At 43.7% G+C, this 130,589-nt stretch overlaps 4 protein-coding genes across 10 annotated transcripts; 1 reads left to right on the plus strand and 3 right to left on the minus strand.

Annotated features, from left to right (window-relative positions):
* Window positions 1–37,209: 37,209 nt before the first annotated feature.
* AGBL3 (AGBL carboxypeptidase 3) lies at window positions 37,210–62,069 on the minus strand. Its single transcript, XM_065671773.1, has 15 exons — window positions 61,818–62,069; window positions 57,230–57,358; window positions 55,595–55,699; window positions 53,017–53,155; window positions 51,723–52,502; window positions 50,038–50,200; window positions 48,419–48,545; window positions 47,879–47,976; window positions 47,636–47,715; window positions 46,495–46,561; window positions 44,181–44,249; window positions 42,797–42,854; window positions 39,559–39,607; window positions 38,239–38,447; window positions 37,210–37,598 (listed from the first exon to the last, which is right to left on the minus strand). The coding sequence occupies exons 2-15, from the start codon at window positions 57,345–57,347 to the stop codon at window positions 37,342–37,344; spliced, it is 2,319 nt and encodes a 772-aa protein (XP_065527845.1). The 5' UTR covers window positions 57,348–57,358; window positions 61,818–62,069; the 3' UTR covers window positions 37,210–37,341.
* Window positions 57,279–98,070, minus strand: LOC136010492 (C-type lectin domain family 2 member B-like). Of its 6 annotated transcripts, none has more exons than XM_065671830.1 (6): window positions 97,949–98,070; window positions 96,763–96,846; window positions 96,118–96,296; window positions 94,243–94,343; window positions 92,585–92,704; window positions 57,279–57,363 (listed from the first exon to the last, which is right to left on the minus strand). In XM_065671830.1, the coding sequence occupies exons 1-5, from the start codon at window positions 97,998–98,000 to the stop codon at window positions 92,587–92,589; spliced, it is 534 nt and encodes a 177-aa protein (XP_065527902.1). In that variant the 5' UTR covers window positions 98,001–98,070; the 3' UTR covers window positions 57,279–57,363; window positions 92,585–92,586. The 6 variants fall into 6 exon arrangements, with proteins under 6 accessions (XP_065527902.1, XP_065527866.1, XP_065527893.1 ...); XM_065671794.1 differs by lacking the exon at window positions 57,279–57,363 and adding an exon at window positions 67,414–68,024; XM_065671821.1 differs by lacking the exon at window positions 57,279–57,363 and adding an exon at window positions 72,566–74,374.
* LOC136010488 (killer cell lectin-like receptor subfamily F member 1) lies at window positions 77,034–88,955 on the plus strand. The gene is made up of 8 exons (XM_065671784.1): window positions 77,034–77,085; window positions 77,290–77,490; window positions 83,399–83,476; window positions 84,605–84,703; window positions 85,482–85,622; window positions 86,610–86,761; window positions 87,447–87,559; window positions 88,215–88,955. The coding sequence occupies exons 2-8, from the start codon at window positions 77,409–77,411 to the stop codon at window positions 88,345–88,347; spliced, it is 798 nt and encodes a 265-aa protein (XP_065527856.1). The 5' UTR covers window positions 77,034–77,085; window positions 77,290–77,408; the 3' UTR covers window positions 88,348–88,955.
* A 10,001-nt stretch (window positions 98,071–108,071) lies between the features above and the next one.
* Window positions 108,072–121,012, minus strand: LOC136010522 (C-type lectin domain family 5 member A-like). Of its 2 annotated transcripts, XM_065671858.1 has the most exons (8): window positions 120,824–121,011; window positions 119,594–119,662; window positions 117,622–117,711; window positions 113,584–113,655; window positions 112,787–112,858; window positions 112,541–112,683; window positions 111,762–111,871; window positions 108,072–111,149 (listed from the first exon to the last, which is right to left on the minus strand). In XM_065671858.1, exons 1-8 carry the CDS (start codon window positions 120,903–120,905, stop codon window positions 111,005–111,007), a joined length of 783 nt encoding a protein of 260 aa, XP_065527930.1. In that variant the 5' UTR covers window positions 120,906–121,011; the 3' UTR covers window positions 108,072–111,004. The 2 variants fall into 2 exon arrangements, with proteins under 2 accessions (XP_065527930.1, XP_065527939.1); XM_065671867.1 differs by lacking the exon at window positions 112,787–112,858 and having other exon boundaries at window positions 120,824–121,012.
* Window positions 121,013–130,589: the final 9,577 nt, after the last annotated feature.

The following is a 130,589-nucleotide window of genomic DNA, read 5'->3' on the forward strand; positions in this document are numbered from 1 at the left end:
CAAGCCTTGGGATTCTGGGATTCTGTGATTGCATTCTGTTCCGTTCCATTCCATTCCGTTCCATTCCATGCCATCACCTGGCAACGCAGCAGTCACAATGTCCCGGGACAGTGTAAAAGGGAGCAGGCTCCTGTGTCCTCTGGCCTCCTGTGCCAGGGAAGCCCAGGACTTCCTAGAGGAAGTCCTTGAGGAGCTGCTGCAGTTCCTTGTTTGGAGGTTCTAGCAGGGGAGCGCAGCTACTGTATAGGCGTGACTGAGGCAGGGGAGCGCAGCTACCGTATACCCGTGACTGAGGCAGGGGAGCACCGCTACTGTATAGCCATGACTGAGGCAGGGGAGCGCAGCTACCGTATACCCGTGACTGAGGCAGGGGAGCGCAGCTACTGTATAGCCATGACTGAGGCAGGGGAGCACAGCTACCGTATACCCGTGACTGAGGCAGGGGAGCGCCTGTGTCGGGGAAGGTTGTCCTCTTGCCGAGCACGCAGTCTGGGGAGGGACGCATGTGGAGTGGCAATGGAGGAAGGGGACACGTGCGTAGCCCGCCAGATGAGCTGAATCAAGCCCAGCGATCAACAGGGTGACAGATATCGCAGGCAGACGGCCCTGAAATGCAGGCAGAGCTAGAGGCTGGGCAGAGAAGAGCTTCAGAGTTGTGCGCTGCAAGGCCAGGTCCTGGCAGGGCCAGCTTCTTAGCTGGCGGCAGGGATAGCAATCCTTTTCAGCTGGATAGGCAGGGCTAGATGCTAGGAATGCCTTTTTGAGGAGCACCGCAGAGCTCCCCATTCTCATCCCCCGCGGAGCCAGGGCCAGCAGCCATAAGCAATGGGACGCAGAGGTGCTTCCAGAGATGCCAGCGCTTTGGAGCAGCCAGTGATGCCCTGCCACGTGTAGGAAGGATGGATTCTTGCCCCCAGGCTCGATGAGGCCGGGGGCCTTTGGCCACTCTCAGCAGCCGCTGAGGTGGCTCCAGATTGAGGGAGAATAGGGCTTGGGCATCTGCGGGGAGGCGTGAGCAGCCTGTGGAGCAGGAGCAGGTCCTGCTGCCATGCTCAGGGATAGCCGATCGCCAGTGCTGGGGTCAGGAAGGAATTTTCCCCCGGGCCACATTGGCACTGGTCCCGGGGGTTTTTTGCCTTCCTCTGAGCACGGAGCAGGAGCACTTGCCAGGGCTCCTCTGCTCCATTCTGGCTGCGGTACCGCCTGCTGCTCATGCACCATGAAGGTGGCCCCTGGTGTCCTGCAGCTGGGGGGGGAAGGCCTTTTTTCCCCCACGGAGGGCCTGCCAGTGTCCCCGCGGGTTTTTTGCCTTCCTCTGCAGCGGTGAGCCAGCCCCTTGACAGGGCTCCTTTGGGCTCTTGTGGCCCGAAGGCTGCTGCTCCTGCTCCACGCAGGTGGCCCCTCATGCCCCCATGCGGGGGGAGGAAGCTTTCACGACTCCCGGGGTAGCCCCTGGACGTTGCTGCTTGTCCTCTGTAGCACTGAGCACAGCCCCTTGACAGGGCTCCCCTTTGGGCTCGCTTCTCGCCCGCTGCTCAAGCTGGCAGAGGGAGCCACTTCTGCTCTGCCCTTGGCTCCATGTCCCCGGGGGTTCTGGCTTGTGCACAGCAGCCTGTGCTTCAAGGCCTTGATGCTCGTGAGCATCGCCTCTGAAACCAACCCAAAACAAACCCCCATGGCATCGTGGAAAATTCGGTAAAAAGAAGATAACCTAAGGCAAAAGATAAGAAACCAAACTAAAATCAAACGGAATCCTAAAATAAAATCTTTTTTGCACTTGTAAGCTTTGTGTTTCGTGTCCTTGAAAGTGGTTTTGGAGCTGAAAAGCCCTGGCATTGCAGGGGAATAGCAGTGCCACTGTTATTCAGGTCGGGGTGTGTTGTGGTTTAAACCCATCCACACAGCTTGTCCACTCACCCCCCCCCCCGACCCTCCCCAATAACAAGAGAATACGATACCATCGCCGAACGACTTCGACCCCCCCCCCCCCCACCCCGAAGAGAGACAGTGCCCTTCCGGGTAACTCCCAGTCACCTCCCTGGGCATGACGTGCTGTGGTATGGAATACCTCTTTGGCTAGTTTGGGTCAGGTGTCCTGTCTCTGCTTCCTCCCGGCCTCCCCTCGTCCCCAGCAGAGCATGAGACTCCCAAAGTCCTTGGCCAGAATAAACATTATTAACAACAATTAAAAACAATCGGTGTTATCAGCTCTCTGCCCAGGCTGGAAGTCAAAACACAGAGCTTGCACCAGTTACTAAGAAGGAGCAAAACGGCTCCTGGTAAACCCAGGACAGTATCCACCCCTTATTCCATACCATTCACATCATGCTCAGATCCCACATTTTCAGTATACCATCACTCTTATCTCAGTACACTCTTAGTGCATGGACCAGTCCCTATAAAGCTGCTGAGTCCATTCGGTCCATGATGTCAGGTTCCATCCCTTGTAACAGTCTTTCAGGGCAGGAAAAGCTGTGTGCAGTGTTGGATCGTTGCCTGCTGATGCTGATTGTTCCTTCACTGCAGAACTTGTCTGGTTCTATCAGAATTCATTCTCTGTTGTGATGATGGCTGGAGGGAAGTCACGGCCAGCCGCTGGTGACCTGGGTGAATTGATGGGCTCTAAAAGTATTACACAGTATAAAAGTATTACACAGCAGGCAACAGCACACAATTAAGTTCATTGGCTGTTTTCCCCTAAAATCAAATCCCCTTGAGGTATACATCGGACTTCCCCTTTGCTATAAAGTTTCTGTCTTGGCCATGGTCTGATTTAATTACTTTATTAGAACTGATTAATATTGAGAGGCAATAAGCAAGCAGCTCTGGGTGCGTAGGGGAGTCTCTGCTCCACCAAAACGCACGCCGGGGTCTTTGGGGTCCAGTCTCTTATACTTCTTGGTCTTGGGTCTCAGCCAGTCCCTTCTTCATCTGTACCCAGATGCGGACGTGGCCCCTTTTCGTTGTTCTTTTCTTGTTGCCGAGGTCTGCGTTTTGGTGAAGAAATTTCTTGGAAGAGGTACTGAACCCCTTGGTAATTTATTAATAAAGAATCGTTTATCACAAGCTTAATCACAGCCCTAGTTCTATCCTTATATGGTTATTTAGTCAAAGCACAGGTTTCACAAACCCCTTCCTTAAAGCATTCAAGCAGTAAAACAAAACCTGATTCTTTTAACAGTCAAAAATGATTAAAGACTATTTTATTCCTTTGTTTCTTCTTCTCTCCCTTCATTATATTGACAGCAACATTTATTAGAATCAAAGTCATTTTTATGCATCCCGCACATGGTACACTGGTCACAGGTGCGTTGGTAACAATGATTCCCAGGTTCTTGACATGAATCATTCTTGTATTCTTTACAATTCCCCCATTTGTTTTTATGTAACCTATTGATTCGTGTTTTGGCTTCTAATCTAATGACTGCTTTCCGAGCTGCAGATAATATTGGAGTCGCCCTTGTTTTTAATATCATCAGTGATTGAGCTTCTGTCTTTTCGGACTCCATTGGTACAGCAGTTAGTTGCATGTTCTGGATAACTGTACTCATTAATCTGGCAAAACACGGGATCATACATGGGATAATTAACAATCCTCCTAATATTCCTAATTCCACTATTCCAATTTTAGTGAGCCAACCCCCATAAAAAATTGCCCCCAAGATCCTAGTCCTCCAAAATTAATTCCGTTCCATGTTTGAACTGGAACATGAGCTATCTTCTTCGTTTCTCTTATTAGTTCATTTATAGCCTTTCCTTCATCATCTATTTCTAGACAACAATTGCTAAGATTAAATTTTCCACAAACACCTCCTTCCTGAGCTAGTAAATAATCTAAAGCCAAGCGATTCTGATATATTGCAGTTCTCCCCTTAGTATTTTGGTTTGCAACCAATCCTAATGCATCTCCCGTTTTATTTACTACTATTTCCACTACAGCTTGTAACCTTAGAATTCTATTCAGCATATATATAGGGCTCCTATATCTCCAGGACCCATCTTCAGCCCAAGTTGCTGGATCCTAGTAAGAGATTATTCGTTCAGGTGGCCACTCATTATCCTTCCAATTGCCAATTTGCAATTCTCTTTTATATTGTTTTCTTCCCAATTCGTCTGTTTCTCTGTACAATTGGACTCCCAAGTGTTCCCCCCGGCTTATAGGTAATAAAAAGAAACTAGGTCTGATTGTTCCTAATATACATGATCCTGTCCAATTTTGAGGTAAAAATGCAAAAGCTAGTTTACCACAGATCCAATAATGTCCATCTGGAGTGGGCCAACCGTTTGGTATATTAGTTCCATTGGTCCAGTTACTGAATTGTTGATTCATTTCTATCGAATTTCCCCATTTTTCCCAGTCTTTCTCTGTTCTGTTCCATATATAACCTTCTTCACAAAGCAAATTTCCTACTGGTTTTCCACCATTTTCTAAGTTTTGCTAGCAACTTTACCAATTATACTTGTTTGTAAGATCCATTGTTGTTTTCTGTTGTTCCCTCCGCTATTTTTCCATATTGTAGGACCACTTATGTTACTCTCCATTGCCTCCCAGGGCCATCTCTCTCCCTGGTTAGTTCCCCCACAAACGTAGCAGTTAGTTACATTCAATGCTTTAGCTATATTTTCAGCGAGATTTACAAAGAGATTCTTAGCAACAGTGGGAATTTCATACTGGACTCCTGTTTCCATTTCATGATAAAGTAAGTTAATACTAAATGATGTTGTATTGATTCCTTAACACTTTCCATAATTTTAATTTGGACTATAGCTCCTAGATCCTTTTCTGTAGCCCATATTTTAATTCCAAATTCCTTACCTTTCTTATTTTTCCATTTTCCAATGTTTATGATAGCTAGATTTCCATAATATCTTATCCATCCTATATCTCCACATCCTCCGGTATCCAGATCTTTGTCAATTGCTTTACAGACATCAAAAATCACAGATGCTGAAGAATCGAGGTCAGGGAGGGGTATGCTCAATTCAGGTTTCCAATTTACAGCAGCTCCCCCTGTTTGTAACTCTATCTACGAGTAATAAACAATTGGGATACCTTACCCTAATATACAAATTGCATCGTTTGCATATGGTACTGGCCCTTATCCTATGGTTTCTTAAAATAATTTCAGCGATACCTGCAGTTTTCATATCATATTTACAGGAGTCAATATGAATTCCCTCAGTTACTTGCTTTTTACAGCTATTGCTCGCCTCCAAAAGAGTTGCAACCATTTGCTTGAGGAGCATGTCCTGCTTCAGTCTGAGGCTAACAGCCTGGCTAGTGCCAGACGTGTGGGAACCCTGCTCAACTGGATGAACACAGAAGACTTCCATGATGCCGCACACGTCTTTTTCTCCTCTGGGGCCTGCCTCTGGAGAGATTTAGCTTACACATTAGGCAGACGTTGTTCCCTGTGAGGGTGGCGAGGCGCTGGCACGGCTTGCCCAGAGATGTGGCTGCCCCATCCCTGGCTGTGCTCATGGCCAGGTTGGATGGGGCTTGGAGCAAGCTGCTCTAGTGGGAGGTGTGCCTGCCCCTGCCAGGGGGACTGGAACCTGCTGAAGAGAGAGCCTCTGCCCTCCTTGGAGCTACCCTTTAAGGACTGGAATGCTGTGAAGAGCTCCCCCGGCTTGTTTAACCCATGCTCAGACATAGGAGACTGAGGGGTGACCTCATCAGTGTTTACAAATACGTAAAGGGTGAGTGTCAGGATGACGGAGCTAGGTTTCTTGCAGTGATGTCCAGTGACAGGACAAGGGGCAATGGGTGTAAACTGGAGCATAGGAGGTTCCATGTGAACATCAGGAAAAACCTTTTTACTGTGAGAGTGACAGAGCACTGGAACAGGTTGCCCAGGGGGGTTGTGGAGTCTCCTGCGTTGGAGATATTCAAGGCCCGCCTGGACAAGTTCCTGTGTGATGTACTCTAGGTTACCCTGCTCTTGCAGGGGGTTGGACTAGATGATCTTCTGAGGTCCCTTCCAAGCCTTGGGATTCTGGGATTCTGTGATTGCATTCTGTTCCGTTCCATTCCATTCCGTTCCATTCCATGCCATCACCTGGCAACGCAGCAGTCACAATGTCCCGGGACAGTGTAAAAGGGAGCAGGCTCCTGTGTCCTCTGGCCTCCTGTGCCCGACTGGGCCAGGGAAGCCCAGGACTTCCTAGAGGAAGTCCTTGAGGAGCTGCTGCAGTTCCTTGTTTGGAGGTTCTAGCAGGGGAGCGCAGCTACTGTATAGGCGTGACTGAGGCAGGGGAGCGCAGCTACCGTATACCCGTGACTGAGGCAGGGGAGCACCGCTACTGTATAGCCATGACTGAGGCAGGGGAGCGCAGCTACCGTATACCCGTGACTGAGGCAGGGGAGCGCAGCTACTGTATAGCCATGACTGAGGCAGGGGAGCACAGCTACCGTATACCCGTGACTGAGGCAGGGGAGCGCCTGTGTCGGGGAAGGTTGTCCTCTTGCCGAGCACGCAGTCTGGGGAGGGACGCATGTGGAGTGGCAATGGAGGAAGGGGACACGTGCGTAGCCCGCCAGATGAGCTGAATCAAGCCCAGCGATCAACAGGGTGACAGATATCGCAGGCAGACGGCCCTGAAATGCAGGCAGAGCTAGAGGCTGGGCAGAGAAGAGCTTCAGAGTTGTGCGCTGCAAGGCCAGGTCCTGGCAGGGCCAGCTTCTTAGCTGGCGGCAGGGATAGCAATCCTTTTCAGCTGGATAGGCAGGGCTAGATGCTAGGAATGCCTTTTTGAGGAGCACCGCAGAGCTCCCCATTCTCATCCCCCGCGGAGCCAGGGCCAGCAGCCATAAGCAATGGGACGCAGAGGTGCTTCCAGAGATGCCAGCGCTTTGGAGCAGCCAGTGATGCCCTGCCACGTGTAGGAAGGATGGATTCTTGCCCCCAGGCTCGATGAGGCCGGGGGCCTTTGGCCACTCTCAGCAGCCGCTGAGGTGGCTCCAGATTGAGGGAGAATAGGGCTTGGGCATCTGCGGGGAGGCGTGAGCAGCCTGTGGAGCAGGAGCAGGTCCTGCTGCCATGCTCAGGGATAGCCGATCGCCAGTGCTGGGGTCAGGAAGGAATTTTCCCCCGGGCCACATTGGCACTGGTCCCGGGGGTTTTTTGCCTTCCTCTGAGCACGGAGCAGGAGCACTTGCCAGGGCTCCTCTGCTCCATTCTGGCTGCGGTACCGCCTGCTGCTCATGCACCATGAAGGTGGCCCCTGGTGTCCTGCAGCTGGGGGGGGAAGGCCTTTTTTCCCCCACGGAGGGCCTGCCAGTGTCCCCGCGGGTTTTTTGCCTTCCTCTGCAGCGGTGAGCCAGCCCCTTGACAGGGCTCCTTTGGGCTCTTGTGGCCCGAAGGCTGCTGCTCCTGCTCCACGCAGGTGGCCCCTCATGCCCCCATGCGGGGGGAGGAAGCTTTCACGACTCCCGGGGTAGCCCCTGGACGTTGCTGCTTGTCCTCTGTAGCACTGAGCACAGCCCCTTGACAGGGCTCCCCTTTGGGCTCGCTTCTCGCCCGCTGCTCAAGCTGGCAGAGGGAGCCACTTCTGCTCTGCCCTTGGCTCCATGTCCCCGGGGGTTCTGGCTTGTGCACAGCAGCCTGTGCTTCAAGGCCTTGATGCTCGTGAGCATCGCCTCTGAAACCAACCCAAAACAAACCCCCATGGCATCGTGGAAAATTCGGTAAAAAGAAGATAACCTAAGGCAAAAGATAAGAAACCAAACTAAAATCAAACGGAATCCTAAAATAAAATCTTTTTTGCACTTGTAAGCTTTGTGTTTCGTGTCCTTGAAAGTGGTTTTGGAGCTGAAAAGCCCTGGCATTGCAGGGGAATAGCAGTGCCACTGTTATTCAGGTCGGGGTGTGTTGTGGTTTAAACCCATCCACACAGCTTGTCCACTCACCCCCCCCCCCGACCCTCCCCAATAACAAGAGAATACGATACCATCGCCGAACGACTTCGACCCCCCCCCCCCCGCCCCGAAGAGAGACAGTGCCCTTCCGGGTAACTCCCAGTCACCTCCCTGGGCATGACGTGCTGTGGTATGGAATACCTCTTTGGCTAGTTTGGGTCAGGTGTCCTGTCTCTGCTTCCTCCCGGCCTCCCCTCGTCCCCAGCAGAGCATGAGACTCCCAAAGTCCTTGGCCAGAATAAACATTATTAACAACAATTAAAAACAATCGGTGTTATCAGCTCTCTGCCCAGGCTGGAAGTCAAAACACAGAGCTTGCACCAGTTACTAAGAAGGAGCAAAACGGCTCCTGGTAAACCCAGGACAGTATCCACCCCTTATTCCATACCATTCACATCATGCTCAGATCCCACATTTTCAGTATACCATCACTCTTATCTCAGTACACTCTTAGTGCATGGACCAGTCCCTATAAAGCTGCTGAGTCCATTCGGTCCATGATGTCAGGTTCCACCCCTTGTAACAGTCTTTCAGGGCAGGAAAAGCTGTGTGCAGTGTTGGATCGTTGCCTGCTGATGCTGATTGTTCCTTCACTGCAGAACTTGTCTGGTTCTATCAGAATTCATTCTCTGTTGTGATGATGGCTGGAGGGAAGTCACGGCCAGCCGCTGGTGACCTGGGTGAATTGATGGGCTCTAAAAGTATTACACAGTATAAAAGTATTACACAGCAGGCAACAGCACACAATTAAGTTCATTGGCTGTTTTCCCCTAAAATCAAATCCCCTTGAGGTATACATCGGACTTCCCCTTTGCTATAAAGTTTCTGTCTTGGCCATGGTCTGATTTAATTACTTTATTAGAACTGATTAATATTGAGAGGCAATAAGCAAGCAGCTCTGGGTGCGTAGGGGAGTCTCTGCTCCACCAAAACGCACGCCGGGGTCTTTGGGGTCCAGTCTCTTATACTTCTTGGTCTTGGGTCTCAGCCAGTCCCTTCTTCATCTGTACCCAGATGCGGACGTGGCCCCTTTTCGTTGTTCTTTTCTTGTTGCCGAGGTCTGCGTTTTGGTGAAGAAATTTCTTGGAAGAGGTACTGAACCCCTTGGTAATTTATTAATAAAGAATCGTTTATCACAAGCTTAATCACAGCCCTAGTTCTATCCTTATATGGTTATTTAGTCAAAGCACAGGTTTCACAAACCCCTTCCTTAAAGCATTCAAGCAGTAAAACAAAACCTGATTCTTTTAACAGTCAAAAATGATTAAAGACTATTTTATTCCTTTGTTTCTTCTTCTCTCCCTTCATTATATTGACAGCAACATTTATTAGAATCAAAGTCATTTTTATGCATCCCGCACATGGTACACTGGTCACAGGTGCGTTGGTAACAATGATTCCCAGGTTCTTGACATGAATCATTCTTGTATTCTTTACAATTCCCCCATTTGTTTTTATGTAACCTATTGATTCGTGTTTTGGCTTCTAATCTAATGACTGCTTTCCGAGCTGCAGATAATATTGGAGTCGCCCTTGTTTTTAATATCATCAGTGATTGAGCTTCTGTCTTTTCGGACTCCATTGGTACAGCAGTTAGTTGCATGTTCTGGATAACTGTACTCATTAATCTGGCAAAACACGGGATTATACATGGGATAATTAACAATCCTCCTAATATTCCTAATTCCACTATTCCAATTTTAGTGAGCCAACCCCCATAAAAAATTGCCCCCAAGATCCTAGTCCTCCAAAATTAATTCCGTTCCATGTTTGAACTGGAACATGAGCTATCTTCTTCGTTTCTCTTATTAGTTCATTTATAGCCTTTCCTTCATCATCTATTTCTAGACAACAATTGCTAAGATTAAATTTTCCACAAACACCTCCTTCCTGAGCTAGTAAATAATCTAAAGCCAAGCGATTCTGATATATTGCAGTTCTCCCCTTAGTATTTTGGTTTGCAACCAATCCTAATGCATCTCCCGTTTTATTTACTACTATTTCCACTACAGCTTGTAACCTTAGAATTCTATTCAGCATATATATAGGGCTCCTATATCTCCAGGACCCATCTTCAGCCCAAGTTGCTGGATCCTAGTAAGAGATTATTCGTTCAGGTGGCCACTCATTATCCTTCCAATTGCCAATTTGCAATTCTCTTTTATATTGTTTTCTTCCCAATTCGTCTGTTTCTCTGTACAATTGGACTCCCAAGTGTTCCCCCCGGCTTATAGGTAATAAAAAGAAACTAGGTCTGATTGTTCCTAATATACATGATCCTGTCCAATTTTGAGGTAAAAATGCAAAAGCTAGTTTACCACAGATCCAATAATGTCCATCTGGAGTGGGCCAACCGTTTGGTATATTAGTTCCATTGGTCCAGTTACTGAATTGTTGATTCATTTCTATCGAATTTCCCCATTTTTCCCAGTCTTTCTCTGTTCTGTTCCATATATAACCTTCTTCACAAAGCAAATTTCCTACTGGTTTTCCACCATTTTCTAAGTTTTGCTAGCAACTTTACCAATTATACTTGTTTGTAAGATCCATTGTTGTTTTCTGTTGTTCCCTCCGCTATTTTTCCATATTGTAGGACCACTTATGTTACTCTCCATTGCCTCCCAGGGCCATCTCTCTCCCTGGTTAGTTCCCCCACAAACGTAGCAGTTAGTTACATTCAATGCTTTAGCTATATTTTCAGCGAGATTTACAAAGAGATTCTTAGCAACAGTGGGAATTTCATACTGGACTCCTGTTTCCATTTCATGATAAAATAAGTTAATACTAAATGATGTTGTATTGATTCCTTAACACTTTCCATAATTTTAATTTGGACTATAGCTCCTAGATCCTTTTCTGTAGCCCATATTTTAATTCCAAATTCCTTACCTTTCTTATGTTTCCATTTTCCAATGTTTATGATAGCTAGATTTCCATAATATCTTATCCATCCTATATCTCCACATCCTCCGGTATCCAGATCTTTGTCAATTGCTTTACAGACATCAAAAATCACAGATGCTGAAGAATCGAGGTCAGGGAGGGGTATGCTCAATTCAGGTTTCCAATTTACAGCAGCTCCCCCTGTTTGTAACTCTATCTACGAGTAATAAACAATTGGGATACCTTACCCTAATATACAAATTGCATCGTTTGCATATGGTACTGGCCCTTATCCTATGGTTTCTTAAAATAATTTCAGCGATACCTGCAGTTTTCATATCATATTTACAGGAGTCAATATGAATTCCCTCAGTTACTTGCTTTTTACAGCTATTGCTCGCCTCCAAAAGAGTTGCAACCATTTGCTTGAGGAGCATGTCCTGCTTCAGTCTGAGGCTAACAGCCTGGCTAGTGCCAGACGTGTGGGAACCCTGCTCAACTGGATGAACACAGAAGACTTCCATGATGCCGCACACGTCTTTTTCTCCTCTGGGGCCTGCCTCTGGAGAGATTTAGCTTACACATTAGGCAGACGTTGTTCCCTGTGAGGGTGGCGAGGCGCTGGCACGGCTTGCCCAGAGATGTGGCTGCCCCATCCCTGGCTGTGCTCATGGCCAGGTTGGATGGGGCTTGGAGCAAGCTGCTCTAGTGGGAGGTGTGCCTGCCCCTGCCAGGGGGACTGGAACCTGCTGAAGAGAGAGCCTCTGCCCTCCTTGGAGCTACCCTTTAAGGACTGGAATGCTGTGAAGAGCTCCCCCGGCTTGTTTAACCCATGCTCAGACATAGGAGACTGAGGGGTGACCTCATCAGTGTTTACAAATACGTAAAGGGTGAGTGTCAGGATGACGGAGCTAGGTTTCTTGCAGTGATGTCCAGTGACAGGACAAGGGGCAATGGGTGTAAACTGGAGCATAGGAGGTTCCATGTGAACATCAGGAAAAACCTTTTTACTGTGAGAGTGACAGAGCACTGGAACAGGTTGCCCAGGGGGGTTGTGGAGTCTCCTGCGTTGGAGATATTCAAGGCCCGCCTGGACAAGTTCCTGTGTGATGTACTCTAGGTTACCCTGCTCTTGCAGGGGGTTGGACTAGATGATCTTCTGAGGTCCCTTCCAAGCCTTGGGATTCTGGGATTCTGTGATTGCATTCTGTTCCGTTCCATTCCATTCCGTTCCATTCCATGCCATCACCTGGCAACGCAGCAGTCACAATGTCCCGGGACAGTGTAAAAGGGAGCAGGCTCCTGTGTCCTCTGGCCTCCTGTGCCCGACTGGGCCAGGGAAGCCCAGGACTTCCTAGAGGAAGTCCTTGAGGAGCTGCTGCAGTTCCTTGTTTGGAGGTTCTAGCAGGGGAGCGCAGCTACTGTATAGGCGTGACTGAGGCAGGGGAGCGCAGCTACCGTATACCCGTGACTGAGGCAGGGGAGCACCGCTACTGTATAGCCATGACTGAGGCAGGGGAGCGCAGCTACCGTATACCCGTGACTGAGGCAGGGGAGCGCAGCTACCGTATACCCGTGACTGAGGCAGGGGAGCGCCTGTGTCGGGGAAGGTTGTCCTCTTGCCGAGCACGCAGTCTGGGGAGGGACGCATGTGGAGTGGCAATGGAGGAAGGGGACACGTGCGTAGCCCGCCAGATGAGCTGAATCAAGCCCAGCGATCAACAGGGTGACAGATATCGCAGGCAGACGGCCCTGAAATGCAGGCAGAGCTAGAGGCTGGGCAGAGAAGAGCTTCAGAGTTGTGCGCTGCAAGGCCAGGCCCTGGCAGGGCCAGCTTCTTAGCTGGCGGCAGGGATAGCAATCCTTTTCAGCTGGATAGGCAGGGCTAGATGCTAGGAATGCCTTTTTGAGGAGCACCGCAGAGCTCCCCATTCTCATCCCCCGCGGAGCCAGGGCCAGCAGCCATAAGCAATGGGACGCAGAGGTGCTTCCAGAGATGCCAGCGCTTTGGAGCAGCCAGTGATGCCCTGCCACGTGTAGGAAGGATGGATTCTTGCCCCCAGGCTCGATGAGGCCGGGGGCCTTTGGCCACTCTCAGCAGCCGCTGAGGTGGCTCCAGATTGAGGGAGAATAGGGCTTGGGCATCTGCGGGGAGGCGTGAGCAGCCTGTGGAGCAGGAGCAGGTCCTGCTGCCATGCTCAGGGATAGCCGATCGCCAGTGCTGGGGTCAGGAAGGAATTTTCCCCCGGGCCACATTGGCACTGGTCCCGGGGGTTTTTTGCCTTCCTCTGAGCACGGAGCAGGAGCACTTGCCAGGGCTCCTCTGCTCCATTCTGGCTGCGGTACCGCCTGCTGCTCATGCACCATGAAGGTGGCCCCTGGTGTCCTGCAGCTGGGGGGGGAAGGCCTTTTTTCCCCCACGGAGGGCCTGCCAGTGTCCCCGCGGGTTTTTTGCCTTCCTCTGCAGCGGTGAGCCAGCCCCTTGACAGGGCTCCTTTGGGCTCTTGTGGCCCGAAGGCTGCTGCTCCTGCTCCACGCAGGTGGCCCCTCATGCCCCCATGCGGGGGGAGGAAGCTTTCACGACTCCCGGGGTAGCCCCTGGACGTTGCTGCTTGTCCTCTGTAGCACTGAGCACAGCCCCTTGACAGGGCTCCCCTTTGGGCTCGCTTCTCGCCCGCTGCTCAAGCTGGCAGAGGGAGCCACTTCTGCTCTGCCCTTGGCTCCATGTCCCCGGGGGTTCTGGCTTGTGCACAGCAGCCTGTGCTTCAAGGCCTTGATGCTCGTGAGCATCGCCTCTGAAACCAACCCAAAACAAACCCCCATGGCATCGTGGAAAATTCGGTAAAAAGAAGATAACCTAAGGCAAAAGATAAGAAACCAAACTAAAATCAAACGGAATCCTAAAATAAAATCTTTTTTGCACTTGTAAGCTTTGTGTTTCGTGTCCTTGAAAGTGGTTTTGGAGCTGAAAAGCCCTGGCATTGCAGGGGAATAGCAGTGCCACTGTTATTCAGGTCGGGGTGTGTTGTGGTTTAAACCCATCCACACAGCTTGTCCACTCACCCCCCCCCCCGACCCTCCCCAATAACAAGAGAATACGATACCATCGCCGAACGACTTCGACCCCCCCCCCCCCCGCCCCGAAGAGAGACAGTGCCCTTCCGGGTAACTCCCAGTCACCTCCCTGGGCATGACGTGCTGTGGTATGGAATACCTCTTTGGCTAGTTTGGGTCAGGTGTCCTGTCTCTGCTTCCTCCCGGCCTCCCCTCGTCCCCAGCAGAGCATGAGACTCCCAAAGTCCTTGGCCAGAATAAACATTATTAACAACAATTAAAAACAATCGGTGTTATCAGCTCTCTGCCCAGGCTGGAAGTCAAAACACAGAGCTTGCACCAGTTACTAAGAAGGAGCAAAACGGCTCCTGGTAAACCCAGGACAGTATCCACCCCTTATTCCATACCATTCACATCATGCTCAGATCCCACATTTTCAGTATACCATCACTCTTATCTCAGTACACTCTTAGTGCATGGACCAGTCCCTATAAAGCTGCTGAGTCCATTCGGTCCATGATGTCAGGTTCCACCCCTTGTAACAGTCTTTCAGGGCAGGAAAAGCTGTGTGCAGTGTTGGATCGTTGCCTGCTGATGCTGATTGTTCCTTCACTGCAGAACTTGTCTGGTTCTATCAGAATTCATTCTCTGTTGTGATGATGGCTGGAGGGAAGTCACGGCCAGCCGCTGGTGACCTGGGTGAATTGATGGGCTCTAAAAGTATTACACAGTATAAAAGTATTACACAGCAGGCAACAGCACACAATTAAGTTCATTGGCTGTTTTCCCCTAAAATCAAATCCCCTTGAGGTATACATCGGACTTCCCCTTTGCTATAAAGTTTCTGTCTTGGCCATGGTCTGATTTAATTACTTTATTAGAACTGATTAATATTGAGAGGCAATAAGCAAGCAGCTCTGGGTGCGTAGGGGAGTCTCTGCTCCACCAAAACGCACGCCGGGGTCTTTGGGGTCCAGTCTCTTATACTTCTTGGTCTTGGGTCTCAGCCAGTCCCTTCTTCATCTGTACCCAGATGCGGACGTGGCCCCTTTTCGTTGTTCTTTTCTTGTTGCCGAGGTCTGCGTTTTGGTGAAGAAATTTCTTGGAAGAGGTACTGAACCCCTTGGTAATTTATTAATAAAGAATCGTTTATCACAAGCTTAATCACAGCCCTAGTTCTATCCTTATATGGTTATTTAGTCAAAGCACAGGTTTCACAAACCCCTTCCTTAAAGCATTCAAGCAGTAAAACAAAACCTGATTCTTTTAACAGTCAAAAATGATTAAAGACTATTTTATTCCTTTGTTTCTTCTTCTCTCCCTTCATTATATTGACAGCAACATTTATTAGAATCAAAGTCATTTTTATGCATCCCGCACATGGTACACTGGTCACAGGTGCATTGGTAACAATGATTCCCAGGTTCTTGACATGAATCATTCTTGTATTCTTTACAATTCCCCCATTTGTTTTTATGTAACCTATTGATTCGTGTTTTGGCTTCTAATCTAATGACTGCTTTCCGAGCTGCAGATAATATTGGAGTCGCCCTTGTTTTTAATATCATCAGTGATTGAGCTTCTGTCTTTTCGGACTCCATTGGTACAGCAGTTAGTTGCATGTTCTGGATAACTGTACTCATTAATCTGGCAAAACACGGGATTATACATGGGATAATTAACAATCCTCCTAATATTCCTAATTCCACTATTCCAATTTTAGTGAGCCAACCCCCATAAAAAATTGCCCCCAAGATCCTAGTCCTCCAAAATTAATTCCGTTCCATGTTTGAACTGGAACATGAGCTATCTTCTTCGTTTCTCTTATTAGTTCATTTATAGCCTTTCCTTCATCATCTATTTCTAGACAACAATTGCTAAGATTAAATTTTCCACAAACACCTCCTTCCTGAGCTAGTAAATAATCTAAAGCCAAGCGATTCTGATATATTGCAGTTCTCCCCTTAGTATTTTGGTTTGCAACCAATCCTAATGCATCTCCCGTTTTATTTACTACTATTTCCACTACAGCTTGTAACCTTAGAATTCTATTCAGCATATATATAGGGCTCCTATATCTCCAGGACCCATCTTCAGCCCAAGTTGCTGGATCCTAGTAAGAGATTATTCGTTCAGGTGGCCACTCATTATCCTTCCAATTGCCAATTTGCAATTCTCTTTTATATTGTTTTCTTCCCAATTCGTCTGTTTCTCTGTACAATTGGACTCCCAAGTGTTCCCCCCGGCTTATAGGTAATAAAAAGAAACTAGGTCTGATTGTTCCTAATATACATGATCCTGTCCAATTTTGAGGTAAAAATGCAAAAGCTAGTTTACCACAGATCCAATAATGTCCATCTGGAGTGGGCCAACCGTTTGGTATATTAGTTCCATTGGTCCAGTTACTGAATTGTTGATTCATTTCTATCGAATTTCCCCATTTTTCCCAGTCTTTCTCTGTTCTGTTCCATATATAACCTTCTTCACAAAGCAAATTTCCTACTGGTTTTCCACCATTTTCTAAGTTTTGCTAGCAACTTTACCAATTATACTTGTTTGTAAGATCCATTGTTGTTTTCTGTTGTTCCCTCCGCTATTTTTCCATATTGTAGGACCACTTATGTTACTCTCCATTGCCTCCCAGGGCCATCTCTCTCCCTGGTTAGTTCCCCCACAAACGTAGCAGTTAGTTACATTCAATGCTTTAGCTATATTTTCAGCGAGATTTACAAAGAGATTCTTAGCAACAGTGGGAATTTCATACTGGACTCCTGTTTCCATTTCATGATAAAATAAGTTAATACTAAATGATGTTGTATTGATTCCTTAACACTTTCCATAATTTTAATTTGGACTATAGCTCCTAGATCCTTTTCTGTAGCCCATATTTTAATTCCAAATTCCTTACCTTTCTTATGTTTCCATTTTCCAATGTTTATGATAGCTAGATTTCCATAATATCTTATCCATCCTATATCTCCACATCCTCCGGTATCCAGATCTTTGTCAATTGCTTTACAGACATCAAAAATCACAGATGCTGAAGAATCGAGGTCAGGGAGGGGTATGCTCAATTCAGGTTTCCAATTTACAGCAGCTCCCCCTGTTTGTAACTCTATCTACGAGTAATAAACAATTGGGATACCTTACCCTAATATACAAATTGCATCGTTTGCATATGGTACTGGCCCTTATCCTATGGTTTCTTAAAATAATTTCAGCGATACCTGCAGTTTTCATATCATATTTACAGGAGTCAATATGAATTCCCTCAGTTACTTGCTTTTTACAGCTATTGCTCGCCTCCAAAAGAGTTGCAACCATTTGCTTGAGGAGCATGTCCTGCTTCAGTCTGAGGCTAACAGCCTGGCTAGTGCCAGACGTGTGGGAACCCTGCTCAACTGGATGAACACAGAAGACTTCCATGATGCCGCACACGTCTTTTTCTCCTCTGGGGCCTGCCTCTGGAGAGATTTAGCTTACACATTAGGCAGACGTTGTTCCCTGTGAGGGTGGCGAGGCGCTGGCACGGCTTGCCCAGAGATGTGGCTGCCCCATCCCTGGCTGTGCTCATGGCCAGGTTGGATGGGGCTTGGAGCAAGCTGCTCTAGTGGGAGGTGTGCCTGCCCCTGCCAGGGGGACTGGAACCTGCTGAAGAGAGAGCCTCTGCCCTCCTTGGAGCTACCCTTTAAGGACTGGAATGCTGTGAAGAGCTCCCCCGGCTTGTTTAACCCATGCTCAGACATAGGAGACTGAGGGGTGACCTCATCAGTGTTTACAAATACGTAAAGGGTGAGTGTCAGGATGACGGAGCTAGGTTTCTTGCAGTGATGTCCAGTGACAGGACAAGGGGCAATGGGTGTAAACTGGAGCATAGGAGGTTCCATGTGAACATCAGGAAAAACCTTTTTACTGTGAGAGTGACAGAGCACTGGAACAGGTTGCCCAGGGGGGTTGTGGAGTCTCCTGCGTTGGAGATATTCAAGGCCCGCCTGGACAAGTTCCTGTGTGATGTACTCTAGGTTACCCTGCTCTTGCAGGGGGTTGGACTAGATGATCTTCTGAGGTCCCTTCCAAGCCTTGGGATTCTGGGATTCTGTGATTGCATTCTGTTCCGTTCCATTCCATTCCGTTCCATTCCATGCCATCACCTGGCAACGCAGCAGTCACAATGTCCCGGGACAGTGTAAAAGGGAGCAGGCTCCTGTGTCCTCTGGCCTCCTGTGCCCGACTGGGCCAGGGAAGCCCAGGACTTCCTAGAGGAAGTCCTTGAGGAGCTGCTGCAGTTCCTTGTTTGGAGGTTCTAGCAGGGGAGCGCAGCTACTGTATAGGCGTGACTGAGGCAGGGGAGCGCAGCTACCGTATACCCGTGACTGAGGCAGGGGAGCACCGCTACTGTATAGCCATGACTGAGGCAGGGGAGCGCAGCTACCGTATACCCGTGACTGAGGCAGGGGAGCGCAGCTACCGTATACCCGTGACTGAGGCAGGGGAGCGCCTGTGTCGGGGAAGGTTGTCCTCTTGCCGAGCACGCAGTCTGGGGAGGGACGCATGTGGAGTGGCAATGGAGGAAGGGGACACGTGCGTAGCCCGCCAGATGAGCTGAATCAAGCCCAGCGATCAACAGGGTGACAGATATCGCAGGCAGACGGCCCTGAAATGCAGGCAGAGCTAGAGGCTGGGCAGAGAAGAGCTTCAGAGTTGTGCGCTGCAAGGCCAGGCCCTGGCAGGGCCAGCTTCTTAGCTGGCGGCAGGGATAGCAATCCTTTTCAGCTGGATAGGCAGGGCTAGATGCTAGGAATGCCTTTTTGAGGAGCACCGCAGAGCTCCCCATTCTCATCCCCCGCGGAGCCAGGGCCAGCAGCCATAAGCAATGGGACGCAGAGGTGCTTCCAGAGATGCCAGCGCTTTGGAGCAGCCAGTGATGCCCTGCCACGTGTAGGAAGGATGGATTCTTGCCCCCAGGCTCGATGAGGCCGGGGGCCTTTGGCCACTCTCAGCAGCCGCTGAGGTGGCTCCAGATTGAGGGAGAATAGGGCTTGGGCATCTGCGGGGAGGCGTGAGCAGCCTGTGGAGCAGGAGCAGGTCCTGCTGCCATGCTCAGGGATAGCCGATCGCCAGTGCTGGGGTCAGGAAGGAATTTTCCCCCGGGCCACATTGGCACTGGTCCCGGGGGTTTTTTGCCTTCCTCTGAGCACGGAGCAGGAGCACTTGCCAGGGCTCCTCTGCTCCATTCTGGCTGCGGTACCGCCTGCTGCTCATGCACCATGAAGGTGGCCCCTGGTGTCCTGCAGCTGGGGGGGGAAGGCCTTTTTTCCCCCACGGAGGGCCTGCCAGTGTCCCCGCGGGTTTTTTGCCTTCCTCTGCAGCGGTGAGCCAGCCCCTTGACAGGGCTCCTTTGGGCTCTTGTGGCCCGAAGGCTGCTGCTCCTGCTCCACGCAGGTGGCCCCTCATGCCCCCATGCGGGGGGAGGAAGCTTTCACGACTCCCGGGGTAGCCCCTGGACGTTGCTGCTTGTCCTCTGTAGCACTGAGCACAGCCCCTTGACAGGGCTCCCCTTTGGGCTCGCTTCTCGCCCGCTGCTCAAGCTGGCAGAGGGAGCCACTTCTGCTCTGCCCTTGGCTCCATGTCCCCGGGGGTTCTGGCTTGTGCACAGCAGCCTGTGCTTCAAGGCCTTGATGCTCGTGAGCATCGCCTCTGAAACCAACCCAAAACAAACCCCCATGGCATCGTGGAAAATTCGGTAAAAAGAAGATAACCTAAGGCAAAAGATAAGAAACCAAACTAAAATCAAACGGAATCCTAAAATAAAATCTTTTTTGCACTTGTAAGCTTTGTGTTTCGTGTCCTTGAAAGTGGTTTTGGAGCTGAAAAGCCCTGGCATTGCAGGGGAATAGCAGTGCCACTGTTATTCAGGTCGGGGTGTGTTGTGGTTTAAACCCATCCACACAGCTTGTCCACTCACCCCGCCCCCCGACCCTCCCCAATAACAAGAGAATACGATACCATCGCCGAACGACTTCGACCCCCCCCCCCCCCGCCCCGAAGAGAGACAGTGCCCTTCCGGGTAACTCCCAGTCACCTCCCTGGGCATGACGTGCTGTGGTATGGAATACCTCTTTGGCTAGTTTGGGTCAGGTGTCCTGTCTCTGCTTCCTCCCGGCCTCCCCTCGTCCCCAGCAGAGCATGAGACTCCCAAAGTCCTTGGCCAGAATAAACATTATTAACAACAATTAAAAACAATCGGTGTTATCAGCTCTCTGCCCAGGCTGGAAGTCAAAACACAGAGCTTGCACCAGTTACTAAGAAGGAGCAAAACGGCTCCTGGTAAACCCAGGACAGTATCCACCCCTTATTCCATACCATTCACATCATGCTCAGATCCCACATTTTCAGTATACCATCACTCTTATCTCAGTACACTCTTAGTGCATGGACCAGTCCCTATAAAGCTGCTGAGTCCATTCGGTCCATGATGTCAGGTTCCACCCCTTGTAACAGTCTTTCAGGGCAGGAAAAGCTGTGTGCAGTGTTGGATCGTTGCCTGCTGATGCTGATTGTTCCTTCACTGCAGAACTTGTCTGGTTCTATCAGAATTCATTCTCTGTTGTGATGATGGCTGGAGGGAAGTCACGGCCAGCCGCTGGTGACCTGGGTGAATTGATGGGCTCTAAAAGTATTACACAGGATAAAAGTATTACACAGCAGGCAACAGCACACAATTAAGTTCATTGGCTGTTTTCCCCTAAAATCAAATCCCCTTGAGGTATACATCGGACTTCCCCTTTGCTATAAAGTTTCTGTCTTGGCCATGGTCTGATTTAATTACTTTATTAGAACTGATTAATATTGAGAGGCAATAAGCAAGCAGCTCTGGGTGCGTAGGGGAGTCTCTGCTCCACCAAAACGCACGCCGGGGTCTTTGGGGTCCAGTCTCTTATACTTCTTGGTCTTGGGTCTCAGCCAGTCCCTTCTTCATCTGTACCCAGATGCGGACGTGGCCCCTTTTCGTTGTTCTTTTCTTGTTGCCGAGGTCTGCGTTTTGGTGAAGAAATTTCTTGGAAGAGGTACTGAACCCCTTGGTAATTTATTAATAAAGAATCGTTTATCACAAGCTTAATCACAGCCCTAGTTCTATCCTTATATGGTTATTTAGTCAAAGCACAGGTTTCACAAACCCCTTCCTTAAAGCATTCAAGCAGTAAAACAAAACCTGATTCTTTTAACAGTCAAAAATGATTAAAGACTATTTTATTCCTTTGTTTCTTCTTCTCTCCCTTCATTATATTGACAGCAACATTTATTAGAATCAAAGTCATTTTTATGCATCCCGCACATGGTACACTGGTCACAGGTGCGTTGGTAACAATGATTCCCAGGTTCTTGACATGAATCATTCTTGTATTCTTTACAATTCCCCCATTTGTTTTTATGTAACCTATTGATTCGTGTTTTGGCTTCTAATCTAATGACTGCTTTCCGAGCTGCAGATAATATTGGAGTCGCCCTTGTTTTTAATATCATCAGTGATTGAGCTTCTGTCTTTTCGGACTCCATTGGTACAGCAGTTAGTTGCATGTTCTGGATAACTGTACTCATTAATCTGGCAAAACACGGGATCATACATGGGATAATTAACAATCCTCCTAATATTCCTAATTCCACTATTCCAATTTTAGTGAGCCAACCCCCATAAAAAATTGCCCCCAAGATCCTAGTCCTCCAAAATTAATTCCGTTCCATGTTTGAACTGGAACATGAGCTATCTTCTTCGTTTCTCTTATTAGTTCATTTATAGCCTTTCCTTCATCATCTATTTCTAGACAACAATTGCTAAGATTAAATTTTCCACAAACACCTCCTTCCTGAGCTAGTAAATAATCTAAAGCCAAGCGATTCTGATATATTGCAGTTCTCCCCTTAGTATTTTGGTTTGCAACCAATCCTAATGCATCTCCCGTTTTATTTACTACTATTTCCACTACAGCTTGTAACCTTAGAATTCTATTCAGCATATATATAGGGCTCCTATATCTCCAGGACCCATCTTCAGCCCAAGTTGCTGGATCCTAGTAAGAGATTATTCGTTCAGGTGGCCACTCATTATCCTTCCAATTGCCAATTTGCAATTCTCTTTTATATTGTTTTCTTCCCAATTCGTCTGTTTCTCTGTACAATTGGACTCCCAAGCGTTCCCCCCGGCTTATAGGTAATAAAAAGAAACTAGGTCTGATTGTTCCTAATATACATGATCCTGTCCAATTTTGAGGTAAAAATGCAAAAGCTAGTTTACCACAGATCCAATAATGTCCATCTGGAGTGGGCCAACCGTTTGGTATATTAGTTCCATTGGTCCAGTTACTGAATTGTTGATTCATTTCTATCGAATTTCCCCATTTTTCCCAGTCTTTCTCTGTTCTGTTCCATATATAACCTTCTTCACAAAGCAAATTTCCTACTGGTTTTCCACCATTTTCTAAGTTTTGCCAGCAACTTTACCAATTATACTTGTTTGTAAGATCCATTGTTGTTTTCTGTTGTTCCCTCCGCTATTTTTCCATATTGTAGGACCACTTATGTTACTCTCCATTGCCTCCCAGGGCCATCTCTCTCCCTGGTTAGTTCCCCCACAAACGTAGCAGTTAGTTACATTCAATGCTTTAGCTATATTTTCAGCGAGATTTACAAAGAGATTCTTAGCAACGGTGGGAATTTCATACTAGACTCCTGTTTCCATTTCATGATAAAGTAAGTTAATACTAAATGATGTTGTATTGATTCCTTAACACTTTCCATAATTTTAATTTGGACTATAGCTCCTAGATCCTTTTCTGTAGCCCATATTTTAATTCCAAATTCCTTACCTTTCTTATTTTTCCATTTTCCAATATTTATGATAGTTAGATTTAGTACGGTACATTCGTGTGGTCCACAATCTGGCTTTACTGAGACACTTTGAATAAAGGCTTACCATTCAGGACAATGATATTCATAACCCCAGTTTGTGGTAGCCCAACATACACAGTCCCATCCATATCCACAAAGGTGGCCTCCCAACTGGGGGGTACAACTGGGGTTTCCTTTTGTCATACAAATATATTTGGCTAGATTTCCATAATATCTTCTCTTGTCGTGAAAGGAAGACTTGGACGACTCAATATGAGTTACCAGCAAGCTTCATTTATTGGGCTTCTACCTTCGGTTAATATAACAGTGAATTTGCAAATACTAGGCACTTGATTGGTCCTGGCACAAATAAGGCATTGTGGAAGCTCTGTATTTTTGCAGCTACACTGTGCACCCCCCCACCATCCTCCTTCTCATGCACTTATCGCTTAGTGGCCTTGGCTGTGATTGGTCATAGTATGTTGCTGTTTGCCGGTGTCCTTCATTTCCTCATTATCTGGCTTGAGAGGTTTGCACCATGTTCTACACAGATGTCTTGTTTCAGCTCGTTGATGGGAACGTGACCTTTTGACCTTTTTCGACAGGCCAATCCTCCACATTCTCTATCCTATGTCTCCACATCCTCCGGTATCCAAATCTTTGTCAATTGCTTTACAGACATCAAAAATCACAGATGCTGAAGAATCGAGGTCAGGGAGGGGTATGCTCAATTCAGGTTTCCAATTTACAGCAGCTCCCCCTGTTTGTAACTCTATCTACGAGTAATAAACAATTGGGATACCTTACCCTAATATACAAATTGCATCGTTTGCATATGGTACTGGCCCTTATCCTATGGTTTCTTAAAATAATTTCAGCGATACCTGCAGTTTTCATATCATATTTACAGGAGTCAATATGAATTCCCTCAGTTACTTGCTTTTTACAGCTATTGCTCGCCTCCAAAAGAGTTGCAACCATTTGCTTGAGGAGCATGTCCTGCTTCAGTCTGAGGCTAACAGCCTGGCTAGTGCCAGACGTGTGGGAACCCTGCTCAACTGGATGAACACAGAAGACTTCCATGATGCCGCACACGTCTTTTTCTCCTCTGGGGCCTGCCTCTGGAGAGATTTAGCTTACACATTAGGCAGACGTTGTTCCCTGTGAGGGTGGCGAGGCGCTGGCACGGCTTGCCCAGAGATGTGGCTGCCCCATCCCTGGCTGTGCTCATGGCCAGGTTGGATGGGGCTTGGAGCAAGCTGCTCTAGTGGGAGGTGTGCCTGCCCCTGCCAGGGGGACTGGAACCTGCTGAAGAGAGAGCCTCTGCCCTCCTTGGAGCTACCCTTTAAGGACTGGAATGCTGTGAAGAGCTCCCCCGGCTTGTTTAACCCATGCTCAGACATAGGAGACTGAGGGGTGACCTCATCAGTGTTTACAAATACGTAAAGGGTGAGTGTCAGGATGACGGAGCTAGGTTTCTTGCAGTGATGTCCAGTGACAGGACAAGGGGCAATGGGTGTAAACTGGAGCATAGGAGGTTCCATGTGAACATCAGGAAAAACCTTTTTACTGTGAGAGTGACAGAGCACTGGAACAGGTTGCCCAGGGCGGTTGTGGAGTCTCCTATGTTGGAGATATTCAAGGCCCGCCTGGACAAGTTCCTGTGTGATGTACTTGCAGGGGGGTTGGACTAGATGATCTTCTGAGGTCCCTTCCAAGCCTTGGGATTCTGGGATTCTGTGATTGCATTCTGTTCCGTTCCATTCCATTCCGTTCCATTCCATGCCATCACCTGGCAACGCAGCAGTCACAATGTCCCGGGACAGTGTAAAAGGGAGCAGGCTCCTGTGTCCTCTGGCCTCCTGTACCCGACTGGGCCAGGGAAGCCCAGGACTTCCTAGAGGAAGTCCTTGAGGAGCTGCTGCAGTTCCTTGTTTGGAGGTTCTAGCAGGGGAGCGCAGCTACTGCATAGGCGTGACTGAGGCAGGGGAGCGCAGCTACCGTATACCCGTGACTGAGGCAGGGGAGCACAGCTACCGTATACCCGTGACTGAGGCAGGGGAGCGCAGCTACCGTATACCCGTGACTGAGGCAGGGGAGCGCCTGTGTCGGGGAAGGTTGTCCTCTTGCCGAGCACGCAGTCTGGGGAGGGACGCATGTGGAGTGGCAATGGAGGAAGGGGACACGTGCGTAGCCCGCCAGATGAGCTGAATCAAGCCCAGCGATCAACAGGGTGACAGATATCGCAGGCAGACGGCCCTGAAATGCAGGCAGAGCTAGAGGCTGGGCAGAGAAGAGCTTCAGAGTTGTGCGCTGCAAGGCCAGGCCCTGGCAGGGCCAGCTACTTAGCTGGCGGCAGGGATAGCAGTCCTTTTCAGCTGGATAGGCAGGGCTAGATGCTAGGAATGCCTTTCTGAGGAGCACCGCAGAGCTCCCCATTCTCATCCCCCGCGGAGCCAGGGCCAGCAGCCACAAGCAATGGGACGCAGAGGTGCTTCCAGAGATGCCAGCGCTTTGGAGCAGCCAGTGATGCCCTGCCACGTGTAGGAAGGATGGATTCTTGCCCCCAGGCTCGATGAGGCCGGGGGCCTTTGGCCACTCTCAGCAGCCGCTGAGGTGGCTCCAGATTGAGGGAGAATAGGGCTTGGGCATCTGCGGGGAGGCGTGAGCAGCCTGTGGAGCAGGAGCAGGTCCTGCTGCCATGCTCAGGGATAGCCGATCGCCAGTGCTGGGGTCAGGAAGGAATTTTCCCCCGGGCCACATTGGCACTGGTCCCGGGGGTTTTTTGCCTTCCTCTGAGCATGGAGCAGGAGCACTTGCCAGGGCTCCTCTGCTCCATTCTGGCTGCGGTACCGCCTGCTGCTCATGCACCATGAAGGTGGCCCCTGGTGTCCTGCAGCTGGGGGGGGAAGGCCTTTTTTCCCCCACGGAGGGCCTGCCAGTGTCCCCGCGGGTTTTTTGCCTTCCTCTGCAGCGGTGAGCCAGCCCCTTGACAGGGCTCCTTTGGGCTCTTGTGGCCCGAAGGCTGCTGCTCCTGCTCCACGCAGGTGGCCCCTCATGCCCCCATGCGGGGGGAGGAAGCTTTCACGACTCCCGGGGCAGCCCCTGGACGTTGCTGCTTGTCCTCTGTAGCACTGAGCACAGCCCCTTGACAGGGCTCCCCTTTGGGCTCGCTTCTCGCCCGCTGCTCAAGCTGGCAGAGGGAGCCACTTCTGCTCTGCCCTTGGCTCCATGTCCCCGGGGGTTCTGGCTTGTGCACAGCAGCCTGTGCTTCAAGGCCTTGATGCTCGTGAGCATCGCCTCTGAAACCAACCCAAAACAAACCCCCATGGCATCGTGGAAAATTCGGTAAAAAGAAGATAACCTAAGGCAAAAGATAAGAAACCAAACTAAAATCAAACGGAATCCTAAAATAAAATCTTTTTTGCACTTGTAAGCTTTGTGTTTCGTGTCCTTGAAAGTGGTTTTGGAGCTGAAAAGCCCTGGCATTGCAGGGGAATAGCAGTGCCACTGTTATTCATGTCGGGGTGGGTGTAGGGAATGGAATGGCATGGGATGGGAGGGAATGGATTGGCATGGAATGGAGGTTGATGCTTCTCATCTTTGGTATTGATCTGTTTAAAGAATTGTGTTATTTAAAGCAAGCTTATTATCCAGCAAAGTGAAAAGGCACAGGTTCAAACTTCTTTCTATACGAAATGAGCATCCTGGCACATACTTACTGGGTGGGAATGGGGAATACTCTTCCAAAGGACCAAGAAACTCTTTACTGTTCTCGTAATAGTCTTCCCAGATGACCTCCTTGGGTGCTTCTTAACTTTGCTACTGGTGAAATAAGGTTGCTGTGTTTTTTTTCTTCCTGTGGGTACCTGCAGTTTGTAGATAGTTTAAAGCAGCAGCTCTTTAGTTAGAACATATTAAATACGTTTAAAGAATAAGGCCTCTAAGACCTCTTAACACATACCTACACGACTGCTTTGTACACTGGAGCAAAGCATGTGCTCTTCCCATCATGCTGAGGCATCTGCTGTGTTTCTCTGTGTGCTACATTGCAAAAAGCTGGGGTTTTGCAGGTCTTTTTGGTGCAGTTGTAGCATAAACTGTGATGATTGAGGGAAATGAGCTTGATTTGGTATCAGGCTAATACACAGGAAGTGCTTGTTGATTTTTAATGTGCCACTGTAGCCTTCAATTGAAATGTATTTATTGAAATCCTCCCATCTGAATCTTAGTTTGAAATCAGTGTCTTCCTTTGCAGTAATACCCGACAGAACCTGGTTATTTTTCAGGTGTTCAGTCATATTTGCAGGGCAACTATTTCTCCTGGACTCAGTCACAGGAAAAACCTACACCAGTGTTAACAGCAGAGCAGGATAAATGTCACTTAATGTCCCTGCACTGCCTGCAATTGGTGCTACCGTGTCCGTTCCTCTGGCACATGTGGGGCTGCAGCAGTTTGCTGAAGGCCAGCAGACGTTGGCATCAATAGATGTGAAGCCTCAAACAAGCACTCCCTGTGCTCAGCAGGTTTCTGGCATCTTCCTCCTTCATGCAGCTGTTTGTTAGTGACCTTTTCCTGTTTGTCACTCAAACCCAGGTTTCTGCAGTCAGCACAGCTTTGCAGGTTTGCAGGTTTACAGCACTGCCCTGTTCAAGCTTTTCCTTCGTGGAGAAGGTTCTTTTCCAGAACCCGGTCTGATGGTAAAGCTGGAACCTGGCTCATAGAAAACCTACTTATTTACCTTCCCCCTGTACAGAACAAAGACAGAGCAACAGATCTCAAACGTTCGATCTTCCCACTGGGTTGCCTTACCTTCGGACTACAGCCCCCATAAAGAGCACACCAACATTTCCCTGCAGGCTCCTGAGTCGAGACAGTTTCTGCTGTTTAATGGCTCCTGAAGGTCTATTTAATGCTAGATAAAGAGCAAAATCTCTCTGGAAGAGTGCAGTGTTTAACTAATTTAAGGTTGACTCCCAGCTGAAGTACATCAGGCTGTAACACTGCTGCTGTGAAGAACCAAGGAACTCATGTCTACAGCAATAGCGACCCCGTTACGTATTTCTAGACAGATGAGTGACTTAAAAGAAGTGGCAAAGAGGTGAGCAGGGCCTCATTTTGCTTGAATTCATGGGCGTTTAAAATAGAAATCCCATATGCCCAATGATACGCGGATTGACTCCACAACTCGTTAAAGTTGTAAAGTAGGTATGCTTTATTCAGCGCTGAGGTGCATGGGGATCGTTCCTCCAAAGTATGCACACCCAGGGTCGTTTTTCCTTTACATTTATTCCCTTCAGGCATACATATGCATTAGATTACTGATACGCCTACACATATTTAGTATCTGTCCCCGCTTCGTATTATAATGAGCTAGAAGGTCCTTTGTGCCTGCGCAGTGCCCCCTCTGGTCGTGGGCAGGGGTCTCAAGATGAAGTAAATGAGTCTTCCTCCTGTGGGCAGGGGTCTTCAAGATGAAGTAAATGAGTCTTCCTCTTCTTAAAGTTTTCACCTTTTAATCTTCGTGCATGGCTTTAGGGTTTAGTCGGTACCTCATCCATAAATCATCAGCTTCTCCCCCTTATCAATAGACCCAGACATTCGCATTTCTTTGTCAATAGTTGCTTATCAGTAGAACCAGGCCTCTGTCTCCTCCCCTTATCAGTAGTTTGTGCCTTGTTCTGTTTAGTAAGCATGTTAGGTGTTTACAGCAGACAATACTTTTGTTTAAGCAAGGAATTCTTCTAACTCTCTTATACAATCCCCTGTATTGTTCCCTTGTATATTTATTAACCCTGTATCACCAGCACCTGGAGGGCTGTCCCCCTTCAGGACGGGGCCATTGCTACAGATCACAGACATTAAGCACAAACCCAAACTCTGTAAGAGATTCAAGTGTCATTAGAGCAATGGTGCAGTTTTATCCTTCCATTTTTCTAAGCTGTTCTCGCACCAAGTGATTTCCTTCAGGTATTTACGTTGTGTCCTCCCCGCTTCCTGCCCCAGCCTCAGCCTGGGGCACTCATCCATGCCCCATGCTGACAACGTGGAGACGTGGCTCGTTTCCAGCGCAGACGTCAGCCCCTGTCAGGTCAGAATGTGCTCAGGCACCGGCATCAACACAAGTCAGAATCCCCCTGGCACGAGGAGGTTTTCACAAACAGCACTGGCAGCAGATACCTGGCACCTCATCGATCAGATCAACAGATTGGACCCCAATTTCACCTTAGTGAGAGACATTTGTCCTCATTTTAGTCCACCCTCGAAAGATCAAGAGGAGAAACACATGTAAGAAGGCAGATACATTGCTGCAACTTTAACTCTACGCAACCACCTCCTTCACTGTATTGGGGGGGGTGGGGTGGGGTGGGGAATGAGGAAGAAGTGAGGATGAAGAGGCAGCTGTTGAGGGCTCTTTAACAAACAATGGGCATGTGAGCGATCCAGGACTCTTGCCATTGGTTAGAGTTTGTGGTAAGGATTAATGGCCTAGTTTACAGGTTACTTGAGCAAAGTTGTGGCCACGTATGCGGAGGTTCTGCAGGAGGGAAACAACTCCTGGATGCCGAAGAAGGGACCAATCAGCTGCCTTTGCATATGTGTAGAGACCAATCAGCTGTCTTTGCATTATGTGTAGAAACCAATCACTGTAAATCTTAAGCTTGTGACCAAGCTTGGAAGCTATAAAGGGCAGTGCTTCGAAGTGAATAAAGGTCCGTTTCTGATTACATTAATCAGCGTGCTGTCCGTTGATCTTCTGCACAGGTGTATCATAATAATTCTGTCTGGTGTAATTATACCAGTCCCAATATATCTAAATCCCTGAGTTTGTCAGACCATTTGGAATCCATACATGAAAGTGTCCGTAAATTGAAAGACAGTGTGATGAAGTTAAGGGAAGATGATACAGATTGGTTATCATCACTTTTCTCTGGTTGGGGTATAACTTGCTGGCTATTAACTTTGGTTAAGGGAGGATTGATCTTTTTGCTTGCTCTCTTTGCCATCATATGCATTGTACCTTGCTTGGTACAATGTATGCAGCGAATGTTGTCTTGAGCTTTTGAAAGAGGTGTATACTGCATTGCAAAAACAAGAAGGGGGAACTGTGGGGGCTGGAATGTATCGAAACTGTCAGAGACCATGGGAAGGAGGAACTACAGCAGGCAATTAAGAGTGACCCATCCCTGACTGGTACTTGAAAGATGTTGGAACTGGCAAGGTACAAGGATGTCGGAACTGGGAAGAGGATGTCGATAAGAAAATCAGGTAGACCTTTCACCTGATATAACTGCAAGGCAAACACAGATGTGCTTGGCTAATTGCTTGGAAGCATATAAATATTGTGTAACCTTTGCAAGAAATGATCCAGCTTGTACTCTACCTCTGGGTCTGTGCCTTCCATCCTTACAGGAGGTCGTGGAGCGGGCTGTGTATCTGCTGTGTTGGTGGCCCATAGAGCTGGTAGGATGGCTCAGCATCCTCTTCCTGGCCTGAAGGGGGGATGAATAAACCACATGAGGTTGGCGCAGGTGCGAGAGCCTTTATTGAAATGAAGAAATGGTCCGAGCAGCATCACCAACCACATCCCCCACACCAAGACCACAGCAGGAGAGAAAACGGACCCTCATGTCCCTGAAGGGGATGGGGGAGAAGCAGGTGCTTCTTTGTGCAAGGTTGTAGACAGGGCACTGCCGCAGAAAAAGTTATGGACTCAGTCAGAGATGAGTGTGATCAGAAAAAAGACGTTCATTACAAAGCATCTATCCTTTTAATAGTTTTCTGCATCTGCTTACAATAGCTTGCTGTATTATAATCGGATACATATTCTTGTAACACACAGCAATTATGGCTACATATACAATAGCTCGCTGTATTATACTTGGATACATATACAGTAGCTTGCTGTAGTATAGATACATCTTCAGTAGCTTCCTGTATTATAAATGGATACATATACAACAGCTTAGTATATTATGCTTTGATCCATATTCTTGCAGCACACAACAACTAGTATACAATTGATCAAATAAGCGTATGGGAACTTAACCTTTAAAACTTGCTAACAGTTCACCATTTTGTATCTTAGCACATTCACTTTCTTCTTATCTTGCTTGCACAGTTACTTTTGCTTCCTTACCCATGTCCTCCTTCATCCTTGGTTCATCTCGAACTCTTCGTAGGCACTTGCTGACTTGAGAACGTGGCCATTCTTTGCTAAAAATCCATCCACATCTCCCCCTTTTTCTTGTTGCACAAGCCAAACACGCTTTATAGCATTCATTGTTATACGTTGAATACGTTGTAACAAACAAGGTACAATATGGATAATGGCAAAAAAGACAAGGAACAAGATCAGTTCTCCTTTAACCAAGACTCATAACCATCCAGTTATACCCCAGCCAGAAAAAAGTGATGATAGCCAATCTTTATCATCTTCGCTTAACTTCCATTACACTATTTTCCAACTTACGGATACTTTCATGTATAGATTCTGAATGATCTGACAAGTTCATACACCACATTGCTTTCAAAATTTAACACCCATGACCATGTGCTAAGAGGAGAAAATCAATTGCTGCTCTGTTTTGCAAAGTCACGTGTCTAATAGAATCAACAGCAGTGAGTAATGCAGAGAGAGCGGATGCTGTAGCATTAGTTTGTTTAGCGAGCCAACATCCTAACTTATTCAGTGTTGCTAAAGCTCGAGTGCTAACTACTCCAGGAGCTAAGAATGAAGTAGCTGCAGAAGAAAACTGCATATTTTTAACAGTCAAGCAGTTTGCTGCATCAGGGCACAGAGCAGTGCTCTGCACTACTGTGGCAGAGAGACCCCATGCAGTGCTCTGGCTATGGTGGCCATTTCCTATGTATGTCTGGGGATGACACTGCTGCGGTGTCAGTGTGAAACCCACAGCTCCTGAGGTCACAGTTCCGCACAGACATCCCTGGTCAGTGCAGGAGGTGGAGGAGGAGCAGTGTCTTTGGACAACTCCAAGAAAGGAAGCCTGTTTGCTTCTCTGCCTGCTTGTACTTAGGCAAGATAGAGCATGGGGCTCTGTCCACTGTGTGCTTGTTCTGGTCTGTCCCCTCCACTGCCCTCTGGCACAGGGCCAGAAATGGTCACCTTGTTACTCTGCTCTTCCTGTCCTGTGAGGGCTCATGCCCACCCACTGTTGTCCCACCATCCTCCCTCAGAGGGAGAGCAAGCTGTGCTTGGAGGGGCTCTTGGTTACAGACCAGCTCAACAGGAATGCCTGTCGGAACTCAGAGCTGGGACCTGTACATCCCAAGCGGCTCCCAGCTCAGCCCACACATCAACCCTTGCTGTCGTTTCTTTAGACCAGTTTGCTAAGGAAAACAGGCTTGTAGAAGCACGGTCTTTTTGTTCAGTCATCTCATGTTACCTTTCATTTATTCCCCCGTTCATAAAATATGAAAATAATTAAAAATTGTTCTAGTTGCACTTGTCTACAAGAGAAGGGACACAGAATCGAATTCTGAGCAGGTGCCTGGGAATACACGGCAGGGGTGGAGAAGAACCACCTCAGAGACCCTGTGCTGCTGTATGATCTGTGCTGTATAAGAGCCGCAGGGAAATCTCGGGGTCTCTCTGCCCTGTTCTCTGCCTTGAGGCTCACATCTGTAAGGACCAATTTCTTTTTCCCAGCGATGCCCCTCAGTTCACTCTGCCGAACTGCAGGCGGATTTGCCCCTTAGCCGCCAGCTGCCCCCCACCTCAGCCCAGCCGATAAATCCCTGTTGCCAGGTGTGACTGTGCCAGGGACAGAATCACTCCTGGTGTGGGTGCCCTGTGCCAGCTGGGTCAGAGAGCGCACAGCTGGCCTGGAGGCGAAGTATGGCTTGGCAATGAGAGCTGAGACCTGGCGCCCAGCCACCAGCTCAGCCACAGACACGGCATCCGGCATCCGTGGGGTCTGCAGCTTGGCCCCGAGGCTGGTTTGGAGACAGCCTGGCTGAGAAGCGGGGGATGAACAGGAAAGAGCGATGTCCAGCTGGCGCTTTTGCCAAGCTTCTGCAGACCCCCTGCCTCTAAGGAGGCGCGGGTGCCTTTGGATGTGAGACTCTGTGGCTCTGCCTCAAAGGTGCAAGAAGGGGGAGCCCAATGCACAGCGCAGCAAGAACCAGGATGGCTTCAGCTCCTTGTGTCTGGGCAGGCAGCGCTGGAGGTACAGGGCTTTTCCCATGGGAGAGCTCTGTGTCTCAGTCTCCCAGGAAATTGAGGCTCCACGTGCACGGCTTAGAAGTTCCCCGGGTGTGTGTGTGCCAGACGAGGCTCGTAGGGACCCTCTGTGCTGATGGAACTGCACAGCCCTTCCCTTCGCTGGCTTGGAGGCGGGTGAGCACCTTCCCAGGCTGGGGCTGTGCCTTCCCCTCAGCACACGGCTGGCCAAGTGCCTGGGCAACGGCAGCAGGAGAAGGAAGCCAAGCACGCAGGTCCGGCACGGGACCTGGTCTCTGTGCAGGGACAAACATCCCTGTGGAGCTGCTGGACCCTACTGCAGTGAACAGCCTGAATGCAAAGGGGTGAGGGAATGGGCGTTTTCTCTTGCACTGAAAAGCCAGGAGACGGGCTTTCCTGCATCCCCCAACCCTGGCTGCTCGGGGGAGTAGCGCGGTGCGAGAGCAGTGGGAAGGGAAGGCAGCTTTGGGCTTGGCACCTTTCCTGCAAGCCACCTGCTCCACCCCAGGATCCACTTTGCTCCCTGAGGCAGGATCAGCTGCGGGGAGGGAGAGGGGAAGAGCACCTGTGAAGAAAGGCTGCTGACAAGCTAAGGATTGCTGGCACACAGACCAGAGCGCCTGCCCCAGCAGTGTCCCGCAGCTGGGGAACGGCTGCCCCCCAGACATGGGCACCTGCGGCGCCACTTCTCCTGGCAGCTCCCGCGGCAGCGTTAGAAAGGTGGGGGACGCAGTGGAGGGTGCTTACGGGCTGCCCGTCTGTCTGGGCGTCGAGCCAGAGCGCACTGGAGAGGGGCGAGGTGCCCCCCTGCTGAGCGGAGCAGGTCTGTGCCTGCTGCCAGGTCCCGTGTCAGCTGGGCTCCGACCACTGCCCCTGTTGTGCCACAGGCAGTGCCTCTGCCTTCAGTTTTGGTTTTGAAGGCCATGAAGCCTCACGCAGAGCTCCTCCCTGATGCTGCGTCATCTAAGTAGGAGGTGTGTGCTGGAGAGTGATGTGTGTGAAACACCCTGCCATGAAGCTGTTCACAGAGTGCCACCTAGTAATTCCGCATTTAGGCACGGCCTGGAGGCTTCCAGGTTGTACGCATGTTGTGAGCCTGTAATACTTGCACCCATACCCAAGGGCACAAGGTAGGTGAAAGGAATAGGTGAGGAAGCCCTGAGAGAAACTCAGTGCTTAAAGCTGCCAGGCAGCTGGTGGTGGGCAGGTGCCTTCCTAACTGGCCTGTGTGCATGGAATAATTTTAGCACGGAAAAGGGTCTGGATCAGCTCACAGATGGCTTAGGCCGGGGCGGGAGAAATGGGGGCAAAAGGCTTGCAGCAGGAAGCTTAGCAGGACAGAGCTGCTGAGCTGAACGTGGTGAACGGTGGGGACACAGAAGGAAGCCTCGTGGCTGAACACGGCCGTCATCTAGCACTGGGGCTGCTGGCTGGGAAGCTGACGGATGAGCAGAGACCACGGAGGCGACAGCTCTGTTGCAGTGGAGAACCACCCACTGGCAGGAGGCATGTTTGTGCTCTCCAGAAGGGAGGTCACACGGTTTGGTCTCACGCCACTCACTTTTCTGTAACTCAGGAAGAAAAAGGGTGTATGATTTGGGTCTGGTGATCAGCCAGCTCCTCAGCTGACCTCAGACTGCAGGGGAGGTGGCTGTTCTGTTGCCACAGGTGGAAGGCATGTGCAGCTCCTTCAGACACATCCTCACTTTGTCCTGGGGTCCTGTTTGCTGGGGTATTCAGGACGGCTGCCGCAGTGGGCCTGCTCTGTCACGCCACAGCAGTTCTCCCTGGAGCCACTGTCCTCCTGAGGGGTGGCTGATCCCATCTCCTGCACTTCAGGCTTCATGAGTGTGACAGATGCCCACTCATTCTGGTTTAGCATTTGCACACATCTCCATCTCTGCAGCCTGCACTGCTCTGCTCAGGGCAATAAATGCACCAGCTGGGAATGTTGCTTTTGGTATGTGTCATCTTTCTGGTTGCCTGATTGTGCAGCTATGGTAAAAGTGCTCCTCAGTGCTCCCCAGGGAGCAATGTGTCTCCTCCCCTGCAGGGTCTCGACCTCTGCTGATTGTAATGCCTCCTGGGATGCCATGGCTGCCAGCAGGGAAAGGTCCAGTCAAAGTCCAGCTCAAGGCTTGCCCTTGGTCCCAGCTGGCCTTCTTACTCTGGAGGCCTCCTTCCACACCTTTGGCTGCCTCTCTGGCCGGTAGTTCACCCGCCTTCTCCCCTTTGGGTAGGGAAGATTGTGCCTGAAGGCTGGGCAGGATGCAATCTGCCCTGCTGTTCTCCTTCCTAGGACATTTTACAGGTGTGCCCTGGCTGCCTCTTTGGCTTCAGGTGCCCACTGTCTACCTGCTGATGGAGCCGCTGAAGAGGATAGCTGTGATGTTGGGTACGCAGGGGGATGATCATCAACATGTCTTATGGATAAAGAACGGGAAGGCAGAGGAGACAGAGAGCAGGACTTCTACAGGATGCAGTGAAAGCAAACACAGCAACATTGTCAGCAGTTGTAGTAATATTAGCAATCATAAGCAAAGCATGAGATGAGCTGGGAATTTCAAAAGTCTTTTGCATATTTTAGCCTACTATTTTAAAAGTAAGCTACTAAACATACTTCCAAAAAGTTGGTTGTGACACTGGTGCTCATTCCTGAGGGAATACCCACAGAACTCTGTTCCACCTAGTTGCTCAGATACCTTCTCAGCTATAGGTAGTACTGCCCCACAGCACCAAACTTAAGAGATTCCTGTGGGAATCCCTAAGCTGGTGAGAAGAAATCATAGAATGACAAATATTTTTTGTTTTCCTCTCATCTCTAACCTGCTGACAACCAAAAATAAATCTCAGTGAAACAAAACCAACTCTATGCTTTTCTTCCTATAGCTGTCACAAGAAGGTTGCTGGCAACCTAAAGCAGGAGTTCAAGGCAAGGCAAAGCTAAATGACTTTGTGCTGTCTGCACGTGTGCTACACTTAGTATTCCACGAGACTGAACCCTAGTCCTACAGGCTATCAGTTGCGAGGCTCTCAGAATTCATTCCCTAGGACTGGTGACGGGCCGACTGCAGCCTCTATCTTTATAGGTGCCCTTCCTCACCACACTTGTATCCAGTTCTAGCCCTGACAGAAGACTGACCCAGTTGTCTCTGGGAGGCCTCATAATAATGACTTTGTGCCTACGTGTCTAATTTTTGTCTTTGTCCCTGAATTTGTCTTGCTGTGATGTGGCATGGTTTTTCCTCGTCTCTCCAACAGCACACAACAGATACGTATGCGTAGGATACTTCCTTCCAGTAACCCGGGGCAATAAAAGAGTCCTGCCTGATACTGCACACATTGTCCGTGCTTCCCTTTGCATTTGCAAAAAGGTCTATGTCTGGTCTGTGTGGAAAACTAGAACTTGCCAATTGGTGTCTGTTGTGGTGTCTGTACTTGTCTTAAACAGCATATTCTTCACCTTTTCTCCCCAGTGTCTGCACAATGCTATACATGTTAAGAAGATGCAAACTATCCAGGTATATTACTGTAAGGAATAAAATATTTCCCAGGTATGTAAGAACACATGAATGGCTATATTGGTTTTAGACTAAGGGGCCATCTATCACAGCACCCTGACTCCAAATTGACTGCATCGATTTCCAGGGGAAACCAGGCACAGAATAAACGTATCTAATACTTTTCCCAAGCACCCTCCTAGCTTCTCATTGTTTTCAGCTGAGGACATTTCTGAAGCCAATATATGTATATTCAAAACTCCCAGTGGTCTATCTATAAGGCACATGCTCACCTGAATCCATGTATGGTTTTTGCATCCATGATACCCTTTAGGAAAGAGTTCCACAGACTTGACTATCTGTGTACAGATTTTATGTCAAATGTTTTGGAGTGTAACGTATTTGGTTTGTTGGTGAAAGGAGGAATGATTTTTACAGCTTATGACTTGAGTTTTTTTACTCTGACCAAGGAACGGTGGCTTCAGCTGCTTGGTGAATAAGCCCTCTACCTGAGAATCCCAGGAAACTTCCAAACAGAGTGAAGAAGGGAAAATAATACAAAATAAAAGGAAAAAAGAAGCAGGAGGGAATTTGGTTCTTCACATAGCTCTTCCTGGAAGTGGAGTCTGCATCAAAAAAACAGTAGGTATTGTTTAAGAAAAATTACACTTTATTTTCGGAGACTCCCTACTAAACTGGTTTAGAATGTGCGACACTTCTTCATGTGTAAGAGAAATTTCATGTATACATTAGCCGATGTGTGTGAACTTATTTAGTTTTATTAAAGAGCAAGAATAATTTTGATTTCTGCAGGTATCTACCCCCTTGCTGGTAGAATCATAATCCACAACCAAAGTCTTGGGAATTGTTTATGCGCATCAGATACATGACCCTTTCATGTTCCTTCACTGGCGAAAGAACTGGAGCTCACGAATATACGCTGGTATTTTGCAGCATGTTGTCTGTTCTTTTCTTCAGGCGGTAATGGCAGAGGGAATTGCAGTTTGTCTCGGCCCTGGCAGAATTTACTCTTCCCAAAATATACATCCTGTCTTGCTGTCTTGGTTTTCTGGAGCCTTCTGTTTTTTGATGGGAGCCTCTCCTTCATTTTCCTTTCTCCCTTTTTTGAATTGCTCTTTGCACGATCATGACCTGAGCCAAAAAGGACAAAAAACCCAAATCCATATCAGCTACTGCAGGGTCACTAGTTACTAAATAAGTACATGGCTTTAGTTTCCTTCACAAGAAACTGTGGTATTATGGCAGAAACATTTCCATTAAGAAAGCAGAGCCACAGCATGATTCAAACTCTAGTGCTAAAATGTGGGAACTTCAGCCGTAGTAACAGGACCCGGTTTTATTGCTGCAGTGATACGATAGTCTATTGACCCCTCTCTGAAAAGGTTAATCCCAATACTTCCCAGGATCAGACTGTACATCCTTTTACGGCATGCTGATACATATGAAAAGCAATGAACCAATGGCTAGAGCCTTTCCCACTAGTAACTACAGAAGGATAGTGCAGGGTCAGAGGCATTACCCTTTGCCATTAAGTTGAGATTTTCCAAGCTCTTTTTCCTTAGCTGTTTACAAAAAGGTTAATGAGTTTCTGGACTTCCAGTGTCTCATTTGGGAAGCTCCATGAAACCAGCTCTGGTATCTGCCACAGTGTAGGAGCTTTCCAGCACTGCTGATGTACTGCTACCATCTGTCTTACATCTTTCAGAAACCCACCAAACAAAACTCAATCCTGTTCTTTGGTGTATTTCTAATAGAACAATAATGGAGAAACCTGTTAAAGATTGAAATGTCTTCTCTGCAGGCTTGGAGACACTTTTGCCCTTCTGTTTCTTTATCTTCTGGGAGAACAGATTAAAGCTGGATGAATGGAAATTTTCTCTTGTGGATAGGATCATATCATGGCACACACTTTTTCCTGCCTCCTGAGGCACAGATGTCTTTTCACGATTTCCTTTAGCATTATGGGTGTGACTCTTGGAGCTATAACACACAGAGGTCAGGACAGAAAATATTTTATCTCAACACAAATTCATGACAATATATACATAAAAGAACAGAAAATCCTGACAGGTAAAAATTTATACCACTTTAGTCTGAGCATTTCCTTAGAATCGTAATAAATAAATACATAAATAAATAGTAATTTACTATATTTCACACTACACAGAACCACAATGCCATCACATTGTCTTAAGGACACTAGTGGCAATATCATGCAGCCACTATAACACTATCCCTTCTGAGTCAGCAGGAAGTACCCATCACAGAAGCAGTAGCAGGTTACTTTTCCATCACAGAAGTAAAAAGTGGTGTTTGTGGCAGGATCTGCTGCAATCTAACTGGCTGGCTAACTCCACTTTGCTCTGTTACCCAACAACAGCCAGTTGTGCACTCAGCAAGACACAGGACGTTGTATGCCATCAGTAGGTGGATGCTTATGAAAGTAATCCACACTGATAGTGTTACTGCCACGGGGCCTCACACACCCATCAGTGTACAACTTTCATTGTTCACCAAAGCACCAGAATGTAGAAGTGAAGGGAATGCACTAGCAATGAGCTATGCACCAGCACCATGACAATACTGTGATTTTAAGATACCCAACCATTCTAAACCAGTAACTGTCTGTTTTGGACTGTCTGTGCTACCTAGCCTGGCTTGGTCTTTATTTTCTCACCTCTGCCCTGTTTCTTAGTAGACATGTGGCCCTATCTTTTCCCTCCCTCCCAAGGCAGCAGCAATCATCCCTTCCTCCAGAAAAGGCCCAAATCACCGCCTGTGTGCCAGTGCACAGCAAAGAGGGGAAAAGGAGCTTCAGCTATGTGCTGAAGGAGGGGGTCTGGTGTTCCAGATGAGACGGAGGAAAGAGGATTCTCTGCTTCTCTAATGTCACCTTCCACTGCAGTCTCAACCATGGCATGAAGTGGCCAAGGACAACTGTCTAGTTTATGAATGAAAACCAATGAAGCAAAATGTCAGAGGAACATAAAAAGGAGAAGAATGAATTTGGAGAGAAATCAGCCTGGGTTCATTTTCTCACTCCTGCTTTGTGAAAAATGCTAGAAACCGGTAAAATAGAACAGCATCCTACCTGAGATCCTCTCCTACTTGTGTGGCAGAGGCTGCAACTGGCAATTCTACTGTGAAAAGGGAAAAAAAAAAAGAAAAAAAAAAAAAGAAGTAAAACACTGAAAGTGCCTATCAGATGCTTAAAAAAATTAAAAAAAAAAAAACAACCCAAAACACAGTGAAACACCAAAATTTTGTCTTGGCCAGGTCAGACTCAATAACTGGCTGAGGCTCATACAGTTACAGTAAGCAGAGTTACAGTAAGCAGACACTGCTGGGGATCAAGCCATTTACCCAGATAACTGATTGTGGGGATTAAGTCTTTCTTCATATTGAGCAGACCATAACTCATATCCCACCTCCCCTTCTTTATCTATTGCCTAACAAAGGCTACCTGGGGATAAAGACACTACGTAGCTCCCACGGAAATTGTTCCACTACACAGAGAACTGCAAATCGGGAAGTAGAGGTGCCAAAGGCAACACGACTATTTTGTGTTGGTAGCCATGCAACTCTGCTGTTCGCATTCCTAGTGTCTGCTCCAAAGAGAGCACATGTTTGATATTCAAATGACCCTGGACTAGAGTCATAATAGACGTCCATCTCCAGAGCATGAATACTATGTCAAACCCCACCAGTCAAGCAAGGTGGAAGTGGGAGCAATGAAGAGCTTGTGCCACCTGACTGGTCTTGCCAGGTGATATGTGTTCATAAGCTGTTCAGCTGCTAGCGCTCACTGCGCTGGTGCTCACTGGTGGCTGACCAGGTAAGAACGAGGTGCTCTAGGGCACCTTCGGACACAAATATCGACAGCATTTTATAGCTCCTTTTATTCTAAGTGAAGAGGTGCTTTATACAGTTAAGACTGAATTGTATTAGTAATACTTGACCCAGCTGGCCATAATTAAGTAGGGAGGGAAAAACACAGGGAAACATTCCAGTTATATTTACATAGGTTTAAAAAAATACATGAAGAACACAGGATTCCCTCAATCTATGAATCCAGTCCTTGCTTATCTGGGGCACGAAGTCTATCACAAGCCTTCCTATGAACCCTATCACAAACCATATATTCATCTGTTAGCTTTCCAGCTACCCCACCATTTTGGAGTTCTCTGTGTGTGGTTTAGGCTTTGGTACTGTTTTCTCTGGTTAGGTTCTCTAAGACAAAACCAAAGTAGTCATAAGGCAGAATAGCTCTGGGTGTATGCCTGAGAAAAACAAGACAGGAATTCAGAACCAAGCACACAGTCATTACTAAAACATACCACTACAGCATGACACTGTTAGATTTTCAGCACCCGCAGTGTGAAAATCATATGAATAAGGATCGTCCTCAGAATTAATTCCAGGATCCTTAATGTGGGCAGAGAATAAGTAATATGTTCTTACCTTCCTCTGTTTAACTGATCTGTGATAGCTCACTATGAATCCATAAATCCCTCTTGTATATAAACCCACAGATACTAGGGATGACTTTTATTATTTCTCAACCTGTCCTTACTGAGGAATTTTACATCTCTGCTCCTGAAAATAACAGCTGAAATACTCTGCTGTACAATTTGCTGGCATGACATCTGGAAAAGATTTTAAAGCTCTTATTTCATAAGAAGAATCCTCTTTTTTTTTTTTCTTTTGTAATTCTTGGGACTATCTCATGACGCTTGTTCAGCTGTGTAGGAAAGGTCAGAATTGAAGAGAAATGTGCTATCAGCTTTACAAACTTTTGGCAATAATATAAGCTGTAAGGATTTTTAAGTAGTGACACGATGCTGTAATTAACACCGCTCACAGGTGTCTGTTGGAATAACTAAAAAACAGTGGCAAAAATCAACTTGCGACACTGTGAGGTGAGGAAAGGCAGCTTTGTATTCAGGACATTTCTACTTCACTCTTTTCCTCACAGATAACTGGTTGGCTTTGTAAGCTTGACAGTGGGCTGTTTCCTATGGCTTTGTGGGTATCTGCAAAGCCACAAAGTTTGACACTAAGCATAACAATTTCCATTGTTTCTCAGTACTCTGTCCACATCAATGTTTTGAATTAAAACCCTAACACTCTACCAAACCCTACCCTTAAACTTCTGAATTCAATAAACCTTATGTTCCTGTAAGAAGCCTATTCTGTCATCTGTCTGATGAAAATCAGATTTTTAAGGCCTGAAAGAACCACAGGTTATGTCATAATTTGCTTCACCTACCATGAAAAATAGGTTAGCAATTTCGTTCAGTCTTCTATGACCCCTGTTGTAGACTGTGTGTTTGACTGAAGCAAGACAGAAAACTCACTACATCTGGAGTTTTCTGACTCAATGCCAAACCACAAATCCCATTTCTAATGCACATTTGTCTCATCAACTGCAGTCACAGGTTCTCATGCTTTCTTTTTCATCATCTCTGCTACTTTGAGCTGCTCTTCTGAAGAATGTTGTTATATTTTAGGGGACAACTTTCATTCCATGAAGTCTCATTTCATCAAAAAGTGACTGAACTCTCTTAAGTGTCTTGACTAGAGGTTGTCTCTGATTCTTAAATACTTTCATTATTTTATTTTTTTTCAATCTTAAAAATAATGCTAACACCAGAAGCAGTTAACAGAATTCGGTATTAGTCTCAGAGAAGTTCTATGTAGAAGTCAAGATAGCTTTTCCTTCCTTCTATTTTCACGTAGGTAAGAACCATATTTGTCCTTGTGGTATATGAACAGAACTCATGTTACGCTACTTGCTCTCTTTGACATCTAAATCTTCCCTAGATTTCTTAGCTTGCAATGACACAAGTCCTTCAGATCTGTTTCCTTAGCCTCCACATTTGCTTCTTTCATTTATCATCTGTACTGAAACCAAAAAGTTCTATAGGATTTGTTCTGCCCTGTTTGACTTTGATGAAAGTTTTCTTCTCTAGTTTCTCTGGACCAAATGAGCACATTATCACATATAACATATGTATGGTACTGTAGGTACCAGTATGTACCATACTGCCAATACGAGCAAATATTTTTTTCACATCTCTGGAACTTGCCTTGGGTTCAGTTTTCCTCCAGAGAGAGTGTTCCAGTCAGTAAAGCAGAGGGTAAGAATGCGATGAAGACAGTTTAAACTAAAGGAAAAGTAGGTCTTCTAAATGCTGAGATTGGGTGAAATCCCAGCCAAAGAACTCTGTACTTATCTTTTTGGAACATACTCTTTACTGAGGTTTGAGATTATAGGGAAAAATTGACTTCTTGGGATTTGAAGAATTAAACAAACATACAATGTTTACCTTTTTTCACTGGGTCAAAGACCTGAAATACCTTATGTTGCGTTTCAATGCCTTGAGCCTGTGAAACAGAATAGAAACACGAATGAATAATTAGTATTAGTTAGTTTCAAAAGACTGACAAAAAGGTTTTACCAGTCAGGCACTTTCTGGCTTGTTCAATGAGTGTACGCTAGGTTACGACAGGGGAAGTTTGGTAAGGGTTCAATAACAAGTGGGAAAAGAGTTAACACGTAAAGGCTGGGCTCTTTCTTTTTATCTTTCTTTCCTTTTCCCTTTCTATTCTCTTTCTTTTTTTTCTTTTTCCTTCCCTTCCTTTCCCTCTCATTCTCTTTTTCTTTATTTTCTTGTTTTCTTTTCTCTTTTTTCTCTCCTTTCTTTTTTTTTTTTTTTTTTTCTTTTCTCTCTTTCTCTCCTTCCACACACCACCACCAGCACTACACAACTCCAGCAGGAGGCAAGCTAGGCATTCAGTATTTGGCTCGATTTTCAAAAGCTCAGAGAAGTCAGCAACTTGTGTTCCCTTTGCAAGTTGTTGGGTGCTCAGCATTATAAAAAATATTTCCGTTAAATTCCTTTTCATGAAAGTAGGAACATAACATCAGACTACATTTTCATCTATGATTTTTAAGTGTGTGTCAACTACAGCGAGGCTCGCATTGTTGAAATAGTTATGTAGGATACCAAACAACAATAATAGAGAGAAGTGAAGTTTTAAAAAAGATTAGATCTTATATCAACTGTTCAAACAATGACCCTGTAGTAAACTTAATTCTATGGTGGTTGCTAGGGAGGCTAATGCTGAGTACCAAATCACACACTGACTGGTAGGAGGAGCATGACGCAGGTTCACAAATACTGCCAGCACAACTATTTCAGAGCCTGGGCTTGGTAATGATCCCAAAGTTAATTGTAAAAGTTTATTTCCTGTATCCCTAGAATGTTTTGTGACCTTTCCCTTTCTCTTCACAGCACTATACTGAACTGGAAAACAAAACAGAAAATACTTCAATGGACTTGGCAAAAAACTTGTTCAATGAAACTGGAAGTGAAACAGGTCCAGCTGAGGGAGCGAGGTGATAGTAGCTTTGAAGACTGAAGAAGAGCTGGTATCATCTCCAGCTCCAAGGCATATTCTTTAACAGAAAGATCTAAATGTGTTGAATAATGTATAATTTTACCATTTTTTCCTGCTCCAGACTTGCTGGTGTTGATACTTCATTCACAGATAAAATAGACAATAAAAAGCAATGGGCATTCTAGGTCAGCACCTTTTGGTGACAATATTGTTTGTCTAAAGTTCTAGTGATTGAATTAAGTTGTCATGTATCAGTCTCTGGTTAGAAGAAGAGCACAACATTTTTCTGCAGGGATGAAAAAGACTCACATTTTTGCTTTCATGACTTCTGTCCTTAGCAGTGCTGTGAAAATTTTCTCCTGATGCTTTATTTTTTTTCTGCACAGAAAATAGTATGTAACCATTTTGATTCATAGGGGAATATTATAGTTACAATGAAAAAAACAAAACAAAACAAAACAGTTGTAAATAAACATGATAATCACAATGCCAGAAGGAACACATGTGAGCAAGCAGTTTCACATTGAATTCCTTATGCCGTTCAGCAAATATTTATGAACCTGGACACAAACATATCATATTGACAAGGGACCTCACTTCCTACTCAATGGCTTGTTTATTTTTAGTCTGGGAACCTGGACAGCCATGTTTTCTTGGTAGTATTAATTGCCACTACTCTTTTTCCGAAGTTGCAGCTTCTGAAAAGAAAGACTGGCATAAAATGCAAAAAGGCTGGTTACACCTATTGAACCAATGAAAGCCTTAATAAAGCAGCTAGCATTATAATGTTCATGCATATAAAAAGAATAATACCCATAAAAATATTAATATGACTTCATCTTTCCAAACAACAGTTTGCGTTCTTTAGGCAACAATAACAGTGCTCCTATTTCACACGAGGGCCATAGTTTTCTAGGTTGAACACCAGTAAAGTGCTGTTGAGGGCTACTTACAACTCCAGCATGAATTTCCAGAAAAAAAAAACAAACTGTACCTGTGATATCCCTTGTTATTCACCTTTTGCAAATGCCTTTAAGAAATTCCATCAAGAATAACAACAAAAATTTTGGTAAGACTTTTGATCTAATAACTTTGTCACTGAAGTGGATCCACATGGGGCAACAGTGCTCTAATTCACTGTGTGAGAGATGCACGAATGCAATTCATACAATTTCATTGCACGACAGATGTCTTTGCCTATGTTTCACACAGAAATTACAGAACAGGACCTAGTGAAATTCAACCTAACTAATAGTTTTGCAATGTATATTTGTGTTTATAGGTATTGGCAATATAGGAATCAGGCTCTTCAGTGGCCAAAGCTGGGTTCAGTCCTGACCATACTCACCCTCTCCTATGACAGGGACTTGATGGGATGGGCTTTGTACCCAGAGGGATCTCTATTGGAGAAGACTTCCCCTCATAGTTTATTAAATTAGTGATTAATTCATAAAACACAATACATTTTAAAATAGAGAGGTTCAAGTAAGCTCCTAAAGCTGTGGTTTCACATACTGCTGAGATCTTCTAAGGGCTTCCTGCTACTGAAGGAGAAAGTCTCTTTTCCTTTGTTCTTTGTCCTACCTGGTCCCCCCCATCCTGCCCCCCTGTCCCTGCCCTGCCCCACCCCACCAACTCTGCTACTTTAGTCCCTTCTTCTGGCCTCCACCTGTTAAAACTGGTTCTGATACTCAAAAAACATCTTGTGTGATCTAAGTCATTAACACAGCAGAAAACCATCCCTTTTTTTTTTCCTGTGGTTGTTTCAGTCACTTCAGTTTTACACACTATTAGTATACACTCCTGATACTAGTTTCCCCTTTTACTGTTGTTTAGTTACTGTATTTATGTCACAAACAGGAAGCAACAGGAACTATTATTGTTGGCTAACATTCATCCACAAACTTTCTGAAAGTATTCACTCACAAGAAGCTTGTTTTGCTTATCTACAGGAAACATCTTGAGTAATAATATGGTAATCTCAGGCACCAAAGAAACAAACACCAAGTAAATGAGGACAAAAACCATGTTTCAACCCATTCTTTTCAGCCAAACAAGTAAATGCAGGTTTCAGGAAAATAAAATGTCTCATTGCCCTCCAGTGAAAGCACTCTGTTAAATCTGGGGCTACATCTGCCTATAAGCTTAGATGTAGACAATGCAGTAGTCTGATGCTGACAGCACTTAGCGCAAGTGTGATGACCTGCCTGCATACATGGGAGAACACAACTCCTGAACACTCTGAACTGGGTATCTGCGAAGAATGGCTGACACAGGGTACATGGGCACGATACTTCTTGTGCTTAAAGCTGATGTCCTCTTACACACTCTGACCCTCTATCTGCTTACTTAGCTGTACTGCAGAACCTGACAGGTAGAAAGCCACCTTCTTTTGAAACAAAACCACCACTATCTGGACAACCTAGGTTAAGCTATCAGGAAAATTGATACTATTGTTCCGCACTGTTCATTTGGACTGTGAACTCTATTGATTTGTTAATGACTATTCTGAGTGACTTAATGCTAATGTTCTTTGAAATAGAGCCTGTTAAACTGTAGTGATTCTTTCCCAAGTGGCATTCAGGACAGAGATGTAAACAGACAAGAAAAAGTCATATCATACCTTACTACCTAGTTTTAGCTGGTGTGCATAAAGATCACAGGAGTCTGGGCAGTCAGAAGTTTGGCTGCTGTGAAAGATAAGCATTGTTTTGTTTAATTTCCAAATTTGGTGATTGCAAACAGTAGTTTGAACCATTCATTCCAACCATTAGCATGTGTTTTCTATAGTAACCCTAGCTGCAGAGATGCCTGTCTTCCACATCCACATTTTAATTTTACAGACCTACAGCTAACCTGCAAGAAGTGGGCATCATCGTCTTAGAAAAAGCTTGGTTACTGAAAGAGATCTGCTGTATCCAGAGGGCACCTCCTGCTTCTACCTAGGTTTTAGTTCTGCTTCACACACCTTCTCCCTCCCCTCCTAAATCACACCCACACCATCTTCTTTGTTCCCAGAAAGTCTTCTCCTAGTTCTATGTGTCTCTTTTGCAGTTCAGGACCAGTTGTGGTCTGTGAAGCTCAGTTCTTGATTTCTATACTTTGGGCACCTCAAGTTTGATGAGATAGATCCAGCCTATTAATGTTCTTCCAAAAAAAGAAATGTATTAAAGTTTTATTCCCTAATAAATGACCATAGGGCCACAGCTGTTCGTAGTAAATACCCACCCTTTACAAATCACCTGTACAACTGATATTGCAGCTACTCAGAGTCATCACTGGCACAGGAGGAGTAGATCATGTTTAACAGGGGTATCATCTGGTCAGTGCAGGGATTCTTGCACTGTTATCAGTTACCCTGAACTTAACCCCTTTGCACAGATGGAATCAGACTAGTATCTTCCATGCTTAATTAAATTAGGTTTACACAAAACCAAATAATATACCTTATATTAGATTGCTCTGCAAAATGTAAGGCTGAAAAAAAGCGTATTGATTTAAATGATGCAATAGACCAAGCTCTGTATCAATGCACTTTCATTTTGTTTCAGGAAGGTCACCTGGGGTAGATACAGAGATCTGCTTCCAGTGAACTGGTTATTAAGGTTTGGCTATAAGATTTGTATGCAATTTCCTAAGGAGTATTAAATTAAGGACTGTGACTATTCAAAGTCTAATTTTAGTAACATTTCTAACACTTACTCTGGTACTCTTTATGAGATGCAGAGAACATATAATAAATGGTGGTATAACTGAATAGTTACCTGGAATCCAAGTCTAGCGCATCAGAATTCAGAACATTGGAGTTCACCCTGGCTTGCTGTTTCATTACACTTCCACGTTCCTCAGGCACAGATAATAAATAATAAGAAACATAAAAAATTTAGTTCACTGTTTTAAGAAAGCCATTATCAAATTGATTATTATTAGAACCCTATAGAGTATTATGTTTTGTCACAGTAGGATGAACTGAGGCAGGAGAAAAGTCATAGGGGTATTTTCCTTACCTCCTTATTAGGAACACAGTAGTTCAAGAGGGCATCACAGAAATGCTGTCCTATTGACTCCAAGTCTTTCACATTGAAATGAGTGTTTTGTCTGCAGCCTGCAGCATCAACAGGAGCAAGACAGAAATGAAAATGTCAGCAAACCTGCTGACTGCTAGGTACTGTGATATTTCAGGGTGGTGTCTGACTGCAAATTCACTGACAGATGCTAGACAGGTCTAGAACTGTTGTAGTTTTATATAAATGGTATTATAGATCATTATTCTGCCTTTATGAACAAATCTATCCACTCAGAGGAGGTAAGGCATAGTTAACTGATTCCCTAATCCAAAATTCCTAAAAATACAACTGGCTTTAGTTACAGCTTTTAATTTGCCATCCACTAACGTTGTTTCATGATATATATGCAACAATGCTTCTGGTGACAGAACACCAAAAAAGGGAAAAAACCATGAAAAAACACAATTTTTCCATGAAAAAAACAGAAGTAAAGGTCTTGTTTGATTATTCCTACTGAATAGCTACAGGGAATTGTCTTACCCAACTTAGAGCCACAGATAGAGGCTTCCAAAGTATAGCTGTTATTGATGCCCATCTTCCACATCACCACTCGGCCTGTGCCGCCTTTGCTCCTTCGTACTCTGAAACTGCAGTCTGGAAATGAGAACTTAAAGACAGGTACAGCATTAGCCATTGAAGTAAACAGAAAGATGCAATAATTAAATTTTAATCCTGCAAGGTTTTTCTAAAATTTATCTACCAGGCAAACAAATGTGAGTTTTCATTCTACTTGAATATTGCACAACATACCCCAGAAGATCATAGAATCACAGAATGGTTTCGGCTAGAAAGGACCTTAAGATTATCTAGTTCCAACCTCAGTGCCGTAGGCAGGGACACCTCACACTAAACCATGTCATCCAAGGCTCTGTCCAACCTGGCCTTGAACACTGCCAGAGATGGAGCATTCGCCAGTTCTTTGGGCAACCCATCCAGTGCCTCACCACCCTTACAGTAAAGAACTTCCTCCTTACATCTAACCTGAACTTCCCCTGTATAAGTTTGTACCCATTACCCCTTGTCCTAGTACTACAGTTCTTAATGAAGAGTCCCTCCTCAGCATCCTTGTAGGCTCTCTTCAGATACCGGAAGGCTGCTATAAGGCCTCCAATGAGCCTTCTCTTCTCCAGGCTGAACAGCCCCAATTTTCTCAACCTGTCTTTACTGGTGTAATGGAAATGCAGGTAAAGTAACAGTCCTTTGATCAGATTATTTCACCTGAGGATTTCTGAAACATCTAAATGTAATTTTTAATGTGGCTGTACTTACTGTTTCTAAATGTTCGGACATATAGACAGCTGACCAGCTGAGTTACCACAAATCCTGTTACATACCAGCATGTATATTTACTAAAAAGTTAGAACAGCTCTTCTCTCATGATTTAATATATCAACAGTTTGATGCAATCAATCTGAAGCTCATAACCACCTCATTATTGATATCTGAAGAAAACAGCATTAGCTATAAGTATGCAATGACACCTAGTAGTTCAGTTTGTGTGCTGTTTTATACCTGAGCCTTTGCAACCTTTCTTGTCCAAAAGCAGCTTACGGCAGTCAGATTTTGCCAGAAAATGATGTATTTCAAAAGCCATGATTTCCTACTAAACTTCCCCTCAATTGAAATAGCTTACACAGTGTGATTTTGACACATTTTTCAACAGAAGTTTTCAAAAGGATTAATCTGGGAAAACATTTTATCTTCTTTAGTTTCTTATTTACTCACTTGTTTGTTTTTAATTCTACAATATACTTTAAAAACATATCTATAAATACACAACATTTAATGTTAGGTTTTGACGTATTAAAGCAATGTTGCTTTAACATTCTGGTTTGGGCTGGTTTTTTCTTCATTCTTTTAAAAAGAATCTTTACAAAATGCTAACTTTATGTCTCAGTTCAGCACGATACATTTTTAAGTGCTGGAATTTCAAAGAAGTTAAAACTTCATACTCCAACTATTTCTAGTTTTAGCCAATTGAAGATTATTTCACTAGGTGAAATATGGTCTTTTATTACATGTGATATCTTAACAAAAAATTAGGGATCCCAGGTGGTGCTTGAATTTTGAGGCAAGATTCTAGCCAGACTTTTGCTCACCTTATCTGGGCAGCTCTTGCTCAGCAGGAGCGGGAAGACACGTGGATGCACGTACGGTGCTTTCGCCTGGGGCCTTCTCTCACAACCATACATGAAGACATTTTGTTTCCTGTTGTGACCATGGATGTCACAATACATAAAAACATCACGTTCCCCCATCACTCTGTAATACAGGACAACAGAGAACAGTGGTTTGGTTTTTTTCCTCCTCCACCTCCGAAACTAGTCTGAGCTAGTATGTTATACTGAAGCTCACTTGTAACCTAAAGAACAAGAATTCAATACAAGTTCCATATTCTGAGCTCTAACTTAAACCTTCAGTGTTGCTAGATTAGAGCCAAACTACTCAGTTCTTCTGAAAAAAACCCACTTGTCACTGCACAGATGTAAGATATAAATGTATGCATCATCAGCCTTTGTCCATGTGTTTGCTCTTACTCCCATGCTCAGTTATATACATTCAGCTCTTTAGAGGTATACATGATCCTACTGTACAACTGAAATCTACTATTCTTGTCTGCTGCTCTTTCAGTATTGTACGTGTTGAATGATAAATGCGGTACTATTACGAGACTGAACGACTACTCCTTTTATCAAACTGAAAACATCATTTTTTTTTATGTGCTAAGATTCTGCAATATATTCTTGCTTAACTACTGAAAAAAACTTTTCAGGTAGACACATTGTGATTTAGCAACCCATACCCCCAGTGCCCAATTTGTGTTGAAGCAGAGCTCTCCAGGGAAGATATGATGGCACAACACTGTGTCACCTGGGGCTTTACTCTAGGCAGGAGCTGGAAATCCACGGTGGAACTAAGAAGGAAGCAGTAATAAACATGTCTGTTGCAGCTGACAGTAGCTGAATACGAGGCTAAAGGTCAGCAGCACTTCAGCAGACACTATTAATGTTAATTATGGGGCACTCACAAGCACAGGCTTTCTCCATTTAGCAAAACAGAGAGGGGAACTGTTGTGGAAAATAAGGAGAGGCACAGTGCTCATTCCTTGAAAGCTAGGGACCTACATGCCAAAACAATCATTTGGAAGAACACAGATCTTACTTTAAACATGCTGTAACTAGATGGAAAAAGTCCCGTTTGTATTAATTTGTTACAGAAGTTAAACCAGAGGGCTTTAGTTTACTAGCTGAAGGTTTAGTTTAATAACCAAAGGTTTAGTTTTATAGACAGAGTATCAATATCCCTGTAACTGTAAGTCTGCATAAGAAATCGAATGTATTTGTAGCAAAACATAGAGCAAACTTGGCAATCTTTGCTGTCAAATAGACATCTGGGATCTATTCTGAACCTAACTTAATTCTGTGACATGGTTGTATGTGAGAAAAAAAGAAAATTAAAGACATAAGGAATTTGATAAGTAGATTTTGGCAGAGGACAGTGGAGAGAAGAAACACACTGAAAATGTTTTGACAAAAACTCCTATTTTGGAGATAGAACTTATTACCAGGAATGGAGAAAACATGTTAAAGGAAAATCTGTACGATACTGAAGGAAAAAATAACCCACTCTGAAATGCAACTGAAGGTAAACAAAACAGTCAGAAAGGTTGGGGTTGCAAAGATGCAAAAAATAACAAAACAATAGGGACACAGAGAAGTCACAATAACAAAGAGACAGCGGAAAGGTAAATCATCTATTCTGAAGGGAAAGAAAATGAGCTTACCTTTTGATCATTTTTCTGGTATACCAGATGGAAGGATAAAATTTCCTCCCATTAGATTTGTATTTGCGGTTCAAGTCCTGACCTGTTAAAGAGCAGCGGTGATTTCCCACAATCACACCATCTGGATTCAACATGGGTACTACTTTGAAGACAAAATTGTCCCGCAGGAGTTGAGCTTTGCCTGAATCGCCAAGAATGTAATCCAGAAAGCCCTTCATTATCCAGGAACTGTTAGTTTCTCCTGGATGCACCCTCGCAGTTAGTATCACAGCCTTCCTCTTGGTGTCCTTGTCACTTTTAGATAGGCTGGTGATAGTTAAAGCATACACTGTGTTTCCTGCCAGTGAACGGCACAAGATATGAATCTTGCAGAATTTGGATTTCACTGGATCTTTAGAGATGGCCACCAGGTATTCCTGCAGGTTGGAGTAGGTGTAAGGATAGCAATGGGCAAAGTAGCAGGTGTCTTGGTCATAAGGGAATTGGAATGTCCAAGTGAGTGAGAAATACTGATGTCCATCTTGGCCCACATTGGTTTTATAATACTTGATATCATTTCCAGTCCTTCGCCAGCCAACCTTGTGTTCCTTAGCATCAGCTTCTGAGTACAACAGTGGCCGCAAGCCATGTTTATACAGGCTGTTCCACTTGGTAAAGTTGACAATAGTGAAGCGATATGGCATCCCTGCCTGCGTATTGCTTACTTGGAAGTAGTACCACTGAGTGTGTCTGCTTGTGTAGAGGTCAGTGCGCAGGGTCAGCTGGTACTCAAATTCATTGCTGGTGGGCAGAAAGAAGACAAAGAGTTGCGATGCTGGTTAGTAATGTAGCATGATGCAGTGTCAAATAATGTGGACTGCCATGAAAAAGCAGTGAATCACGCGTTGAGTCAAATTTACACTGTCATGAATTGAAGTCTATGTAGCTGCCAGGAAAAGATGCCTAATTGCACCAAGTGTGTCAATAATGCAACTGCTGCCTTCATTCTAATAATAATTAGGACTTCTAAAAACATTCTCTACACTATGCTTTAAGGGGAGGTGCTTAAGAAAAGGTGTCGAGTTTGTGTGGGTGATTATCACCTCTAGAAAACATTTAGTGCTATGGAATGGCTATCAGACCATTTCAAGTGAAGGCTACCTGAAACTACTTTTGAAGCTTATCTAACTAATGTAAGAACAATTTACAAACCCAGTCACACATCCTGCCCAGACACTGATAGCAGTCTGCTGACAATAACAACACTGACGATAACTACATTGTAATAAAGAACAAAAAAAAATCAGAAACTTACACTTTGACCACCTTCTGCAAATTCCCACTCTCAAACCGTGCTTCAAAGATCAGTGTGTTATCCCCCTCCTGAGGAAGGATCTGCTTCAGGGGGCGGAGATCTTTCACTTGAGAATACATAAAGCAGGAGTTTTTGTCAGCTAGGGGAAGGAGCAGAACAGATGTCTTTGAGTCTGAGTAATTTTAAGAAATACCTGCATCCTTCTGAAAATTCCTTCTAGCAACAGACAACTGCAACTTCAAAGCTGAACTCTGACACTTGGGTTAGGGCCAGCTCAGGGTAAAGAAGCTGAAAACTGAAGGTATTCCAAGCTGAAACAATGTACTCTGTGTTTCAGACTGATGATATCAAACCATATGTTTATCTGCCAGAAGTATCCCTAATTCATAACTTTCTAACTGGCAAAATGAAGGATTTTTACTGGCAGTGGGGCACTGACTGACAGGCTTTTGTATTCTCAGCTCCTGTATTCTTGCTTCTATCTCCTTACAGCTGGATCCACCCGAGGAGAAACTGTTCCCTTACCATGCTGCCAAGTAAGGGGGACTGACCCTGTACCATAAAGCAGGGTTAGAGCTACACAGCAGTCCCTGTTCAGATCAGAGCTGTGTTTGCCATTGCTTGTCTGAGGCTGTGGTAGAGATTTATTCTGCAGCAGTCTTATTCTCTCCGGTAGTTTCACTAAAGCTCTGACAGTACTTACAGTACAGTGAAAGTCAAGACTCCTGTATGTCATTCTTTTTATTCTTTGAATCACTGTTGCCATATATACAAAAGATATACAAATATGCAAAAGATATATAAATATATTTTGTACATGGCAACAGTGATTCAAGTAATACGGCCATATTCAGTGTATTGTTCTCCGTGACTGAAGTTAACTAGAGACCCACAGGTGTCTTCATTACAGAAGGGCTGTTAACTTTGCTAGCTGGGATACCTACTTGAATAATTACTTTCTGTTTAACTGAAATTCCACTCACAGTTTCTCTATCCTTCCATTCCTCTTCAAGCTCTTCCTTAACATCAAGGAAGCAAAATGTTTCAGTAGTTAATCCAGTAAAACTGTTTCTGGAAACACAGACTCATAGAATGGTTAGGGTTGGAAGGAACATTAAACCTCATTAAAGCTCATCCAGTTCCAACCCCCTGACATGAGCAGGGACACCTTCCACTAGACCAAGTCTTGCTCCAAGCCCCATCCAGCTTGGCCTTGAACACTGCCAAGGATGGGGTACCCACAGCTTCTCTGGGCAGCCTGTTCCAGTGTATCAGTCATCTGTAACAGCCACATTTTATAGAATGAAATGCATGCATAAAACCTGGGATCTCTATCATGGTATTTTATGTAAGTTTCATTAATGAAGTCTGGGAATCATTATACCAAAACACACACTTTGCTGGAGAGTTGTACAAGCCAGAATAAGAACCACTTCCAGTTGGCTGTGCATAAAGTCCAAGTTAGTAAAAAAGGGCATGGAAAGCTGCATTTTTAAAGAAGAGCAACTAAAGGACCATGACAGAAATCACTGTCCTTGTTTGCACAAATGTGGGGAGCTGGAAGTCAGGGTGTTCCTCCACATCGTATTCGTTGCAATAAATTAGCAGGTCCACTGCAGAGGGCAGAGGTTCCTTCTTCATCACACAGTAGGTACCAGTTTTCTTAGCCACCAAATATAGCAACCTACTAGTGACAGGTAATACAGCCATACTGCATAAGTAGCTAATTTAGCTAATTTCTAAATAAACACAATGTCAAAAAGTATCAATGCTTTTCAGTATATTGCAAGATAACACTAACTGTGTTGACCTCAAGAAAGATACCAGCTCCCCTTCAGTACTGTGCTTCTGAAAATTTTATAGCCACGTCTAGTTACCCTAGGATTGCAAAACTATTATTATCCTTTCTATGTAGCAGTAGGTCAGGCACAAAATCAGCAACTGACAGAAGTTCCAAGTTCTCCGAGTCATCTGTACCAACTTAGCAAACACATGAAAGAATAACTAACTCTGATAATCAACTGGTGATGATGGAATAAGGCAACTAACTCCTTTCAATTCTGTCTGATTAATCCCTGCCAGGCTTAGGAGCCTGTAATCAAGCACTTACCCAGTCTGGCCAGATTTTGTTTATGTCTTGGCAAAACCACTATAGCAAATAGGATAACAAAATATTTTCCCAACACAGTCCTCAGTGTTGATCCTGCAGTTACACAGCTCTCATCTTTTTTACTTTCTCTTTTGGTTGTTATCTTTCTCCACTCCTATTTTCATAACAAACTCATTTCAGGCTGCTTCGTAGTGTTGTTATTCACTGAGAACAGTTGTTTGAGCTGAGCTGGACTTCTGAGATAATTAACAGTATGAACCAAACTTACGGATGACAAGCCAGCTGTATAACTACGTAACTCACTTCCTTCGCTATCCATAGGAAAAACAAATTTATTCCAAAGTGGTTTAAAATAATAGTAGAAAATCATATTGATTTCATCAGGCTTTAAATTAGGTTCACAAAGGAGATCAAAGCAGGTGCTTCATCTGTCTACAGCTGACAATAAGTTTCTCAGAGTGTTCCCACCTTCTTCCAGATAAATCACAGTGCCTTTGTCAGGAGTTTGGCACGATGGCATCATCTCCAAACCTGTTGTAGTGTACAATGGCTCAGGGTTAGTAGGTATCCAATCTGAAAAAATAAGAGAGACACAAAAAGATTACAAGCAGGAAGAGTGTATGAGAGTCTTCATAATATGAAGGACACATCAAAAAGCAGTTAATCTTATTTAAACCAGTTGCACACAAACGAATAGGAAAGCCCCCTTTTGAACCTAATTTTTTGCACCTGTGAACAAATCTTCACTATAACTAAATTAAAATACACATTGATCTGTCCAAGGACCAACTTTTGCTGTGTAAACTTGCCTCTTCCCTGCACAGCTTGCTTACTACAGATGAGACTGATAATGGTGAACATTAGACAGCATTGGTACTGTTAGGAAAGCAGATGCCCCAACTACAAAGTCACTGACTGCTGACGACACTGACAGCAGATGCTGCATGACTATAATGCAGTGTAACCATGTAACTCACATGGCATCTACCTGGCATTGCCAAATATCTTTTGAACACTGATTCATTCTGACAGTAGGCCTTTTCTCACTGTAATACTCACAGCAGTCCTGTCCCATTCCATTCAAGATACTGGGATCTAGTTTCAAAGGCAAAAGAATCAGGGCACAGCTGTTTCCATCCCACTTCTGCATTTCCATTTCTACTGATTACTTCCAAACTGCAATTGGTTGTATCTAAAAGCACAGGGGCTGCTCAAATCGTCACTGTCCCAAAAAAGGCTTGCTGTATGTACAGACTGCATAAAAGCAGTTATTAGCTTATGTTCATATTTTACTGTATTGCCCTGCAATACAGTGCTGATATTGCTAGTAACAGCATATGAGATTAGTAAGACTTTGAATTTGTAAGACCTCAGGACTCAGGCTTGTTGAGTTTGCTCTGTCTGAACTTTTCTTTACCTGCCTGTAGCTTTGTTTCACTTAATTTAGCTGTGACAGCAATTTTTCTAATTGACCAGGTATGCATGGCTAATTTGCTTTATTTTTGTTTACTTTTGCGTGGTACAACCATAGGCTTATACAGACAGCAGTAACAAGTTGTTTTGTGTAGAAATGGAGACCTAGAGCTGGACAAAATTTGCTTTAGGGGCAACAAAGAGAACAAGGAAATAACATCTTACATATGTAAAGAACACTGTATGTGGTAAATTCAAACGTAACATAGAGCTGCAGACTGATGAAGAAAGAGAAAGGTGTAAGACTAAGCATGCAAACATAAATGATCCCAGAGTTGTCTAGATCCTAGAATAAGGAAGAAGATATCATCCTTGTATTTCTCCCAGCAAACGACTCCAGAGGCTGACAATTCTGAACAAATAGCTTCTTGATTCCACCCAAAGGAAACCTCTACAATGAAACTGCTGGCCACAGGAACGGAAGGAGCAGTGAAAAGAAAGCCAGAAGGGTGTAAGTGAAGCATACATACAACATTTTAAACTACATTATTATTTTTCTCCTCTCTGTAGCAATCAGATCTGGACTAATAATGATTTGTTTTCTAAGATTTCACTTAAACCGACAATAAATTCTTGGTGTGCCTCCTCTTTGCCCATACACAAGATTTTAAGCATAACACAATAACTTACCAATGTGCTCAATTCTGTCTCTGATGACTTCACATTGGTGTGGCCAATACACTAGAGAAAACTGGCTGGCAGTTGACAAGTCATCCAGATTCTGAGGCTCCCCAGGTTGCGGTTCCATTGCCTCCGAGTCTGTTCTGCCATTGGAAAAAGATAAGCACAAACAGAATCTATAAGAAAATCTATAAGAAAAGAACCCTCACATCAGTCTCTCTTGCTCTTCCAAGTGGAAACAGGCTGCAGAGATTATCTACATGAAAAATAACATAATTAAGCATGCCACAATAAAATGACATCGCACTAAAATGGAAATATAATGCTCCATCCTATCATTATGCTCCATATCTTAAAATCACACAGAATTTAAAAATAGTGTTGAATGAACAGTTAATTCATTAAACCACAAAGCACATCAAGCATCCAAATACAGCAGGGAATAGCTTAGTTGGGTTTTTACAGAAAATGTTGGCACCTTTTATTATTATTGCTTTATTACTAGTGTGTTATGGTAATGCTTACAATCTCAATGCCTGAGTCAAAATCTGTACTGTGCAATATTATACAAATCATAAAATCATAGAATAGTTAGGGTTGGAAAGGACCTCAAGATCACCTAGTTCCAACCCCCCTGCCATGGACAGGGACACCTCACAGTAAACCATCCCACACAAGGCTTCATCCAACCTGGCCTTGAACACTGCCAGGGATGGAGCACTCACAACCTCCCTGGGCAACCCATTCCAGTGCCTCACCACCCTAAAAGGAAAGAACTTCCTCCTTATATCCAATCTAAACTTCCCCTATTTAAGTTTGAACCCATTACCCCTTGTCCTGTCACTACAGTCCCTGATGAAGAGTCCCTCCCCAGCATCCCTATGGGCCCCCTTCAGGTACTGGAAGGCTGCTATGAGCTCTCCACGCAGCCTTCTCTTCTCCAGGCTGAACAGCCCCAGCTTTCTCAGCCTGTCTTCATATGTGAGGTGCTCCAGTCCCCTGATCATCCTCGTGGCCCTACTCTGGACTTGTTCCAACAGTTCCATGTCCTTTTTATGTTGAGGACACCAGAACTGCACACAATACTCCAGGTGAGGTCTCACAAGAGCAGAGTAGAGGGGCAGGATCACCTCCTTCAACCTGCTGGTCACACTCCTTTTGATGCAGCCCAGGATACGGTTGGCTTTCTGGGCTGCGAGCTCACACTGAAGCCAGCTCATGTTCATTTTCTCATTGACCAGCACCCCCAAGTCCTTCTCCACAGGGCTGCTCTGAATCTCTTCTCTGCCCAATCTGTAGCTGTGCCTGGGATTGCTCCGACCCAGGTGTAGGACCTTGCACTTGGCATGGTTGAACTTCATAAGGCTGCTATCAGCCCACTTCACAAGCGTGTTGAGGTCCCTCTGGATGGCATCCCTTCCCTCAAAACTTACTACACACCATGTATGTAACAAGATAGTACTGGCTAGCACAACAGGAGAGGTAACAATTTGATGCTATCAAATTCTGTAAAGCAACAGAGACATTTGGAGGAGGTAGAGGATTATTTTGCTCATCAGCAAGGAATTTTTGAAAGTTGTGAGAAGCCACTTGAATGAAAACATGACAGGCAAAGAAAAAGCTTTGGAAAAAATCTAGTAATCAGATGATTAGGACTAAGGTATTGTGCAGTGATCTCAGTACTGCCTAAAGCTAATAACTTTTCTTTGTCATAGGTATGAAAAGATACCTTTTCAAAGCATTCCCTGTCCTTCCTTCTATCTGCTTATAGTAGGCCAAATGATAAGAGCTTGGTTCCACGGCAAGTTTTCTGTATTTGCTTTGCTCTGAATCACACACCAGCACCCATAAGACCTATGTTACCAGAAAAAAATATAAATCTCATCAGCTTTAGACCTATTTTCTAGATCCAATTCTCCTCACAATAAACAAAAGAATGTAGTAAAAGAGCTTCACCTGAAAGAGCTGGTTTAGATGGCATCGTGTGCGAAAAGTAAAGAAAAACCCAGACCTATTTTTAAACTCCAGCGGATACCTAACTCTAATGGATATCTGGCTGCTATAACGCAAATCAGTAACCAGTGATCAAGGGCATGCTGCAAGCTAGAACTAAGGTAACTATTCATCTAAGATCCATAAAGTGTGACTAGACCTACCTCCAGATTTGTTTAGACCTTGACAGTTAGTGAAAACTTGTATCTTTCTCCTTCCCCTGCCTTGCACCCTGTAGTCTTACAGGGAAAATGTAGGGGGATAACTGAAAGGGTCTCAATGTGTAAGAACAGCACATTGCTGACTGTCTTCCGTCACAAGTGAGTTAGGGGGCTAAAAAAAAAATTAAAATCAGCAGTCCACAGTAGGACAGCGTGCAATTGTCTGCTGTCAAAGAGAACACCTGCCTCTGAAAGCCAACCGTATCCTGGGCTGCATCAAAAGGAGCGTGACCAGCAGGTCAAAAGAGGTGATCCTGCCCCTCTACTCTGCTCTTGTGAGACCTCACCTGCAGTATTGTGTGCAGTTCTGGTGTCCTCAACATAAAAAGGACATGGAACTGCTGGAACAAGTCCAGAGGAGGCCACGAGGATGATCAGGGGACTGGAGCACTTCCCGTATGAAGATAGGTTGAGGAAGTTGGGGCTGTTCAGCCTGGAGAAGAGAAGGCTGCGTGGAGACCTCATAGCAGCCTTCCAGTACCTGAAGGGAGCCCATAGGGATGCTGGGGAGGGACTCTTCGTCAGGGACTGTAGTGACAGGACAAGGGGTAAGGGGTTAAAACTTAAACAGGGGAAGTTTAGATTGGATATAAGGGTGGTGAGACACTGGAATCAGTTGCCCAGGGAGGTTGTGAGTGCTCCATCCCTGGCAGTGTTCAAGGCCGGGTTGGATGAAGCCTTGTGTGGGATGGTTTAGTGTGAGGTGTCCCTGTCCATGGCAGAGAGGTTGGAACTAGATGATCTTGAGGTCCTTTCCAACCCTAACTACTCTATGATTCTATTTTATTTTGGCTTATGGTGAGAGTAAGAATTAGGCCAAATCTGCATGGTCATTATTATCCTGTCCACCAGCTCAAGGACTTCTGGACCCTTCCCCTTGTCCTCTTTTGTTGCCCCAGTGCATCTCTCATGAAGTAACAGTATCCCTACTGTTGTGTGAAAAGCTAAAGCAGCAAACTGATGTAAGAAATAAAATGCTTTTCAGCTGCATTAATTAACCCTCTGATCCCACTCATCAAGCAAGCCTGAGAGTAGGAGAGGCGAAGGAAACCAACAGCTATGATAGCCTTCCTGGTGGCAGCTAAGATACATGTCACTATTATCCGAAAGCAATAATGAATACGTGAACTTGATGCTGGGGAACTGAGGCGTAACACTTGGCAAAAGTTAAAAAAGCACAGCTCTGCAGCCAAAGTGCACGGGAGCCACGAAAAGCAATCAGCAACCCGGCGTTAAATTTGAAGCACATTGGCAAGGCAGCACTGAAACAACAGTGCTCGTCACCTTCGCTGCACATAACAGAAGTTTTATTTCCTGGGTTTTCAATCTGGTCCCCCTTCAAAAATACCATGTTCAATCAAGAGCCAATTCTCCTTCCCGAAATACGAATGCTGGTAACACCAAATGCATTTCACAGCTAGTAAAAATACTATTTACTGCTCCAATGTACATTCACCGTATTTGCAAACGTAATACGGGGTTCCTAAAAGCCTGCTAATCCACCACCTGATCAGGAGCTTGATTTTTATGTATGTGATACACAGCAAGGTCCCCAAATTTAGTTCACAGCCACACGTGCTCTGGGATGCATTCCGGGTGCTTGTAGAAACGGTCTGTTACCTGAGCTGCTTACTGATTTTCTCGTTATGATACAGGGTCAATGAAATGTACAATGTATATCAAAATCACTTTGTAAATTGATAGAAAGAACATGGATAGCTCTGTCATAAATAATAGTAAAAGAATTTACTTACTTTATAGAAAAGGGGGGATTGATACAGGGTTAATGAAATGTACAAAGGAAAATACAGGGGATTGTATAAGAGAGTTAGAAGAATCCCTTGCTTAAACAAAAGTATTGTCTGCTGTAAACACCTATTATGCTTACTACTGATGCGGGGAGGAGACAGAGGCCTGATTCTACTGATAAGCAACTATTGACAAGGAAATGCGAATGTCTGGGTCTATTGATAAGGGGGAGAAGCTGATGATTTATGGATGAGATACTGACCAAACCCTAAAGCCATGCGCGAAGATTAAAAGGTGAAAAGTTTAAGAAGAGGAAGACTCATTTACTTCACCTTGAGACCCCTGCCCATGACCACAGGGGGCACTGCGCAGGCGCAAAGGACCTTCTAGCTCATTATAATACGAAGGGGGGACAGATACTAAATATGTATAGGCCTATCAGTAATCTAATGCATATGTATGCCTTAAGGGAATAAATGTAAAGGAAAAACGACCCTGGGTGTGCATACTTTGGAGGAACGATCCCCATGCACCTCAGCGCTGAATAAAGCATACCTACTTTACAACTTTAACGAGTTGTGGAGTCAGTCCGCGTATCAGTTAGATGCGGCTGGTTCTAATTACAGCTAACTTACCCACGACCTGGGACCACCTCAAACGGGGACCGACGGGATTTACTAAGCTGCCTTCCTGGCGGAGAGACTGTCCCGACTTCGCCCCGCGGCCCGCCGCCGGGCTCGGGTCAGGGTCATACCGGGGAGGCAGCGGCTCCGCCGTGAGCCCTCCCTCCAAGGCACGGCCGCGGCCCCGCGCCGCCAGCAGCAGACGCCCGCCGCGTCCGCCCCAGAGCGCGCAGGGAGCCGCGCAACCGCCCGCGGCACCCGCCCTCTCCCGCGAGAGGTCAGTGCGGGCCCGGCGGGGCGCCGCGCATGGGCCAGCTGGGGCGGGTGTTGCGCCGGCGGCCCGGTGTGCCGGGAGCGGGATCAGCCAAGTTGGAGAAGGCCTTTCAGGTCACCAAGTCCAGCCGTTCCCGCAGCACTGCCAGGTCCGCCACAAACCATGTCACCGAGGGCCTCGTGTACGTGGTTTGTGAATGCTCCCGGGGATGGTGATTCCACCACTTCGGAAGCCTGTTCCGAGGAAAATGCCTGAGTACCATTTCAGTGAAGGCAGTTTTTCCTAATACCCAGTCTAGACCTCCCCTGGCTCAGGTAGAGGCTAATTCCTCTTCTATTGCTTGTTACTTGGGAGAGGAGACCAACACCTATCTAGCTCCATCCTCCTTTCAGGCAGCTGTAGAGAGAGATAAGGTCCCCCTTGAGCCCTCGGTTCTCCAGACTAAACAACCCCAGTTCCATCAGCTGTTCCTCATCAGACTTGTGCTCCACACTCTTCACCAGCTCCACTGCCCTTCTCTGGACCTGCTCCAGCACCTCAATGTCTCTCTTGTAGTGAGGGTCCCAGAACTGAACACATCATTTGAGGTATGGCCTCACCAGTCTTCAGTACAGGGGGATGATCGCTGCCCTGGCCTTGCTGGCTACACCAGTGCTGATACAGGCCACAATGCCGGTGGCCTTATTGGCCTCCTGGTCAGAAGCTGGCTCTTGTTGAGCAGCTATCAGTCAGCAGCCCCAGGTTCTTTTCCTCTGAGCAGCTTTCCAGACACTCTTCCCAAGCCTGGAGTGTTGCATGGGGCTGTTGTGGCCGAAGTGCAGGACCCGACACTTTGCTTTGTTAGCCCCTGCCTCTGGCCAGCCGGGCTGCAGGGGCTGAGTGGCAGGGTTGTGCTGCTGTGTCCACGCCTAACAAGTGCAGGGTGCGGGCACAGCCACCCTATCTGTTAGGTGGCAGTACCTACACCCTGGCCCGTGAAGGAGTTGCCACTCCTGAACAGTACTCCTCCCACTGTACAGTTGAGACAGGGTTCTTTGCAGCTGTTTGAGGAGGCATGAGCAAGCAGCCATACGTGGGCCACGACCTGACAGACACCCCAGGGGATACATCTACTCTAGGTTCTCTGTGCCTGACAGACATTTGAATGATACATTTCCCAGTCTTCTCATTCATAGAATCATAGAACAGTTTGGGTTGGAAGGGACCTTAAAGCTCATCCAGTTCTAATCCCCTGCCACGGGCAGGGACACCTTCCACTAGAGCAGGTTGCTCCAAGCCCCATCCAACCTGGCCTTAAACACTGCGAGGGATGGGGCAGCCACAGCTTCTCTGGGCAACCTGTGCCAGCGTCTCACCACTCTCACAGTAAAGAATGTCTTCCTAATATCTAATCTGAATCTTCCTTTTTTCAGATGAAATCCATTCCCCCTTGTCCTGTCACGACATGCCCTTGTAACAGGTCCCTCTTCAAATTTCTTGTAGGCCCCCTTTAGGTACTGGAAGTCTGCTCTAAGACTTCCCTGGAGCCTTCTCTTCTTCAGGCTGAACACACCCAGCTCTCTTAGCTTGTCTTCATAGGAAAGCAGCTCCAGCCCTCTTATTCTTATGGTACCATAGGTGCTTTCTGTAGAGTTTCACCAGCACTTTCATGGACAGAAGATGTTCTGTGGAGTAATCTGTTTTCTAGTGTCTTGTTGCATGCTGGTGGTTACCATATGACTTCAGTATCATGGCTACAATAATTAGATTTTGTATTTTTTTCACATCATTCCTATTGTCTAAAACAGGTAAAAGGGGATATAGGAGGTTGCACTGAGCTTTAGGTATCATTGCTAGCAACACAGCAGGGCTGCAAAAATCACATATAGTTTGATTCCTTCTTCCTTGGCATACCTCTGAGAGGGGATGGCCCTCTTAATTTCTAGCTCCCTTGCTATAATTCTTCACCCAAACAAGCTAGCTTCTAGAGCTGCAGCTCTGCACAAGGCCCAGAGAAGTGCCTGGAGACCTGTCTGTTGCTTTCCTAGGGCATGGTCAATGGCTAAAGAGAGGAGCAAAGGACTAACAGAAAGGGGAATTTAGAGAGGAGTTCAGGAGTAACTGTGATGTTGGGGGTTGCATGCACCTAAGCAAACTAGCTGGACTCCCTTAGCTTCCTCTGTTATCCATGGCAGCTACACTCAAAGAACAATCCAGAGAGTGACCAGTAGCTAAAATAGGAGTCCAAATTGGTTGAGTGTGAATATTCATGCTCAGTATTTCTGTGAATTAGGGGCAGGCATGACTGCCCAGCACCCTGAACCTTGGCCAGAGCAAGTCACAAAGGTGGCATGCAGTCACAGAAGGAACTGTGAGTGGTAAGCATACTCTTCTACTGAGCAGAAGAGAGAATTTGAGCCTTCCTCTTAAAGCAGAGGAAAACACCCCAACAACAAAACAAAATGCAACTTCTGCATCTTGCTCAATCATTCATTCATTCGTTTGTTCATTTTGTATGCCATGGTTATCCTTTAAATCCTTGTAAAATAAGTAAACTGTGTGAATGTAGATTGTGGGAAGTACTTTGTATGTAGGTGGCTGCAGTAAGTGCAGCAGCAGTACCAGCTGCTCCACACCGCTTTGGTGCCTGGATTTGATTTTAATGACTATGAAAAGCTCTTTGTAATAGATCAGTTTGCCTAGTTTTACTCTTGTTCTGGATGTTCATCTTCAAAGCAGGTATAAATCTCTCCAGCATTCAGTACAGACAAATAAATGGATACTTTGGTTTTTATAGGAAACCAAACATTTAAAACCATTCTTCAGCATAGTGGAAATTATGCATCTTTGCTTGCATCTTTAGATGTGCCATAATGCCTTTTAGAGGAGCATTCTTATATCAATTGTAGGAATATACTGCTGCTGAAGCTGGTTTGGACATTTTCTCATGCTAATAAATTTGTTAAAATACTTGGATTTTCCTGTGATATGGTCCAATTGCATTTAGTCAGTGAATGCTTGTGACATATTACTACTGCATGTTACTGAAAGTGTACCGTACTTTTACAGATCTGTGGTCTTTCGGTCAGTGATAAACTAGTTGAATCAGAAAGTTAGTTGCTATTGAACTGAAGTTGCTGGGGAAGAGTGGAGGTGTATAAGGATGCACTCTTTCCATGCCCATTAGAGGCCATGCTGACAGCTAATAGTCATCTCGTGAGGTAACATTAACCCATTGCAAGTGCTGTTTTTGTTACTTTCCATTATTCTTTGCTTTGTTTACTACAGGTTGTTGCAAACTTCTGGAGCACTGAACTGTCTTTTACTCTTTTTATTTGTACATCCACTGATAAATTTTTTAAAATATGTATTACATTGGGAATGGGAGGAGTCCCAGTATGCCCATCTGAAATGCAGGAAACACCTGTATATACCAGCTTATTTAGACTGAGTTGTTGCATATATATGGATTGATAGTATATAGACAGACACAACAAATACATGCTGTTTGGCTATTTTTGTGAGTAGTGAACAGTAATAATTTTCAAGAGTATAGAATTGAACAACTTCACTGAAGTTTGTGATACTGTAAGGGTCAATTCAAAGGCAGAATTAAGCTCTAAAACGATCAGTAAAATGCTTATGGGTATTCTAGTTGACAGAGTGATTAACTAGTTCTACTCAAAAGTCACTGGAGGAATTTGCATCTCATTGTGAGAGCTCACATTTACAAAAATCCAAAATACTCTTTTTTGTTTTCTTAGCATTCATTAGCCAAGCATTTGAAAGTGCTGGACTGGGTTGCACAAGAAAAGGTAAAACCTTCTACTGGGAGAATGGCACTGCCTTGAGAGGGGCCTTGTGAGTTCCTTGTGATAGTCTAACATGTACTTAAGCAAATGTAGAATTTGCTACAGCACAATGTTATTTCTATCAGGAATCTTCCCCTCCACCCCCACCATGATTTATAACTATGACTTTGAAAATGAACTATTGACTTAACTCCAACAGCGGCAATGTAGAGAAGTCCCTGATTCAAGAAGGGGTTTTTGGTAGCTTAGCACACCCAGACAATGTTATCGGTCATCCCTGTTTACTTTAATTTATACATGTTTTTCAGTACACAGTATAGACATTTCAGTCTCTTTTCATATCTTGAGAATATTTGGTTTCCACTGTGATTCTGTATGCTCGTCTTCCTGAAATGCACATTGTCTAACAAATGCACATATATTTTCTAGGGATGAAGGAGAATGAAGTGACAGGTATGAGGGTATGATCATTTACAGATGGATTAAGCAGTCTCATGAGAAAAATCTTACCTGCTTTAGGCCCATCAAATAGCAGTTCCCCTTGTCTTTCTCTCCAGAGCATTTATGACCAGTATTTATGATTCTACAGCCTTAAGAAATTCCTGTAAAATGGCCAATACATAGATGATGGTAAAGGTGACAGGCTGTGTCACTGAATTGCTTTTCAAGATGCTGTGTGTAAGAACACACATCCTGAATCAGGTCCAACTGATGCCAACTTCACACCCAACAGCCACCTGCACCAAGGTTATCCCTGCTTTACACTGATGCAAATGAAGTCAGAACTTACACTCTGCATTTCAAAAGCTGTACAGGTTATTATGACCTTTGTCAATAATTTATTTTGATACAAACAGAATGCGAAGAGGAATGTAAGCCTCATATACTTGCAAGTGAAAAGCTCCCTTACTGAATTCCTGGGAAGGGGCTGTTTGAGAGAGGAGAAGGAGGTATAAGACAGTTTGGGGCTCTTGGCTGCTGTAATGTGAATGTTCCCCCTGGGATTCTGAGGAAAAGAAGGTAACAAAGAATTGCATTGAATAAATTGCACTTGAGTACAACTACAGATTTTGTTTTGTGTTTGTCTAGGATGAACTAAGCTATTTTCTGTTACCAAAGGCCTTCCCCATGTTGTCAGTTTTCAGAATTCCTCCACTCTGCCTGACTTATATTATATTATATTTATTATATTTTGTTCCTCCACTGCCCCCACTCCTGCCCAGAGAGGTGGTTGGATGCACTATCCCTGGAGACATCAAGACCAAGCTGGATGTGGTTCTGGGCAACCTGATCTAGTCGAAGATGTCCCTGCTCATTGCAGGGGGGTTGGACTAGGTGACCTTTGAAGATACCTTCCAACCCAAACTGTTCTATGTTTTTATGATTCTATACTCTTTTGCACTGGGTTACAGCTGTCATGGTTTAGACAAAAGTCAGCCATAAATCACGCAGTTGCTCTCTCACTCCTCCCCCCCCACCCTTGCCCTCCCCCTACTCCCAGAGGGGCAGAGAGGAGAATCGAAAAGAATGCAACTCCCACGGGTTGAGATAAGAACAGTTTAGTAACTAAGGTATAACACAAATCACTACTGCTACCACCAATAATAATGATAAAGGAAATAACAAGGGAAGAGAATACAACACCTCAGCACCAGCCAACCGATAAGTCTCCCAGCCCCACCCGACCAAGCACCGACTGATACCTCGTCCAGCCCTGCGGTCCTGGCCCTTCCGGGTAACTCTCCGTTACATCCTAGGCATGATGTGCCGTGGTACGGAATACCTCTTTGGCTAGTTTGGGTCAGGTGTCCTGTCTCTGCTTCTTCCCGGTTTTCCCTCCTCCCTGGCAGAGCATGAGGCTCAGAAAGTCCTTGGTCAGACTAAAACATTTGTGTTATCAGCTCTGTTCCCAGCCCGAAAGTCAAAACACAGCGCTGCATCAGCTACTAAGAAGAAGACAATTGACTGCTACTGCTGAACCCAGGACGCTGTCTTATACAGCCAACATACAGCTCATCAGCCCAGGCTCCTAGTAAAATGGTCTTTGAAGACTGCTGCTCATTCTTCTGCCTCTTCCTTCAGTCCCAGTTCCTGAATTTTTCTGATACAACAGGTGCTTTCAAGACACCCAAGTGAAAGTCAGTTGATCACCATCTGGAAGGCAATAAGAAGTTCACTTAAAAAAATTAATATGAATCAGAACATGAATCCCACTCCTGCTCTGCAGCAGGATAGGAATGTACAGCTGTTACTACATCTCATCTCAGAGAGGAAACAGAAACTTGACATTCAGGTCCTTGCTGGCAATCGGGCAGGCCTTTAGTGGTTGGTACCACTATGCATAAAAGGTATCAGAGTGGTATATTTCCTTTTCTTATTTCTGGGAACTGGATAAAGTATGAGGACTGCTGCAACACTTCATCTCAATCCCCCTGCCCTCCTACCTGAAATGGAGAAGGAGCTGTCGTCTTACAGAGATGTAGCCAACAGATAAACCACATCCTGACCTACACTGCATCCGTCTGATTCTAGTGACTCTGATTTGCATAATATGTGATGACACTCCACAGCAGACAAATAAAAGTTCACTAAAAAGAAATAGCCCTAAACAATAATTCCTTGCTGCCTCATCTTTCAAAACAGGGAGGTGCTGCTTAGTACTAATGTATTAGTGAAATTCTTAGTAGAAGCTGCAATAGCCTAGGTCTTGCACATATTTTATTATTAAAAACATGACTATAAAAAATCAGGAAGAGAGTCAGTAGCTGTCTTAGCAGTGAATAGTGAATAAACTTCTCATTAGAAGTTACACCTTCAAATGAAGGCATGTGGTTTAACAGTTCAAGTAAGAAAGCACAGCATGTTATAGCTGCAGGAGTTTTTCAGCTGCTTCTACAGCGCACAGGTAGGTTCATTCTGGAGTGAATCTGTGTTGGCTTCTGTGACGTGTTTTCCACTCTCTGTGCCTGGGCTGTTCAGCCATTAGACCATGAAAAAGCAGTAGTAAGATAAAAGTCCATACTCCAGTTAGGCTGCTCAGCCTGTTCTGATTTTCCTTAGTACAGAATTCTGGTCAATAAATGCAGTTGAAAAATGAAATCCCCTGATAGCTCTCAAAAAGGAACTGATTTTATTAGGAGGTGCCTGTGCTGTGTAAACTTTTTACTTCCAGCTGCATAACAGGTAAGGAAACAGAGAAAGAGTGAAGCTTACTAAACAAATAAAACCTGTGTGTGTGTCAGAGAATCAAAAGAAAGACAGCATAAAGACAATACCCTGTCTTTGTGGTTTCACTCTTTCGATATGCTACAAAACTTTTCAATGATTTTCATATCTGTGTGTTGCTTGTCTCTTGCAGCTTTATGTTAAAAGAAGGGAAGAAGAGAAATGTGCTGCTTATAAGTTGACACAAGTGTACGCTGATAATTGCCACTCCCTGTACAAGTGGATTTGCAAGAAGAGTGCAGTCCTTCTGGGTATCTAAGATACGTGAAAGTGAATAGGGCTTCTGAAGGGTCTTTGAAGGCTTACACCACTTTACAGTGGACAGGATATCCGATGTGTCGTGGTTTAAACCGATCCACACAGCTTGTCTACTCATCATCCCCCCCGACCCTCCCACTCCCGCAGGGATGGGGAGGAGAATCCAGAGAATGTAACTCCCACGGGTCGAGATAAGAACAGCCCAGTAACTAAGGTGTAACACAAATCACTGCTGCTACCACCAATGATAATATTGATAAGAGAAAATAACAAGAGAATATGATACCACCGCCGAACGAGTTCGACCCCCCCCCCCCCCCCCCCCGACGAGAGAGAGTGCCCTTCCGGGTAACTCCCAGTTACCTCCCTGGGCATGACGTGCTGTGGTATGGAATACCTCTTTGGCTAGTTTGGGTCAGGTGTCCTGTCTCTGCTTCCTCCCGGCCTCCCCTCGTCCCCAGCAGAGCATGAGACTCCCAAAGTCCTTGGCCAGAATAAACATTATTAACAACAATTAAAAACAATCGGTGTTATCAGCTCTCTGCCCAGGCTGGAAGTCAAAACACAGAGCTTGCACCAGTTACTAAGAAGGAGCAAAACGGCTCCTGGTAAACCCAGGACATGATGTCAGATGAAGGGGAAATTGTAGACCTGAATTGTGATGAATCAATACGTTGTGATTCTATTTGTGATTAAAATCCAGAAAGATTTCAGGCTTCTGTCTCTCTTCAGGATGAAAGTATATATTCTACATGTCTTTGTGGAAGCTGATGCATTGCCCTTAGAGCTATTAAAATAAGCAGCTTATTAATTTTAAGTACATTATAGAGTCAGAGATTTGTATAACATCTGTTTTCTAGCTAGCCTAAAGTGGACTTTTAGCCTTATACTTCTCTGTGGAAGAGTCACTATATTGATCAAACCATTAACTGCTACCCTTTAAGTCGACATCATCACAAGGGGATGCTTTGGCAAGATCTGTGCCCATGGCTTGCTTTGCACATACTGTTGCTTTACAGCGACACTTATAGAGTTTTCTTTTTTCAGTGCTTTAACTCAGCAGGCTCCTATTTCAGCTTTTAATTTCTCTTCTTTGCTTCTGAAATCTTAATGTCATGATCAATGTCTTGATCTAGGCTATGCATCTAGATATATACATCACTATGTGTCTAGACTTCTAGCTCTAGAAGCCATGCAGTCAGACAGTAAACTGTTAGTTAGCTCGCTCGGTTACTTTCCCTGCAATGTTTTACATGGTATTTTTGTAGGGACCCAAACTTGCAGAGAAAACAAACCAAGATCCAGGCTTTACTACTGAAAATTCTTCAGGGGCTGAGTTCAGCCTTTTCTCCCTGTTCTGTACCACCCCACGTTGTACACTGTAGTTCTGCTGACTTTGACTCTCTGTGACTGAGAACTGTGCCACAACCTCACATTGGATGTGGTAAGGTCGTATAATATATTCTTCTTCTTCAAGGCATTTTGATCACCATTTATATTCTGGGGTTTAAGATGTTTCCTTCCATTGGAAAAAAATATATGCACTGAAAATTTATACAGCATATTATGTAAAATATAAAAGGCGTGGACTTCTTAATGGATTCCTAGCTAGTCCTGGTAAAAAGTTCTGTAAAGACTGAAGCACAGTGTCCAGTTCCCACATACTCACTCATTTAAAAGCTGAGAACAAATCCCTTAGCTTCATGCGAGTGGATCCCAGGACGAACAAGCGCTGGTGCTCTACAGAGCTGTAACTGGAAGAATTACCTTTTGAATCTTGAAATTATATGGCCCAGAAAAATTCGTTCGTGGTTGTGTTTCTGCCTCCTAGGGAGCAACATAAAGTTGTCGCACACTTGTAGTTGTGAAGAAATAACGCTAGAGAGCACTGCAAGTTTTGTGGAAGGAAGTGCTCGTTGTGGTCTCATTTGTTAGAAGCGAGCTGAAAAAAAACATAGTAAGAGCTGGAGAGTACCATAAGGGAGCTCTCAGTCTGATGTTGGCCATATGCCTCCGTGCTCCTTTAAATTACCAGAGGGGACAAAAATCATTACAGAATCCTAAAACCATCAAATAAATCGGACCTCTGGAAGCCCTCCTGTTTTTTTTTTTTTTTTGCTGGTGCAGTCCTGCCTTTATGCACTTATTTTTCTTTGCCATAGGGGCACGCAGCCTATTCACTGCACAGCATGTTTTATTGCAGGGAATATGGTGTGTTTTCCGTGATTGGATATCTAGCCACTTTTCTGTGGACTGGTATTGTAGGCTTAACACTATTATATATGTATTATATATATGTCTATATACTTTTATACTCTGCAAGTATATGATGCATTAATAATGAGCCTGGCCTACTGAAAAGGGTGCTGTGCTAAGTGACAGGAATGCTGAGCAATCTTCCAGCCTCTGCCACTGGCCTGCTGAGTGACCTGGGGCAAGTCCTTTTACTTTTGCCTTTCCAACTGTGTCCTGGCAAGAGTGACATGCCCTTCTTTGCTAAGTGCTCTCACACCCACAGGTTAAAATGCTGCTCGAGAGATAACACTTTATAATACATGAGGGTAAGACACAGGGTAGATCTGAAGGAAAGCAAGCTATGCCTGTGTGGCAGAATAGAGGACATCATGGAAGGCCAAACAAGCAGACTTCATGCTGTAAGTCCACATTGTGCAGTGCTGCACTTTGCTGAAGGGGCACATCCAGCACCATGCATTACAGTCTGTTGGTGTTGAACCAGGATGTGCTCACTCAACCACTGGGCTGTGGTCATGCTAGAGTGATCTACAACTGTAACAGCACCTCTGCTGTATCTCACCTTGCAAAGACATCCTCTATTGTCCAAAGCACTAGATGTTGTGCAGACGTATGGTCTGCAGGGAGATACACCACTTTTTCCCGACCAATCATTCTCCAAGTCACAGATACAGGGTTCCGGAAGACCTTATAACATACCATTCCAGAACATACCTTACAAAATCACCAAGAACATGCTACCTATGGAAGTGGTTCCAGCAGGCTCACTGCTTCAGTCCTTTGAAGGAAAAACAAGTATGTGAGAGTGAAAGAAAGGAGAGAAGGCAATCTGTCAGTGTGCTGGAAGGGGTGTTCACTGGCTCCTTCCTGACATGCTGTCACCAAACTGCTTAGGACACTGAAACATACTTGTTGCAGCAGGGAGGAATCAACACGACCACTGTGATCAATAAGCACGATACATTTATTGGGCTTCTACCTTCGGTTAATATAACAGTGAATATGCAAATACTAGGCACTTGATTGGTTCTTGCACAAATAAGGCATTGCATAAGCTCATTATTTTTGCGGTTAAACTGTGTACTTTTATATCCTCTATTTTTATGTGCTTATCTTGTTTATTAGTTAGTGTCCTTGGCTTTAATTGGCCAGAGCACGGCGCTTCCCTCCAGATGTCCCTCAGTTCCTCATTATCTGGTGCTAGTAAGTCTGCACCATTCTCTAAACAAATGTTCTATTTCAGCTCGTTGATGGGAATGTGACCTTTCTGTTAGCCACTTCTCCACACATACTCACCCCAATACTGCTTAGCATTGAAAAATGCATCCAAGGGAATCCATGGCACTCAGAAAAATAATCTACACAGCAACATCTTTGAGTATTAACCTGAAATTCAAAAAGAGTTGACATGCCCTAAAACTACCTAAACCCCTGCATAAGGATGAAATCCATTTCACAGGCTTCAAACCTTGTTTGCTTCCTACCTACTCCAAGACCCACATGCTGAACATGAAGCTACTGGCATGGAAATTCATGGGTCTGCTGTTTAGATGACATCTTTTTTGCTGCAGTGTGGGATAACAATGCATGGTCTTTCACTTATGGCAGGAAGTGTCTTTGACTGTAGCCTTAGCTCTGATCATGTCTTCTGGGTGCCTCATTGTACACACAGGCTTTTCTGTGACATAGGGTTTAGAACTGAAATCCATTCTGGAGATCAGCTCATGGCATTCACTCAATTTAGCTTGGAAGTTGGTGTTGCAGCTCAGCCTTTGAGAAGTGGAAAGGTCCATTTTGTTGTCAGAGCAGCAGTTCAAGTTCTTCAAAATGTGCACCCTGGGGCTGCTGGAGTCCTGTGCTGAACTGACTGTTCTGTGGCCGAAGGTGCTGAATTCTACTTGGCAGCCCACACTGCTGTTTCCAGTCTACTTTTGCCCTTGCATGCAATGAAGGACACACTGTCACACCCACAGAAGGGGTGTCATCTTCAGCTGTTACCACATTTACTCTGTGCAGAACTGGAACTGGTAACTGCTAGCACTAGAACATCACTAAGCAACGTTAACGTGATGGTTACAAGCGGAGAGTCTATGTGCAATCAGGAGCACGTGTCAAGATGGGGAAGAATGTAAGCTTGCATTCACTTGCCTACCTCAACAGACCCAGTGTAGCTTCATACTGCCAAACTCTAAATGATGTACAGAGGACTCCTACACAACAACCCCACCATCTTTCCTTGCAGTGCTGCAAGGTCTGAACTGCCTCTCCATGCTCCTGCAAACAGTCTAAAAGGTCAAGGCTATAAAACCACTCTCCCCTTCCCTGACATGTGGCTGACATACACAGCAATCCCTGCTGTTTTACTGGCCTCACCAGCGTTCGTGTACTGTAAGCTAAGCATATTAATCAGGTGGCTGGAACAAAAGAAGTTGAGGCAAGGCTCTACCTGGTGAAGGCTGTATCTGATGAAACAAGAAGACACAAGGTGATGGTGGATCCTGGGATGAGTTAAGCCATGTGGATGCCCAACCCAGATTACAGCTTGTAAAGAAGCATTTTGATATTCGGATGAAGTTTTTCCACAGAAGTAACAAACCAAAAAGACTATGACAAGATGACAGAGGGTGATGACAAGGCTGAAACAAGCTGTGCTTCTAAAGCTTTTATTCTGCAAAATACAGCAGTAGACAGCAGTGCGTTGTCACAAGCAAAATGTGTGTTCAGAGGCTGGAGATGTTCATGTGATAAAAGTGCACCTGTGACACCGTCTAAACAAACCAGAAGAACTCAGTTTAGATGAATTTACAAGAACACCAATTTATTTTAAGATGTAATGGCACATAGTGAAAGTGGCTTGCTTTATAAAATCTAACGGTTGCCTGTTAGCTTGTCTGCAGTGTTCTGTCAGAGAGGAGCTTACAGAGAAACCAGACACAGGCTTTTTGCAGAGGGGCACAGCAAAAGAACAAGAAGCAAGGGTACAAGTTGCAGCCCAGAGACTGTGACCAGGCAGAAGAAAAAAAACTTGCAACATGTGCCCAGGGAGGCCATGGGATCTGTGTCCACAGGGATTTCTAAAACCTGCCTGGACAAAACCATGAGCAACTTGATGTATCTGTGGAATCAGCCCTGCTTTGAGCAGGGGTTGAACTAGAGGCCTCCAGATGTCCCTCCCTCCCCAGATGACTCCATGAACCTGCAATATGCATGCTGGCAACACTGCTTAGCCTTGGATACCTGACTCATTCATCCCCAGACTCATGGGCAGGAAAAAGGGGGCTTTCTATTGTCTTTATGAGCAGTGGGTCATTTTGCTAACAAATATCTCCCAGTTCTACCGTGGTCTTTTCCTACAACAGCCTGGGTTTTTTCTTCTTAAAGTACTGTTGGCACGGAGAGATCAGTGGGTCAGACCTGACGACCCACATCTGGGTATTCAGCAATAAAGCTAGAATTTAAATGGAAAGCAAAGCAAACAATGAAAATACTTACAGAGCTAAAATAAAAAGAAAAAACTTATCAAATGAAAATTCTGGAGCAGTGCAATATCCATTTTAAAAGTAAGGAAAAAAATCATAGTTTTACAGTATGATATGAAGAATTCAAGAAAAATGCCTTGCAAAGGCTTCTAATCACCTACTCCTTATAGAAATTAAAATGATCCTGTCTTTTCGTGATCGGTCCTAACAATGAGCATATCATGTAGACTTTAAACTGAGAAACTCTTATGGCTGTTTTGGAAGTTTGCTCTGAAAAATAACTGTGTGCATTTGTCATTTTCTTTAGGCAAGTGAGAATCTGCGAGGTCACAAATGATGTAATTGCCTTGTCTGCACTGCACTGAGTTTGCTCTTTTGTCTGAAAATGCATTTTTCAGAGGAGAGAGGAGAAGAGAGAAGAGGAGAGACATGTTCCCTTAAAACAGAAACACTGGTTTTTTTCCACTAGTTCAGAAAGACCCATGCTTACATCAGCTGTACATGATTACATCTGGATGATTTTGAATCATTTCGGAGAGACTGATGTGAGAAAGGACTGCTTAGATGTATATGCAGTGACAGAAAGAGAGAATGAGAGTTCAAGCAACCTGTTCAGCCATCTAGCTTTTGGACTAAAATTAAAAAAACAAACAAAAAAAAAAAAACCAAGAAAAATTAAAAAGGAAAGTGGGTTTTGTTTTGGGGTTGGCTGTTTTGGGGGTATTTTTTGGTTTTGTTTGTTTTGTGTGTGTGTGTGTTTGTTTGTTTTTCCATTTCAGAGCCTAAATATCCTGCTGTAAAGGATGGTGAGAAGTTCAGGGGGAAGCAATGGAAACTGATTCAATCAGAAGACAAAAGCTCCGTTTCATGTTAGGACCAGTGACACGGCTGGTGTGTAGGTTGCCATGAAACAAACCTTATCAGTATCCAGTTAACAGTATCCACATCTGCATACTGATCACTTTGTGGCTGATGGTAAAAGAACAAAAATTTAGGTACGTTGCATATAAATTGTACCTGAGTGGCACTTCTGAGTAATCTGTTCCATGATTGTCAAAGGCTCATTTTTTTTTTCCTCTTAAACCTTTTGTTTCTGCATTTAACACTGTTACCAATGCTGAAAGTAGGAGGGAAAAGATCAGTAACAGATCACAAAACCAAACATTGTTTTTGTTCGAATCTAGAGCGTTGAAGGACCATTGTATGTAACAGAAAATGTGAGTAGACCATATCACAGAACAAACATTATTTTCAGTTGACCCATGTAGGTTTGTAGAGCCCATCTGCGTTGAAATCTAAAGGAATTTTCTAGGTGGGAATAAAGCACAAAACCAATAATGTAGCTCTTAGCAGGGAAAATCTGGACTGTGCATGCACAGGGCTCCATGTCTGTGTGTTCTGAAATGCAGTTTTAGGTTTTAGAAGGGCTTTAAGTTTTAATTCAAACCTGCGGGGCTTTTTTGCTGTTTTTTTTTTTTGTTTGCTTATTTTTTCCTCCAAAATAGAAGACAAAACCACTGCCATGAAAATAACCTGCAGCAAACACATGGATCATGATCAAGGAGTTAAAGGCAACTCAGGCTTTCTGCCTGTAATGTTTCTGAGTCAAGCAGGGGATAGCTCAAGCAAGTTAGGAAGAGTGGCTCTAGTCTGGTCGTAACTACTCTTACACTGAAGAATTGAAACAAAATTAGTTTTAATTTGATTTTAAATTTTATGCATCATTAATATAATCCAAATTCAGTTGTTAAACCATTATAGCACTTGTTGAATAGAGCAGGTATGAATTTGAGTTACATTTTTGTAGCTTTAAAGCTTTAACCGTGGTTGCAGTTACGTTTGCCCCAAAACATCTTGTACTGATACATATCTTGTTTATCTTCCTTTTAGGTGAATAGGCTATGTAAGATCATGCACACATCCACAGTGTAATATATCCACAACACAGATTGTACTGCTTCAGCTGTTCTCGTGAGAACCAGCAAAGCTTTTGTACCTGTGTAAGTCTGGGTTTGGATATTCCTTAGAAACTTGGCTCTGCTTTGGCCAAAAGTTTTTTTTATATTAATACAAAGATTGGGTTTTAATCTTCATTTTCTCCTGTATTCTGAAGGGCAAGAAATCACACAAGAGACAGAATGGTGTCAATACACTTTGAAAGTGTGTTGAAAGATGTAACTTCCTTCCTTTTATCTGTTTCTCAGCCTTCCTCAGAGCCATAGCACAGTGTCTGTATACTTCTGGAGGCAGGCAAAGCTAATACAGGATGCAACCTACTATATTAAACCAGCTCTTTCCATAAGACAGAGGGACTTACTCATCAATGGCAGGTGATATCACATATGCAGACGTGGCAATGCTACCGAGGGAAAGACCACACGTTCCTTCTCAAACATCAGTTCCAGGTAAAATACCTAATCAGCTCTTGTGCACACACTGTCTTCTCTTGAGTGCTCTCTCTTTCTCTCTTTGTAATTTTTAAAATTATCTCCGGATAATATTAGAAGAATGCTATAAAATGCTGCATGCAAAAGGGTGAAAATTCACAAGTAGTGGAAGAGATACTCATGAGATACCAATTGGCAAAGCTACTCCTCAGTCACTATCACTACGGAATAGTGTCTTGGTTCTGGCCATTATTTTAAGTAACAGTATGCAAAACAAAAACTGGATATTTTTGAATAACGAGCATAATCTCTCTCCTTGTTGTTTTTGTTTTTAATCAGATCTATGCATTTTATTATGTCTTCTTGGAAAAGGAGTAGAACATTATCTAGTAAATCAGAAAGCTAGTGGCAGTTGAAAGTGCAGTCAGTATCACTGAAGGAAGTACTGAATGATTCCTAAAACCCTCCTGTTCTTCCTCTTTAATTTTCCAGTAGCGATTTTCCTAAAACCACATTATCAATCTGCGATCACTTCATATATTTGTAAAAAACTACAAAGGATTAAGTCAATATTCAGGGAAAAGAGATGATTTAAAAAACTACTTTGTTTTTTTAAGAGCTAAGATTTCCACTACTTGGAAAAAAGAAATTCATTCATGAAAGCATTTTGTCAAAATTCTGGATCACAGCTAATATGAATAACAGCTTCTCACTATGAGCATTTAATTAGCTAAAGAAACAATATTGTGTGATGAGCATTTTTAGAAGATGTTCTACTTACAATGTAGATTAATAGTGATGATGGTTTTCTGAATGCATGTACTTTTTAGTGCAAGGTGTCCCTGCCCATGGCAGGGGGTTGGAACTAAATGATCTTAAGGTCCTTTCCAACCCTAACTATTCTATGATTCTATGATTCTGCCATAGAATATGATTCCGTATGATTCTTACCCCAATCAAAATGATGGGGGGAGAGGGGGGAAATTATATTTTTACAAGACGTGTATCTAAAAAATAAAAGGTCACTTAATTATATACCTAACATAAACTACTACCTTAGACTGTATGTTTATGCACCCATGGATGTTGTTTGTACTCCCGTAACCTGTACAACACAAACCATGGAGGGTTTGCCTAGAATTTTACCCAGTTTCTAAGAAGACATCAAATCTTGATTTGAAGACATCGAAGTATGTCCCTTGATCATGCTGCCTGAAGGAAAAGCTTCAATTTAAATAGGCTAGGCTTTAATTTCCAATTCAAGTTCTCATTAACATCTAGATAGTTCTTGTTAAGACTTTGTCAGATAGCTTTTGGCGGTATATTCTCACATGAAGTTACTGGCCACAGTAATTAATTTCTCAGTGTCCTTTTGCTTTCAAGTCTTTCATTCTAGCTTTCTCAAGTTTTTTTCTGGTCATTCTCCAGTGTTTCCATCTCCTACCAAAATATGGGCACTAGAGATGCACCTAGTATTTCCACAAGTCTCAGTTACGCTGTGTCAGTTACACAGAGACAAAAATATCTTAATCCTTCCTCCACTGTTTATAATGCCTGGTGTCTCCTTGCCCTTTCTCTCTCCCCACCTTTGTCTCCTTATACTAAAACATGGTTTGTTTGATGGGGCTTGAACTTACAGGGCTATCATTATGGCTGGCTTTTTCTTTATTGTTTGCTAACCTGCCTGTTATTTTGGATTTTATTAGCAATTATTTTTCTACTTTGACACAAATGGAAAAATCACCAAATAGTATTAAGCAATATTGGACTTCATATAAGCGTAGAACATGCTAGAAATACCTCCCTGATGACAATTCTTTCTCTGTCTTCATCATTAACATATATTAACATGACTTTTATCACTATTAAAACAGACAAGAACTTGAACCATATTATCATGCTTTAAAAACGCAAATGAACAATTCCAGTTCCTTGATGTTTTAAAACTTTGACTGAAATTCACACATAGTCATCCAGGTGGTGAGTGTTCATTTATTACAAGAAATTCTTGTAAAAGAAAAGAGTAACTTTCAGGAAGAAAGGGAGAAAATGGATTTTTTTCTACAGAATAAGTTCTGTAATTTTTAAATACTTGGTATGAAATTCAGGAAACAATCCTGAAATGTGATGGACATGTTGAGCAATATTCATAAAACAGACAAGCTCAGTGTAAGTACAATAGTGGTTAGTGTTAAGATTCCCCACTGCATAGTAATGACTCCCTGAGATTCCTTACAGTTCTTTACAGCTAATGGAGGAGAGTCTGGGATCCTAGCATGGTGAGCAATGAACTGCCCAAAGTGGCTGCATAATAGGATAGAGCAATGACAGAAGGTGCTGCTTGGTCAACCATTTCTGGGAGTTAGATACTTCCCTACAAGGTAGAAGGAGCTCTCTCCTACATTGACTGGGCTCAAAGCTGCTTCAGACAGGACAGCATCCACATGCCAAACACACTTACAGCATGTCCCACTGTTCATGAAGAGGTTTCAATGCTTCCTCCTTTGGAGCAGGAATTTGAATCTGATTCTCGAAGTGAGGATTCTCAGCTCCAAGGTGGGAGCTGTGGCAAGCATCGCAAGCTCTCCCTTTGGCACTGTCTCTGTGACGCATTGAAATGCCTGCTGGAGAATGGCTTGTACCCACATCCCTCCCTTTGCCAGATTTTTTGCCAGTGTTGCTCTTGGCCAGGGATGTCTGCCTTTCTTGCAAAAAACAAAGAAGCTGCTTCAAGATGAGCATGAGGGAAAGCCCTGCATAGGTGTAAAACTGTCACCATGGAGGAGGGAGGGCTGGATTTAATCATCACTGCAAATTCAGCAGATGAATGCTCTGAGTAGCAGATTCCCAGACTTTAGGCAAGACTTTAAATCATGAGGCTGTCGGAAAGTAGAACATGCCCACCTCCTCCTGGCTGCATTTTGTGCAAGTTTCAGACTGTTAGGCTGTAAATTACATACTGGAGTAGATACCAAAAACTATGAGTGGGGAGCATAGGTAATTTACCTTGCTAACATAAAGCTTCTGTCAAGATCTGGTACACATGAAAGGTAAACATGAGGGAACCTGAATTTCTGCCAAGGTTTCTAGTAGTTGAGTAGGTGTTTTAAATACGTAAAACTTGGATTTGAGAATAAAAGTCTCTTTATAGATCATATTTTCTGTTTTTCCTTATCCATGTGAAAGGGATTTGGTTTGGTCAAGTTAGTTACAGAGTTTCTTGGAGTTCTCTCAAATACTGTTCTTATCTCAAAATCTATTCAATATATTTTCGTGGAATCATAGAATCAACTAGGTTGGAAAAGACCTTTAAGATCATCAAGTTTTGTGAGGATACAGAAGAAGATATAAAAATCACTGGTGGCATAATTGCAAAACATGCATAGGTTCGCAATATAATGCCAAGGAAAGCTCACTCACTGAAATCTATAGAGTGGGAAAACTGTGTTAAGTGATGTTTAACACAATGTAGCAATAAAAAATGTCTGCAGCTCCAAGTTTGGGAGGCTGCATGCAGAAAAGGGGTTAAAATGGATTTGTTGTGATCCTGTTCCAATGGGAAGATCCATATCAGATTGTTGCACAACCAGTTGGACTTCGGCTGTGAGTCAGGTGCTCTGAATTACAAGGACAAGGTGATTTTTGGATGCTCTACTAGAGCAGGTTGAGGAGTTCGTATGTGGTACTGTCTGTGAACATGCTTTGGTGGGCTAGCAAGTACTTCAAAGCAGACGTTCAAAAGTAGGAAAGTGTTACAAAAATGCAAAGAAAGATAATTACAGCCTGGAAATCCATCTTCTAATGAAAGACTCAAGGTCCTAGTTTACTCAAATATAATTTGAGAGTTACTTATGATTCATAAATGATTACCTATAAGACCTTTCCTCTAGCAGAAAAACAAACGAAGAGTTCAACTCCATTCTCAAACTAGCCCAGGAATAGTTGTAGGCTGCTATTAGTTCTCCCCTTAGCTTCTTGTTCCCCTTCCTACCCTCCTCAGCTCATCCAGGCCTTGACCAGGCCTGCTCTCTGCTGGACCCTCTGCAGCTTCCCCCAGGTCCCCCGTGAATGGAGTGGACCACATCTGGACACAATGTTCCAGGTGTGGCTGTGGCAGGAGCAAGTGGAGCAGCACAGGACTTCCCCTCCTTTGCAAGCCAGAGGTCTCTCAACTCAGCCTGGCTGGTGGCTTGCACGATCTGTAATGATGAGGGTGCATTGTAGGCTCACGCTCAACCTGCTGTCCAGTGAAACCCAAGAGCCTGGTGTCTGTAAAGCCTGACACTTCTGAGTGACTGACGTGCCAGAAGCACTCCCTATCTGCACATTCACCACAAAGAACTTTCCAGTAAATAGAGATGTCTTTCTGCACTTGAAAATTTGCATATAGAAATAAAGTGAAATTTCAGTATAAGTAAGTGACAGAGATCTCCACCCAATACCAGGGCTACTTGTTACTAAACTAGGTAAGGGAGCATAAGCATCCGGTAAAATTAAGTTTATGTGGTATTTTAAAAATGCTCCTTCTGAGGACTTGACATTCGCATGGCCATGTGCCAATACACACCATGATAGAAGTTACCTTTTTTTTTCAATATTCAGTCCATGTGGATAATAATTTCTTTTTCATACAGTCTGAGGGATATTCTTTAAAGGAATGGATCTTTATTTGAGAGAGAAAATACTTAGTAACAGGAGCAGATTTTCTAAAGTACGTATTTTAGAAGTGTCTCCATTTATAAGGCTCGTGCACTGAAAAGTTTGAAAGTCCTGACTGTTGCTTGAAAAATGTTTACATTCTAAGAAAAACTTTTATAAGCATTTCTTTTGAGAGCAGTTACTTATCCATGCAGTTAAATAGAACTTACACATTTTCTGCAATTCATTGAACTAATAAATTGCAATAAAGCAAGCAGCAAAGTGTACTAGGTCAGTTTCTCTAAAGCACAGAACAGCTTACCTGTATGAATAAATTTTATTTGCCTCAGGTTCTCAGTATTTTTCTTACTGCAAAATCTCAACACACTTCAGTAATTCTCACATCAAAAACTACCTCATTTAACATAGTAAGACCTTCTTCTTCCAAGTTTTTCCCTGATCGGTGAGATTTTATACAACACAAATTGCTTGCTGCATTTTAAAAGCCCCAGTGATCACAAACTAAGATTGTAGCATGAAGCTTATTCTTGATTCAGATTGGTAAAATCTCACCAATTATGAAATCAAGATCAGTCTACCAAAGGTCCAAATACCATCCATAAAAACAGGGAGTAGCTCTACAAAATACCCCAATAAAACAGAATTTTAAATGTTTTCATAAAGAATCTAACTCACTCCATACTGTTTTCTTTTTGTTGTTGTTGTTGTTGTTGCTTTGGCAATGTGCACCTGGAAATGGGTATCTTCAACCATCAAATCCCTTCCTCTGCTATTACAGGCATCACATAATATCCCAGCATAAACATTCACAAGTAAGGAATGCCCCCAAGAGTCACCTTGCTGCAGAAACATTTCTCTGCGTGGCAGTTTTCCCTTTGGGATCTCCCTGGTCCACAAACTGGTCATGGCTGTTAAGTCCCTATGATATCTCCTGAGGTGGCTTAGCAACAATGGAATATTTGTGATGGATAGTACCCAGGTCTTACCCATCTTTTAGTCTGTCTGCCTGCCTCCTGGTCCAGCCATACAGGACACAAGTAGTTCAAGCAAAGATTATGGAGGAGGCTTTTAGTTACTTCCTGGCAGCAGCAGGAAATGATCAGTCATCATCTCAACTGGCGTTTCTTAAAAGAAAAAGCTGAACTAGCAGCTATGGAAACACATGACCCTTTTTATGCAGACTAGGTCTTCTGTGTAATTCTTTACTGTTTCTCCAGTTAATAGATTGTACAACCACAAATGTCAGCATTTCCCTACTCCTTCACAGGAAACATGATCACATATGCTGAACTGCGCCTGAAGACGAAACCCAAAAGGAGCAGCAGATCAGAGACTTCCGCTTCTGGTAGTGTGCTATTTTGTTTGGTCGTTGGTTACTAACTATAGATGTAATCTTTCCTATTACCCAACAGTAAAAGTTGTTATCAAAGAGTCTTTACATACAATCTCTCAATAAAGAACTGATTTATCACTTAATAAGGTTTCTTTTTTTCTTTTCCTGGGTTCTCAGATAATACATTTTCCCTGTAAAAATAATACTGAAAGAGATTTTTTAAATACTTTTTAAAAATGCCTTTGTGCCCTACATTGAAAATTTAGCAAAGGAAAGTAAAATTCCACAGATTTTAGGAACCCTGCTGTTAAGTTTCTCTGCAGGAACAGTAACAGGGACACCTTTGGCTTTGGAAGTAGTGTAATACCCAGCCCTCCATGTGCAGTTAGTGTGCTGATGGACTGCCAGCCTCCCTGTATTGAAGGACATGTTCCAGGCAAGGTCAGGCCCCCAGAAAGCTGCAAGGGAACATTACAGAACATATCTCAGGCAGCCGGGGAGTGGGGGAGTTGCCTATCTATCTCATGCAGGCAAGGTCAGGAAAACAGCAGTTATGAAAGTGCAACTCTGCGGCTTGTGGAAATAGCACCTTGACCCCAAATTTCCTCAGGTTCTGCCTCTGAGTGATTCACTCTCACGAGCTGATGAGCGTCAAACAGCTGGAGAGATGCTTGTCAGACGTACTTCACTGTGCTATGGTGACAGTATGGGTTTTTTTGTCTTTTATGTGAATTCAGGTAAGTTAGCTTTCAGGCATGCTAACACAAGAGAGTGCAGCCAGAGAGGAGCAATGTACCACAGACCATCCCTGATACTTTTCCTTAATTGCTCTGCAGGGTCTTGCCAGGTGTGGGTGGCTGGGTGGCAGAAGGCAATGCCTGAGAAAATTAACTCAAAGGAGAGTGACTTCTTAATAGAGCGATTGATTGAAAATCACTTGCTCTATCAGACCAAATGATCTTTCAGTTTCACTTGCATGTATGTAAAATGGATGCAAATTCTTAATGAGTAAAATGTCCCTGCATGCTTGCAAACGGCAGACTGATCTCTCTATTGCTTCCATGTAAGAAACTCACATAGATAAAGGCAGCGTTAACAGTGCAAAGGCCTAAAGCCGCTTTTCTTCCCTCCTCCCTCCAGGCTGGCGACACAGGCGCTCAGCCTGGTTCTACATGGCACTGGTCCTGGGAGCCCTTGTGCTTGTCCTGCTAGGTGTCATAGCTGTCCTAGCCAAGCAATGTGAGTAAATCCTTTGTCTCTTCATTGCATACATGGTGGAACCTCAAAGGCAGAGTCATACCAAAAGAGAAATTCTCTTAGTGTTTCATGAAAGCTGTCAAGTTATACACAAATACAGGAAAATAAATGTGACTTTCTATTTGCTACCTGTCATTTAACATATACAGTGCAGCTGAGGTGGAGTTGCTGCAGTCTGCCTTGTCATCAGTGATGCTGAAAAGTGTAGAAGGTTTCAAATCATTATGACAATCAAAACATTTGCACTTCCTGACTTAGCAGTTAAAACTTGCATCTATAATGCTACTTTGAGACCATTTTGCATCTTTGTAGGTTTGAACAAATGAAATAAAAACCAGACTTCAGATAATTTCATTTAATCAGACTTCCCTGGTACTAGTAATATATCCTAATCTATAGCAGCATGCTCCAGCTGTACAAGAACTGTTCCAGAGGGACATTCATCTCTTAAGAGAAAAGAGTTTGGAAAAACTTCAAAAAACACATTCCTTCCAACTATCCCTAAAATCTCACCAAAATATTGTGTATTCTTTATGTAATGACAAACTTATTTTCTTTTTCTATACTGTCCATATTATTCAGCAGCTACACCCTTTGCCAGGGTATGGCAGTATACACAGTATACACACACTGAGTATGCTTATAACTGAGCGTGTTACCCCCCAGTGTATATGTACATACACATATCCTCATATTCACACAGTATAAGACTAAATTTCCTTGACCCTGTTGTTAACCATAATCTCTTTTTTTGTTCAAGTTTTGAAGTGCAGAGCAGGCAAATCAGAAAGTTTGTCCCATATTGGTGTAAATAGCACTGGCCATCACACCTCCTCAGAGAAGACTGTCTTGGTAGTGCTCCTGAAATGGCTCATGGAGGAACTGTGTGAAGATGGACAGGGTGAGGAAAGTTAGGCCTTTCCCAGCACAGAGGATGTGTTGGGTGCACAATTCTGTTGCCTCTGTTCTTATTTCTCTGACACTCTGCAGTGTTTGGTGTCTCACTGGTTCTACCCAGGGAACATGGCATTCCTGCACAGAAGTGATGACAGGATCTGAATTAACAGTTTATGACAATAGTTTTGCTTCTCTTTTGGTATAAATAGTTTCCAGTACTTTCTTTACATTTATTTCTGCCAGGAGCTTCTGTCAGAAATGCCATATCTTGTAGATCCTCCCATTGTTCAGGAAAACACTTTCCAGACAATAGTTGTTTGCAATAAGTGGGAGGTAATTTCCTATCCTTTTGCAAGGATCAGGAAGGGGAAGAATTTGTGGTCCTTCTATTGTGGATCTATTATTTGCTAACAAATACTAACCCTTTTCTAAGAACTGATTGTAACTGTGTTGCTTGTAAACATTAAAGGGAATATGGGCGATGTTCCTTCCAAATGCTGTGTGAAATGGGAAGTAGACTTGGGGAACAGCAGCGTTCCCCTTCTGTAACAGTTCTTTCTCCAGCTCCATGGACACAGTTTGGATAAGCACCTGTGCTTTCTGGTCACATCATGTGTCAAATCCACACAGTCCACATCACATCACACAGTGCCTCCTCACAGGGACTGCATGTGGGGAGATGAAAAGTGTCTTGTCAGCCTTTTATGTACTTCCTGCTGATGCTCTCCACGGGGGCAGGTGCCCAGGGAGGTGGAGAGCCCAGTGATGTGCAGTGGGAGTGCAGAAGTACAAAGCACCATGGCAAGGGAGTGGGAGATTGAGCAGAGGAATGGCACTGGAGCCTTCAAATCTCTCTCCACACCCAGTGAACATAGGCTTGGGAGTGGGGACAGGCTGCTTTCATGCCACGCAGGCACATAAACATAAAATGCTACTAGGCAAATGGAACAAGTCACTCTGTGAGCTAACTGTTCCCTTTCTCCACTCACAGGAGGAACATGCGAGCTGTGTCCTCCCGGGTGGCAACTGCACAGGAGCAGATGTTACTACTTCTCCGAAGAGGCTGTAAGCTGGGATGATAGCCAGAAAAACTGTCTGGCCAGGAAATCCCAGCTTCTTGTTATTGAAGATGAAATTGAAATGGTGAGTCTTTCAGCAGCCCTAAAATTGTGCAATGGGTGTCTGCCTTAGCCAAACATTTTACCAAGTGAACATAGCCCACATGTCAGGTATACATGCAGGCAAGTAAGAGCCCCATCAAGTGCAAAGCATCTGACTCTCCACAGACAGGAGCTTGTTTTGAGAGTGTCAAGAGAGTAGAGCTAAAGAGGAGAGGCACAAGAGATGCAAGTGTAGAAACCAGAGTACTTTTGACCATGAGGAGGAAATGGAGGAAATTCCACCCATTTCCATTACTTGGCTCTGGGAAGAGAGGTCTGATTCAACCACTAAATGAGAATACAAACAGCCAGACCTCTTTCTCATTTTCCTTTGAGAAAAGTAGCTGAATGGCTCTTCTGAGAAACTCAGAATTCCCTGAGGAACAGGTCTCACCCTAAAGCCCAGGCTTTGCAACCTGGCTCATCAGGGTGAGGAGCATCACCGAGGGGTTTTTTGAAGCTAGTTAACCTGCGCACCAACTAGAATTAAAACTGCGGCTGGTCACATGCACATGGGCCATTGTAATGGGCTGCTTTGCGACAGCTGGATTCCTGACGTTGCTCTCCATGTGAGGACTACATGAAAAGCTGTGCATGAGACAGGGTAGTGACTTGGGCACAGCAGAAATGCTCTACTGTTGGGTAACATGCTTCTGCTTGTTCTACAGGAATTCATAGACAATAAAGAGAAAGATACCAAATATATCTGGATTGGCTTGAAGATTCCAGAAATTAAGAAACAATGGAGTCCAGTTGAAGATCCTGGAGTAAAAGAAAACAGGTCATGATCTGTGTGTGTATGCTGTCTTTGGCAATAGCAAAAGTATAGTACTTTGCATGGAAATTCAACTCTGAGTCCAAACTAATTTCCCAAAGCACAGATCTAGTCCTACAGCGTCAGGCACCTATTCAGGGTCTATTTCACAGCCAGTTCCAGCTTGTCTGGTTCCTGCTGGACATCTTTGGAAACATCTGTTTTCTGCCTGCAAGACCAACCACAGTCACAATTCATGTATGTATGAATGTAGAGGGATATTAACACACACTTCTCCCACTGATATTGCTATCAACAGACTCACTGACTTTACAGACCATATATTGACCACCGCTGTTGAAAGTGATGCCTGTCACATAGCATGGGTGCTAGGATCTGTGCAGCAGATCTCTTACCATTACAGTTCATCACTAAGGCTGCATGTGGAGCCTTTCTTTATCCTTCTTACACTAATGTTCCTGAGCATACATCCCTCAGCAGCCTGCAGTCATCTCTGCTGTGGGTGCTCATCCCACCTATGCATGGCTGCTGAGGAACTGGGCTTCAGTAGGTTACAGACTGGGTGCCACACAAACCCCTCACTCAGAATCTCATCAATATTTTTATTCAGTACTGAATTTAAAGCTGACAACTCATTGCATTCATTTCGTTCTCTCACCAGGAAAGCTATAAATAGAATTGAGACTGACAAGAATTGTGCTGTTTACAGAAGAAAAAACACAATCCAAGTAGATAACTGCCAGACTTTAAAGAAGTGGATCTGTAAGAAAAATGCAACTTTGTTGGTGCTTTGAGCCAAATCGTAGAAATCACAGAATAGTTAGGGTTGGAAAAGACCTGAAAATCATCTAGTTCCAACCCCCAATCATCAGACAACAGGCAGAGCTTTTTCTCAGAAGACCCATTTTACTGATAAAACAACGTGATGTAAATAATTTTAAGAGACTTCCACAGAAATCTGTATTTTGCTGTTCTGTGATCCCTAAGACTTTGTTTGGATGCAAACAGGGAACTCGGAAGCTGCCAGGTGCCTGTGTGAAGGTCATGCAACAGGACTGCACATCAGCATGTCTGGCTTTGGGGGTGCTGAGCCTTTTCACAGACAGCCATTGGCAGCAGCTGCCTCTCAGAAAAGGCAAGGGAGAAGAGGTACTCGTGAAGATGAGCACTGTGCACCTGAACTGTGTGATGTGCAGGAAATTAGAAGCTGAATTCTTACTCATTTCCTAGAATTTATGCAATAATTTCAGGGCCAGTCAACAGGAGAATCTAAATTTCCAGAGTTTTACTACAATTTCATGTACTCTTTACCTTAACCATATGGGGTTAGTTGTGTTTGGAGGAAACAGAACAAAACAAAACCTAACATTAAAATCCAAGGTGCAACTCTACCATAACTGCACAGACTGGAGTTAGAGTCTTTGTGAGCAATGAGAGAGAAACAAGTCCAACATGGCTTTTGAAATTTAAAGCATTTATCTTGTTTTTGCTATGATACACACAATTAAAGGCAGCTGCAGTTTCCCAGGCACACTGTCTCATACCTGCGCTAGATGTGTAGTGTCCCTGTGGAGGGATGTGATTAATGTCTAGCAACTTGTGATGAGTAACCAACACATATGCTTGCACATGAGCTCTTGGTGTAAAGTCCTATGGCTTTTGCATGCAAATGACTGCAGCTATGGAACAAAATGAGCAATATGGTAAGACCTACAGACTGACACCTCTCCATCTGCACACATTGATGGGTAACACCACGCTTAACAGAGGTGCTAGGACAGAGATGCTAGGTAGTAGGCATGTGTAAGTGAGAGTTAAAAGGGCATAAGAGATCTTCAGTGAAAGAGATACCAAGTACATGACACAGTCTGCTGTGTTCCACTGGCACAGCACCATGGGTCTTCATTACTTTGGGGCTACAGACTGAAAAGTACAGTACCTTCAGGGTGGCTGACTTCTTTTCAAATGAATAAACAACACAGATTTACTCCCTCCAGAATGCAGCATCACCAGCTAAAGACTCATTTGAAAAACTGGTTTTCTCATGTTAAAAAAAAACCCAGTGAAAAATCCCCCAAATTCAGTGCAGCGTGTGTTTGGGGAAGAGGAGTGGCTTGTTTATTCTAAACAGAGAAGCAAAGGCAAGGGAAGAGCCTGAAATGAGTAAGATATATCTATCTATCTACAGTATACATATCTGTCTATATGTATTTTTATGTAGATATATTTCAATTGAGGAAATATAACTTCAGGGTACTTAAAGCATATCCTTCACTATGCACTGGAGACAACCACTGGATTGCTGGTTTTATGGCAGATGTTTCTTGAACCATGCTGAATTAACAAGAAAGGGCCTTAGGAAGCTCTTACTGACATTTTAAACAGTCACTAAGTCTTGAGTAATTCCACCAATTAAAAAAAAAAGAAATGGCCACTGAAGTATTTCATCAAACCCTACTCTGAGTAAAGTCAGAACATTAGTTCTTGACCCTTCATTTCTTAGCATGACAGACTTTGGATACTGAAGAAGATGCTAACTGCACCCCTTAAGATTACACCAGAGCTGTCATTATAACCTACTGTGCTCACAGTTGCTCCAAAACCTGTTTTAAGAACCAAAATTTCACTTTTTTTGGACTCTACCCGTAGACGACACTGATGGAAAAGAAATGCAAAAGTTATGTTATTTTGTAGTTAAAGGCAACATTCAGGTAAATCAGTTCATTAAGAAAGGCTAAGACGCGACATGGTACACGAATACTCCTTATTCCTTACAATTTCCACTGATTCTGTGAAATGTACCTCTAGCATGCCCCTAATGCAAATATTTAGAAAACTTTACAAGAACAAATGCGGAAAATTCCACGTTTCCCTCCAAGGTTCCTGTACTTTGTGTGTTTCTCTACGTACATTTCAGCACAGTTTCCACAGGAGTACTTCAGCATTTCAGTTACATGCTTTTGTTAAAAGTCTGACACATTCTGAAACATGAAAGTGTGTCAGAAGTGTTAGAAAGTAAAATGCTCTCTTCTTTGGGTGAAATGTCTTGTCTCCTGTTAATGCCAACATTATGACTGAAGATCTTTTCATATTCAAAACCTGAAAATTTTTGCTTTAGTCTGGTGATTTTCTTTTCCCCCATATGGTACCTGCGCTAAAAAAATAACCGTTAATGGCACCACACTAAGACACAAACCACTGTAATTCAGAGGCTCTGTAAAGATATTTAGTAAGTACCTTTTCAGGACTATTGCACATACCATATCCTTCAGAGCTAGTTAAGTTAAAAAGATTGCAGAATAACACCTCCCCAACTAGTTACATATAAATTAACACACAGATTATTAGGCTGTTCAGACCATAGAGTCCTGTTACTGTGCTTATAAAGAATATAAGCAATTATAAAAAGGGTAGTTCAGCAAAATTAGTGCTCAGATATAAATAACCATAATAAAGTCAGTTGTTAACAATAACCATACTGCCCGGTCCCATTACAGCAAGGTCACATTGCCACAGAAAATAACGAAGCCATAAACAAGATGCTGAACAAAAGTAGACAGAAATTAAATCTGCATAAAAACACAGTGAAGGCAAAAATAATGACAGATAGGACAAGAAAACCCAACGAACAAACACACATCAAATAAGCTGTCAAACATGGTGCAGTTTCACATTCCCAGCAACTGAGAAGACACAATTAGCTTCCCTTCTCTGGAACTACAGTGCACTCTAGTGGCTACTCCAAAAATTGCTCCACTTGGCTCCTTCAAGAAGTCCGACAGAGCCCATAGTCCTCTCCGTAACATCCAAATCACAAGAAAAACAATTTTCCGGACTCTGCCGAGGAAGGAAGCTCTTTTGCCCTGCTTTACACGTGAATTTCCCTTTTTTCCTTCTCTAGATACCCGATAGGAGTAGTCCTTCCATGAAGACCAACTGCTTTGCTTCCTCTGGGTCAAAGGGCACTTTCAATCTCCAGGTTACCTGCTAGACATGAGTGGACAGGGTTCAGCGGGATTGTGCCTCAGTTCTTTTAAGGCTCATAGCAATTCAACAGCACGGGATGTTGCTGCTGAAAACAATATGCACACAGAAGAAAACACTTACTGTCCTTCCAGAAAATAGATTGTCCACCCTCATGCTCAGACATGCACAGGCCATGAGGAAGCCGTGGAGGAACATCCTTTTCTCTTAATTCTCTTATTCATCCTTTGCTGTTAATTCTCTTATTCCCTACTCATGACTTTGCCTATTTGCACTGAGGACTATAGCCAACTTTACAACATTAATGCCTGCAGCTTCACTATTACTGTCTCAACTCAAACTCCTTTCCCATCCATGCAGATGCTCAGGTGCATACTCTTATCTATCCTGACTTTTCTTTTTGCTGTGGGAAGGAGAACATCAGGTGTAGTGCAGCTACGTAAATCCCACAATGTTAATACTGTCAAGCTAATTTAGCAAGATTAATGTAAAATAACAGTAACAAAACACAATATAATGCAGAGTCACACAAGATGCACCTCATCAAACTGGGAGAGCAGAATCTGCAATGATCCTGTCCAAACCAGCAGTGCTCATTTCTGCATCACCCTGTATCTGAGAGGCACTGACAGAATTTCAGGCAGACCCACACTTCACAACCCACCCCTGCACACAGAGGCTGGCTAAGGAAAAAGCAGAACAAACACCTCCAACTGCACACCAAAAAGGAAAAGAGCAGTTGCTCCTGATCCTACAAGAGAAGAGGTAATGGAAGAAATACTGATAACACATCAAAAGGCACCTGCAGGATGAGTGGTAGCTAATAAAAATGGGGCAGTGAAATGGTTTATCAAGATGCTGAAGCCTTTTAAATGGTTATGTTTAAACAACAGAGGCTTCCTCCATGGGTGCAGAATTCTGGCTACCAGGAAAGCCATTCACCTCCAGGCAGCAGCTGAGATGTGTTCCCAGGTCCCAGAGTATAGGCATAGTCTGTGTAGACATCATTTCAGAGCACCAAGTGTCAGGTGTGGTGGCTTCATCCACCTTTATCGTGATAAGCCAACATTCAAACTACAGACCCACTTCCTGGTTAAGTAACAGCCAGAGGCCGAGACTCCTTTGGATTCAAGATAGGCACAATTTCCAGAGCCTTTTACTTCAATCCTGTATGAGAGAATGAAAGACAATTACTTCGACACCCACAATCAAATAATGCAATAAAGCAAAGAGAACTTCAGGATCACAGGTTCTCTTTGTACAAAGCCTGATTTACCATAGTCAAGGCATCACCATCTGGGCCTGGCCACCAGAATACAAAATCTAGGACTTGCAGTACCCCCCCACCTTGTCTAGTGGTCGCTTAATGTCAAATATGCCTGTATTGCAGAGACTGGAATTCAGGTTTGCCCTTCTCAATGATGCTGTGCTATCACGACTGGCTCCACCTTTGACGTCCACATCCTTTTATACAGCTAAAACATCCCAATAGAAGCTGGGAAACAAATGCTTCTCTCATTTCCCTCTTCCTCAGAACTGAACATTGTACTATGGCTAAGAGGGCGCTGGAAAACAGGAAGCAAACTTCAATTTCCACACTGTAGGTGTCCCTGTATAAGGGGTAAGGGTCTTCTTCGCCAACTCTGTTCTCAAACCAAGTGTGACAGTATTCTGTGAATAGTGCAACCAAACCACTGTGGTCTCTGGAAAGCCAAGGGACAAACCCCGCCAGTGTTAACATGACAGTAGCAGCAACTGAGCTTAGACATTAAAATGTTTGCCTTTCTAAAGATAGAAGGGGCATTCTGAGGCAAGCACAGAAGCAGAAGTCTAAGAATGTGAACTTCGTCACTGAAAATGAAAGCCTCAGTGGATGTCTGTATCACAGCAGCGGATAAGCAAGAGTAGGAAAGGCTACAGTTTTCAACTTGAGATGCCTAGGTGTTGCTCACATCTCACATTAAATGTGTAAGGTCTTTATCAGATCAAGCCCTCAAGTCTTAGAAATGGACCGAATACAGTCACACACCACTAGTCATGTCACAAACTTAGAAGTATTTAAATTTTCCACTTTTTAAGTTAATTTCAGACTTTTGAAATCTCAATGCTTATTACTGCCACCGGTAATTCTACCATCTCCTGCCAGCAGCTGCCCAGGACAAGCAGCAGCAATCTCTGAGAAGATGGGACAGCTGCTGGGAGGAGGAGCAAACCTTCCCCCACCTGCCATTGGTGGGAGAGAAGACAGGGCCATGACCACAGAGCAGCTCATACAACGTAAATTCACAGCTTCACCTTTCCCTCCAGCAGCCTTTTCTGTAGACACATCCTATAGGAAGCAGGAAAACATCTTAAAAGCCTCCCAAATCATTAGCTATAAACCTCGAGCAGGTTGCACATAGGTTTGCACTTTTGCAAAATGTATTCTATAATGAGTAACGTGTATTACTGTAATCCCTCCTCCTCATTGCTTTGCTGGCTTGGTGGTTCCTTTGTTGCTTCTGAACCTGGCATCACAAATTTAGCTTCTAACTTTCATTTGGTATAGTTTTAACAGTGCTAAGTGAAATCTTTTTTGTATTCCATGCTCTCTCCATAGTCATCCCTTTAACATCACTACAGTTCTTTCTTTCAAGGATTTAGTTATCCTTCCTTACTCTCCTATAATCCAGTATCACCAGCAAAAACCCTCAACATCAACTTACAGTGTAGTGTCTAATGCTTTCCCATCTACCCAGAAGAACTCTTCATTTCTTTTATAGAGTCCAATCCAGGGGTCTTGCTTTGTTATCTTCATCATAAAATTCTGTAGAAATAAACCCGTATGAGAACAGTTTTGCATGTTCAGTGCAGTTATGAAAACACAGTCTTTGACCCAGGGCTCGAAAGCAAAACAATGATCCTGCCTTTCTACCGGATGAAACAATAACAAAAATTAAACCTACAACGTACTGCACTGTCTGGATCTTGTGTGATGCACGTGACTGAAAGAACTTTTGGCCGATGAGAAACTTAACATGAGCCGGCTTCAGTGTGCACTCGCAGCCCAGAAAGCCAACTGTATCCTGGGCTGCATCAAAAGGAGCGTGACCAGCAGGGCGAAGGAGGTGATCCTGCCCCTCTGCTCTGCTCTCGTGAGACCTCACCTGGAGTATTGTGTGCAGTTCTGGTGTCCTCAACATAAAAAGGACATGGAACTGCTGGAACAAGTCCAGAGGAGGGCCACGAGGATGATCAGGGGACTGGAGCACCTCCTGTATGAAGACAGGCTGAGAAAGTTGGGGCTGTTCAGCCTGAAGAAGAGAAGGCTGCGTGGGGACCTCATAGCAGCCTTCCAGTATCTGAAGGGAGCCTACAAGGATGCGGAGGAGGGACTCTTCATCAGGGACTGTAGTGACAGGGCAAGGGGTAATGGGTTAAAACTTAAATAGGGGAAGTTTAGATGGGATATAAGAAGTTCTTTACTGTGAGGGTGGTGAGGCACTGGAATGGGTTGCCCAGGGAAGCTGTGAATGCTCCATCCCTGGTGGTGTTCAAGGCCAGGTTGGACAGAGCCTTGGGTGACATGGCTTAGTGTGAGGTGTCCCTGCCCATGGCAGGGCAGGGTGGTTGGAACTGGGTGATCCTAAGGTCCTTTCCAACCCTAACTATTCTATGATTCTATGACTCTGACTTACAACTGATCAGGTATCAGATGAATTGAGACAGGATCCCTGTAGCACTCAGATACAGTAGTGACAGAAATGCCACCTATGAGGACACAATATGCTTCTGAATATTCAGAACTCCTGTGGAACTGCAAATGCATCATTTTAGTGTCTCTCCCCAAGAAAGCTTTCAAAGAACAATCAACACCTTTGCAGCTAATGCATTTCTCCACTGCTGACATGTCTTCATCATATTGAGTTTTTATTATCAGCCAGCTTTGTGGAAGACATTGTAAAGATGAGTTAAGGAAGATCCTTGCTCCAGTGTGTGCAACAGAACTGACATCTGCACCCAATACGCTCTTTATACCGGTGTCTGTGATAGGCCTGACTGACCTAAGGAGAGGCTGCTTAAAAATATCAAGGTCTGTAACAGATATGGAAGAATACATTCTCTTAGGTCTTTGTGCTAGGTGAAATCTTTCCTAATATGGCAGTATAATATAGAAACAGATGCTCCAAGCTGTGGTAACTATCTCCTAATTCCAAAGGTCAAGGCTAACATAACTACAAACTCAGCTGTCATTAACCTATCTAGCTAAGAAAGAACAGTTACCTAATTAAGATAAACGACACCCAACAATGTTTACCCTGATAACGTGAGTACTTATAGCTGTGAGCAGCCCCAAATTTAACTCAGGCATTAACCCTCAGGCATTTTCTAAAACATCTACTGCTAAAACCCGATGTTTGCTGTGTGCAGGGAAGGGAGGCACGCAGCTTTCTGCATGCTGTGACTTGTCACAGTCTCTGCATCAGCCTTCAAACGGTTCAGCCTAAGAGGCTGGAAGAACACACTGGTTCATTGTGCAACTCCCCAGAAGTGAGATGGGGTGAAACCAGGACTCCCCCTCCCCCCTTTTGTTTCCTTACCAGTTCCTGATGATTTTCTATCACCAGGAGGGAAGCATTGTGCAAAGAGCAAAAGCTCTGACTGGAATTCCAGCTGGCTTCACTCTCAGAGATGTAGTAACATTTTCTCTGGAAATACAGCCAATCCGACGGACAGAGTTCCAGGGAAGGACAGATGGGAAAATCTGAAGAACGGTTTACTGCAAAAAGACATAAACCAGTCTACCTATTTCTTACAACTGGAAAAGGTTTCTGATGCAGTGGTTTCTGACTGCATCATCTAAAATCATCCAAGTCTAATTGTAGCATTATTACTTCTGCCCAGCAGAAACAATTACTGCAAACTAATTACATACCCTGCCTCCTGCACCCCTATGGTTGCTGACATACTTTTAAAGTGATGATCAGAGGTGGGCTGGTAGAAGTATCCAAGAAAGTGATAGAAACGTACCCTCCGAGGACTCTTCTACAACTTACATATTTCTGACAACTATAGTTTCTGCAAGGGTTGCACCTGCCCACAATTTTAAACAGTCTATCACAAGACATCTATTTAAGTTTGAGATGAGGCAAGTTCTGAATAAACCTTTCGAGGCTCTGGAAACCTAAAACTCTGGTAATTTCTATGGCTAATTATATATTTTTTTAAATGATTTACACACTTACGAAACTGAATACACAAAATCAAAATGACAGCAGCAGCAAGGACTCCAGCAACACCTTGCCATAACCAGATATTTGAGAACAGACCTGAAAAGAGAAACGTCAGGAATTATAACCAAAACCAAAACTGAAACCAAACCACAACCAGCTGACAGGGGAGCAGAGCCCAGGACCCATGATGTTATTCCCCAAGAAATCACTCTATGTGGAGAGCCAGCCGGGAGCAGAGCTGGAGACTAGGCACTATGTGGCATTTAGAGTGTCATCATGAAGCTAGTTAGCTAACATGAACTCTGAATTACTCTTAATTTTCATTACCTCATCCAGCCCTTAACCTAATAGCAAGGTAGTTTCTGACACTCAAAAAGGATTGAAAAAGAAAGAAACAAGCATGGAACAAATATGAACAGTAAGTCTGAGGTTGACCTGATGCCTAAATATGGCATAGATAAGAGAAATAAGATAAGTTGTCTGCTGCAGAGCCATAAACTTCTCCTGAGGAACATCCAGCCTTATCCCACAGTGATAGCTTTTCAGAGTCTTCTTCTCTTCCCATCTCCCTTCCAGGAGCCAGCGGTCTGGGTTTGGAGGTGGGAAGAACTCACCAACTTGCCACTGCCGTGTCCTGCATCCAGCTTGGCAAGCAGTAGCAGCGGATGAGGCGCCCCAGCGGGGCTGCAAAGGGAGAGAGGGTCCCTCCTACCGGCGCTCACTCCGCTGCCAGCACAGGGCAGCCCCCCTCTCTGTGAAGAGCCACAGCACACAGAGGGGGTTATCTAGCCTCACGCACAGGGCGAGCCCCACGGGATGCTGGCACGGGGCTGACTCCCGGCCAGCCCGCGCGCACACCGCAGTCCGCTCCGTGCCCGGCACCTCCGGGCATTTCTGGGGTGCGTCTCGCAGCGCGGAGCCCGGCTCCTTCTAGGGCTCCGTCCGCCCAGGGCTGCCCCGGGTGGCCGGCGCCGCTGGACGGCGGCACCTCCAACGGAGAAGCTCCTCGGAGCCGGGCGGGCACCGGCCGGGGGGGCGTTTCCAGAGGACCGGAGGCTCCCGGGAGGCCGGAGGGCAGCGGCCGGGGGGAGCGGGCAGTGCTCTACGGTGAGCCCCTGTCTCCGGCGGCGGCTGCCGGCTGCTGCCATGGGAGCCCCCGCGGCGCCTACCCCGGCCCCTCTCCCTTTTGCCCCTTCACCTTTGCGCCATCCCGTCCCGCGCTCCCGGGCGCCTCTGCCCTCGTGTCCCATGGATGCGGAGCCGGGGCCGCAGCGGTGGGGAAATCACGGGGCCGGAACTGGCGGAGAGCCCGCAGACGGGAGACGCTGGGGCCAGCGGCCGGGATCGACTTCCTCGGCTCCGGTTCCGTATCCGCCAGGAGGGTTAGCGCACAGTACGGGCAGTTTGCCTGCTGTGTTATGCACAGTGACTGGTTTACTTACAACAGAACTTGGCTGTGCTGCATGTTCGCAGAGCCAGAGGAGCACGGCTCTCTTCCACTCTCAAGTCTGTGGGAGGCCGATGAGGATTCAGTGATGGCTAATCCAAAACTGGCTTTCATCTGTACCTGAGGAGAAAACCTTGTGAAATACGAATTCACACCTCTAAACAAGATAACAAGGTTTTATTGAGGGACAAAGTCAATAAAGCAAAAGCAACAGCGCTGGGTGCGTGACCATAGCCAGAGGCGCAAGTGATTAGTGTTTGTTACAGGTTTATATACTTTCACTATTGCATTAGTCACATACATATTCATAATTCCCGCATATAGGTGGGAAATATTATAACTAGCTTCAGGAACTTATTATCATAAGTCCCCTCTTCTTGGTGTCTGCGCACTGCTCTCCGGTGATTGTGAGCAGGGGTCTTGAAGATGAAGTAAGCAGTCTTCCTCTTGTGAGTAGGGGTCTTCAGGATGAAGTAAGCAGTCTTCCTCACAGTGTACTTTTCACCTTTGGCACAGTTGGACACCCCAGTAATCACACAACTAGCTGAAACCAGCTATATCTGTAATTCTTGTGGTAACTAGCAAAGATTTAAAACTGTGTGACCTTCCTGCAGAATTTATTGCAGGCCGGGCAGGCAAGGAGTATCCCAAGCTAGCAGATGTTTGGGAGGCTCTGTCTCTAAACTAACTGATAAGTAGAAGGATGGTGTGAAATAACTCATTCATGTTTAGTGGGGCCACTAAATCCTGTCATCTCACCACAGACTTACAACACAAACATTGCTCTTTAAAGCTAAAGATGCTTTAGAAGACTAGTGTGAAACAATTAACTCATGTTTAGTGGGGCCACTACATTCCACAGACTTACAACGTAAACATTGTTCTCTTTCTACAACCTAAGTTAAGCTAAAAGGTACTTTATTGTTTTCCAGGCACTAGGTTTTCTTGTATCAAGTCCCCCCCTCTTTCCTTTACCTTTACAGATTCTTTTACTATGTGACTCCGTTTTGCTCAAGAGTTCTGGCCCTTTTTAACTTGTCTAATCTTATGTCTTTAGCGAGCTTTGTTTCTGTTATTGTAAACTCATACAGTTATATCCACATAACCACACCTATGATTTGTGAAAGCCAGTACATTTATGTGTTTATCACAACCTTAAATAGAGGGTTACACTTTATGCTTTCACTGCAGTCTCCAATTACTTTGATTGTCAAGGATTTTTAGCAAGTCGGTTGCTGAAAATGATCTCCAAGTGTTTCTATTTACAGGTAATAAAGAACCATGTAAACTTTATACTTCCATAAATATGAATAGATTTGCAGTTTATTTTAGTCTTTGTCTGCAGCAGATGCTCATTTGAGCAATGGATTGGGAGAGATGGACAGGCCAGCCTGCCTAGGGAGAAGAAACAGGCAGAAGGGTGAAAAAGAGTCCCAAAGATACGTGTGAACAAGGCTTAAAGCACAATGACTTCAGGGAAGTTAGGGAACTGAAGATTCCTGGGAGAGGGAGAAAGGGAGAGGGAAGAGCTGATGGGTCCAGAGAGCACAAGCTGTAGACACTTCAAAAGGGCTTGTGAGACCCCAGTCCAGAGGGACAGAGAATGAGAGTGGGGTGAGAATTAGGGCAGCGGGAGGTTCAAGACCTGTTTCATACAGAGCAGGTTTTGCATACAAATAGATAGTGGAATGCAAATGTATGCACAGTGGTTATTCTAAGAACAGGTTATTCAACACTCATTCACTCTGAAGAAGTGGTTTGCTCTCTTGCCACTCAGTCCTGCTGGACACTGAGGTAAAAAAATAACTTACTGTGGCTTATAACCACAGAGCATTCACAGGTACTATCTGCATGCTTACTCACCCACAAATACAGAAAATGCTTTTGACAGTTGTAGGCATTCTCCAGGCTGACCAAAACCAACAAAAAAATAGAGAACCTGTAACATACTCAGTTGTGAATCATCTGTTGTTCTAAAACTACTGTAGTTGTTAACCCCAGGTACGTGTAACTGAGACACTCAACCTTTACTTTCCCCGATCAGTTTGGCTAAGACCCCTGCAGACTGAAGAAGAGTAAGGAGCAGGCTCCCACCGCCTCAGCTGGGGGACGGGGTGGGGTGAGTGCTGCTGCTGAACTGCAATAGGCTAGTTGAGTATTTGCTTGGGGTGTTCAGGCTGGTGTTGGAGGAGCAGAGTTCATCCTCACACCCGAGCCGAATGCAGTGTACAGACTGAGTGCAAGAGGGACACTTGTCTGGCCCGTGCTCGGCTGCTGGCTCTCCTTTCTTGTGCCTTACCAGCTTGAGGCGTATGGGCCTCTGCAAAGGTAAGTCTGCAAATTCCTCTGCACAGCCATCTCGCACAGACCTCACAGAGGCTGTTGGGGTGCTGAGGGTAGCTGATTGGGAAAGGAATATGTTTATTCTTGCAGGAAAAAAATGTCTTCCATAAGGCAGTGCAAGGGCTATGTATTTATTTTTTTACATGCAGATTTGGTCTTGTGGAATGTTCTCATGTTTTATAAAATGAAGATTGAAGAAGAAGGTAGGAATTTCTTAAAGGCATAAGACAAAAATACCCTGCAAACTGAATTAGTGGAAAATTGCTTTAAAATATTGCCACGCTGTAAGGGGAAATGCAAACACGCTAAGTAAAAAGCATGGTATTTTACAAAATCCATTGTTTTCCCTGAAAAATAACAACAGCTTCTGCAATACTGGAGGGACTGACTCAGAAAGTTACAGTTGGATTCTGCGGTGCCACCTCCTGCTCACTGCTACCACAATCTTTGATTGCCTCTTACTACCCACTAACATGCTACCCCTACCTTTTCTCAAGAACTGAATGCAGGCTATGAACATTAAAAATAACTGTTACAGTGAGACTGTGCAAGGAGAAATCACTGCATGTCAGAAATGCAGAGGCAGATTATCCACATAGGAAACATCTGCGCGCTGGTCACAGCCGTGTACTGCTGGAACACCTTGAGTTCAACTGCCACTGAACAGCTCCCATGCTAGTGGCAGTCTCCCTGTGACTGCATGGAGTGTGGTGGACTAATTTGCACTGCTTTTGGCTGGTTTCATCTCTGTCTCCCCCTGCCCGTCCCAGTTAGTGGAAGGACTATTAGTGAATTCCGAGTCTTTAGTCAGACCTTGAGGCATTTGTATCCCAGAGGAGACATTGACTTCTGATATCTCAGGATGCTTTGGAAACTCTTGTAAAGTCTATGTATATCAGACAAGTGTTAGTTTCTTAAGGTCCCACTGAATTGGGCCAATCCATTTATTAGAAAAGGAGCTGAATTAATGTGTTTGTCCTTGCATTGTTTTTAAAGCTTGTAACTCTCAGTTGATCTATTGACAAGTACCTTTCGTGCAGCTAAAAGCAAAGCTGATTTGTTATGTTTGTTGTTACTGTACTTCGTCAAAGCCTCCTGATCTCAATATGCCTCTGTACCCTAGAAACGCTACCAGTAAATAAGGAGGAAGATGCTGAAAGACTTGGGTTTGCTCACTGTTCCTTCCTGAACTTTATTTCTCATTAGCCTTGTGTTCAGTTGAACAAAAATACATTTCTTTCTTAATAGTTATAACGCTTTTACTGTTCTAATGCCTATAACTTTTTGAGGTGATATAGTTTCAGAATGGCATTGAGAGCTTCCTGCAATTCCCAAAGTGAAATCATTAGCCTGCAAAGACAACTGCATTTGCTTATCTTTAAGTTGCAAACATTTCTGCTGTATAACATGAAACTAATCAGATAAGTAAAAATAATATGGGAAATATCCATGTTTTAGACAATAAAATGAAAGAAAAAGGTGAAGGATGAATGTAGCAGAAATAATGTTAAGTGGCTTATGGGACATCATATGTGCGTAGTAGTTCTGAACATAAAAAGTCTCCTCTAGAAAGTGTTTAACAGAGGTATTAGCAGATTGCATTTACTGCAGAAGTTAGTATTTGTGAAGTACTAAGCATTTTACGAAGTGCCAGGTTGAGAATACCGCATCAGACAGCTAGGTCTTCTACACCAGAAAGGCTCAGTCATTCATCTGCAGAAGTCTTGAATAGCATTATTTTGGAATAGGAGGCACAAGAGAAATGAATCCAGCTATGTTATCAGCCACGTTTGTATTTTTGGTGATGCTGTTATTCACTAGGATTGTTATTTACTGGTTTATAGCACTTGTAGTAGAAGACATAGCCTCCATCTTCAAGAATTAAAAATCTTAATATTGAAAATTACCTGGGGAAGGATAGAAATAAATAGGGAGGGTTGGAGTATGGAAGAAAAAACATCACAATGTTATAATGATATGAAAACGATTAACACTAGTAAGCTGAATAACCCAGATAAGAATATAAAAATAAACATGACAGGAAATTACAGTCGAAATCTCAGATGATATAAAGAAGCTTATTTGGCTTAATCTACAGAACCTCGTGGTCTGGCCATCAGTACCGATTAGTAGCTGTACTCTCTGTAAATGTTATCTTCCAGGAAAGTGCAGAATTTGTTTTAAATACTAAATGATTCACCATAGAGCAAACATCACGTTTAACCCTTTGAAAGTCCCTCACCATTTGAAGCCTTTGCAGAAACAAAAAAAAAGGTTTTAAAAAAGTCCAATTGTAGATTTTGCCAGTTGAGTTTGGTGTCATCATGTCTCCTGTATGGGTAGCAGGCACCAGAGTGTCTGCAGGCTGTGCATCTGCCCCAGGAAGCTCTTGGAGGCCAGAACTGAAATGAGATCATGCTGCTACATCATCACCCAGAGGCCTCCATTGCTTCTACTGATAGGTCCATTGTCAACCAAAGAGTAGAAGAAAGAAGCTCGTGCAGTGTTCACCTGTGACTTTTGAATTGCTGAGTCATCCTCTTGTCAGACCTACTTGACTCCTGTTCAGCATCCTGTGCAGTTGTCTCATGGCTGCAGCCTATAGAGCCGAGCACCTTCCATCAAAGGCATGAATAACATTTGGACTGCTCAGAAAGATTTCTTCTCCTAATCTTTATCAGTTTAACAGCTTTTGTTCCCTGCTGTTTTACCATACAGTTTTACCATTGCCTGCTGTAGTGCTGAAGTTAGTGTAGCAAGAAGTACTGTCCTCCCTGGTGGACTGAAGCAAGGGAAGGATGTTGTATGAGAAATGCAGTGAAAGACCTGCATGGGGTGATGGGTCTGCAGAAGACATCAGACTACCTCATGATGTGAGGAGTACATGCTAAAGAGGAAACCAAAACATCACTGATTTCTATGAGTACTGTAATATTGTCAGCACTATCCTTCATGTATTCTATAAGCCTGCTTGCTCTTTTGACAGCAGATCTACATTGGCAGTGCATCATTGCTGAATTGTTTGGCAGCAAAGCCCTTTTCTTCTTTTGTTACATTTATCATTTAGAACCATATTTTTTTTTTTCACTTTAACCTCAAAGAAATTCAAGACTAAAGTGTCTGCAGCCCAGATGTTTATGGTCTAAATATCAAAGGAAAAAAGTCCTTTCTTTATCTACTGAAGTAGCTACACTTATGCATAGCCCTGAGGAGCCACCCACAAAGAAAAGCTAGGGGGAAAAAGTGTAAAATACAGAGTGGTCGGAAGTCAGACATACAGCAGAGGGGTTGGGGTCGCTAAAGGCTATTATAGGGACAAATGTCCACTAGAGAACTTTATTCACCCTCCATTCTAGGCTTATTTGCAGGGGCATTCAGAAAAGAAGGCTAGGTGATAGAGCCTAGGTTGCTTGAGCACAGCATGTTCTTTACTACATCCCCTTTAACTGATCTTCACAGTATGTACAAAACAGATAGGACAAGTCTAGTCTTGACAATAGTCCATAAGGAATTGCCTTGTTGTATATGAGTATGGGGTAAGAAAACCAAACCAAACCAAACCGAACCAAAACAGAAGGGTTTGAGAGAGGCAGGAGCGGGCAGCGCTGAGCAGCAGTGGAATCATCAGAGACCATGATGGATTCTGGAAACTCATCCTTTCTGGTCAGCAGTGTCTTTAGGTGGATGCCATCGATGATGTGCCCCTTACATTCTGGCATGGAGAGTTCCAGTGAGAGTGGCTAGGGAACAGCAGTGGTCTGTCAGAAGGATGAATCCCTGACTTGTCCTTTTCCAGGACAACATTTTTAGTCCACACAGAACATTTTACAAGAATGATTTCTGGCTACCTCAAGATGTTCCTTCTCTCTTCTGCATTACAGTGACCTTCTAAACTGCAGTGGGTCATTGGTTATTTTCAGATGGCAGTTGTTGGGTATATACAATTACAGGAAAAGGGAAGAGATGTTCTGCAAGGGCCTGACTTACTGTGGCAGGAAAAGAAACTTGGGACAGCTGCACTGACATACTGCTACCACTGGGCACCACAGGTTGGGCAACTTCCCAGACCAAAATTGCTGGGTCCCAGCACCACAAATGGTTGAATGTGACTGGAATGTGCAATAGTGGCTGCTGAGAGATTTGCTGAAATGCTGGCATCACTCTGCAGCATGCATATGCGCTATGTGGAGAAGAGCTTTATTGTAGATTGCTTGTAAGATATTTGAAACATCCTAGATCAGTGGGCACAAGCAGTTTGAACAGATGTATGGTGTTTCCTTGACTGATTGTTATGCACACAGAGCTGATGCAAGACTCCTTTCTTATCTACTCTACTGACATACCTATATGTTTGGTTTTTCTCGGTAGTTTTTTATTGTTTAGCTCGAGTAATACTGGATACTGCATATACAAATATAAAATAGAGGCCTCAAAGCACCCTTTGCAGTCCTGCCTAGGCGCAAATAAATATGATGCAGTTGGGTTTATAAAACATATCCAATGCATGGAGTAAAATGTCTTCCATGTCTATGTCTCTGGTTTTCTTCAACGAAGGGGAGCTGAACACTGCCCTAGTACTAAATGCTGGTGTGTGTATATATATACATATATATACACATTCTTCTTGTCTGTGAACTTCTGCAATACTGAGTCACTATACCACTCATATAAGCAGCTCTGGGAATGTATCAAGAAATCAATTAATTAATAAACACTGACATCCATCCTTTTTATAGCAATTATTTTAAAGGACACATCGTTTAAAAGTCCCAGCAGTGACTCCTGCTGGACAAGAACACTGCTTGACCTCGATCTTCCTCCTCAACTGCATTCTCACAGAGCAAGTATTGTGAACATCTAGCTGGGAAGAAGTTCTGTTGCCAAATAAATGACGCCAGAAGAGGGGGCAGTGAAATCGCAGAGGGAAGCATTTGTTGCAGAGTGTTAATTTTGGATGGGAAGATTTTCATTCTCTCTTGCATAATTCAGTTTCACAGCTGAAACTGAATTATGCAATTTATGCAGAGGGGCTTCCTTTTTCTCTGTTAGGTAAGACTGTGTGGGGGCAGAGGCATGTGGAAGGAAACTGCCTACTTATTTCTGTGGCAGCATGAAAACCAAGAAATGGTTGGAAATTATATCCTGGGCTAGAAGGTGCCTTTTAAGCAAAGAGAGTAACTGTGATGGATGAGTCCATTTGCATGGGACTATCCCCTCACAGAAGCTAGGAGGCAGTGATTCACACAGTGCTGTGAGTAGCCGAGAGGTCTCTCTTTTCTAACCCCTGACACGGGGTGAGGTCCCACGCAGAAACCCACACTGCAGGGAAGCAGTGGCTGTGGGTGCGCAGGCACCATGCACAAATCAGGGTGTGCTGATTTGTGCATGGTGCCTGTTTGTGATCAGCGGCTGGGGTTCATAAAATGAATGCGAGGTGGGGCACAGCTGAGTGGCCTGCCGACACCCCAGCAGCGTGTGGTTGGGACAGTCCCAGGGGGAATATGATGAGCACTGTGGCACCTGCCTAGGGCAGAGCAGTAGCTCTTCCCAAGCTCACTGTGACGCTGTGGGCAGTCGCTATCTTCTCTTGGATAGAAAGGGTAAATGCTCTGAAAACAGCTGCTAATATCTGAGTGGTTTTATAGATATTGTTAACACTCTTCTAGGTATTGGTGGCCAGGCTTGTGTTCAGTTCCAAAGACACACACTTTCTAGGGACCTTCAAATTCATAAATGATAAGAACAGGACAGTCAATGAGGAACGGGAAAGGTTCAGGTGCTTGCTATGAAATTCTGTTGCAGTTTAATTCTTTGGTAACAGCAGGCTACTGAGGCAGCCCATTTGCACTAACAAACATGTTCTGAACTGGAATTGCTGCCATGAACCTACCAACACAAGTACTTGCCGTGGTGGAGATGACTTTCAGGTTGCTGGCAACATACCCTGTAACCCATGCCTCTGTCCAGAACAGTATCCTGGGCCTTGAAAAGCAAGTTGTTTAGCAACATGGTACCTCAGTATTGAGTCAGGCAACAGGACCTATTTTCAAAGCAATTCCATAGTCAACCAGGGCCAAGGAACATGGCATTCATTGCATGTATCACATCCCCTGTCACCTACTGGCTCTGGAAAGATTGAGCAATACAATGAACTTGCTAAAGACTAACCTGAGAGTGGTAAGTGCTGAGACACTGATGTAAATTTAACAGAAGCCACTTCGCTGGTTAACACCAGTGGTTCTGCTGACTGACCTGTTTCTTCCCAGGCAAACGCTCTACACACTGTAGGAGGAAGTAAGGTTACTGTAGTAGATGTAAGGGAACTGCCTGGGAAAGACAGCAAGGATTTCTCCTCCCTTGGGAACAGTTAAATCCGTTTGTGGGATTGCTTTCACTCAAGGATGTGGGTGCGCTTAGAGGGTGACGTGGGAGGATGGGGAAAATGGGCATGCACCTTAAGGAGAATTAACTTAGGGGGGAATTATGTCAGGATTTGAGTTGTATGTTATATCAAGTACTATAGCAGGAACCACCTGAACCAGTGGAGGATAAGAGCCTCACAAGAACCGGGGCAAGTACAGCGATAACCCTGCCAAGACTGGTGTTAGCACCCAACAGTCCATGATGACGTGCTACCCCTCTTGTCCTGAGTGACCACTGTAACAGATGGAGTCACAGACTAAATTACCTGAACAAACTTTAATGGATATTTGGATGTATATCAGAATCAACATCTGATGGTCGCCTGTGGACTTAAGGGAATGACATCAATGTATATGTCAAAGGATAGCGTGAGTGTTCATGAGGGGTTATGAGCATGATGCAAATGATGGAGAATAAGGGGCGGAGATTGTACAGGGCATGGCTGGGATGGAGTTAACTTTCTTCATAGCAGCCTGTATGATGCAGATTTGTAGCTAAACCAGTGTTGATAACACTCTAATATTTGTCTGTTGCTGAACATTGCTTGTACAGCATCAAGGCTTTCCCTTTTTCTCACTCTATGCCCTGTTTCCATCTGCCACAAGTGGGCAAGAAGGTGGGAGGACACACAGCCAGCAGAGCTGACCCAAATTAATCAAAGGCTTTTTCCTTCTATATAGCATCTTACTCAGCAATAAAAGAAGGAGATGGGGGAGGATTGTTGGCTTCCAAGGTGGCTGTTGCTCAGAGACTGACAAGGCATAAGTTTGCTTGTGGGAGGTGGTGAGTGGCTGCATTTGCATCACTTCCTTTTTTCTGTTGTCTTCACCTATAAAATTGGCTTCATCTCAAGCCATGAGTTTTCTCAGTTTTGCTTCTCTTATTGTTTCCCCTTTCTTGCTGCTCTGGAATTTCACTGGGATATCTTGCAGGAGCTGTCTGCTATTGAAGCTGGTATTTTTTTCAGTGACATTGTCTCACTTCAGTATTTTCAGAGGGCAGTACTGGAATACACTGCTACATGAGCAAGTTCAGTGGATAAAAGACAGGCACTGTATTTGCCAACTCCTTTAAAAAATGTTTTTTAAATACTTCAGATTCCCACTCATTGTCCTTTCCGTATACATTTATTGATGCTGATTTATTTTTTATTAATGTAACTCATGGAAAAGTATCATTTGTCACCCAGCCACGATATTTACCTCTCAGTTACACAACTTGAACTTTGCAGTGCAACAGGAGGAAAGGAGAATACGGATTTCAAAGTATGTTATAGGCAGTTGTGGTGTAAATAAAAAGAATTAAACCTAATGCACTAAGATACAATGAAAGATACAGTACAAATCAAATGATCTAATAGAAGAGTGGTACACTGGTCTTACATGGTAGTATTTTTATGGTCAAAAGCAAATTGTAAATTTCAAGCAGGAATCCTGAACTATTATGCATCAGCTGAAGTAACAAAATGCTGTAAGCGTTATCTCTCTCAAGATGAAATTCAGTGAGAATCCTGAGTGTGACGTCTGTACGTTAAAGCTATCTGACTTATAAAAAAATCTCTGCTCTGCCACTGAAAATAGGTGACTGGTGATGGATACATCTGAGGGCAGTTTTAGAGCAAATTTTTAAAATAGCCTTGAATACAGCTTCAGTTGCTGCTCTTGAAGCTTTATCTGCACTTTCTCATTTCTGATGCTCTCCATCAAGAAGATCTCAACTTACATCCTCATACAAAGTGGTTTTGTGTGTGTTTTTTTTATTTTGGGATAAATTTCTCAAGAGCTTTATCTAAAATACACTGAGACAAGAAGAAACTGTTAGAGAAACAGTCGTGCACTGCACTTCTCATATCTCTGAGCTTAATCATACAGATCTTCATTGTCTGTGATAGATAATAGAAATACGGAATCTCTACATTTCACTGCAAAAATCAGTGGAGTTTCATCTGCCAAAGTCAGATCCATTTCCAAGGAACTTGGTAAACTGTTAAATAGTGATGCTGTTCATATTCTTACTAACCTGTAGGAGTATGCTTGTCTATAGGTCATCTGTCCCTGTGGCTAGTTTTCAGGTCTGGCATTGTCTCCAATCTCAGACTCCTGTCCAATATGGAAACCAACTATACTTTTGCAGTCTAATAGGGTGGATCAGCAAAAGACAGATCTCTCAGTGTATCTGGAATTACAGTACAGCTGAAATTGTTGCTTTCAGACTTTCAAAATAAAAAAGGAGAAAAAAAAAAGAAGAAAGAATCTTCATCCTTATTGTCTTGTGTCTGTCTGGTTTTGAGAATATCATTGAAATTTAATGATAATCGCTCTACTAGTTATGGATGTTAAATCCTCCTGAGACCTTTAATTTTGCCATAATTTTAATACAGATACCTGCTTTTCAAGGCCTACAGTCTTCTCTGAAATACACAAAACCATGGTAAATTGTTTCTGAGTAGCCAGTTTCTACGAGATGCTTCTCATTTCCTCTGGTTATTTGCCATGGACAAGATTATTTCCAACTGACAAGCTTATTCTAATGAGTTTTTTCCCTTACTTCCCCTCAGTGATAATCTGTTCATCTAAGAAAGCTGTGAGGAAGTAGCATGTCAAGGTGTTTTCCATTCATATGCTGGAAGAATGGCAATATTAGCCATCTGTTAATTTAACCTATCAACATGGCCATTGGTGAACGGGGACAGCGAGGAGTATTGCTTGTCTGAGAGACATAAAAATGTGCTTTCAAATCAGAATGAGAGAATTTTTCCTGTATGCTTCCATTTTCACTACCCTTGACTGCAATGTTCTGATTATAAATTCTTTGATTAAGCAAAAAACTTTTCTTCCCCCAATGAGAAAGCTGCCAATGACATCACTGCCACTTCATCAAGGAATTCACAGATCTTTCTCCATCTTGCAAATGGAGAAAGCCACGAATGGTGCCATTTGAAGCAGGAATGATTCTGCCTCAATGGAGACAGTAAGAGTGATAATCCTCGGAGTCACAAAAGCCTCAGGGTCCCAGGAGCTGGTGAGGCACAGTGGGAGAGCTTTGGTAATATTCACCATTTGCTGGTCACATCTCTGCTCTACCGATACCACCCGTTTCCACTGTTGGCTCTGACTTCTCTGTGCAGGAAGAACCTTCATGCATAGTTTTCTCCTTAGATCAGTATCCAAGAAAAACAGGATAATCCAAATGTATTGTCATTCTCTGTAGGTCACTCTCATACTTCTCACCAGCTTCTTCACAGATAACTGTATTTTCTGTCCAATTGAGCTATTATTGTGATTGTGTTTTTCAAGCTTTGGTGGTTTCTAATGCTCTTCATCCTGTGCCCTTCCCCAGCAAGGCTAACTTTAAATCTGATATACTTTCCCTCACCTACACAGGACTGATGGTGATTTTATGCACAGAGCTGTGGTGTAGGTTCATTTCTGGATGTTTTGGTGAATCGCATTTTAGCCCTATAGGGTTTGGTATCCAGTGTGGTTTTTAACAAAGACAGTTTTTTACAGAGTAAAAAACACACGTGTCTTTGTCCTGTCAATTATATCTATGACACATGGCAATGAGTGTGGTTGCACTTTTCTACAGGATCCAAAATACATATATGTGCTAACTTTCACTTGTGGCTGCAGGGCAGACTAGTGCATGGCAAGGCTTTGAAGTGTCTCGTCGTGCATAAGCAGGCTCTGAATGTATGGGTGCATATGCATGTGTCTATAAGAGACAGGATCTGTCCGTGATCACACCTATCCCTAAGGCTGGACTGATATCATGTAACAGTGGCTGCCTGAAACTTGGGCATCTGGTATAAGGAAGTCACCCAGGCTCCTAATGTGTGAAAATGCCCTTCTAGAGGGGAACCCATCCAGTTTTAGACACGCATCTTGGGAAAGAATGTGCTATGCTTGGCAGAGTGTCTAGAGGGATCCTGTAAGAGTCCCTTTGACTAGATATTTAGACAGCTAGAGATAAATGACACAAATACCATCTGCCATTCCTACAGAAAGCTGGGGATCACATTGCTGCTTGGATCTCTTCTTTTTAGCTCTCCTGGCTTTCTGAAATATCTGCAGCTTTTTCACACATATTTTGTGTTGATAAGGATCCACTGCAAGGTGCAGTTTCTACTTTGCCATGTCCAATGACAGCGCAGAAATAGTCAGTAAAGTCTCCTCCTATACAAAACCTGAACAGGGAGAGAAAGACAGATTTAGTTGCATTCCTGACCTAGCTGAACGCAATGCAGTCATATCACTTCCATGAAAGGCAGAGCGGCACCTGGCCTTGCTCCTAAACTATATTATTGTCAGTGGGATTAGAGGCTGCCTTGCTGGACTCTCACTCCCATTCCTTAATTTTCTTCCCCAGGCCTCAACAAAAGTATATGGGCTATTCTTTCCCATCTAGAGGCCTTCCCCTTCTTTGGTAGCCTCCATTCAGTGGTGCTGACATTACACTTCCTTGCCCCTTCCTTTCTTCACTGAATTCAATCTAATCAGATTTGTCCTTACTCACCAGAACTACAGCTGTGTTCTCTCTTGCCATCCTGATGTGACATGCCTGTGTTCCCACATGACTTACAGGCTGCCTTTGACTTACCACAGGGATGTGCTGAAGCATCTGAATCAAAAGGACTCAGGTTGCTGCAGATTATGGTCCCTGACCTTGCTTGTACTCCCTGTTGTTTGGTCTGGGGTTTGTTTGGAGGTTTTTTTGTGTTGGTTTGGTTTGTTTGTGTGTTTTTATGTTTTACTTTTTGCAGACATTGCATCACAGTGACTTGCTGAAAAAGGCTTACATGTCTGAGCTAAGTTCCATGTTGTTAATCCACTTCCACTTCTTCTCGCTGTGAGAGTATGTGAGACCAAGTAAGTAGTAACTACTTCTAGATCGTTTGTAAAGAAAGTTCTAGAAAGGAAACAAAGAATAATAATACATGAAAATTATGTTGTCTTCACCAGAGGTACAGAGAAAGCTTAGTGCTAAATAACCAACGTTGCAAGTACATCATGCATCCAGCCATACATCTCTTTGCACAGCGTTAGATGCTGATTTTTTTCTTATTTATTTAATCTCATTTCTCTTCCTGGGGCTTCTTAGGAATAGAATAAAAAGAATAATACACCTGTGATACCATTAAAACTATATGCTATAGTTAGCCATATGTGACCTGATACCTGGAGATACTTTTCTATTCTGATTGTGATAGGAAAGCCTTTTCAGTTTTCATTAAAAAAAAAAACAAAACACTCTCACAAATAAGTGTCTGCTTGTATGTCTTGGTTTGTATGCTAAATCTCTTTAAAACATAAGTCATCTAGGCAGAGAGTTTAGTCCTTCCATGGGAGCATGCTTGCAGAGAGAAGCTTCCGGGTTCAAGACTTGAACAACCAAGATGCATCTTACTGTGAAGGTGTTTGCTGCCATACAGGGGTGCTTGGTGTATACAGCTAGCAGTGGATTACAGATCTGCAAAGGCATCTAACATGAGCAGGCAGACATCTAACATGAGAATACGCAAGTGTAACCCATTAGCCCTTTGGCATACAGGTCAAACCCCATGAATTTTGATCTCACCAGTTCGTCCTTGTTGTCAATGATGACCAGGTCAGCCTTCATGTCAGTACATTCTTTACGGGAGTCATTCCAATTGGTTTTATTCTGCCTTTGAAAAAAGAAGTAGCATTTTCCCCCATTTTTTTCCCAGTGTTTGGGGCAGCCTGCAGGAGGGAAGAACAGCTGTGAAAAAATCCATGTTCACACTAACAAAAGGATCCCAACACAAAAGAAAGGTAAGAGAGTGAGTTGCAGCCAGAGAAGTACCTTTGCGGTTCTGCTTTTGATTCTCACCATGCCACCTGGGATCCTTGCCATTCTCTGTAGTTAATTCCAGCCCTAGGCATAAGTCAGTGAAGTAGAATCACAGATAACGTTATCCAGCCTTTAAAATATTTGCTGAGAAGGTAAAGAGAAATGGCCAGGTCAAAAAGCAGCTTTAAGTTTTCAAAAGTCCTGTTTGCCTGCTGCAAAATATGGCAATAGTGATGCTACTAAAAAGAAAGAACATTTCTCTCCATTGCCAAGCAGGGTACCAGGAGGAACAGAGAATGGGGCCTGGAAAGGGTGATATCATTCAGGGAGACAGGGACTGCTTGATATAGTTTTGTTGGTTATCCAGCAGCTCCTAAACAGCAAAAGGGAATTGCACTTAGTTAAAATGCTAAGAATGGAGAGGTACTTGAGAAGCAATACGTGCACATTGATCCATCGTGTTCATAACAATGCTGGGATACCAAAGGGAGTGTTATATTTTTGTCTGTTCACCTAGCCATGGGCTCCTCTGTACTAGCATGAGAGAGTAATCAGTTCTTACCTCTGAAAAAGTAATGTAGTGCTGACCAAGCACTACTTTTAAAGAATATGAAAATATGAAAAGTCTCTGGCCTTGAGAGCTTATCCTGTGAGTGTACATGATAAGGTTATTTGTTGCTGAGATGTCAAATTGTTTGTTCTTCTGAACAAAAGCTGGACATATACCTTCCCCCAGCCCCTCCACCCCCTTAAAAGACAATTGAACAGACTTCTGGAAACTTTCTTTTGAATGGCAGAGTATTACCTACCTAGTTCATGTGCATCTTCACAGGTGATGGAGAAGGTTTTTGAGTCAGCTGGTCTGCTTGCAGTTGGATGATCTGGAAATAAGAATGCGAAATCTGCTTTGAATGTCTGACCATCTTGCCATACACTCTCAGGGCTCTTCTGGACCTCTTTGACCACCACCATCACCCCATACAGAATGCCTACTCCTCACCTTTTTCCTCCTCCAGCGGAGGATTTCAAGGACCACCAGAGACTCCAAACTGAGCAGTGATATATATGAATCTCAATTTTAGTACAAAGGAATAATCAGCTCCTTCCGTAAGCCTAGAGCCAGACAGTGGGTGGCAACAGGAAGGAAGGTAGTATGAAATAACAGCATTATTTGGGGAAATGACTAACTTGTTTTCCCAGAAAACAGAGCCACTGGACCAGATTCCTTTGTTCTGTAATTTTGCTCAGGTTTCCTAACATTTGATCAGACCTAGGTTTTTCCATTGTCCTCTCTTTCTTTATATTAACTCTAATAAATTGCATTTTAAATAATACCCTACAGAGCCTGCGTGCTTTTCTTTTCTAAGTGGGATAGTAACAAGCTGGCATCTCCTGGTGCATAACAGTTGTTGAAATACTCTTTCACAAATTGCTGGAGTATGAATTGTGAGAGCTACTATGGTCTTCAAAAACACATTGCCTAGGAAGACCTACATTTCTTAATCTACATTTCTCTCCCAATAGCAAGCAAGAACCAGATTTTCAAAGTTGTGAGAGAAAAAGCTTCACTGTAGTACCTAAAACCAAATGCTAACAATGTATAATACTGGTTTTACATTTACAATTCAAAGATCAAAGTTGATCAGTAAAAGTCTAATTTTTGTGGAGACTAATTTGCATGGTTTGCCCTGTTCCTTTTAGGGATTAACTTCAAATATATTGCCGTAGGAGTTGTTGAGTCTTAGATATCACTATTTAAAAAGCCCAACAAAACCAAAACTAAATGAAAAAACCCAAGGAAAGATGTATGTCTGAACATTAGAAAACAAAGGTTCTTAAAGCTCTGGTATATAGAATTGCATCCAAACCTGTATACAGAGATACCCACGATAAAGTACTCATTATATTTTAAGAAGTATTAACACTGATTGTAATAATGAATTTAGAGCTGAGGATTGAGAAGTTGAAGACACGATCACATGTTTGGAAGAGGGGGGAATCAGAATTTATTCTTCAGTAAAAGTTCTCAAAAACATTATATGAACCAATGTCAGGACCATCCTAGAAGATGAAGAAGCTGGGTTTTGCATATTGCCTGATCCTGTGGATGGAACCTTGAAGTACTGCTTGTAAAGGTGACCTGAAGTCTTTAGCCTATAATAGTACCAAATATTGGTACTAAAACCTAACATAATTCGAAACCATTAATTTATATGAAAAAATCAAAATGAATGCATACTGGTATGCATTGCAAAAAATAACACCATCACGCTGATTCTCCTACTGAATGGAAATCAGTTTAAAACACATAAGTTGTAGATCGAGATTGTTCCTGGAATATTGTCAACTTTAACTCTGAAATCTGCTGTATCAGACAGCACAGTTATTGAAAATGGTTCAAAGGCGTCAAAAACTAACAAAGCAATAATGTATTATTTTCTAATTGGGGCAAGTTAATACTGAACTTTATCATGCTTTGGCCATACACTAATTGCGAACATTTAGGCTTTCTTTGCTTTTTACTGAACCCCTAGAGCAATAAGGGAAAATAAACCAGAAGAATAGGTTTGAAAGTGTATGTTTTTCATGCATATATCCATTTATACGCATATATCTTGGGGCTGGATATCAACTCCTGGTTTCAGAAAAGAGCAAAATTTAAGTCATATGAAAGAGTATTTCCGAGTCAGACCTATCTACTATTGGAAGACCAGCTCATGAACTGCAGGGCTAATTTTTTACTTACCAGCAGATAACTTTTCTTCCAAGAAAAAAAAAAAAAAAAAGAATATGATACTACTATAAAAATCATAAAAATTTCTGCTCATGTTCCACTGAGTAAGATTGTTGTCATTTTCACGAACAGAAATGGAAAGTGCCTTCTGGCCTGCAGAGCTCTTGTAAAATGGAGCAATATCAAGAGGTGACAGTTTAGTTCATTTGAACAAGCTGTTCATCAATAATGGTATATTTGGTAAAACAAAACCATATGGAAAACTCATCTAAAAGAAAAACTTGGAAACAAACCACTCAACATGGCAACAGTTTTTATTTGGAGTACAAGTGAAAACTATATGCTACTGAAATTAAAAACTAATTTGCTTTGGTTTCTCAAGTTTTATCTAGATCTCAAGTTTCTTAGGATTATTTTTTTCAGTTCACTGGGGCCGTACTGAAACCAACTGTAACTATAACTATAACTGAAGCCATACCTGAATCAGAGTCTAGTGGCTCCTCACTCAGCTCCTGATTAAAAGCCTTATTAAATGGTGGTAATTTCACCTTATAATATTGTTGGGATTTTTTTTATAGATATAATTTGCTCTTCCTGTGCTATTTTACATTTTACAAAGGTCACAGCACTATCAGACATCTCTCCTTTATTTTTGCCTTGAAAAACAGTCACCTCCCCCAGCCCTATTTTTAAAGTTCCATGGATCAAAGGTTTTGTCATGTCTTCAAGAGTTTCTCCATATGCATCCAGAGTAGGTGGTAAACTCTGGGACCTGAATGTGATTGACTATAGGAACCTCTTTAAGCTTGCTCAACTATTAAATGATGAAAAGAAACAAGCAACCACATCTCAAATTTAAAAACGTTTCCTTGAAAATATTCAAAGGAATGTACCATGTGGCTCTATTAAAATTTGTTGGTGTTTTGGTTTTTTTTCCTCTCTAATGGAGATAAGAATGCTTTCTTTCTAAAAAAAAAACCCAAACAAACCACCAATTTTTTATGTAGTTCAAAGATAGTTGTGAACTCAGTGATATATATGCAGAGAGACCTAGAACTAAGCTTTTATTAGAGTAAGGTGCAAATAAATTCTTTTAAGCTGTGACTTAGCTACCTCTTTCAAATAAGTGAGCTTTTATTCATATTTATTTAAAGATTTTTGGTGTTATGGATTTGATGGTGACATGTTACAAAGTCATCACCTTGAAATATTCTCATAAATAGCAATCATAATACTAATAGGCATTATCTAATCTTGACTTGTTTCTTCAAAACATTTGAATAATAAATAATAAATTATTTACTGTTGTCCTGGGTTCAGCAGTAGCAGTCATTTTTCTCCTTCCTAGTAGCTGGTGCAGCACTGTGTTTTGACTTTCAGCCTGGGAACAGCGCTGATAACACTGATGTTTTCAGTTGCTGCTCAATAATGTTTACTCTGACCAAGGACTTTCTGAGCCTCATGCTCTGCCAGGGAGGAGGGGAAGCCAGGAGGAAGCAGAGACAGGACACCTGACCCAAACTAGCCAAAGAGGTGTTCCATACCACAGCACGTCATGAGCACTATATAAACTGGGTGCAGTTACCTGGAAGGGCTAGGTCAGGATGGGTATCGGTCGGCGGGTGGTGAGCGGTTGTATTCTCTTCCCTTGTTATTTCCCTTATCATTATTATTACTGGTGGTAGCAGCAGTGGTTTGTGTTATACCTTAGTTACTGGGCTGTTCTTATCTCAACCTGTGGGAGTTACATTCTTCCAGTTCTCCTCCCCATCCCTCCGGGAGCTGGTGGGGAGGAAGTGGGGGGGGGGGGGGGAGAGTGAGAAAGAGAAAGAAGCTGCGTGATTCTGAGTTACTGGCTGGGCTTAAACCATGACAACTGTCTGAACATCATCAAGGTTTTTAATTGTGTTTTGGCTTTTTTCTTTTGGAATTTTAAACTTCCAAACCACTTGACTCCTTACGGATTTCCTCTTACAGCCATGGTTGGCTAAAAGCTACTGCCTTGTACCTTCAGACTAACCTTCTGCTGGCTTTGGATGGCATTACTCAGATGTCAGTTGGTGGGTGAAGGTCAAAAATTAATTGCAGTTATTACATTTTTAGCAGGACTTACACATGAGTATCATACACACTGCTAAGACCAATAGGAGGATTATCACAGCAACCAATACAGCAACACATGTTCTGGAGCAACAGCTTTTACCTATAGATAGACAGAAAAAGATAAAGATTAGGGAAACAACTGGAAAAGGAATCTTTTGTCTTCATTCAAAGATGCCATTTCCAGGCTCACAGTGAGAGAACACTTCAGTTAGACAAAGCTCTTCGATGCTGTCCCTTCACATTTGTTCTTCTTGTGGTAGTTACACTGTGGACACATATTTTTCCATGACATTCAACCTGAACCCTTCTGCCATTGCTTGCAATACTTTGATATATTCTGCTGCACTTGATACTGGAGTTAAGTGCTCACTGGGATCCTCATCTGCCCTCTCAAAACACTATGAAAGCAAAGCGCAATCTAACTACCAGATAAAGGTCCTGCCATGTTATACTCCTCAAAAAAGCAAATTTTTCAGAGAAGTGAACTGTCTTCTCTTTTTGTTTTTACTGTTTATGGACTTTTGTTTAGCATTTAGTTCAAGAGGGTCCTTATGATACTTATTAGTCTCTCAACTCAGTGGATACTGGTTGTGTGTTACAGAGCACAAGAAGGTCCAAGAGAGGACAGATAATTTGTTTTGTAGGCCAGTGGGTGGTAGGCTGTCTAGGAAGCATTCAGAAGATGAGGTCATAGTAGAGAAGCTAAATTAATCCCTTATAGCAGAGTTTCTGAGTAAGAACTGTGTAGATCTTCCATTTTAGGGCAGTCCCTTGTGAGAAGCTGCATGAACTAGAAGATGCATGGCCCAAATAAAAGACTAGATAAGCTAAAAAATTCAAAGAGACATTAGGTGTGAGATAGCTGGGTTGCTAAACTGTTTTGTAACTTCAGTCTTAAAGCTATCTCTGCACCCAGGCACTGGAAGTTAACAGATCTAATGTGGATTGAAAATAAAAAATAGATGGAAGTTCTAGAGGAGATCTGTGAACTTAGGTTGGCTGTCCTGACCACACAGTCACAGAGTTATTTAGGTTGGAAGTCATCTTTTCAGATCATCTAGCCCAAGCAATGTCAACTACAGCAGGTTGTCCAGGACCATGCAGTCAGGTTTTGAATATATCCTAGGATGAACATTCTACAACCTCTACTAATCACACTTTAGGAATCATTCAGATGGCAAATGAACAAAACACAGGATGTTTTGTCTACCACATGGTTTTATAAAATCATGATTTGCCTTTATTTTCAATGGTGAATGCAATTCTACTACCAGTATGAGAAAAGATTCAGGGAAGGGAAGCAGTAAATGATGGTGCAGGCTAGGGTTCTGCAGTATGGAAAAGAGGTAACCAGAAAGAAGCTGTGTCAGAGTTACATAAAATCCTGAGTATCATTTGGACCTTTGATATTATGTGGCTACTTACTGTATCTTTCATGGAACATCAGCTGAAACTAATAGAAGGCAAGTTCAGAGTGAAAAAATCAGATGTTTCTTGATGTGGTATTAAAAAGAACTATGGATCCCCTCATCAAAGGACCCTGTAGGAATCTGGGCTGTGTATAAAACCAAGGGGAGATTGGGCAAGTTTGTAGAAGAGATACCCACTGAGGGTGCATAAACAGAAATACACCTGCCTTGGGAAGTCCCCGACTAGATGCGTGCATAAGAAAGTATTACAGGAAGGCATTGTGTACACCCACCCTCTTCTTACTCGTCTCTAGTTGATCACATATGCCTGCTGTGGTTTCCTGGTCCGGCCCAGAATTTCTGTGTATTCCTATACCAGTGAACCTGCAAGTGTTTCATTGCACATAACACAACACATGAAGAGCCCCCTGCTCTGGCTATGTAAAGCAGACATCTGTTTCTTCCTGTCTCCCATAAGGTTTCATATCACTGCATTTTTTAAAAATAAAGACCAACATCCTCTCCTCTCAGTGTTTAAATTCATACAAACTTAGTAGACAGCTAAAAACTCACCAGATGGCGTGTAGCTAACTGCAGCGCTTCTGTCTAGGGACTGCACTTTCACTTCTGCATATGTAGAATCTAAAACCAGGCAAAAATAACAGAGAAAACCAAGGAACAACTGAAATGGAACAAAAATGGAACAAAAATGACTGAAGTTATGAGAAATGCTATACACATCGCAACAACTGGTTTATGCGACTGTGTTTGACTATGCTTGAATAATACATTTCTCCATTGCATTCACAGCTAAGAGGACTTGCTATAGGGAGAAACAGATCTGATTTATCTTCAGTGCAAACAGCAACAGAGGGGACATGGGTACCTGCACACATATTTTAAAAGGAAGTGAAGAAAAATGTGTAAGGTTGACTGTTTGTCTTATTCACATCCATATGTATGTGGTGAGATTGGCTACAACATCAAAGCAAACCTGGAAGCTCAGATAGTGCTAAATTTCAAGGGGTTAATGATAAGATGGTGTGAAAAGAGAAAACTGTTCTAACATCTGCAGATAAAAAATGCAAATGGAAACTACTGTTTGTGTCAAAGAGATGGTGAAGTTAAAAATGAAGAAAAAATAAAATGAAACACAAAGTATATGAAGTCTGTTATTTTAGGATGTAATTTTATGCAGATGTAGCAAAGGCAATGCAAAATTTTATGCAATAATTCTTAGCTCGTTAAAGCAAAATCAGTTTTACGTTAGAATTTTGCAAAGTCATTTATACTAAATCCAGCTAAATCTGCCCATGAAACATTTTATGCTTGATATATTAAACATGTAGTTTGTACAGACAAAGTCAGTAGAAAAAAAAGAAACCCTGGAGCAATGCCTCCCATGCTCAGCAAGCAGGAACAAGCTGTGCACGAGACTGCTTCAAACAACAGAAACATTAGGCATTCAATCTCCTGATCAGTTTGCTGCAGGAATCAGTTTGGTGCCTGAGACCACACCTGGTTCAGGACCAGCTGTCATTCAACTGTGGAATAATCTCCCAGACTGATAGAAACTACTCTTAATATCACATGAGAAACTCTCCCTCACATGTGTACCTTAACAAATAAAAATTAGACCCTATAACAATCCCCTTTTTGGGGGTAAAAGACCTGGATGAACACCCCACCTGTGCATTTTTCACAGCCCTGGCCCTCACATTTTCTTAGTCCTCTTTGAGGCTTTGGTGTTCCACAAAAGGCTGAAGAATACAAAGAAAGCTCGATTCAGACCAGTTTACCTACCTTGGACATCAGTGACCTTCTGTAGTTTGGGCCTGGTTGATTCAGTCAAGTTCAAGTCAGCATAAAGGAGTTTTTCTGACATTCTTGTTCCCCCTTTACTTTCTTCCCTCTTGCTGCTGACTTTAAAATGGTACTCTGAACTGAGGACGACTCATAGCCTTCTCCCCCATCTAACTTTCAGGAAGTAGTTATTTTCTCTTTTAGTCATGCAGAAATCAGTGACGAGCAAGGAAGCCTACTTCTAGCTGATCTTTTTATAGCAGCCTGTTAAATGTAAGGTTGTGGATTGATGTGGTCATCTTTGTTGGCAGGTGTTTCTGGCTTTAGTAGTATTAGAGTCCAGAAGACAGTGCTTTCAAAAGCAGACACCTGAAAGCATGATACATTTGCCCCTGATCTGTAGAGAAATGTACTCAGTGCTGCTAAACAGGACCCTGCCATACTTTGTGGTTCTTCATTTGTCTGCAGCTCTTTTAAACCAGAACCAAGCTGACTTGCTGTGGCCTGAGGAACGTGGGGTTTGTGCAGCTCAGGAACAGGTTCTTCTCCTCTGTAGGTAGCTTCTGATGGCAGATGGGAATTCGTAAAATGGGATTGGTCCAACCTGTTTCAGGAAGGAAAAAGGGTGCTTAACATGCAAAGAGAGCAACTAGAATAGGTTAGTCTAGAGAAGACAAGCCGTAGGCTTTCCAGGTTTTTAATTCCCACATGACTAATGCTTTCATAGAGCAGGAGAGAGTAGCTATGCGGACATAGTGCTGTGAATCATTGTTGGAGGAAATATCCTAGCTTGTAGCATCATTTGAAAATGCCAGATTTAGTTTTTGTGCTGATGGGAGATGTAATTGGCCAGGAAAAACCTCATCCCCCAGCCTGATTTGCTGGTTGACAGCAGGATCAATAGAGAGTCAGCAGTGTGCCCTGGCAGCCAAGAGGGCAAACTGCATCCTTGGGTGCATCAAAACACAGTAGAACCAGCCAGCCAAAAGAAGTGATCATCCTGCTGTTTCAGCATTGGTGCAGCCTCACCTTGACTGATGCGTGCAGTTTTGTGCCTGTTGCGGTTTAACCCCAGCTGGCAACTAAGGTACTCACGGTTGTGTGTTCACTCCCCTCCAGTGGGGTGGAGGAGAGAACTGGAGATGTGAAAGTAAAACAACTCATGGGTTGAGGCAAAGACAGTTTAACAGGTAAAGCAAAAGCCATGCAATGAAGCAAAGCGAAGCAAAGAATTAGTTCACTAATTCCCATCACAGACAGGCGTTCAGCCACCTGCAGGGAAGCAAGGGATCCGTCATGCATAACGGTTGGTTGGGAAGAGAAAACACCCTAATTCTGAATGTCTGCCACTTGCTGCTGCTTCTCCCCAGCTTTATATTGCAGAGCATGACTTCATACAGTATGGAAATCACTTGGGGTCAGCTGTCCCAGCTGTGTCCTCTCCCAGCTTCTTGACACTTTGAGCCTGCTCACTGGTGGGTGGGGTGAGAAGCAGAAAAGGCCTCAACATTGTGTAAGCACTGCTCAGCAATGACTAAAACATCCCCATGTTATCAACACTGTTTTCAGCACAAATCAAAACATTGTCCCATACTAGCTACTATGAAGAAAACAAACTGTATCTCAGCCAACACCAGCCCAGGGCCCCATGATTTATGAAGGATGTGAAGGTCCTGAAATGTGTCCAGAGCAACAAAGCTGGTGGAAGGGCTGGAAGGCATGTCCTGTGAGGAGCAGCCAAAGGACTCTGGGTTTGTCTGGTTTGAAGGAGACTGAGGGAGAACCTCATTGCTCTCTGCAGCTTCCTGAGGAGGGAAAGTGGTGAGAAAGGTGATGGTCTCTTCTCTCTGAGATCCCATAGCATAAGCAGCAATACTGCGAGTTTCCTTCTCTTACCGGTATCAAGCAGCTTTCACTCCTCTGCCAGACAGGTGGGTGTGAAGGAAGCAGGCAAAGACATGAAGGTCTGGAACCAGCATCCCATTCATCTGCAATTCAAAATGAAGTGGGTCAGAGCTGGCAGTCAGAGCATAGCACTGTATTTTACACCTGCCCATCAAGTCAAAAACTTGGTGAAACTCATGTAAACATCATCTTAACATTGTTTTTTAAAAACAAATTTAAGACCATTTCCTTATGTGAGTCACTACTGATCGAAAGATTGCTCTGGTTAGCCTTTCTGAGCATTGCCCTTCTGGCTTTGCGTACTCTGGCATAAATACCACATGCTGGGTACTGTAAGCATATCTTGGTATCAGCTGTGTATAAAACAAAGACAAGACACAGGTGAGATAGAAGTTAAACATAAAGACGCATGAACTATAAGAATGAGCAGATAATAAAAAGAGTAAAAGTAGTAATTGTAAGACACTATCAGTGGGCCATTAAAAGAACCATCAAAACATAAACCTTAGAAGGTTCAAAGAAAAACTTTGAAAATGGATGAAAAGAAAAAGAAGATTATTGCAGGTTTCATAAGAAGGAGCAAACCTATGGATGGGTTGTATGAGAAGGATTGTGGGATTGTGTAAAATTAAAGGGATATTTTAAGTGGATTGTGGGAATGTGAAAAAAATATTACCAGACACTTAGGTAAGAGGTCAAAGGTAGGGAAAGAGAGAAACAAACATGGGAAGATTGGGAGACAAAAAGGACAGTCCAGTGTACCTAAGCAAATTGTTGGTCAGTATATTTGTCTGACCAAACCTGATCACTGCAAGCTAGACTATCTTATTAAACTCTGTTCCTGACTATTTTCTGGGTGAGTATGCTCTCTGTGCTATGTATATGCGTGTGTTTGTGGTTTTGGGGTGGGATGATCCATTAGGGAGCTTCAAGGAGGGCCTTTTATATAGGTATTCTTACCAATTTCAAAGGACTTTCAATACAGAAAATTGCTTTCAATATAGAAAATTCTGGAAGATGTTCTCAAAGGTACCAATAGGTAACATGGTTCTGAGCTAACTACACTCAGACATCAGACTTGTCGCAACATTTCTTCAGGTGTGATGTACAGAAAGACAAAGGTACTCAAAGCTGGAAACGAGACAGAGCTTATCTCCATGCAAGCCAGACAAATCAGCTGGCTTATCCCAGTGGCAGTGATGGACAAACAGAATGCTCCCAAATTAATTCTAAAATGCTGTAAAAGACAGGCTCGTATACGTGATTGAAGGAGCAAGTCTGGAGCAAGTCTGTCCTGTCCTGTTTTTCCTCAGTTGTGACAAGCCTGCAAATTTACCTTGTAGATAATGGTGTTTCTGCTCGACAGTGGGATAAAGGTAGAGGCATATATGGTTTCTTCAACTGGAACACCAAAATGGAAAAGAAATACATGGGTTACCTGAAAGTTCCCCTGGCAACTCAGTAATGTGCACAGGGAATTGGAGAAGCCAAAGGCAGCCTGTGAAAAGAGAATGAGACCCAGAACAGCAGGGGACATGGGGGAAGGGAAGAGGAAAGATGATGCTTTAACCAGAGCACTACTTGGGGTTTGGTTGCAATGGGTGAGAGGATTAAAGGGTCAAGAAGACGAAACTGTATTCTGCGGAAGGTCAAACACATTTGTCAGCTCCACAAGGTCTTATATTCTTTTTCTTTTAGATTTTTCTGTTTGGTTGTTTGTGGGGTTTTGTGTGGGGTTTGTTTTGTTTTGGTTTGGTTTGGTTTGGTTTCCCAAAAGGGAACTCCATTAGTAATTTGGTGTTGTAAGATGAACTGAGTGAGCTGAAATCATCCATCCAGTTATTGAACATTTTTAATTGCTGGTTTTCTGGAGTCACAAGCACAGCACATGATAGCATTAATCCCACAAATATATACATAAAAATAGCATCCCTCTTTACTATGGAATATTGCCCACACTAATCAGCTGATTCTGATGCAGCTTGGGTGAGTGCTGACTGTGTGGGCTGGTGCTGTTTAAAGAAAGAAGTTGTTAACGCAGTACCACCTGGAATTGATACTTTTGAACTCCATTTGACAAGAATAGGTCATGTATCAGGAGGTGATGCTAATAGGGGGATCCAGCTCTCCTGGTAAAGATCCATAAATCTGACACAGATGCTGTATAAGTTAATACTGGAGGCAGCACACGCTGTAGTGTGTATTAAATATTCTGAGCTCTTACTCAAAGACTTGTCAAGAGCAGGTAAGTGCATGGCCATTGTTTCTCTTCTCTGTGACGTTGTGTAGTTCCCACAAGACTAGGATGGGAAGCAGCAAATATCTTCAGTATATTATAGATATTTTTAAATGGGGCTGTATGGATGAGACAATAGGCCTGTATACATATATGCTGAGTTAATAATTATATTGCAATTCAGAAGCACCACAGTCTGTGTTTGACTCCCTAAACTTTGGTCAAGGGAACAGGCAATACATCACAGCTTTTCCTAAGAAATAAGCCCTTTCCCCACCCATAGCAAGCCTTCCATCCCACTCCATTCCTGGCATTACTCTTGCCAGCTCTATTTGCATGTTTCCAAGATCAGTCACGTCCATCTTTTGAACATCATGGGCATGATCAATTTTGAAAAGAAAGGCAAAAGAAGGGTAAATTTTTAACATGGCAAGTTCTTGTCCAATACTTACATTGTCCAGCCTCCGGTTATAGGTGAAGAATATTTTGGGATCAGTTGAATAAGATGGGCCTTTGTACCTCATCAAGAAAAGAGACTTGGAAAATCTTTGTCCTTTAAAGAATTGTACTGTGCCTTCAGTGCCAGATGCAGTAATGAGGCATGTTGCTCTTCTTACATGATGGGGCAGATCCAGGCGGACCATTGAGTACATTTGTGCTCTACAGTAGCTACTAACGGGGAATCAGTGGACTACAGTTTTGTTAGCTTTTTGTGTAAGTCATCATAGAATTATATCATAGAATCACAGAATGGTAATTATTTGTAAAAATTGCCAAAACCACATTAACAATATATGAACTGTATCTGCTTGCTGTAAGTTATGAAAAAATCTTTAGCACCACTGCACAGCTCCAACAGGTAGATCAGTATCCAGACATTCATTATCTGAATATTTAAACATAAAGTGGTGCAGCTGTGAAATACCTGTTGCACTCTTTCATTAAAAGATCCAAATTCAAAGATAAGTAGTCCACGAATGAGCCATTTTGAAATAAATAAAATATTTAAGTATACTTTATGAAAGAGGAAGGCAATAAACAGCTGGGGGAAAAAAAACACCTTTGCAAAAACAAGCCTTTTTCACTAGTTTTTCACCCATTGGATATTACTCAGATAATGACTTTGTTATGGTTGTAGTAAAGAGAAATATTAAAACAAAAATGAAGGATGTGAGAGAGAGGGTTAGAAGGAAGAATGTAAATGGAAAACCCCACTCAAACTTCATATACAGTAACTCGCATGTTTTCCCTTCAAACCTTTCCAAGGGTTCCATGGATGTGCTTTACAGCCTACTGAGCAAATGTGGATTTTTGTGATCATTAATATGCTTGTTTACTGGAATGTCCCCAGACCTAAATAATTGGGAGATATTTTCTGACATGTAAAAGAGTTGAAAAAACCTGAAACTTTTGTGGGACCAAATTTATTTTCTAATATAAATAAAGAGTTTCAGCTACCAATGCAGAAAAACATTGAAAATATTAAATATCTCTTCTGAAACTAATAGAATATTTAATATTTTTGAAACAAAACATTTCTATTTTTATTTCAGGATGATCTTTTCAGATAAATTCACTGCTTCCATTTTACCTTAAATCACTTAAAAAATCATTGTTACAAAAATAAAGCATAAGTGTTTCTTCTAAATCGATCATATTTTTTTCCCCTATAGTCATTCACAGCCAAAAATTCCCTGCTTGTGTCACAATCACAAAAAAGATTTCTAAACTGAACAGTTTTGCAACCAGCTAAAGGCCACGATTAAGGCGAGCTACCTCACCCAAAGTTCCCCCTTTTCAGATGAACTCTGACACATTGCATGCAAACCACTTTTTACAGTTGTGTAAAAAGGGAACTGAAAACATCTGAACAAAATAAAGCCACTGTGACTTACAAACACTTCATCAGTGTAAACTTTTTCTTTCTGTATCTGGATAACATTAAACTGCCTATTTCTTTTTCACTAATAAAAACCCCCAAATAACATCCTTTTCTTTTAAATTTAACACCCACGGTGGCACTTCATTCTTCTAAACTCCAGCTGTTTTAACATGAGACATCTATCCTTAGTGGTTGCCTTTACAGACAATGGAAGAAACAGCAAGTTCCAAGAATGTCCTATTCTGTTCCTATGGGAGACATTTAAGACCATCAGGAAGAAGCAACCTCTCTACTTAATGCAGAGGAAACCAAGTAAACTAACCTTTGAAGAGCTTCAGTGAGGGAAAACATGAGTGTTTCACATCTGAATCCTGTCTGAACTGACCTGTGGTTTGGATGAATCAGAAGTTAGACTCCCAGCAACACTTTCTAGCTTTGTGGTAGGTGATTGCTTCGGCCATATCTAATTTGTTCTGGCTGTGGTTTTGACTTGCAGATGGGATCAGTTTATTTACCTAAGCAACATCATCTAGTGCTATCTGGGATACCACAGGGTATCTCAGGTAGCTGCATGGCTAGCAGGCAGGACACAGGACCTGCAGAAGACCTGGCTTCTTCTAGACTGTCAGAGGCCATGCCAACTAAGGTTTTCAAATGGCCTCAGACATTTATCTTTAGCCAGTTGCGCCCATATGTTTTCAAGCCAATATACTTGGAGCATGATCTTTTGCAAAGGGGGATGCGAAGAGAGTCTTTACAGCTTACAGAGAAGTAGATGCTGCCATTTGGGAAGACACCTGCTATCACAATGTCATATCCAGGCAATTCTCCATGAGGGCTGAATCCAAATGCCATCCAGCCAGTTGTATAGACCTGCAGCTCAAATGTCATCAGCTCCTGTTCATCATGGTCCCGGTAGAGGTAGACTGTGTTTGAAGGATCCAGGAAGGTGGAGGAATGCCGCAGTGGAGACGCAGGCTGGCCAGAACAAAAACATGGGAGAAACAAGCAGAAGAGCATACCCTGGATTCTTGAGAACTGCCATCATCAACAGACCACTGGAGTTTCTGAGTCTTGCCAATACCTTGGGCAGTTATTGTGTTACAAGTGGCCCAGTTTATATGGAAGCTCATGAAGCTGGGCCTGTTGCCAAAAAGGAGGAGTGCAAACCGACTGTTCTAGATCCAATTTAATATGTAGGAAAGATCAACAGTTTGCATAATATGCCCTGGCACCCTGCCTCAGTGAAACCATACTAGGCCATGCCATATACATCTTAAAACATTTCAACAGCTCTTTTGTACTGCAGAACCAAAAAAACCCAACAAGGCATGTACCTCCCACCCAGTACTCCTCGGGGTGGGTGAATGCTGGCTCTTCTCACCAGGGAAAAAAACCTCTTCTGACTAACTTGCCTTTGTGTTGAAATGAACCCTGACTGTGTCATCCTATTGTCTGGTGTGATGATTATTGGCAAGTTTGTTGGAAATGGGCTGGTGAGTCTTACAGCCACGGTTTATCAGAGGAAGCTGCTGTGGCAAATGAAAATAGGGACTGTAGTGGAACGGTAGAATAGGAAAAATGTTTTTGCATGCATTATGCCTTGGTGGGAGTGAGTGGAAAGAGAAAAGGCATCATCTGTTGCCCCGCTTAAGACCTTTTAGTGTAATGATATGAAAAACAAAGAGCCTCCGTAGGTTTCCAACTGGTTCTGCCAAGAAGTGCCTTGTGCATTTCTTCTCCAATTTGTTCAGTTGCATAATCCACTAGTGGCTATAGGCATAGCCCAGGTCTGTCAGTTTTGAATGACGTGGTAGTTCATTCCTGTTTACTTGCTAGGAAAGCCTGGAAAAGCCCATTTGTATTAGTCTACTGAGACAAGTGCTTGCAGAACAGATAAATAACAGAGAAGAAGGGGTATCTAATCTCATCTTCAGGGACAAATCTTAAACAGATCAGATTGCATACAGATTGCCTGAATCCCAGGTTATGTTGTTGAGAGTCCTGATGTGGACAGCAAGTATATCTGTGGTTTGTTTTGTGAATTATGTTAGTACAATGCGAACATTTTACATTTTGTCTGCTCCAGAGAGTCCCAAAACAGTGTTCTGGGGGAACTAGACAGGGCTGAGGGATATGGCAATGCAAAGGACAGCACAGGGGTATGAAAACTGACGGACTTCATCCAACCCAGGGAGAGAATCAAAGACAGTTAATGATGCAGGGGGGAGGGAAAGGGGGAAGGGAACGGAATCTGCATGACTGCACTAGGGTGCTTTGCAGAGCTGCTGGCATGAGAAATTTTCACCATTGTTACTTCTCCATTCTTTTAAGCAGAAAACCTCTCTCTCACAAGGGAGGGGGGAGAGTGAGATTAGGGGATGCAGTTGAGACACTGCTGGAAGACATGCGTTTCGGAGGATTACAAGGAGGGATTGTTTCACTGTGTGACAAAGATTAGACCTGCATGGCTTCTTTGATAGAGCAGGATGTGGTGATTGCATGCCACTGCTAAGGGGCGTGGGAGAGATATCCAGGAGCAGGAAGATACCACAGATTGACAGTGAGCAACATGCCAAAGAAGATTATATAATTATGGGTGACCTGAGTAGAGGAAAGAAGATAAAAACTGCTTCCTTTAAAAATATAAGTGCTTATACAGGAGCCAAAAATGAAGAGAAAGAGGAGAGTCAGAACCACAGGGTGCAACGGCACTGTTGAGAGTCTGCCTCAGGCAGCAGACAGATACATAGAAAGAAGGGGAAAGCAGTGATGCTTCACTGAGTTTTCTCTTTGGGGATTAGGATGATGTACCACAAAGTCAAGAAGAAGAATGAAAATGCTGTGCCCAGTACTCTTTTGAAGTGACCATGAAGGCTCCAGTGCTGAGATTTTTTGCTGGCAGCACACACATCCCTGACACACAGACAACTCCAGCTCCCATGTTTCCCCAGCCCAGCAACTCCCTGTTGCAATGCAGGGTAGGAAGCATGGGATTCCTGTCATAACCAGTTGAAGCAGCATGTGTATTTGATGTCACAGTATTTGACCTTCTGTTGAGGTTATTTAACACTTTTGTTTGTTCTTTTAGGCCAATTTTTAGCAAAATACTCAATTAAAAAAAAAAAAAAAATAAAAACCCCACAGACTCGCTTTGGAAATGGGGAAAGAAATGCAACCTGTACCTCAAAGACCAAAGGCTGTCAAAAGTGGATATCCGAGGGATTTATTTAGGTTGCTTTCATGATCAGTACCAGAGGAAGCCTAGACTAACTTAGACCAAACAGCTGTTTTTTGAAGTGACTTAAATGACATGGAATAAATCCAAAATGCAGCATTTCTATACCATTTAAATGCCTTCTCATTTGTTAGTATAAAGCTAGTCACTCATTTCAAAACATTCAGTTTTGAACTTGGTGTGAAAAACCTCTTGCTGAAGATGAGCTATAAGACTTTTAGCGAAGAATTAAATTTGAGAAAAATGCGTAGATATACAGAGGTCTAAACAAATACAGGTGCATCCCTATCCATGAGCTGTCACTGGAGCCCTGAATGAGGAGACATAATTCAGTTGTCCACACATAGGTGTCTGTATTTGAGATGCCTTCTTGTATTTCACCTGCCCTTACCTGCTGCCCCAGGAAGGCACAGTTTTCCTGCTGTACCTGTCTCATCTCTGTCAGCTCTGTGTGGATATCCTCAGTCAATAGGCCATCTAAAATAGCTGTTAGTGCATATATCAA

Source organism: Lathamus discolor, chromosome 1 (assembly GCF_037157495.1).
Source record: "Lathamus discolor isolate bLatDis1 chromosome 1, bLatDis1.hap1, whole genome shotgun sequence".
Classification (NCBI taxonomy): Eukaryota; Metazoa; Chordata; class Aves; order Psittaciformes; family Psittacidae; genus Lathamus; species Lathamus discolor.

What these genes read in the sequence shown, in the direction of transcription:
- AGBL3 (XM_065671773.1), bottom strand. Translation starts at nt 57,347, where the DNA reads ATGGAACCGCAACCTGGGGAGCCTCAGAATCTGGATGACTTGTCAACT. An exon ending in TATCTGTGGCTCTAAGTTGG is followed by an intron (nt 47,977 to 48,418) that starts GTAAGACAATTC and finishes TTGATGCTGCAG; the next exon opens with GCTGCAGACAAAACACTCAT. An exon ending in CAAGTAGGAGAGGATCTCAG is followed by an intron (nt 38,448 to 39,558) that starts GTAGGATGCTGT and finishes TGTGTGTTATAG; the next exon opens with CTCCAAGAGTCACACCCATA.
- LOC136010488 (XM_065671784.1), top strand. Translation starts at nt 77,409, where the DNA reads ATGGCAGGTGATATCACATATGCAGACGTGGCAATGCTACCGAGGGAA. An exon ending in TTCTCAAACATCAGTTCCAG is followed by an intron (nt 77,491 to 83,398) that starts GTAAAATACCTA and finishes ACTCCTTCACAG; the next exon opens with GAAACATGATCACATATGCT. An exon ending in ACTGTGTGAAGATGGACAGG is followed by an intron (nt 85,623 to 86,609) that starts GTGAGGAAAGTT and finishes CTCCACTCACAG; the next exon opens with GAGGAACATGCGAGCTGTGT.
- LOC136010492 (XM_065671830.1), bottom strand. Translation starts at nt 98,000, where the DNA reads ATGGGACACGAGGGCAGAGGCGCCCGGGAGCGCGGGACGGGATGGCGC. An exon ending in CGGGACGGGATGGCGCAAAG is followed by an intron (nt 96,847 to 97,948) that starts GTGAAGGGGCAA and finishes TTCTCTTTTCAG; the next exon opens with GTCTGTTCTCAAATATCTGG. An exon ending in AAAGCATTAGACACTACACT is followed by an intron (nt 92,705 to 94,242) that starts GTAAGTTGATGT and finishes TCTCTCATACAG; the next exon opens with GATTGAAGTAAAAGGCTCTG.
- LOC136010522 (XM_065671858.1), bottom strand. Translation starts at nt 120,905, where the DNA reads ATGTCAGAAAAACTCCTTTATGCTGACTTGAACTTGACTGAATCAACC. An exon ending in AGTGTGTATGATACTCATGT is followed by an intron (nt 113,656 to 117,621) that starts GTAAGTCCTGCT and finishes TCTTATTTCCAG; the next exon opens with ATCATCCAACTGCAAGCAGA. An exon ending in TTGACAACAAGGACGAACTG is followed by an intron (nt 111,872 to 112,540) that starts GTGAGATCAAAA and finishes TTTCCTTTCTAG; the next exon opens with AACTTTCTTTACAAACGATC.